The sequence below is a fragment of the Lissotriton helveticus genome, chromosome 10 (genome assembly GCF_964261635.1).
Source record: "Lissotriton helveticus chromosome 10, aLisHel1.1, whole genome shotgun sequence".
Lineage (NCBI taxonomy): Eukaryota > Metazoa > Chordata > Amphibia > Caudata > Salamandridae > Lissotriton > Lissotriton helveticus.
In genome coordinates, this window is record NC_136071.1 from 161,605,875 (window position 1) to 161,750,053 (window position 144,179).

Consider the following 144,179-nt stretch of genomic DNA (forward strand, 5'->3'; position numbering starts at 1 on the left):
AGTCTGAGGAAGAGCATCAAAAGCTTCCATTTCACAGGGTAGTTATCAGAAGTTGAAAGTGTTACGGGAAAAATATATATGGGTAAAAATAGTTCAATATTAACATATACAATTTTTTTTTCAAACCATACGCATTTATACTGTACAGAATTTATACAGAATGGATATATAGGTTTAAAAAAAAGGGGCATAGTTCAACGATGATGCCAATTAATTTCATAAGAATACTATGATATTTACAGTTTACATATGGGATGCATATATATGTGAATGCTTAAAACTCTTGTAACCTACGGCAAGGTCTAGAAGTAAACTAGGCAGATCGTTGTTCACAGCAGGGCCTCATTTATGAAAAGTGACGCATCGCTGCGTGAAAACAGCGATGCGTCAATTTTCATTACGCCCTCCTTGGGACATGCTGGATGCATCATATTTACAGTATGACGCATCATGTCGCAAGGAGTTACAGATATGTCAGTATTTCTGACGTATCTGTAGGCGCAAAAATGACGCATTGCTGGAGTGTGTCACAAAAGTGACGCAACCCCAGCAATGTGTCCTTTTACATGGGGCAAGCCCCATTTGAAAGGGCCTGTGTCAGTCTTACGCCTGCTGTGAGGCAGGCGTAAGATATTATAATATCTTACGCATCCTAGAAGTGAGGCAGAGAAATCTCATAGATTTCACAGCGTTACTTCTACGAGTCTTACTTGCGTGGGAACGCCCCCCTTCATACATTATACCTGACGCAGGTATAATGTAGCGCAGGGGTTTACAAAGTGACTTATCTGATTAGATGCGTCCCTTTGTAAATAGAACGCAACAGGGGGCATGTTTTACGCTGCCGTTGCGTCACAAAAAGTGACGCAACAACAGCGCAAAACGGACGCATGGCCTCATAAATAAGGCCCATCTGTGTTTTTGACCTTTCTGAACTGAGAGACATATTTACAAGCGCCATTCACCACTGGAGCATTACTTTTTGGATGCTCCGGTGGCGCAGCACCATTTCCCATATTTACAAGGAGGCACTAAGTAACTTTGCATGGCTTAAAGTCACCTTGTAAATATGCCTCTTTCCGCTGCAGTCCTCTGTGGCAAAGGGGCATGTAATGGGTATTGCTGTGGCCATTTCACTGCAACACCCATTTCTTTATGACTCTGCCCCAGATTTAAAAGGCTGAGGCAGTGCCAAAAACTGCACCATTCTAATGCCACGGACTTCTAGGCGTCAAAATGGCGATACGAAGGAAAATTATTAATTTTTTCTCATTTTTTACTCTTTCCATGAATGATTGTTGTGCAGGAAGGTGTCCCTTCCAGCACATAAACAATCATCCCTGCAGCGCAGGCACTTTTGCAACATGGTAACAGGGTGCCTGTGTTGGCGCTAAGCAGCTTTTTTCACACCAGCACTAGGGGAAACACAGGGGTGCGCTGTATTCTTGTGAATATGGCCATCCCTGCTCCGCTCTCAAAATCTCTTTTTGTAAATATGCCCCAGAGACTGTAAGCTGTATGCAAAATGTTTGGTTTAGTGCAATCGTATTGATTACATTTATTTTGCCCTTCTTACAATAGGCACTATGGGAAAATCTACTGTTTGCACACAAGTAGTGTGCTTAAAGTAAACACATCACGATAACGTATCAAAATGGGATGAACACCAGAATTCTTTTGTGTTTCATTTAATTTTATGCTCCCCTTATTTTTTTTTATTTGTGTGGGAACAGGCATCATTTCTCAACTTTTGTGATTTCCCTAATTTTAACGAAGCTGTGTCTAACCCCAGGGTATATGAACTATACTATTTGACATATTCACAATAAATGTTGTAATATTTCAAACCAATCATTTATTGCTAGGGGAAATGTTACGGCTAGACTCACTCAAAGCTCCATATGGGCTTCTTAGGCCAATAGAGTGTGAATAAAGTGCAGTCGCTATCAACAAATTCAGAGAAAATTTGAGTGATCCCCTTTTAAGGTGGTCACCACGTCTAACATGAGTGGCCACTACGGAGACATATTTGGAGCTAAGGACTGTACCTCTTCTGTTAATTCTTTTTGAAGGTAAAACAGTGCATCTAGCAAGAGATAATAGTGCTTCCAATTGAGCAATTCTCCTGAATCCCATATGATTGGGTTAAGATAAAATACATTGGGTTTAAAATTGGTTTTACACATATTTGTTCTCTACACACGCTTTGATACTGAAGAGTTGAGGTTGTCTGAGCAGCTGTAAGGCAACAAAGAACTCATTTTACGGTAATGTAAGTTCGCAAAGCCACGTCAGGGCTAGTTCAGCATGAAGCATATCAATAGATAAATATTTAAGGGTGGTAGCTCACCCATTTGCTTTTATGGTTGAGGTAGAAAGACAGTAATACAACATAATTCAATTCTTCCTTAGACAGTAGGGAGCCTTTCATCAGCGCATCCACTAGAGCTGCACAAAGATTGCTCTAGATTTCATGTATAATTTTTCCAACCCAGTTGGTTGAGTCACATGAGATTTGAAGAGAGTCCCCATCTTGAAAGTGCCGCATTCGCAGCCCACCGTTAGAGACAAGTTGTGCATTCTGGAGGAGAATAAGGTCCAATGAAGCATGCCACCTCATGTGGTTGAGATCCGTGAATCTTTCCACTCAAATAGTTATTTTTAGTATAAATCAGTCCTTGGATGGAACTCTCCACTCTTCTGGTTGTGCCTCCTTTCCTTTTATACCCTGTTCATCCAGCATGAGTTTTATTTGTTATTGAGTTGAGCTGTGAGATGGTAATCAAATTGGGAGATCTTCATCAATTCTGGAACTTGTTCTTAAAGGCAGAGGTTTAAGTGCAGATCAGTAAACATATTTTTTTATATTTCTTCCTGCATTTAAAGGTAGTATTTTTCTATCTACTATCTTCTTCAGGCTTTAGCTAAAGGTCAGTATGCCTGGCCTAAGTGTTTAATGAGAGCTGGCAAGTCTTTAATTTCTATGTACCCTTGAACTAATCTGTACCGGTCCTAAATTTGCCCAACTCCCCAACCTGATACACAGCAAAGTCTTTGAAAAGTGGCCTGTCTAAATTTCTAACCTTAGACCCTTTACTGCAGGTGATACGTGCAAAACTATAACCAGCTCTAACTTACGGGAGCAAGTCGCTAAAAGGGAGAGACGCAGTGGCATTTGACAAAGTAATAGCCAACACATACAGAGCAATGTTTCACCTCCAAACTACGTCTCACCCACCCAAATACGCTTAGAGTTTGGGCTTCAGAAACAATCAGTGGAAAGGAGAGGTGCATTTATAAAAAGCTGCCACAAGATACGCAGCGCAGAGGCAGGATCGTTAAACTTTCACCTTTGGATTGAGCTATCTCACCATGAAAAATAATCTGCCAGGGAGTACTTGTTTGACTACCTAAGGCTACTGGGACTGTACGACCTTTGGTGAACATCCACAGACCACCAGAACTTCAAAAAGACTGTGACAAATGTAAAAAAAAGTATCAGTTCTAGAAGACAAGACAACACTAGCCAAAAGGGCTCATGGTTGGACAGTGCTTAGAGACTTCGAAGCTCTCAAACCACAATCTTGTTTGAAAGTGGGAGTCAAAATGAGGACAAAAGAATATTCCTAAAGTTGCAACTGGGCATCTTACCGATCCTCCTAAACCTCCCGCCATGGGAAAGGAGATCAGGACATTAGTCCAGGATCTTGTGCAGGTCATCTGCATTTGCCCTAACTTAAAGGACATAAGAAGCATCTTACTTCGACCAATATTAGAGCAGAATGGCATCAGGACTTGCAGGCAGGCAGTAAAACTGTGTTTTAATTCGACTGAGTAAACTGCTGGCTCACAAAATTCTTCGATAAAGTAACCATGAGACTCCAAATGCATCACAAGTGGACATCAGTTAAAAAAAATAGCTGGGCTGGTTGTTACTGTTGTTTGTCCTGGCAAGCTTTAGCTACTGCACCCTATTGACACATAGACACAACAGATTTAACAAAGATTGTAAGCGCAAAAACTTAAATTTTAATTGGACTTATAACAATGGCTGCTTAACTTGGCACAGCGCCCGTTAGCCCAGTTCTCCTTGATGCACAATGCACTTTAGAATTGTTGAAGAGCGCAATGCCTAAATGCGAGTTTTATTATAATGCATTTTGATGACTTTTTAACACTGTTTTATTCCACCAAATTACTTATACGGAATTTTTATTATCATGTGTATGCAACAGTTTTAATTAATCATGCATAATAAACCTACTTACTTACTGTCTCAATATCTTGGACAGTGCGCCCAAAACATATTCTCAACAAAGGACTTCAACTCCTTCTTATCTAAAAATTTTTAGGATGTCTACAATGGCTCAATAGGCCACAGTGACCGAGGAGTCTACAGAGCCCCTTAGCTGACAAACAAGAGTTTAAAATTCATCCCCTCCAGGCATTGAGGGAGTAATGGGTGGAGGATGGGATCGAGATAGACAACGAAGACTAGTGAGAGGCAGTTTCATCCCCCAAAGTGGTCGCCATACCGGCGCTCCTTAGAATTGCACAACTTAAAATCCTTTATCAAACAAAAAAGGAGAAACCCTACTATTTTACAATAGGGACAGGGTAAGTAAGCGCAAAAGTAAGTAAACGTCCCTCAAGATCTATTCTTAGAACTGTATCTCTACAGGGGCAGATGACTGTTAGCTCATATATTGGTTTACAGCAAATCAGATATTTTATACAAACAGATGAAATTTTATCAAGGGTCACACCAACAATAAATCGTAAATAAAAGCAAGAATTACTCTAAGAGTAAAAACATAAACATATTTTATTATATCATCTCATAGAGGACACAGAATGCATTAGGTTCATACTGTCTTTTAAAATTTCATATATAAAAACATATTAAAAATCACAACAATCATATAATCAGTACAGTTCTCAATGTTTACATTCCAAATTAAAAAACAAGAAAAAGAAAGAAAACATTCGTCGACGCAGCGTTTCGGTGAATATGATGTCTAGAGGAACATGGCGGCAGGCTGACGTCGGCCGTGGGAGCTCCAGACCGGGAGGTGGTTTCCCCGAAGAAAATGCTGTAACAGAGACGCCTAAACGGTGAGATGATGTAGATATCTTGCTTTAAATCCCTACAATTTGGTTCAACAAATTATCTTATTCGATCGGATGTGGGGAAGGTAACAGCGCAGAGGCAGTGGGAGCTAGGGAGCCGGATGCCAGACTTGAGGAGTTTGGGGGCGCAGGTGCAGATGAAATTCCCAGCTTTCTTGAGAGTGGTCTGGAAGAATAAGACGCATAATTTCACTTCAACACAAGAAGTTGATTCCTTTCTCACCCTAATGACTATATATATAAGAAACCTTGGTTGAATCAATCGAGAAATTTTGCCAAGAAAAAGGTAAGATTTTTCGATACCTCATATACTAGCTCAGACACTGATAATGAGTCCCCTCATGAAATGAATAAAAATCCAGAAAGAGACACTGGCACCAGTGTGAATAGGGAACCACTGTCTTTTTTAGACCAACGACCAAAGAATTTTGGTCCCCCGAGGGGGAGAGGGAGAGGCAGAGGAAATTTTCACACACAGAATCAATTCCAACAACGTCCCTATACCAGAAGCCAGAAGAAATGGGATTAGCTAATAAAGCACCAATTATCAATCTTTGTCAAAAAGAACTTTCTGAAGCTGAAACATCAGTATTGGAAAAGGGACTAGGATATGCAATAGTGGAGCCCATTAATAAATATAGTCTTGAGAGAGACTTACAAAATTTCTATAGAAAAATTAGACTCAATGCATTTTTTGAAGATAAAGAAAAATTGATTAGAAATAACAAATCAGGACTTAAGCCCAAATCAAATTGGACACCGTCAATATCCCAAGTTAATAAAGATATTGAGGCCTTCGAAAGAAGTGTCAGCAAAAGCATTGATAACATACTCAAGAAAAAATCATGGACTCAGTACAATTTAAATAAAGAAGAACATCAAGCACTTAAAAAATTAGAACAAGATCTCACCCTGACTGTCAAACCGGCAGATAAAGGGGGCAGTATCGTGCTGATGTCCACTAGTGACTACAATGAAAGAATCCAAACAATGCTTGATAATGAACTGCACTATTGCAAATCAAGTAGATCAGAATGGATAGCATTGAAGGATAAAATCAGGACAATACTCACTTTTGCAAAAGATGATGATATCATTTGCACGGAAGAGTATAATTTTTTACTTAATGATCAACCAGTCATCCCAGCACGTTATGGACTTCCGAAAGTCCATAAAAGCACTAGTGATCCACCAATGAGGCCTATTGTGTCGAGCATTAACTCCTTAACAGAACCACTAAGCCAATATGTAGATGTCTTCCTGTAACCATATGTCACGCAACAACAGGCATACATAAAAGACACGACAGCAATGATAAAAAAGATTGAGAATGCCAGGTTTGACCCCGATGTCCAGAGTCTTGTGACTCTGGACATCGAGGCCTTATATACAAACATTCCCCAAGAAAACACAATTAATATGATAAAAAATGTGTTGACATCGGGCGAAGAAGACCCTACGGCACATGCAAACTTTATTGTTGAATGTGTTAGTATCATCTTGAAAAATAATATTTTTCTTTTTGAAAAAGAATTTTATAGGCAGGTCAAGGGGACCAGCATGGGGGCCACCTGTGCCCCGAGCTTGGCCTGCCTATACGTGGCAAATTTTGAAGATAAACATATCTTCAATGATATGGCACCTTTTTTTGAGAATATTTCTGTTTGGTCACGTTATATTGATGATGTGTTTTTTATTTGGACAGGCACTGATGACCTTTTAAAAGAATTTATAGAATGGCTAAACCTAGGTGACGAGAATCTGAAGTTTACTCCCAATATCAGTAAAAACAAATGTGAATTTTTAGATATTCAAATAAAAAATGTGAATGGTTTTTTAAATGTGGAACTCTATACAAAGAGTACAGATAGGAATACTATGCTCCACTATAAGAGTAACCCCCCGGCCAGTCAAAGAGATAACATCCCGTTTGGCCAATTTTTACGGCTGAAACGCAACTGTACTAACAATAAAGATTTTGAGAAACATGCTGAAGTCCTCACCCGTAAATTCATAGATAGAGGCTACCCTAAAAAGTTGACCAGACATGCTTTCAAAAGGGCCAAATATTTTAATAGGGAAACATTTTTCGAAGACAAAAAGAGAAATACAGGGGAAGAAAAAAGACCTCTTATCTTTGTGACAAATTTCTCAAATGTTAGTAATCAAGTTAAAAACATTATAAATAGAAACAGGCATCTTATAACAAACAAAAACAAAGAAATGCTACAGAGACCAATGTTTTCTTTTAGAAGAAATAAGACCATCAGGAACTGTTTGGTCCACACCTATAGAGACAAAAATAGCAATTTACAAGCTGTACTGCCAAATGCCAGCTTACCCACTGGTACCTTTCCATGTCAAGGATGTAGCATCTGTCCACACATAATGAAAGGCCCAACCATTATGATCAATGGGAATAATCACAAGATATGGAAGTTTATTAACTGTCATTCGAGCAACCTGATATACCTAATCAAATGCCCTTGTGACTTAGCATATATAGGAGAGACCTCAAGAGAAATTAAGACCAGGATCCTTGAGCACAAATCTTCTATTAGACCCAATAAGAAAAATGCACCTCTAGTGGAACATTGGTCAAAAGAGAAACACACTCTGGATGACCTAAAATGGTGTGGCATCGAGATTATAACCACGAGTTTCCGCGGAGGTGACCAACAGACAAAAAGGAAAAACGTGAACAATTCTACATGAGTCTGTTTGACACTGTTAAAAGAGGGCTTAACAGCCGTGAAGATTGGGAAAAACTCTTATAGAAACCTCCTTAACACCTTGTCAACATTATGGACACTAGGAATCTGGAATCTATATACCTAGTGTTGGGCTCTATCTTCCTAGGTAAACATCCTGGATAGAAACCACTGAACTAATTAATGGATAGGGCATACTAAGGATCAATGGGCGGAATTATATATCAGCCTCAATGCCATGTCTCAATATTGCCATCAACAATTCGGAACCCCAATAGGGAACTGTATTTGTATATAATAAAAATTGCTAGATCCCAGTAATTGTTATAATAATATCGATATAATTTTGATGTCAGTCATAACGTTTGATCCTTAAAAGACAGACCAATCGGTAAAGCAGACATACAAGATCAAACTGAGAACTAAAAAAGATTGCAGGTTGTGTAAAAGTATCCTCACAATTGCTGTAATCTGTAAATCAGTGTAAGAAGTATATTAGAGAAAAAAACATATATTTGGGGAAATTAGACGAGTTTCAGTCCCGTTCCAAGATGGCGGGTAAATATTGTTTATATCGTTCTCACGACTCGTTCTCACGGATTGTGGATCGTAATATGGATTCGATATCTGTGAATAGGATGTCGTAGAAGTTGAGACGGTATTTGAATTAATGTGAATTAAGTAGGTATAAGCGATGATACAATCTGTATAATCATAAATGAAAAGAATCAAAAACTACCCAGACCCAAAATGGCGGCCAATAATAGACGTAAAGATAGATGAGCGAGGATATAGAAGTTAATACAACAATCTGCAGTAGGAGATTATTAAGGATAATCTGGTTTTCTAACGTTTGTGTGTAGATGAATGAATAATTTAATTGGATGGATAAAAGTAATAATAACTCGCGGGCAAGTCACGTGATTCTCAGTGATCTCTGACCCGACGCAACATGGTATAATCGACAGAAACGCCAAAGGGAATTATTTCTGGAGAATATCGAGATCCGCGTGGATGCAGGGAGGCCGTCCTAATTGTCTAAGGTAAGCGTTAGAGAAAAATAACGGGATTACTAGATGTTGCCTCGAATTCAGCAAGAAGTTAAGACCTTGATGGTTTAGCTAATGTACTTAACCCACATTACAAAGTAGACAGCACATTTTGTGCATAGCGGTAATTCTCCCCCCATTTGGCATTTCCGCATTGAAATACCAATTTACAGCCCTAATACTATTGGGAAGGTTGTCTTTACAAAAATATTTCGAATGCATAACAACATGAAATTAACATTCTAAACTCAAGGTCAAACTAATTTGGTCACAACCTGAATCGCTATTGATAAATAAGGTATAAATATACAGGGTATGCCATATACAAAATGACTATGTCGAGAGTCAGATATAACGTGTGTCAATAAGACATCACTAAACAGACTTATTAATATGGCAACTACATATGCCATTGCACAACTGACAGGAATCTTCAAATTAAAATCTCTTTCAGAATGGAAATGAGAAAGTGAGTGGGAGCAAACGAGGCCAGTCGCCATTTTCAGCGAAGTGCCGGCAGATCAATACTTTAGTCTGGTTCAATTTTATCTTAAGGCAAGTCGACGTGGACCCCTGTTTTAATTATTTTGCTTAACAGTAATCAGATGTATAGAGACTTCATATTGTATTTTTATTTATCTCTAGTGTCATATATACACTTCCAAATACTTCGGTGACACCCACAGACGGACGTTCAATTTGAATATTCCCTCAGTATAGGGTAGGTTTAAAGAAATGTATATCTCTATTTAAGATAACTTTGGAGATAAATAATTACTAAAGAAACATAAAGATTTATAAGTTCATATACTATTTCTCCTACCTATAGGTATTCAATTTTTGGACCAATACAAACAATTCAATGATAAAAGAATTGTCATTCTAAATCATGTATAGAAGTCGTAATCTACATTCAACCTTTTAAGCTTATAGAGGTATGTCACGACAATATATCGCTGTATAGATGTTTAATTGAAATATTGCCCAAAATGTACTATCTATAGAGGGATGATGTTTTGCATAACCCGATAGACCCATTCTTTATAGAGGACGTGTAATGGAGATATATCATAAAGAATAAGACATGATAGCTTTTGTCTAACATGTAGGACACATCAGTATATGAAAAAGCTATCTTAAAATGCCAATGTTATAGGCATAAGGATTTCAGACGAATCAATTATGTTATACTCGCAGATGTCAATAAACATGTGGTCACCAACAATGGTTGTTAATATTAATTGTAAATATCATTTCTTGTAGAAAACAGTCCTGAAGAAGGTGTATATAGTAGAAAATTCACCGAAACGCTGCGTCGACGAATGTTTTCTTTCTTTTTCTTGTTTTTTAATTTGGAATGTAAACATTGAGAACTGTACTGATTATATGTTTGTTGTGATTTTTAATATGTTTTTATATGTGAAATTTTAAAAGACAGTATGAACCTAATGCATTCTGTGTCCTCTATGAGATGATATAATAAAATATGTTTATGTTTTTACTCTTAGAGTAATTCTTGCTTTTATTTGCGATTTATTGTTGGTGTGACCCTTGATAAAATGTCATCTGTTTTTATAAAATATCTGAATTGCTGTAAACCAATATATGAGCTAACAGTCATCTGCCCCTGTAGAGATACAGTTCTAAGAATAGATCTTGAGGGACGTTTACTTACTTTTGCGACAACTTAAAATCCTTCATTGTATAAACATCACTGGGCCGTGCCTGGTCCACATGAGAAGGGCAGATAGCAGAGAGTGGAGGAGGGGGTGTGGGAACCTGGGATCCTATTTACACATCCTATGGGAATGTCACTATATTAGCTCCTTCTGGTTGGAGGTACACGAGACAATGTCTACAGCACTACGCATACGGTTGTTGCTGGAGGCGAGACGTTGCCTACTTAACATATGGGATCCCACTGACCTTAACACTCACCAGACACAATGGGCCACCCTGGGGTTCATGATTGCGAAAAAAAACATTGCACAACTGTGGGGAGCTATTAAACCGCCACCGCTGGAGGCCTGGGAGAGGGACCTTGACTGGTGTATGTTTAGAGAGAAAACGGTCCATGTTGCCAGGGGGTGCCCCGAAAAATGGGCCCGTATCTGGAGCCATTGGAATAGTTACATAGGAGAAATTTGTACGTAACCAGACTGTTCTGAATTGAATGTTCCCCTTTCCCCGTGATGTTCCGTTCCCCTCCTATGTCAAATTTGTAATTTTCCTCCTCTATATGCTTTTACAACATGTCATTTGGTGGTGCCTTCTGCATTGATTATTTGTACCGATGTTTATTTCAAGAAAAAGAATGATATAAAAAAAAGAGTATAAAATTCATTTGGCACCAAGTGCACAGGTTGCAGGCATGCAATCTTACCATTAAACTCTCTATTATACACAAAAGAAATCATCTGTTTTGCTTAATGAAATCCCCTCCCAAAGCCAAATGTGCAATTACTCCCTTCATCACACCTTAAATGGATATGATTGGATAGTTTATGCCCTTCATAATATTTAATATAATTGAGATAACTGAAATCCTATTTAAGTTTTGGGAATTTTAGTTAAAATAGATTAAACATCTTAAAATAATCCCAGTAGCTGCCACTGGAACGTAGGAAATAATTTCTAGAAAAACGCAATTCACAACAGGGTTTTGATGAAAGCAGCTGTCCCCCAAAATACATGTGACACAAATGATCACACGATAATCCTCCAACTCTGGGGAATCTATTGCATACTACCCATCCAAATAACCTATGCGCATACATGACAAGACATGCATGGACCTGCCTTTCTACAGTCATATCTAATTTGCTAGATTTAATAAATGACACCTGAACATGTAGGCCTAGTGTTTTGCCACAGTGATTCAGGCCAGTCATATGTTGAAATAGATCATACTTGCAGTGAAGTTAACACCGCTGATAGAAATGTTTAGCACTTAAGGCCTCTTCAGCAGGCCAGAGATCACAACCAAAGTAAATAAAACAGTATGTCCAAGCAGCAAATATTCTGAGGAATCCGATTAGACCTATGGGATTTCATAAACATCAGATCCAATTCACAAAAGCATTTCTGAGTGTGGGAAGAAGAATTACATGAGTACTCCTTTATGCATACGCACAACCCTTTGTGTGTGAGTCTGAATCATCCAGCTACATATTAGTTAACCCCTTGGCCGCGGCGGTAATTCTGCCGTGGCGCTGGGGGGCGAGGGGGATCTGCGCGGCGCCGCCATGCTCGTGACGGAACCACTCCGTCACGAGCCACAGGCGCGCTGTGCTTGTGACGGAGTGCTTCTGTCACGGCCCCGCCCGCTCAATAAAACAGCCGCGCAGGTGCAGAATTGACGCCGCGTAGGCGGGGCAGCCGCGCCGTGACGGAACCACTCCGTCACCAGCACAGCGCGTCCGTGGCTCATGACGGAGTGGTTCCGTCACGAGCACTGAAGGTGTTAAAGGGCAAAGAGGGCACAGACATTTGTATTTGCACTAACTTCATATGAATTGATAAAGCAGATAAGCTGCTGAGCATTTTGACAGACACATAAACCGATCATGACACAAGAGAAAATGACAACCATGCACCAATTGTACTAACTGTATGATTAAAGAAACATAAGAATGTCTTGAGAAGGCTGAGTTATTGCATCATAAAAGCATGCAAACAAAAGATAATTGGGTGAAAATGTGTTGTTTGAGTGACATAGAGTGTAATCTATTCACCAGTATTGGTGTATCTTTATAAACATGTGTGTGTGTGTGTAGACCTTATGAAAATGAATGTGATATTAGATGATATCATGTGTATTTTGGGAGTCTCATCCTTAACTCCATGTTTTGCACACGTGAAATTCTGCACCAAGTGAGAAAAGAGAAAATGGTGCTGCACCTTCATACTATATTCAATTGCTCTGAAATTTTCAGGGAATAATCTTCATACATGTACTAATATGAACCTCTAGAAACAATAGAAATGATTTATGTTTTGACACAATTTTATAGGCTAGTACTTTAAAAAAGCAGTAATGTATCATTGTTACATGTGCTTTTTATAACAAAACTAAAATGCCAGAGTGCAATTAAGATGGAGTAAGTATATAGAATCCCCAAAAATATGACCGAAAGGAATATTTTTCATTATTTTATATTCTACATTTCATTAACTATTTTCCTTACTTTGTTTGATTCTGCTCTCATTGAAAGGCTTCATAAACTAGCAATGTGAAAAAAACTATGGGCTCCGCCTCCATAACGGTAAAGAGGACCTACCGCCAGAGGTGCGGTGGTCCCTCTGTGCCCATTAGGCACCCTGGCAGTCTTTAAGTACGCTGCGATGCCCCGCCATAATAATATGGTGGGGGGTGAACCAGGGACATTTGGCGGGTGGCTCACCACCGCCGGCTCGGCCTAAAGACCTTCTAAGTCTCATGGGGAGAGTTCCCATTCACATACTAGGACTGTTTGCAACAGTTTTGCTACTTTAGGAACATCTGCCAGGGGAAACTGTCCTCTTGAACTCACCCATGCGCTTTTTCCAAAAGGAGTAATCCTTTGAAACTTATACTGGATAGTTCAAAAACTATATGTGTCTTTTTATGCTGCATCACAATCACCCTATACGAACTGACCAATGACCTGAGTGTTCTGACCAGATAAGGTGACGGAGGTGTCACCCTGTACCTTGAGGAATATAATATATATTATATATTGATGTGATGGAAAGAGAGCTCTTCCCCTTCTTCTCTTTGACTGGCTTACATCACTTTTCTTTACTTTGGAACTTCCTTGCCGACTTTAATGGCTGACGCATACACTCTGGGCGATATTCCCGGACTTCTTTCCCTATCATGGGAGAACACCTTTGAGGTGGCATAACTCATGTTCCTTCCTGAACTTTCCTGAGCTTTGGTAATTAATGATCAACCCAAAATCAATTTTAATAATTGCAATTTAACATTTTAATGCCTGAAATTGATGTAGTTATTCCTTTAATGATTATAATAACATCTATCCATCCTCAAATACTGTTTTTGTTTTCCATGATTTGTTCCCAATAATTGATGGTGGGAGGGAATTCAAATAGAGAGATCTTTGGCCTCAGATACTAATGTTATTATTTTGCATAACTCAAACTGAATTTCTTCAGCAAGATTTGGTCTAGCGGTAATAATATTTTACTTGTATAGCTAAATTCTGAGAGTTACATATAGGAATCTCATTACTAGTTTGCAGAACAGTTACCCAATTCCTGGTCCTCATTGGATAACTGGAATTGGATCCCCTATGTCCGACTCCTCTCGACATGATTCAAGATCCATCATTTGACCAAGTGACAGAGAACTAAGGTGAGTGATAAGATAAAAAATGTTAGAGATTAAAAAGAGCCCAGTGACGCTACAGCAAAACGAATCCATGAATACTCCCGCTACATTCTCAATTTCAGAAGTGTTGGGACTCGCTCACAAAGCATGCAACAGCACATAAACGAGTTCTACAGGAGCAATACATTTGGTGCTCCAAAATACCTTTGGGAATAGGACCCTGAATTTATACTTATCTTCAAATCCTTCACAAACATGTGACCGTATTCAAACTCTCTACCAAGAAATGATTACATGGTTATGTGCTTGCCCCATTCTTCACCTTTAGAGGTTTCACTTAGATGTTCGTCTTTGTTTAACATGCTATGGATACGTTTTATTGAAATTTGATTTTAAGATTTGAGGTGTGTTAAGTTAATGTTAAATATAATTCCACCAGAGCAAGTGCAAGTGTTTTTAAATGAAAATGTGAAGCTAATTTGCAGCGTACAAGATATTCTCTACAATTCTTTTGACCAAAAGCAACATATCTTCAGCTGACAGAAATGCAAATCAAGCACTAAACTGAGGAAGATATTTTTAAAATTCACTGAGAAAGCCTTGTTTCTACTTCATTCCCATTTTTTTAGGGACCTCTTAGAGCTTTATTTATGTATGTAGCTTCTTCCTTCATTATTTCTTGTTCTATTGTCTGTTCCAGTTTACTTTTTACTGACATTGTGCAATATGGATAACAAGGTCCACTTTGCAATATGAAAAGGGGAACAATGATCACAAGATCATTGTTTACCAGCCTTGCTCTGTACTTAAACAAAAGAAAACCCTTGACCTGAGGTGAACATTCTTGTAAAGGCTATCTGTATACATTTTGTGCTAATGAAGAAAGCTTTTCAAACAGAGCAGAAACAGTTTAGAATGGATACTGTAAAAGGCATAATTGGATGCCATCATAGCAATAAAATTGGAATTCAAAAAATAAGTTGAACAAAATATTTGCATCACTGTACAGCAGCATTGAGCAATGACCAAACAATGGTCGACTTGCAAAAACATGACAACGGTGAAGCTCAGGAAGACATTCTATCCATATATGCATTTCAGCTCTTTCTTAAATTGTTCACCTTTGGATACTGTTTAAAGTTCTACGGTAATGAGCTCTAAAAGCCAGGATGCTGCTTTGAGAGGCCTGAGTTTGATATGTTTGTGTTATCCGATTTAATGTTCTATTCACAACCTGATATATTTCAACTCTGGATTGAATGCATGCAAAAGTGTTGCATACCCACATTGCACTTTTATCAACACAACAGAGTACCTTGTAACTGTTAGCAACCATCAAGGAATTAAGAAACCCAGGAAAGAGACTGTCAACAAGTCAGGAGAGACCGCAAAGATTTTGAAATACTTTTATAATTTATTAAATGGGTAGAGGATGTTTCACTGATGTCTGGCACACATAAACATTAACAATAAGATATAGAAATATCCCAATTTGGTGAAAACAGACAGGCTTATTTATTCATAACAATGATAAAATTCATTTGTTCTAAATACTATATTGGTTTTTGGCACTTTAAAATACAACAAATAAAATTATTTTGCATTCCGAGTGTTGTACAGTCACTTTCCAGAATATAACTTATTCAGATAAAACAAGGAAATCCAACACATGTTTCGTTTTTAAAAAGACTTCCTCGGGGCTGTGAAGACAAAAATAATGAAGATATAAATACATGTTTTGAAAAATTGATAACATTATATTTATGTTTGTGACTATACTGCAAAAAGGATTGTACTAAATATAGAGCAATAGAAAAAGATGATGCTGTGAAGTGAGGCACAACACCTGTTACTAAAACATGTTAAAAGCATGTTCCTGAATTTGGAACAGCACCAATTCAACGCATTTTGACTCCAAATGTGCAAAGAAACAATATTATTAGTGTAATTGAGACGAAAACCAAGACCCAGTGCGAAATGCTCATATGAATTAATATATAGTGCGAATGTCAATGCTCCTGATGAAGAGGACATTAGACATGAAAGAATACATAGTACTGTGAGCCAGACAGAACCATCTCCAATAAAGATGAAATTGGGAAGGTATGAGAGGAATAATTTACCCGCTAATATGTAGCACCAAAAGGCAGCTAGCACGTGATTTGTAGTTCAAGTGATACTAGTATACGAAAATCTGTAAGAGAAAAGATATGACAACAAGCGAAAAAAGAAAAATCAGAAATGTAAATAGCATGTCGTCACAGCTAAGTAAAGGATGATATATGGCCAAATATGTCAATAAGTCAACCGTATCGACTTACTAAGTGAGGCTCAAAAAAATATTCACCGTAGAGCAAGGCGCTCTTGTAACTAGGACACGTCATATTTTTACAATCCACAGCGAGAAGTAAACCCGTCGAAGATAATACTACAACATATATGTGGAAGAACCTCCTTGATAAGGGGTGTTATCTGTAGATGAAACAAATATTACGATTAAATCAACACTGTTGGGTCAATAAATGTATAAAATTATATAAATACATGAAAACACTCATGGGTATATTCACAAGAACGTGTGCTAAACATCACCAAAAAATGCTAACGCAACTTTACACATCGCAGCCTATCGCAGGAAAACAACCCAGTGTCAATGTGGAATTCACAACACGGCGGTACCATGCGATAGTCTGCCGAAACCGTGGCCAGTGTCCGCGATACAACCACCTCGACGGAGATAAAAACACGAACCTCAACGCGAAAAAACATGTGATGGCCCAAAGCGCAATGAAGAAATCAGCAATAAGCGGCGCCAGGGCTGCAACACACACATGGCAGGTGGGAAAAATCACTATAAAAGTAGAAAAAACACTCAAACACAAACTGACCAACACCCAAGCACCATGGAGGCAGCTGGAGCGGGCGCAGAGGACGAGCGCAACCCCATGAGCAGCCCGGACGACCAGCCTGGGAATTCGATGACAGGGAAGGGCAAGGACAAGAGGAAGACGAAGTTCAGACCGCAGGAAAACAGGATCCTAGTCACAGAGGTGATGGAACAGCATCAACAACTGTTCGTCACCTCCAACGCGTCATTGGACACCAAAAATGGAATATGGCGGGACATCGTGAACAAGGTGAATGCCGTCGGAGAGCACAAGAGGTCAATGGATAAGGCCAAGAGGCGATGGAGTGACATCAAGCGCAAGACCAAGGAAAAACTCGCAGCCAACCAGAAAGCAGCAATGCAGACTGGAGGTGGGAGCCCAGCGCCACAGCTCATGCTGGATGACATGGAGGAGCTGGTGTTGACAGTCATCAGTGTGGAGACTGTGGCCGGAGTCGAGGGACCGGACACTGCTTGACACGACATAACACAACCGCAACAGGGTGAGTGACCACCAGGTACTGGGGAGACGGGTGGAGATGGCCACAATGGCACACATACACAATCAAGCAGAGCACAGTGCACACCCACAATGACTCTGGGTCATGGCCCTGATCTACAGACAGTGATAATGTACAATGCCATGCTGCCTGAATGTCAACATGTACCATGCAGCTACATACATGTGGACACATTGTAATACACCATCTCCCCTTCACATTGCAGGGGCACCGTCAACACCTCCTGCAGAGCAGTCCCAGCAACTCTTCATTGATGAGGAGGACACCCCCAGCATTGACACCCAAGCCCTCCAAGACCGCAACTCACCTCCAGGATCAGGGCAGCCCAGCTGCATTGAGGAGACCCCACCCACTACCCAAACCACCCAGCAGGAGGCACCCACAGCCCCGGCAGTCTCCCAAGAACCCCAGGAACAACCCATGGCCTTCCAACGCCATGTGCTGGAGGGCCAGAGGGAGATGGCTGAGCAGGTGCGGGTGGGGTTTGACCTGATGGCTACCAAACTGGATGCCATCCATGGGTGTCAAGGTCCCATCAGGGGCCAGCTCCAGCCCCTAATGGACACCCACGGCCCGCTCCATGGTCTCTGGCTGACAGCACTGGAGTCATGACGCGGTGAGAAGAACACCAGTCCACTCAGAGTGGCTCCAGCGATCCCAGTCATGAGCTGGCACATATGCGGAGGCTCATGGAGGACATGGTGTGGATGGAGGCGGAAAGGAATGGCAGCCACCACTGCACATCAGCGAAATGTAGCTGGGATCTACCTTGCCCTGTAGATCCTCATCATGGCATTGCTGCCACAAGGCGTGGCGCTGATGAATGCTGCTGCCCCTACACCATCCACATCTCCACCCCCTGGTGTGTCAGTGCCTCACAGTGTGGCAGGCATATCCACTCCGGTACCTGATGTGTCACTACCACACAGTGCGGCCGACATTCCTCCTCCGGCCCCTGATGTGTCAGTGGCACACAGTGCTGCAGCCGGTACTGGCACTCACCTTGGACCACGGCATCGACTGCCATAGCCTGTTTGATGACCAATGACACAGCGACCAGGATGTGGACTATACCCTTACTTTTCCGCAGTACTTGTCATCGCTGGATGGACTCTGCCTGCCCCTCCACGGGCTCATATTGTGTAATATGCTTGGCATTGCCCTGTACCTCTCCAGCTGCAAAACTCCAGTGGATGTGCAATAAACATCCAGTTACGCACTGCTGTGTCATGTCTTTCATCATTCATGTATGAATGTGTGGATGAATGTAGGGAGAGTAATTTCCCTTACGGCAATGATGCTCATCTAGTGGGATGCCAGTCACAGTGTGCTACATTGCCTATTGTGTTCCCGGTGCCGGGGACACTACAACAGGGATGCACGCATTAGTCACTTCCTTGTCCGGACATGGACTAAACCACACCCAGAGCCCCTGAGTCACTGTTGCAAGCCCTGTTGCGGTCCGGCATATGCCAGGCCACACCACTCCACTTACGCTCCGAGGGGGGCCCACATAGCTACCTGTCGTAAGCGTACTCACTGGTGGTGTGCAGGTCACTGGTCTAGTTGTCAGCTTGTCACGGCCACTCTCTGAAGGCAGGTTTGCACACACACAACACCCATCCGGCACAGGCGTCACAGGCCATGTGACCCCGCAAATATAAGGGGCCGACAACGTCACATTCCCCTCTGCCGGTGGTCACTGGATGACGGATGCTCCACGATTCTCAATCATAAAGGGCCCATGAGTTGTTTTGCACAGGGTTAGTGACACCCGAAGCCTTGCAGCCGTGACAGGCCAACCACCACGTGGTGCTGACTTGCGTTGCACAGGGTTAGTGGCACTAACATAGCTGAGCGGGTGTGCACCTTGCATTGACGACGTGTGCACTGATGTGGTCTCCACCATTGATGATTCAGGACTCAGCGTCATGTGTGGGACTTGCTTGGCCACGGGGCGGGCCCGCCAGATGTGGACCATGCCATGGTGACGGGACCGGTGCCTGGAGCTTGCACAGGTATGTGGTGTGTCTACTCATGGACACACCTATGGCAGCAGGTGAACAGTGGGGCCTATGTGCGCAGGGGCAGCGGTGTCTCTCTCTCTCTCTCTCTCGCCCTTCCTTTCCTTCTCTCTCTCTCACTCACTCTCCCTTCCCTCTCTCTCTCTCTCTCTCCCTTCCTTTCCTTCCCTCTCTTTCTCTCTCTGGCTTACTTTCCTTCTCTGGTTCTCTGTGTCTGGCTCCTATGATGTGCGCATGACACATGTCCTGATTTTGTGCTTTATTTTCCAGGCTGTGACATCGAGATTGTCCCTGACGGACCGGACAGGAGTCTTGCGCATTGGTGTTTTGTGTTGTATTTGGTTGTTACTTTAGTGCTGCGTGACTGTTTCTCGTTCTTCTGACCACACATGTGTGTATTTATTTCCGCAATGTGTGTCATCATGTGCTTTTTGTGGCTCTTGTGTCGTGCACGGTATGTATATGTCCGGGCTGGGGGTGGTGGTGGGGGATGTTGTGGCCCTCATGGGATTCTGCATGATCATTGTCTCCATGACATCTGTGGGTCTTCAGGTGTGACTCTTGGCTGGGCTCCCTTTCATGCTGTGGGTAGTCGTCCTGCTTAGAACCAGCAAAAGCGGTACAAAAGGGGGTGGTGATGGACGGAGCATCTGAACCAATCAAACACTCACACCCAGTCAAAAGATCTGGGTTTAATCCATCACCGTTCTTTAGCCCACTCTGCCACCCCAGTTCAGACATGGCTATATGCAAATCAGTCTGACCCTGTGCCTCATGGGAACAGTCCAGCCCGAACTGCCAAGCCATGCCTTCCCTGGACCGGAAACAAGCTTCCGAGGACCGGTTTCTGGCATTCCAGCCGTCTTCAGCCCGGCTTGCTTGAATCCAGTGGGAAAGTGAGCAAGAGACTCACGTCTGAGCATACCCTGCCACACTTATGGCGGCCAAAAGCGGTACAAAAGGGGGTGGTGATGGACGGAGCATCTGAACCAATCAAACACTCACACCCAGTCAAAAGATCTGGGTTTAATCCATCACCGTTCTTTAGCCCACTCTGCCACCCCAGTTCAGACATGGCTATATGCACATCAGTCTGACCCTGTGCCTCATGGGAACAGTCCAGCCCGAACTGCCAAGCCATGCCTTCCCTGGACCGGAAATAAGCTTCCGAGGACCGGTTTCTGGCATTCCATAAGTGTGGCAGGGTATGCTCAGATGTGAGTCCCTTGCTCACTTTGCCACTGGATTCAAGCAGGCCGGGCTGAAGACGGCTGGAATGCCAGAAACCGGTCCTCGGAAGCCTGTTTCCAGTCCAGGCAAGGCATGGCTTGGCAGTTCGGGCTGGACTGTTCCCATGAGGCACAGGGTCAGACTGATTTGCATATAGCCATGTCTGAACTGGGGTGGCAGAGTGGGCTAAAGAACGGTGATGGATCAAACCCAGATCTTTTGACTGGGTGTGAGTGTTTGATTGGTTCTGATGCACCGTCCATCACCACCCCCTTTTAGAACCAGCAAAAGGCAGGTGTTAAATCCCTGGTGCTATTGCGGCTATCACCTGTTTTTGAGGCACTTCTCAGATCTGGCAGTTCGTTGTGAAAGTGGTCTTGTGGTTTTTTCGTGTATTTTGTCACGAGAACGCCTACTCTGCATCTCATTGGGGTTAGTTGGCGGTGTCCACCGTGGAGATAAATTTTGGGGCAGTTATCGCTGTAATACTGGCGATGTCTGCAGTTTGCACCAGCTTGTGAACGGGGTGTTAAATCTATCTCCACTTTTGATGCGTTAGGGTGGGGATAAATCAGAGATAAGTCCTTGTGAATATCCCCCTCAATGTCTTGATGAGATATAACACCTTGTTATTTATGTATTGAAAAAATATAGGGGTATATTATCAACAACTAGCGATAATTTTTGTCTCTAACTTGTTTAGAGACAAAAATTTATCGCCGCACATCGGCGATTTTTATCGCAGATAAACCTTGCTATTAGCAAGGTTTATCGCAAATGCGATAAAAAACGCCCGCAATGCATGAATATCGCTGAAAAGTCAGCGATATTCATGCATTATCGAGCAAATGCTCTTAGCCATGTTATCCACCTCCCATTGGATAACATGGCTAAGAACTGCTCAGGGCAGGTGTTAGCTTTTGGAGATATTCGCCCTTAGCGCAAATATCTCCAAAAGTTGGTAATAGGAGATAGCGATGTTAGCGACTGGAAATCGCTAACATCTTGGCACGCCCACTTTGCATATCATTAGTGATAAATATCACTGACATGCAAAGTGGGGCCCATGATGGTCGCTATCTCCTATTAGCTGTCGCTAACTGGTGTTAGCGACAGCTTGGTAATAGGGAGATAATTTTATCTCCGCTTTCTTGGCTTTTAAAGCCAAAAAAGCGGAGATAAAACCCCTTGATAATATACCCCATAGTCACCTACATATTTGTGATTTCAAATATAAACGTCTACAGGGGTAACCAACCAAGAATCAGCATATTGCTGAAGAATGTTTTAGAAATGGAGATTTAAATATCTTTCTGCTATGTCAACTAAATGGAACAAATATGAACTTTAAACTACCGAATTTCAAGCAATTTTCAACAACCTGGTTGAACCCATTTGAAGTTACAAAGCTTCACTGACATGACTCTTTTATAGACTGAGATTCACAGTCAAAACAACCTTCACCATTTCTTTCTACATTTCCAACCTGTCAACCTGTTAAAAAGTTTCACTGTATTCGTAGAGGACGGGACTTTGTACCAAGTACAGCCTTAGGTGCTTTAACTCAAAGCCTCCTTCACTCACACCAAAAAAACATATAGCATCTGACCTGAGTTTCACATGCTGTAATAGATGTTGTCTGAGCAGAGCCTCCAAAGAATTGGCTAAAATCCTGCTCCCTGCAGGTGCTTTCAGTTGATTGTGTGCCCAATGTGTGATATGGGACTCCTCACCAGGTGACCAATTTAAGGGAGCCAATATTGTGTGACACCCATGCCATGTGTGAGTAAGACGGTCTAAATACTCTGATCTCTGATACCTAAACGTGGCAGCTGTCTGCTCTTGAGGTGTGCCACCACCATATTTTCCAGGCTACATAATACTGACCTGCTCTCTCTTGGATTATCCTCTTAAGGCTTTCAGCCTACGCCTTCTAACCCTTCCATTTATTTTCGAAACGTTACTTCTTCTTTACAAATAGCGTAAGTGTGCCAACATCTCACCTCTTCATCACTTACTTCATTGGTTTCATTTTAATCTTAGTCTTCAATTTATTTCTCTACATTATATATAAATGTCCTCGAACATTTGGTCCCTCTTCTATCTTTGATCTCATTACTATTCATGTCCACCAGGTTGTGTCTGGTCCTTGAGAGCATGTTATAGCCTCCTTTACCTTTTGCACGCAGTCCAATTATTTCATTTGGCCTCAACACTCCCAGTTATTGGAGTGTTACACCTCTCTATTTTCTACACACCATTCTGCCAACACTGTTCGTGATTTACAGGCTCACTTTTCTTTGCCCTAATGACTTCAAAATTTGTAACATAGGAACTGTTTTTTTAATAAATCTTTTTATTATTATAACACAAGAGGAGAAATATATATATCAGATGTCATAAACGAATACAACACAGCTGTGGACGGGCAAGGGAAGTGAAGAAATACCGTACAGTCAGAATCAGCAAAGAAATCAATACCAGCGTTAAGCAGAAGCAAAACAATTAGATAGCAATGACCGCAGACACCCCCCCACAGCGCCCGCCCACCAGGAGTACAGGATATACGAGGCAGACATATGACACCCAGATACGTTTAGGCAAAAATCAGGAGAATATGCCACATCTCTTGTGAAGAAAGGAAAAGGGAAATAGAATGGTCATAGAAAATAACAAAGGAAAAATAAAAAAAAAACCACAACCCCCCACCCTACACCCCTGCAGATGGCTACGACCTAAACCCACTAGCAGCGTGCCTGTCGCCCCCTAAACTACGCCCCAAGGAAGGGAAAAAGTTGGAGGAGGAGAATGTTGCAAAACGATACGAGCTCCCGGACTCCCATCCCCCCGCCAAAAGCAGACACCCCCCACCGTAGTGTTAAGCAAAGTTTAGCAAATCAAAAGACAGTCCGTAGGGGAGCCGCAAACAGAAAAAGGACCACCCCGCCCGACCCCCGGCACCGCAGAGGCAGCAAATCCCTTCCAGAGCATATCAGACTAATAATCAGACAATCAGATTCACATCTGGCCCTCGCTCCCACAGATACCACCCAGCAAAGACAAAAGAAACAGTGCATCAAAGTCCAATCAAGTTCAGCCCAAACCCTCGCGATCCATCACGATGACCCCGTCCAGTACAAATAGGTCGCTGCGTTTCTCCACGCAGGCTCTGTCCAGCCGATCAGCCATCACAACACGATTAATAGAAAATAGTAGAGTGTCAAGATCAATTCGATAGGAGGGAAAACAGGATAGACGGCCACAGAGTCCAAAAGTCAAAGCAAATCCACTGCCCTCCAGCGAAAAATCAGCAAAGCGGTTTTGATCACTCACAAAAAGAGGCAAAGGTGTAGTCCGACAGACGTTGGAGAAGTCACAATGGCTTACGAAGATAGTCACATCCATCTCGGGCGGGGTCGACATAGGGCTAAATAAACGTCAAGTTCTTTCGGGCTCGATAGCCGCCATCTTAGGGTCGCAGTAGATTTCCGTGTCTGTATCCTGCACAGGGTCCTTGGTAACAATCAAGGCGTTCTCCGCGGAAGACGTATCTCGGCTCTCCAGGAACAAAGGGCCGGAATCCGGTCCCAAGCCTATACGATCAACAATTATGATCATCTCCTGGAAGGTGGCGGTGAATCGTGTGTGGAGCTCCAAAATGGCGGCCATTACAGTGCGTAGCGACGGTGTAGTTTCAGCCCGCTCCATCGCCCCTCAATGAGCGACCGGGCGGGTGTCCGAACCTCGGAGGTCGACTTCTCCGGGGCACAGGGCAGAAGCAATGTAGAAACCACCGTTAACACGTCCAAAGCATGATAGCAGTACCGTCACCGCCCACGAGGAACCGAGCCCAGAAAACCCCGGGAGCTCAACGGGGCCTCCGGGCAGCGGAACCCCGAACAAATAGTCGGTACAATAGGCCACTGTAGTTGCTGGGTAGAGCTGTCACCAAATCACCATCCATAACGGGAGAGGAAAAACGCCACTTCGGGAGACCGGAACCGCCCACGGTCCGCGGCCGATGTTGTTCAACTCCAACCCGGCCGGGTTAAAACTCAAGGCTCCCGCTTCAAATCTGGGGTAGGCCAAGACTGGCACACGACCTATCTTTGTCGTCCGGGCAGCTACAAATTCCGGGATTGCACCTTTCGAGTCAGGCGCAGTTCACCTGCGCGGGAGTCCGGCGGGAAATCAGGATAGGAGTCAGGATTCATGAGCTTCTGGTGGAGGTCGGCGGAGCCGGGAGCTTATTCGACCATCTTGGTTACGAGCGTAGCTCCTCCTCCAACATATGAACTGTTGATGTTAAGTGATACATAGTAATTTCAAATCTGTATAACACTTAAGGTAAAGTGTTTCATGAATAAATAAAATGAAAATGAAGTAAAGAACATGAGTACCTGGCACGTTCATGCAATGGGCTGGCTCCCCAGACATTCCGTTGTGGGGAACTATCACCTCTGAGCCACCCTGCTAATTTAACATACAAAAGAAAAATAAATGCACATAATTACATAACTTTACGACAACTCATAGAAGGGTGGTTGATTCTATCTCTCGCTTTCTCTCTCTCTCGCTCTCTCTCTATGGCTCCCCCGTCTCTCTTCAACGTCCCCTCTTCCTCCATCTCCGTCATTATATGTCTATCAATTACCTATTTACATTCTCTCTCTGTGTCTCTCTCTCCTCTCTCCGAGGGGATGTATGACGTTTCAACGCATGCTTTTACAACGCATGCCATTACGACGCAGGTTTTACAATGCAAGTCGTTACAAGGACTTGCGTTGGGGGCACTGGATAGTGAATAGTTTAATTTACTATTCCAACTCCAGTCCCCATGGATAGTAGGGAAGATGTTGGATAGTAAATTAAAACTATTCCCTATCCTAGAGCGCCCCCCAGCGCAATGCGTTGTTATAACTTGTGTTGTAAAAGTTGCGTCGTAATGGTAGTGCGTTGTAAAAGTTGCGTTGTAAAGGGTGTTCCCCCTCCGAGGGGATATGTGCATTAACCCCTTCGACGCTCATGACGAGCTCAGCTCGTCATGGAGTTTCCATTGATTTCAATGGAAATTGTTAATAAATCTTTCCAGGGCCTTAGCATCCAAGTGGTTAATAAGTACATCGCAAATAACAACAACTGTGCACTAACCTCCAGATGAGTTATGATCAGCCCAATCAGATTTGTGAGATCTGATGGAACATGGTGGATCTGCTTTGTTCGACCAAGACATTTGGCTGCTCGTGAAGGGAGGGCTTCATTTTGGGGCAAAATGAGAACTTAGTAGGGGAATGAGAAACTCACTCTCATATCCATCAGAATATATATTCACTGAAAAACTATGCATAAGTAACTATGTTTGCAAGGGTAAAACCACGTTTTGGTAGCACACTGGACCTATACTCTCGTCCCACACCCTGGTGATGCAACTTTCTGAAACCTTCTAAAGGAGCAGGTTTTCAGGGGTTTTTCTGGAAATGTTTTATGAATTCTTATGTATGACTATGGGAAGGACATCCTGTATATTACGTTGTGCATGGGAGTACGACTGTGCATGCAAACATTCCTTCACAAGAGTGCAATGTTGTCCTCCAAGATGAAAATATTATTGCCTCGGAAGAAACTCCTTTTTAATGTGCCCACCCATTTTGGGGATATTCCATGCACATCTGTACGTTAGAAATAGATGTACTCATGTTGTTGACAAAAGTAAGTTTCCCATCATTTTAAGGATGGGAGCAGATCAGGAAAGTGAATACCACAAATATGTACACTTTCAAGGGGTCCCAACCACTCATGACATTCCAACACTATATCCTGAAAGTAGAATATCTCTGCATGAGTAAATGATTTAACACTATAATATCATAATTTGTGGTCACAAAGGTAAAAAACCTATTCGTTGGTGAAGCTAAATTTCCCCACACACACATCTTTGTGAATTGTGCCTGTACATCAGTATGTGACTTAATTTTTAAGATGAATCATTGTCACCGGGGAACTCATGTCCAGGTTCTATCTAATTTATTATGGAAGTTTCAGTTCATTACAATGGCATGTATTGGATAAAGTGGCGGTTTACAAGAGCTAACAAGAGCCTGGGAAATGAAGAAGCTATCCCTTCAAAATCTTAGAAGCATTAAATATTTCGTTTTGTGACTAAAAAGACCTTCAAAAAATCATTTTTTCAAGAGGGAACAAGTGAAGACTCTTCAGCAAGGGTGATGCTCTACTAATCTTGGCCTTACCCATCACTATTCTGGATGCATGATTTTAGTTGGCCTGAAGACATTTTATTAGAGCCTTGTAGAATCCAAAATAGAGCGTGCTGCCTTGTCCCATCCTTCTACTTAAGAAACTGCATACCAGGTCAGAATCTTTTGATTGGAAAGAAGACCCTAGAGATGCCTGTACACCGGTGCCAATCTTTACCTCCAGGTTCCTCATCAATACTACAGGAGCACAGCAGGTCTCCATCACCAGTAGCCAGTAATTGTTATTCCAAATGTTTGTGCTGCCATAATCTACCAATATCTGGTCTTTTTCAAACTTGGTCCCAACCAATTTTCCTAACACAATCCTTGATTCTTCACAGAGTTTTTTGCAAAGGGCTCACTGAAGAGTTCCAAGCCTCAAGTTGGAAAACATTTGCATTTCATTGGAATAAGAACAGAATGGGAGGTCCAGGGACTGAATGAGGTTGGCCAAAGTGGGCATGTCTAGTCTAGTCTAGTCTGGACATTTGTATTGCGCACATATCACGTCCAAGGAGTCTAATGGCGCATGCAGATAGTCCTGAAAAGGAGATGAGGTGTAGAATAGATCTAGCAGAAGAGCCAGGTTTTCAATTTTTTTCGAAAGTTCATATGTTCTACGATAGTACGAAGACTCAGAGGTAATTTGTTCTAAAGGGATGGTGCCATAAAAGAAAAGGCACGACCACCAAGGCACATGTTTAAAGAGGTGGTGTTAGAGACATCAGAGTTTTGAGGGACAAATAATGATATTTAAGGAGCTGAAGAAGAAAGGAGTCACAAAGACACATAGACACACACTATTAAGAAATACCCAACCCATGAAATCTCAGTCCCTACTATACCTATCAGCTTTTGTCTGGCTGGTAGATGTATCAATATCACGGAAACTGTTTACATCAGCTGCCAATCTAAGATCTTCCATCAGAACCATCAGGGTTGATTTGGAATCAAGGTCAACCAAATTAGGCATCACCAAGAATAGCCCTCACCACTGAAAATGGATGCATTATGGTATTCGAGAGGTTCATGAAGGGACATGGGATGGTAGCAATAGAAGGTCGTTGAGAGATATAGAAGCTGGAACAACAATATTAGGTCTAGAGTCTGTGGGAATAAGAGTCCAGCCAGGGGTAGGCATGATGAGCATGTAAGAGAAGAAATGAAATGCAGATGTAATTTACATATTGAATTAGAATCTAGCAAAATATTGTAAATGAATTATTCAAGACTAATAAATATAAATGTGGTGCAGTGCCCGAAATGTCAGACAAAAATTACATACTCAAATTCCATTACTTATACGAGTGTTACGGAAAAGAGTACTGAAGGAAGCTATGCCGCAGACTAGCAAAATTTATCACGATCCCAAGACTTTGCTCATTAATTAGGTCTGGATGACAAACCTTTACCCTTCTCTTCTGAAAATTAAAATTAAGTGACCCTGTTGTCATCTAATGGTAGGGGTCAGGCTATTTCAGGATTCTGTAATTTGAAAGTTTGACTTCCAGCAGTTGTTTGCCTGTAATGACAGATAGGCCTACCAAGTACCACAGATACTGAGATAGGGGGTTTCTAATGTTGCTGTTGCTATTCGCTTGAACTGGGAAAAGTATACTCACCACCAAAGTATATGTGCACCTAAAGAACTATTGGGCCTGATTTCGAGTTTGGGGATGGGTTACTCTTTCACAATGTGACGGATATGCCGTCTGCCATCTGCCATATTACCAGTGTATTATATCTAATGGAAGGGATATTCGCCTAATTTATGACTGAGTGACCTGTTTGTCAAACTCTAAATCAGCCTGATGATGTCCAAAGTAAGTGTGAGCGGTAAATCCGTTACGCCCACGGATTTTTCGGGAATCCGCAATACGCGTATTTTACGGATTTCCCACAAAATCCGAAAAAAAATCCGCGCGGACGTAACGGGTTCAAAAGTTGAACCCCCACAATTTACAATGGCGCCAGCAAGCTGCCAGCGCCGTTGTAAAATAGTTACAAAGTTAGCTTGCACAGGAACCACTAGATAAAATGAAGCAGGTGCTGCTTTATTTTATCTAAGTGCTTCCTGTGCAAGCTAACTTTGTAACTATTTTACAACGGCGCTGGCAGCTTGCTGGCGCCATTGTAAATTACAGCAGCAGCTCACCCAAGGGACCCCTGCGCCCTTCGGGGCGATTGCATAGTAACACACACATGGTCGCTGTAGACAACTCTCTGGCACTTTAGGAAGCTGTAGTATAGTAAAAGCACTATACATTTACCCAACGAGGTAGCACTTACGGATGATTATCCAGTAGAAAGTACTCCAGTTGAGTAGAGGTATGGCACAAAACGGTGGCGTCTTCTTGAATAAATATGAAGGGCAGGGTTCATTCTGGCACGATGGTCCTGGCACAAAAATTAAACCTCAACAGGAAGCACTTACAGATATTAATAAAGCATGTGCCCTAGTTGAAGCTTAAATTCAGTGACTCATTCATCAGCCCAAAAACAATCGTAAGCGTTGTCAAGGCTGGGCAGATGCGCCTTCTTCCCAAATCTACCGTCGAAAATCAGCTGTGATGCTGGATAGACTTTGCATCCTTGACTTTCACGAGCGCAATACCCAGGCACATTGTGTTCGCACAGGTTTCTGCACGTTCGCGAGCGTTTTGTACAATAAAACCCTCGCGAACTTGCAGAAACCCGTGCGAACACAAAAAAAAAAAATACGCTAGGATCTGCGGATTTTGCGTATTTTCGAAACACGCAAATCCGCAAATCCGCGGATTGCCAATACGCAAAATCCGCTCATGCTTAGTCCAAAGGATGAGTTTCTTAGTTTAGCCCTCCTTAATGGGACAGTGAATTACTATTAGATTCTGACCCAGTAGCTAACCAGTTGATTACAGATGGCATATATCACTTCATAATGTGAGAAGATAAATTCAAATGGCAAATTCACTTCTAATAATCCATTAAGAATCAAACATATGTGTGATGAAGAAAGACAGAATGTTACATCGTGTGCTGTAGGCTACAGTGGTATTAGTTCATCATGGACTTCACAGTATCCACTGTGGTTTTCAAAGAAATAGGTTGCCCAATATGAAATGATGTGTTTGCCTCAGAAGATGCCATATTTAAGCCAACCATTCTTAGTTCATAACAAATCTGTGGGGTTGAACAGGTATTTAAATATTAGTAATCACTGCATGTCACAATGCTCCAGTTCAGTTTTGATGTAAACAATTTTTACTTCAGCATTTCCATAGGGCTGAATTGGTGATTCCTGCTGCAGAAAAAAATTACACCCTGAAGAGGCGTTGCAAAGTGACTGGTAGAAAACTAACGGTGTGCGATAAAATCCACTCTTCCAGCGGACTTCACAGAGTTTGTGGAACTACGCACTCGGCTTGGAGAGCGAAGTTCTGCAAAAAAACTCCGTCAACCACCGTTCAGTGTATCAGTGTGCTCACCTCAAGATTGTGCAGCCTCATTCTACTCACGCGCCTACTCATGCCAGCAGGGCTCTAAGGGGGTGAGGGAGGGGAATGGTGATTCAGTCGGTCAGTCAGCTGCTTCGCACTCAGTTGAACAACCGGTTCTGGCAACCAGAAACAAGAGCGTGCTTGGTAATTTTACTTGATAGTGATACACGACTTTCCCTTTAAGAGGCTGAACCTCCTGCCCTCTCTTCTACTCTGATTTTGTGTAATGAAAGGGTGGGGTGATATTTGTGCTACTGCTGGGGAGGGATGTGATAGACAAGAGAGAAGAGGGGGGAGGGATGTGATAGACAAGAGAGAAGAGGCGCCTCTGCCATGGAGGCAGATTGACTGGGATGTGACGCCCCAAGAAGAAGAAAACAGAAAAGAAGACTGAGTGACATGGATTTGGAAGGGTTGGGCATGCAGGCAGAAATACTTGGGGTCACATGCATCTAATGTTGCCATTGGAGGAGAAGAAGCCTGTCTGCATGGAGGAGAGAACACCTCACGCATTTGGGGTAGGCTTGATCTGTTTTAAAATCTTTGAGGGTCTGAGAGGGCGCCTCTTCAGTGGGTGAGATCTTCACAGAGCAAGACAGTGGGAAGTGTAAGTGAGATCCACATGCACCTCGTAAGACGGGGAGAGCGCTACCGGCAATTTGTCGTCCCTTATGCATAAGGGTTGCTGGTAGGTAACGCTAGCTGTGTATGAACACAATTTCATGAAGCTGGTCTCTGTAACTCCTTGGCCGGGGCGCAAATGTTGCCGCGGCATGGTGGGTGTGGGGGTTGAGCGTAGCACCACCATGCTCATGACGGAACCTTGCAGTCATGAGACAGGGGCGGCCGGTGCTCATGTAAATGTAAATGTGCTGGACTTGTAAAGCGCACAGCTGCCCGTGAGCGTCCCGGCGCTTGCTTAGGGAACCCGTCCTGGTATTCCCCTGTGAGAAACCACGGCAGGGTGTCCACAAGGTGAAAGCCAGGCATCCCACCGCGAGGGGCCGTAGTGGAGATTAAGCAAGCTATTGCCCAGAGTCGCAGAGTGTGACCCCGTGAGTTGAGTAGGCACCAGAGCAAGAATTGTCAAGTCCGTGGAATTTTGAGCCCAAGACCCGCCGAGGCAGGGAATCGAACCCTGGTCCACGGTCGATCTCAGCTTCCGGGTCTGCCGCCTCTAACCACTGAGCCACGCTTCTCCACCAGTAGTTCCATCACGGCCCCACCCGCTCATTAATTTGCCCGCACAGGCGGGTAATTAATGCCGCGTGGGCGGAGCGGCAGGCGCATGACGGAACCATGCCGTCATGAGCACACGCCGCCCGTGGCTCATGATGGCGTGGTTCCGTCATAAGCAGGGAAGTGATTAACAATGGTTCTTTTGTTTTCGCTCCTTCTCAGTGGCATGTGCCGTGGTTCATCTCCCTCTGCCATTTGGTGCCCCTGTCTTTACTGGCAGCTAAAAGGCAGACAACAGGGGCCTTATTTATGAAGGCCTTGCGCCGCCGGTGCGTCACTTTTAACATGGGAAAAAGTGACGCACCGGCGGCGCAAGGCCTTCATAAATAAGGCCCCAGGCTTTTATTTTGGCATGTCTTGAAGCAGCGCAGCAGATAGGGCAGATATTTCACATCAGAGAGGGGCGGGTACAGGGGGACGAAGGGAGCATATAAAAACTAGAGAAGCACGACACAGAACACAAGAAGTGTAACAGTCAACCCTTGCAGACACTTTTCTTAATCAAGCTGTTTTGGAAAATCATGGCTGTTTCATGAAGCGGCAACTGTGCTTGTATGCCCACAGACTGCTGCAGAAAGGGAAATAGTTCAATTGGTGTTTATTTAAGCATTCATAGCGGCAGGTCTAGGTGTGCTTGGAAGCTCTGTGAAAAAGCACAGCGTGTATGGAGCTGGCGGTAACTCCGCCCGCTCACGAAACTCAGTAGAATTTACTGAGTTTTCTGGTAACTCTGCGAACTCTGGCCAGGCCTCTGGAAGACAACAAAGTTCCCAAACATAAGAAGAGATTGTTATAAAAAGAAAAGAAATTTAGAAGGCGCTAAACTAGCAAATTTCCAAATAATTGAGAGCGTGCAGCTGCCATTTTTTGTTCAGAAACTGATGGAAAGAATCTGCAAGTTTTACCAGTTCAAAATCTGCAGTTAACACACACATAAAGCAACTCTAGATGCAACATTGAAGAGCTGGGTGGGTGAATAAGGTTTGTTGGAAATTCGCTCATCCGTAAGAACTTTGTGAACTTCCCCGATGCTAACCACTGATATAATATTTGTTCTCCCCTCTTTAAACATGGTACAATTGGTATCCCCCAGATTGTCACATTTAATTTACTTATAAATCCCATGTGTATATGGAGCTACATGTATACAGGGCCTGTAAATTAAATGCCACGAGTAGGCTGCACCAATCGTCGTGCCACCCACTGCAGTAGCTTTGGAGAGCATGCCTCCAGGTCTGCCACTGCAGCCTGGGTGTGTAGCTTTAAACTGCCATTCCGACCTAACAAAATAAACCTTTTGCCAGACCTAAACCTTCCTTTTTTATACGTATAAGCCGCCCCTATGTAGGCTTTAAAAGTCCTTAGGGCGGGGTGAATGTTTTTTTTCAAAGTAGGACACAAATATGTAATGCTTTACATGTTCTGTCAGTGTAAACCTCCAAAGTAATAGTTCACTGTCGCAAGGCTGGTTCTCCCATAGCTTAACACTGGTTTACACTATTAACTTTAGTAAGTGCTAAATGTACTTTGGGATTAGCAAGAAAAATGGTTCAATGGATTGTTTTTACTGTAATTTAAAATCCAACCTAAAAGTCAAGTTGGATTTTATGGAACTATTTTGAAAATGGCACTTTTAGAAAATTTTCATTTTCCTGTCCTAAGCCAAAAGTCTTTTCTACCAGTGCCCAGCTGTCACTTCACCCTTGATGGCTTCCCTGTGGTGAGATGTGGATTGCTCCCAGACATAGGACAAAGGCCTCTGGTTGTGGGGCACGGATCCCCCCTTTGTCAGGGTGGCCTGGGGGGCAGGGCACAGTCCCTTTCCGAGCTTCAAAGGATACCTACCTTGCCTCTAGTAGAGGAAGCTCACACTGAGGCCTGCCTACCCTTTGTCTCTCTAGTTAGGATGGTACCAAAACCAGTGGTAATAGAGAAACTGGCCAGAATTGGTTTAGGTGATAGACACAAATTTGCCCTCCACCCACAAACTGGCACTGGGCATAAAAGTGGACCCAACAGACTTCACCTCAGAACACTCTGGGACCTGTGAGAAATCGAAAGAAAGACTGCCCTGCTGTGTAAATAACCTGAAGGTTGAATGGACTTGCTTGCCTTGAACTCAGGACCCCAGAGGTGACCCCAAGGGTCAGTTGGCTAACACCCTGTTTGAGCTACAGGGACCCAACAAGCTTCTAGAAGTCTCTCTCCCTGCTACTACCCAGCTGACTAGTTCTACCTGGACCTGCTCTGGACCCTTCTGCTTTGGAGTGAGTCCTAACCCCAAGGACCTGGACCGTTGGTTGATGTTAAAGTACACTCCCAATAGCCCCAAATTTCAAGAAGTGGGAACACTTTTGCCAACTTTCTGCCTGTAGAACTATCGGACACAGAATCTCCATTGAAGCCGCAGCAGCCGACAGTGGCTCACTGGTCGGCCACAGCTTGCTGGTTTGCCCTGAAGAAGATCTGACTTTCAGAAAACGTTTTAAGTCCCAAACATAGAGGGCTTCATCTGGACTGATGTTGAGCATCATCCAATCGATGTCAAAGCTTTCTCGGGCGCAGACTTTGGAACTTCTTCGCTAGGCAATATCCTGTTTTCGTCAACAACCACACTGGGACCCCGCTCTTCAGCAACACATCATCGTTGAACCTACACTCTCAGGTCCACTTGGGTAGAGCTGTCACCAAATCACCATCCATAACGGGAGAGGAAAAACGCCACTTCGGGAGACCGGAACCGCCCACGGTCCGCGGCCGATGTTGTTCAACTCCAACCCGGCCGGGTTAAAACTCGAGGCCCCGGCTTCAAATCTGGGGTAGGCCAAGACTGGCACACGACCTATCGTTGTCGTCCGAGCAGCTACAAATTCCGGGATTGCACCTTTCGAGTCAGGCGCAGTTCACCTGCGCGGGAGTCCGGCGGGAAATCAGGATAGGAGTCAGGATGCATGAGCTTCTGGTGGAGGTCGGCGGAGCCGGGAGCTTATTCGGCCATCTTGGTTACGAGCGTAGCTCCTCCTCCAACATATGAACTGTTGATGTTAAGTGATACATAGTAATTTCAAATCTGTATAACACTTAAGGTAAAGTGTTTCATGAATAAATAAAATGAAAATGAAGTAAAGAACATGAGTACCTGGCACGTTCATGCAATGGGCTGGCTCCCCAGTCATTCCGTTGTGGGGAACTATCACCTCTGAGCCACCCTGCTAATTTAACGTAGAAAAGAAAAATAAATGCACATAATTACATAACTTTACGACAACTCATAGAAGGGTGGTTGATTCTATCTCTCTCTTTCTCTCTCTCTCGCTCTCTCTCTATGGCTCCCCCGTCTCTCTTCAACGTCCCCTCTTCCTCCATCTCCGTCATTATATGTCTATCAATTACCTATTTACATTCTCTCTCTGTGTCTCTCTCTCCTCTCTCCGAGGGGATGTATGACGTTTCAACGCATGCTTTTACAACGCATGCCATTACGACGCAGGTTTTACAACGCAAGTCGTTACAAGGACTTGCGTTGGGGGCACTGGATAGTGAATAGTTTAATTTACTATTCCAACTTCAGTCCCCTTGGATAGTAGGGAAGATGTTGGATAGTAAATTAAAACTATTCCCTATCCTAGAGCGCCCCCCAGCGCAATGCGTTGTAATAACTTGTGTTGTAAAAGTTGCGTCGTAATGGTAGTGCGTTGTAAAAGTTGCGTTGTAAAGGGTGTTCCCCCTCCGAGGGGATATGTGCATTAACCCCTTCGACGCTCATGACGAGCTCAGCTCGTCATGGAGTTTCCATTGATTTCAATGGAAATTGTTAATAAATCTTTCCAGGGCCTTAGCATCCAAGTGGTTAATAAGTACATCGCAAATAACAACAACTGTGCACTAACCTCCAGATGAGTTATGATCAGCCCAATCAGATTTGTGAGATCTGATGGAACATGGTGGATCTGCTTTGTTCGACCAAGACATTTGGCTGCTTGCTGAAGGGAGGGCTTCATTTTGGGGCAAAATGAGAAATTAGTAGGGGAATGAGAAACTCACTCTCATATCCATCAGAATATATATTCACTGAAAAACTATGCATAAGTAACTATGTTTGCAAGGGTAAAACCACGTTTTGGTAGCACACTGGACCTATACTCTCGTCCCACACCCTGGTGATGCAACTTTCTGAAACCTTCTAAAGGAGCAGGTTTTCAGGGGTTTTTCTGGAAATGTTTTATGAATTCTTATGTATGACTATGGGAAGGACATCCTTCATATTACGTTGTGCATGGGAGTACGACTGTGCATGCAAACATTCCTTCACAAGAGTGCAATGTTGTCCTCCAAGATGAAAATATTATTGCCTCGGAAGAAACTCCTTTTTAATGTGCCCACCCATTTTGGGGATATTCCATGCACATCTGTACGTTAGAAATAGATGTACTCATGTTGTTGACAAAAGTAAGTTTCCCATCATTTTAAGGATGGGAGCAGATCAGGAAAGTGAATACCACAAATATGTACACTTTCAAGGGGTCCCAACCACTCATGACATTCCAACACTATATCCTGAAAGTAGAATATCTCTGCGTGAGTAAATGATTTAACACTATAATATCATAATTTGTGGTCACAAAGGTAAAAAACCTATTCGTTGGTGAAGCTAAATTTCCCCACACACACATCTTTGTGAATTGTGCCTGTACATCAGTATGTGATTTAATTTTTAAGATGAATCATTGTCACCGGGGAACTCATGTCCAGGTTCTATCTAAGTTATTATGGAAGTTTCAGTTCATTACAATGGCATGTATTGGATAAAGTGGCGGTTTACAAGAGCTAACAAGAGCCTGGGAAATGAAGAAGCTATCCCTTCAAAATCTTAGAAGCATTAAATATTTCGTTTTGTGACTAAAAAGACCTTCAAAAAATCATTTTTTCAAGAGGGAACAAGTGAAGACTCTTCAGCAAGGGTGATGCTCTACTAATCTTGGCCTTACCCATCACTATTCTGGATGCATGATTTTAGTTGGCCTGAAGACATTTTATTAGAGCCTTGTAGAATCCAAAATAGAGCGTGCTGCCTTGTCCCATCCTTCTACTTAAGAAACTGCATACCAGGTCAGAATCTTTTGATTGGAAAGAAGACCCTAGAGATGCCTGTACACCGGTGCCAATCTTTACCTCCAGGTTCCTCATCAATACTACAGGAGCACAGCAGGTCTCCATCACCAGTAGCCAGTAATTGTTATTCCAAATGTTGGTGCTGCCATAATCTACCAATATCTGGTCTTTTTCAAACTTGGTCCCAACCAATTTTCCTAACACAATCCTTGATTCTTCACAGAGTTTTTTGCAAAGGGCTCACTGAAGAGTTCCAAGCCTCAAGTTGGAAAACATTTGCATTTCATTGGAATAAGAACAGAATGGGAGGTCCAGGGACTGAATGAGGTTGGCCAAAGTGGGCATGTCTAGTCTAGTCTAGTCTGGACATTTGTATTGCGCACATATCACGTCCAAGGAGTCTCATGGCGCATGCAGATAGTCCTGAAAAGGAGATGAGGTGTAGAATAGATCTAGCAGAAGAGCCAGGTTTTCAATTTTTTTCGAAAGTTCATATGTTCTACGATAGTACGAAGACTCAGAGGTAATTTGTTCTAAAGGGATGGTGCCATAAAAGAAAAGGCACGACCACCAAGGCACATGTTTAAAGAGGTGGTGTTAGAGACATCAGAGTTTTGAGGGACAAATAATGATATTTAAGGAGCTGAAGAAGAAAGGAGTCACAAAGACACATAGACACACACTATTAAGAAATACCCAACCCATGAAATCTCAGTCCCTACTATACCTATCAGATTTTGTCTGGCTATCAGGGTGTCATGATCAAATGCTGCTGGTAGATGTATCAATATCACTGAAACTGTTTACATCAGCTGCCAATCTAAGATCTTCCATCAGAACCATCAGGGTTGATTTGGAATCAAGGTCAACCAAATTAGGCATCACCAAGAATAGCCTCACCACTGAAAATGGATGCATTATGGTATTCGAGAGGTTCATGAAGGGACATGGGATGGTAGCAATAGAAGGTCGTTGAGAGATATAGAAGCTGGAACAACAATATTAGGTCTAGAGTCTGTGGGAATAAGAGTCCAGCCAGGGGTAGGCATGATGAGCATGTAAGAGAAGAAATGAAATGCAGATGTAATTTACATATTGAATTAGAATCTAGCAAAATATTGTAAATGAATTATTCAAGACTAATAAATATAAATGTGGTGCAGTGCCCGAAATGGCAGACAAAAATTACATACTCAAATTCCATTACTTATACGAGTGTTACGGAAAAGAGTACTGATGGAAGCTATGCCGCAGACTAGCAAAATTTATCACGATCCCAAGACTTTGCTCATTAATTAGGTCTGGATGATAAACCTTTACCCTTCTCTTCTGAAAATTAAAATTAAGTGACCCTGTTGTCATCTAATGGTAGGGGTCAGGCTATTTCAGGATTCCGTAATTTGAAAGTTTGACTTCCAGCAGTTGTTTGCCTGTAATGACAGATAGGCCTACCAAGTACCACAGATACTGAGATAGGGGGTTTCTAATGTTGCTGTTGCTATTCGCTTGAACTGGGAAAAGTATACTCACCACCAAAGTATATGTGCACCTAAAGAACTATTGGGCCGGATTTCGAGTTTGGGGATGGGTTACTCTTTCACAATGTGACGGATATGCCGCCTGCCATCTGCCATATTACCAGTGTATTATATCTAATGGAAGGGATATTCGCCTAATTTGTGACTGAGTGACCTGTTTGTTAAACTCTAAATCAGCCTCATGATGTCCAAAGGATGAGTTTCTTAGTTTAGCCCTCCTTAATGGGACAGTGAATTACTATTAGATTCTGACCCAGTAGCTAACCAGTTGATTACAGATGGCATATATCACTTCATAATGTGAGAAGATAAATTCAAATGGCAAATTCACTTCTAATAATCCATTAAGAATCAAACATATGTGTGATGATGAAGAAAGACAGAATGTTACAACGTGTGCTGTAGGCTACAGTGGTATTAGTTCATCATGGACTTCACAGTATCCACTGTGGTTTTCAAAGAAATAGGTTGCCCAATATGAAATGATGTGTTTGCCTCAGAAGATGCCATATTTAAGCCAACCATTCTTAGTTCATAACAAATCTGTGGGGTTGAACAGGTATTTAAATATTAGTAATCACTGCATGTCACAATGCTCCAGTTCAGTTTTGATGTAAACAATTTTTACTTCAGCATTTCCATAGGGCTGAATTGGTGATTCCTGCTGCAGAAAAAAATTACACCCTGAAGAGGCGTTGCAAAGTGACCGGTAGAAAACTAACGGTGTGCGATAAAATCCACTCTTCCAGCGGACTTCACAGAGTTTGTGGAACTACGCACTCGGCTTGGAGAGCGAAGTTCTGCAAAAAAACTCCGTCAACCACCGTTCAGTGTATCAGTGTGCTCACCTCAAGATTGTGCAGCCTCATTCCACTGACGCGCCTACTCATGCCAGCAGGGCTCTAAGGGGGTGAGGGAGGGGAATGGTGGATCAGTCGGTCAGTCAGCTGCTTCGCACTCAGTTGAACAACCGGTTCTGGCAAACAGAAACAAGAGCGTGCTTGGTAATTTTACTTGATAGTGATACACGACTTTCCCTTTAAGAGGCTGAACCTCCTGCCCTCTCTTCTACTCTGATTCTGTGTAATGAAAGGGTGGGGAGATATTTGTGCTACTGCTGGGAAGGGATGTGATAGACAAGAGAGAAGAGGGGGGAGGGATGTGATAGACAAGAGAGAAGAGGCGCCTCTGCCATGGAGGCAGATTGACTGGGATGTGACGCCCCAAGAAGAAGAAAACAGAAAAGAAGACTGAGTGACATGGATTTGGAAGGGTTGGGCATGCAGGCAGAAATACTTGGGGTCACATGCATCTAATGTTGCCATTGGAGGAGAAGAAGCCTGTCTGCATGGAGGAGAGAACACCTCACGCATTTGGGGTAGGCTTGATCTGTTTTAAAATCTTTGAGGGTCTGAGAGGGCGCCTCTTCAGTGGGTGAGATCTTCACAGAGCAAGACAGTGGGAAGTGTAAGTGAGATCCACATGCACCTCATAAGACGGGGAGAGCGCTACCGGCAATTTGTCGTCCCTTATGCATAAGGGTTGCTGGTAGGTAACGCTAGCTGTGTATGAACACAATTTCATGAAGCTGGTCTCTGTAACTCCTTGGCCGGGGCGCAAATGTTACCGCGGCATGGTGGGTGTGGGGGTTGAGCGTAGCACCACCATGCTCGTGACGGAACCTTGCCGTCATGAGTCAGGGGCGGCCGGTGCTCATGACGGCGTGGTTCCATCACGGCCCCACCCGCTCATTAATTTGCCCGCACAGGCGGGTAATTAATGCCGCGTGGGCGGAGCGGCAGGCGCATGACGGAACCATGCCGTCATGAGCACACGCCACCCGTGGCTTATGATGGCGTGGTTCCATCATAAGCAGGGAAGTGGTTAACACTGGTTCTTTTGTTTTCGCTCCTTCTCAGTTGCATGTGCCGTGGTTCATCTCCCTCTGCCATTTGGTGCCCCTGTCTTTACTGGCAGGTAAAAGGCAGACAACAGGGACCTTATTTATGAAGGCCTTGCGCCGCCGGTGCGTCACTTTTAACATGGGAAAAAGTGACGCACCGGCGGCGCAAGGCCTTCATAAATAAGGCCCCAGGCTTTTATTTTGGCATGTCTTGAAGCAGCGCAGCAGATAGGGCAGATATTTCACATCAGAGAGGGGCGGGTACAGGGGGACGAAGGGAGCATATAAAAACTAGAGAAGCACGACACAGAACACAAGAAGTGTAACAGTCAACCCTTGCAGACACTTTTCTTAATCAAGCTGTTTTGGAAAATCATGGCTGTTTCGTGAAGCGGCAACTGTGCTTGTATGCCCACAGACTGCTGCAGAAAGGGAAATGGTTCAATTGGTGTTTATTTAAGCATTCATAGCGGCAGGTCTAGGTGTGCTTGGAAGCTCTGTGAAAAAGCACAGCGTGTATGGAGCTGGCGGTAACTCCGCCCGCTCACGAAACTCAGTAGAATTTACTGAGTTTTCTGGTAACTCTGCAAACTCTGGCCAGGCCTCTGGAAGACAACAAAGTTCCCAAACATAAGAAGAGATTGTTACAAAAAGAAAAGAAATTTAGAAGGCGCTAAACTAGCAAATTTCCAAATAATTGAGAGCGTGCAGCTGCCATTTTTTGTTCAGAAACTGATGGAAAGAATCTGCAAGTTTTACCAGTTCAAAATCTGCAGTTAACACACACATAAAGCAACTCTAGATGCAACATTGAAGAGCTGGGTGGGTGAATAAGGTTTGTTGGAAATTCGCTCATCCGTAAGAACTTTGTGAACTTCCCCGATGCTAACCACTGATATAATATTTGTTCTCCCCTCTTTAAACATGGTACAATTGGTATCCCCCAGATTGTCACATTTAATTTACTTATAAATCCCATGTGTATATGGAGCTACATGTATACAGGGCCTGTAAATTAAATGCCACGAGTAGGCTGCACCAATCGTCGTGCCACCCACTGCAGTAGCTTTGGAGAGCATGCCTCCAGGTCTGCCACTGCAGCCTGGGTGTGTAGTTTTAAACTGCCATTCCGACCTAACAAAATAAACCTTTTGCCAGACCTAAACCTTCCTTTTTTATACGTATAAGCCGCCCCTATGTAGGCTTTAAAAGTCCTTAGGGCGGGGTGAATGTTTTTTTTCAAAGTAGGACACACATATTTAATGCTTTACATGTTCTGCCAGTGTAAACCTCCAAAGTAATAGTTCACTGTCGCAAGGCTGGTTCTCCCATAGCTTAACACTGGTTTACACTATTAACTTTAGTAAGTGCTAAATGTACTTTGGGATTAGCAAGAAAAATGGTTCAATGGATTGTTTTTACTGTAATTTAAAATCCAACCTAAAAGTCAAGTTGGATTTTATGGAACTATTTTGAAAATGGCACTTTTAGAAAATTTTCATTTTCCTGTCCTAAGCCAAAAGTCTTTTCTACCAGTGCCCAGCTGTCACTTCACCCTTGATGGCTTCCCTGTGGTGAGATGTGGATTGCTCCCAGACATAGGACAAAGGCCTCTGGTTGTGGGGCACGGATCCCTCCTTTGTCAGGGTGGCCTGGGGGGCAGGGCACAGTCCCTTTCCGAGCTTCAAAGGATACCTACCTTGCCTCTAGTAGAGGAAGCTCACACTGAGGCCTGCCTACCCTTTGTCTCTCTAGTTAGGATGGTACCAAAACCAGTGGTAATAGAGAAACTGGCCAGAATTGGTTTAGGTGATAGACACAAATTTGCCCTCCACCCACAAACTGGCACTGGGCATAAAAGTGGACCCAACAGACTTCACCTCAGAACACTTTGGACCTGTGAGAAATCGAAAGAAAGACTGCCCTGCTGTGTACATAACCTGAAGGTTGAATGGACTTGCTTGCCTTGAACTCAGGACCCCAGAGGTGACCCCAAGGGTCAGTTGGCTAACCCCCTGTTTGAGCTACAGGGACCCAACAAGCTTCTAGAAGTCTCTCTCCCTGCTACTACCCAGCTGACTAGTTCTACCTGGACCTGCTCTGGACCCTTCTGCTTTGGAGTGAGTCCTAACCCCAAGGACCTGGACCGTTGGTTGATGTTAAAGTACACTCCCAATAGCCCCAAATTTCAAGAAGTGGGAACACTTTTGCCAACTTTCTGCCTGTAGAACTATCGGACACAGAATCTCCATTGAAGCCGCAGCAGCCGACAGTGGCTCACTGGTCGGCCACAGCTTGCTGGTTTGCCCTGAAGAAGATCTGACTTTCAGAAAACGTTTTAAGTCCCAAACATAGAGGGCTTCATCTGGACTGATGTTGAGCATCATCCAATCGATGTCAAAGCTTTCTCGGGCGCAGACTTTGGAACTTCTTCGCTAGGCAATATCCTGTTTTCGTCAACAACCACACTGGGACCCCGCTCTTCAGCAACACATCATCGTTGAACCTACACTCTCAGGTCCACTTGGGTAGAGCTGTCACCAAATCACCATCCATAACGGGAGAGGAAAAACGCCACTTCGGGAGACCGGAACCGCCCACGGTCCGCGGCCGATGTTGTTCAACTCCAACCCGGCCGGGTTAAAACTCGAGGCCCCGGCTTCAAATCTGGGGTAGGCCAAGACTGGCACACGACCTATCGTTGTCGTCCGAGCAGCTACAAATTCCGGGATTGCACCTTTCGAGTCAGGCGCAGTTCACCTGCGCGGGAGTCCGGCGGGAAATCAGGATAGGAGTCAGGATGCATGAGCTTCTGGTGGAGGTCGGCGGAGCCGGGAGCTTATTCGGCCATCTTGGTTACGAGCGTAGCTCCTCCTCCAACATATGAACTGTTGATGTTAAGTGATACATAGTAATTTCAAATCTGTATAACACTTAAGGTAAAGTGTTTCATGAATAAATAAAATGAAAATGAAGTAAAGAACATGAGTACCTGGCACGTTCATGCAATGGGCTGGCTCCCCAGTCATTCCGTTGTGGGGAACTATCACCTCTGAGCCACCCTGCTAATTTAACGTACAAAAGAAAAATAAATGCACATAATTACATAACTTTACGACAACTCATAGAAGGGTGGTTGATTCTATCTCTCTCTTTCTCTCTCTCTCGCTCTCTCTCTATGGCTCCCCCGTCTCTCTTCAACGTCCCCTCTTCCTCCATCTCCGTCATTATATGTCTATCAATTACCTATTTACATTCTCTCTCTGTGTCTCTCTCTCCTCTCTCCGAGGGGATGTATGACGTTTCAACGCATGCTTTTACAACGCATGCCATTACGACGCAGGTTTTACAACGCAAGTCGTTACAAGGACTTGCGTTGGGGGCACTGGATAGTGAATAGTTTAATTTACTATTCCAACTCCAGTCCCCTTGGATAGTAGGGAAGATGTTGGATAGTAAATTAAAACTATTCCCTATCCTAGAGCGCCCCCCAGCGCAATGCGTTGTAATAACTTGTGTTGTAAAAGTTGCGTCGTAATGGTAGTGCGTTGTAAAAGTTGCGTTGTAAAGGGTGTTCCCCCTCCGAGGGGATATGTGCATTAACCCCTTCGACGCTCATGACGAGCTCAGCTCGTCATGGAGTTTCCATTGATTTCAATGGAAATTGTTAATAAATCTTTCCAGGGCCTTAGCATCCAAGTGGTTAATAAGTACATCGCAAATAACAACAACTGTGCACTAACCTCCAGATGAGTTATGATCAGCCCAATCAGATTTGTGAGATCTGATGGAACATGGTGGATCTGCTTTGTTCGACCAAGACATTTGGCTGCTTGCTGAAGGGAGGGCTTCATTTTGGGGCAAAATGAGAAATTAGTAGGGGAATGAGAAACTCACTCTCATATCCATCAGAATATATATTCACTGAAAAACTATGCATAAGTAACTATGTTTGCAAGGGTAAAACCACGTTTTGGTAGCACACTGGACCTATACTCTCGTCCCACACCCTGGTGATGCAACTTTCTGAAACCTTCTAAAGGAGCAGGTTTTCAGGGGTTTTTCTGGAAATGTTTTATGAATTCTTATGTATGACTATGGGAAGGACATCCTGCATATTACGTTGTGCATGGGAGTACGACTGTGCATGCAAACATTCCTTCACAAGAGTGCAATGTTGTCCTCCAAGATGAAAATATTATTGCCTCGGAAGAAACTCCTTTTTAATGTGCCCACCCATTTTGGGGATATTCCATGCACATCTGTACGTTAGAAATAGATGTACTCATGTTTTTGACAAAAGTAAGTTTCCCATCATTTTAAGGATGGGAGCAGATCAGGAAAGTGAATACCACAAATATGTACACTTTCAAGGGGTCCCAACCACTCATGACATTCCAACACTATATCCTGAAAGTAGAATATCTCTGCGTGAGTAAATGATTTAACACTATAATATCATAATTTGTGGTCACAAAGGTAAAAAACCTATTCGTTGGTGAAGCTAAATTTCCCCACACACACATCTTTGTGAATTGTGCCTGTACATCAGTATGTGATTTAATTTTTAAGATGAATCATTGTCACCGGGGAACTCATGTCCAGGTTCTATCTAAGTTATTATGGAAGTTTCAGTTCATTACATTGGCATGTATTGGATAAAGTGGCGGTTTACAAGAGCTAACAAGAGCCTGGGAAATGAAGAAGCTATCCCTTCAAAATCTTAGAAGCATTAAATATTTCGTTTTGTGACTAAAAAGACCTTCAAAAAATCATTTTTTCAAGAGGGAACAAGTGAAGACTCTTCAGCAAGGGTGATGCTCTACTAATCTTGGCCTTACCCATCACTATTCTGGATGCATGATTTTAGTTGGCCTGAAGACATTTTATTAGAGCCTTGTAGAATCCAAAATAGAGCGTGCTGCCTTGTCCCATCCTTCTACTTAAGAAACTGCATACCAGGTCAGAATCTTTTGATTGGAAAGAAGACCCTAGAGATGCCTGTACACCGGTGCCAATCTTTACCTCCAGGTTCCTCATCAATACTACAGGAGCACAGCAGGTCTCCATCACCAGTAGCCAGTAATTGTTATTCCAAATGTTGGTGCTGCCATAATCTACCAATATCTGGTCTTTTTCAAACTTGGTCCCAACCAATTTTCCTAACACAATCCTTGATTCTTCACAGAGTTTTTTGCAAAGGGCTCACTGAAGAGTTCCAAGCCTCAAGTTGGAAAACATTTGCATTTCATTGGAATAAGAACAGAATGGGAGGTCCAGGGACTGAATGAGGTTGGCCAAAGTGGGCATGTCTAGTCTAGTCTAGTCTGGACATTTGTATTGCGCACATATCACGTCCAAGGAGTCTCATGGCGCATGCAGATAGTCCTGAAAAGGAGATGAGGTGTAGAATAGATCTAGCAGAAGAGCCAGGTTTTCAATTTTTTTCGAAAGTTCATATGTTCTACGATAGTACGAAGACTCAGAGGTAATTTGTTCTAAAGGGATGGTGCCATAAAAGAAAAGGCACGACCACCAAGGCACATGTTTAAAGAGGTGGTGTTAGAGACATCAGAGTTTTGAGGGACAAATAATGATATTTAAGGAGCTGAAGAAGAAAGGAGTCACAAAGACACATAGACACACACTATTAAGAAATACCCAACCCATGAAATCTCAGTCCCTACTATACCTATCAGCTTTTGTCTGGCTATCAGGGTGTCATGATCAAATGCTGCTGGTAGATGTATCAATATCACTGAAACTGTTTACATCAGCTGCCAATCTAAGATCTTCCATCAGAACCATCAGGGTTGATTTGGAATCAAGGTCAACCAAATTAGGCATCACCAAGAATAGCCTCACCACTGAAAATGGATGCATTATGGTATTCGAGAGGTTCATGAAGGGACATGGGATGGTAGCAATAGAAGGTCGTTGAGAGATATAGAAGCTGGAACAACAATATTAGGTCTAGAGTCTGTGGGAATAAGAGTCCAGCCAGGGGTAGGCATGATGAGCATGTAAGAGAAGAAATGAAATGCAGATGTAATTTACATATTGAATTAGAATCTAGCAAAATATTGTAAATGAATTATTCAAGACTAATAAATATAAATGTGGTGCAGTGCCCGAAATGGCAGACAAAAATTACATACTCAAATTCCATTACTTATACGAGTGTTACGGAAAAGAGTACTGATGGAAGCTATGCCGCAGACTAGCAAAATTTATCACGATCCCAAGACTTTGCTCATTAATTAGGTCTGGATGATAAACCTTTACCCTTCTCTTCTGAAAATTAAAATTAAGTGACCCTGTTGTCATCTAATGGTAGGGGTCAGGCTATTTCAGGATTCCGTAATTTGAAAGTTTGACTTCCAGCAGTTGTTTGCATGTAATGACAGATAGGCCTACCAAGTACCACAGATACTGAGATAGGGGGTTTCTAATGTTGCTGTTGCTATTCGCTTGAACTGGGAAAAGTATACTCACCACCAAAGTATATGTGCACCTAAAGAACTATTGGGCCGGATTTCGAGTTTGGGGATGGGTTACTCTTTCACAATGTGACGGATATGCCGCCTGCCATCTGCCATATTACCAGTGTATTATATCTAATGGAAGGGATATTCGCCTAATTTGTGACTGAGTGACCTGTTTGTTAAACTCTAAATCAGCCTCATGATGTCCAAAGGATGAGTTTCTTAGTTTAGCCCTCCTTAATGGGACAGTGAATTACTATTAGATTCTGACCCAGTAGCTAACCAGTTGATTACAGATGGCATATATCACTTCATAATGTGAGAAGATAAATTCAAATGGCAAATTCACTTCTAATAATCCATTAAGAATCAAACATATGTGTGAGGAAGAAAGACAGAATGTTACAACGTGTGCTGTAGGCTACAGTGGTATTAGTTCATCATGGACTTCACAGTATCCACTGTGGTTTTCAAAGAAATAGGTTGCCCAATATGAAATGATGTGTTTGCCTCAGAAGATGCCATATTTAAGCCAACCATTCTTAGTTCATAACAAATCTGTGGGGTTGAACAGGTATTTAAATATTAGTAATCACTGCATGTCACAATGCTCCAGTTCAGTTTTGATGTAAACAATTTTTACTTCAGCATTTCCATAGGGCTGAATTGGTGATTCCTGCTGCAGAAAAAAATTACACCCTGAAGAGGCGTTGCAAAGTGACCGGTAGAAAACTAACGGTGTGCGATAAAATCCACTCTTCCAGCGGACTTCACAGAGTTTGTGGAACTACGCACTCGGCTTGGAGAGCGAAGTTCTGCAAAAAAACTCCGTCAACCACCGTTCAGTGTATCAGTGTGCTCACCTCAAGATTGTGCAGCCTCATTCCACTGACGCGCCTACTCATGCCAGCAGGGCTCTAAGGGGGTGAGGGAGGGGAATGGTGGATCAGTCGGTCAGTCAGCTGCTTCGCACTCAGTTGAACAACCGGTTCTGGCAAACAGAAACAAGAGCGTGCTTGGTAATTTTACTTGATAGTGATACACGACTTTCCCTTTAAGAGGCTGAACCTCCTGCCCTCTCTTCTACTCTGATTCTGTGTAATGAAAGGGTGGGGAGATATTTGTGCTACTGCTGGGAAGGGATGTGATAGACAAGAGAGAAGAGGGGGGAGGGATGTGATAGACAAGAGAGAAGAGGCGCCTCTGCCATGGAGGCAGATTGACTGGGATGTGACGCCCCAAGAAGAAGAAAACAGAAAAGAAGACTGAGTGACATGGATTTGGAAGGGTTGGGCATGCAGGCAGAAATACTTGGGGTCACATGCATCTAATGTTGCCATTGGAGGAGAAGAAGCCTGTCTGCATGGAGGAGAGAACACCTCACGCATTTGGGGTAGGCTTGATCTGTTTTAAAATCTTTGAGGGTCTGAGAGGGCGCCTCTTCAGTGGGTGAGATCTTCACAGAGCAAGACAGTGGGAAGTGTAAGTGAGATCCACATGCACCTCGTAAGACGGGGAGAGCGCTACCGGCAATTTGTCGTCCCTTATGCATAAGGGTTGCTGGTAGGTAACGCTAGCTGTGTATGAACACAATTTCATGAAGCTGGTCTCTGTAACTCCTTGGCCGGGGCGCAAATGTTGCCGCGGCATGGTGGGTGTGGGGGTTGAGCGTAGCACCACCATGCTCGTGACGGAACCTTGCCGTCATGAGTCAGGGGCGGCCGGTGCTCATGACGGCGTGGTTCCATCACGGCCCCACCCGCTCATTAATTTGCCCGCACAGGCGGGTAATTAATGCCGCGTGGGCGGAGCGGCAGGCGCATGACGGAACCATGCCGTCATGAGCACACGCCGCCCGTGGCTTATGATGGCGTGGTTCCATCATAAGCAGGGAAGTGGTTAACAATGGTTCTTTTGTTTTCGCTCCTTCTCAGTTGCATGTGCCGTGGTTCATCTCCCTCTGCCATTTGGTGCCCCTGTCTTTACTGGCAGGTAAAAGGCAGACAACAGGGACCTTATTTATGAAGGCCTTGCGCCGCCGGTGCGTCACTTTTAACATGGGAAAAAGTGACGCACCGGCGGCGCAAGGCCTTCATAAATAAGGCCCCAGGCTTTTATTTTGGCATGTCTTGAAGCAGCGCAGCAGATAGGGCAGATATTTCACATCAGAGAGGGGCGGGTACAGGGGGACGAAGGGAGCATATGAAAACTAGAGAAGCACGACACAGAACACAAGAAGTGTAACAGTCAACCCTTGCAGACACTTTTCTTAATCAAGCTGTTTTGGAAAATCATGGCTGTTTCGTGAAGCGGCAACTGTGCTTGTATGCCCACAGACTGCTGCAGAAAGGGAAATGGTTCAATTGGTGTTTATTTAAGCATTCATAGCGGCAGGTCTAGGTGTGCTTGGAAGCTCTGTGAAAAAGCACAGCGTGTATGGAGCTGGCGGTAACTCCGCCCGCTCACGAAACTCAGTAGAATTTACTGAGTTTTCTGGTAACTCTGCGAACTCTGGCCAGGCCTCTGGAAGACAACAAAGTTCCCAAACATAAGAAGAGATTGTTACAAAAAGAAAAGAAATTTAGAAGGCGCTAAACTAGCAAATTTCCAAATAATTGAGAGCGTGCAGCTGCCATTTTTTGTTCAGAAACTGATGGAAAGAATCTGCAAGTTTTACCAGTTCAAAATCTGCAGTTAACACACACATAAAGCAACTCTAGATGCAACATTGAAGAGCTGGGTGGGTGAATAAGGTTTGTTGGAAATTCGCTCATCCGTAAGAACTTTGTGAACTTCCCCGATGCTAACCACTGATATAATATTTGTTCTCCCCTCTTTAAACATGGTACAATTGGTATCCCCCAGATTGTCACATTTAATTTACTTATAAATCCCATGTGTATATGGAGCTACATGTATACAGGGCCTGTAAATTAAATGCCACGAGTAGGCTGCACCAATCGTCGTGCCACCCACTGCAGTAGCTTTGGAGAGCATGCCTCCAGGTCTGCCACTGCAGCCTGGGTGTGTAGCTTTAAACTGCCATTCCGACCTAACAAAATAAACCTTTTGCCAGACCTAAACCTTCCTTTTTTATACGTATAAGCCGCCCCTATGTAGGCTTTAAAAGTCCTTAGGGCGGGGTGAATGTTTTTTTTCAAAGTAGGACACACATATTTAATGCTTTACATGTTCTGCCAGTGTAAACCTCCAAAGTAATAGTTCACTGCCGCAAGGCTGGTTCTCCCATAGCTTAACACTGGTTTACACTATTAACTTTAGTAAGTGCTAAATGTACTTTGGGATTAGCAAGAAAAATGGTTCAATGGATTGTTTTTACTGTAATTTAAAATCCAACCTAAAAGTCAAGTTGGATTTTATGGAACTATTTTGAAAATGGCACTTTTAGAAAATTGTCATTTTCCTGTCCTAAGCCAAAAGTCTTTTCTACCAGTGCCCAGCTGTCACTTCACCCTTGATGGCTTCCCTGTGGTGAGATGTGGAATACTCCCAGACATAGGACAAAGGCCTCTGGTTGTGGGGCACGGATCCCTCCTTTGTCAGGTTGGCCTGGGGGGCAGGGCACAGTCCCTTTCCGAGCTTCAAAGGATACCTACCTTGCCTCTAGTAGAGGAAGCTCACACTGAGGCCTGCCTACCCTTTGTCTCTCTAGTTAGGATGGTACCAAAACCAGTGGTAATAGAGAAACTGGCCAGAATTGGTTTAGGTGATAGACACAAATTTGCCCTCCACCCACAAACTGGCACTGGGCATAAAAGTGGACCCAACAGACTTCACCTCAGAACACTCTGGGACCTGTGAGAAATCGAAAGAAAGACTGCCCTGCTGTGTAAATAACCTGAAGGTTGAATGGACTTGCTTGCCTTGAACTCAGGACCCCAGAGGTGACCCCAAGGGTCAGTTGGCTAACCCCCTGTTTGAGCTACAGGGACCCAACAAGCTTCTAGAAGTCTCTCTCCCTGCTACTACCCAGCTGACTAGTTCTACCTGGACCTGCTCTGGACCCTTCTGCTTTGGAGTGAGTCCTAACCCCAAGGACCTGGACCGTTGGTTGATGTTAAAGTACACTCCCAATAGCCCCAAATTTCAAGAAGTGGGAACACTTTTTCCAACTTTCTGCCTGTAGAACTATCGGACACAGAATCTCCATTGAAGCCGCAGCAGCCGACAGTGGCTCACTGGTCGGCCACAGCTTGCTGGTTTGCCATGAAGAAGATCTGACTTTCAGAAAACGTTTTAAGTCCCAAACATAGAGGGCTTCATCTGGACTGATGTTGAGCATCATCCAATCGATGTCAAAGCTTTCTCGGGCGCAGACTTTGGAACTTCTTCGCTAGGCAATATCCTGTTTTCGTCAACAACCACACTGGGACCCCGCTCTTCAGCAACACATCATCGTTGAACCTACACTCTCAGGTCCACTTGGGTAGAGCTGTCACCAAATCACCATCCATAACGGGAGAGCAAAAAACGCCACTTCGGGAGACCGGAACCGCCCACGGTCCGCGGCCGATGTTGTTCAACTCCAACCCGGCCGGGTTAAAACTCGAGGCCCCGGCTTCAAATCTGGGGTAGGCCAAGACTGGCACACGACCTATCTTTGTCGTCCGAGCAGCTACAAATTCCGGGATTGCACCTTTCGAGTCAGGCGCAGTTCACCTGCGCGGGAGTCCGGCGGGAAATCAGGATAGGAGTCTGGATGCATGAGCTTCTGGTGGAGCCGGGAGCTTATTCGGCCACCTTGGTTACGAGCGTAGCTCCTCCTCCAACATATGAACTGTTGACGTTAAGTGATACATAGTAATTTCAAATCTGTATAACACTTAAGGTAAAGTGTTTCATGAATAAATAAAATGAAAATGAAGTAAAGAACATGAGTACCTGGCACGTTCATGCAATGGGCTGGCTCCCCAGACATTCCGTTGTGGGGAACTATCACCTCTGAGCCACCCTGCTAATTTAACGTACAAAAGAAAAATAAATGCACATAATTACATAACTTTACGACAACTCATAGAAGGGTGGTTGATTCTATCTCTCTCTTTCTCTCTCTCTCTCGCTCTCTCTATGGCTCCCCCGTCTCTCTTCAACGTCCCCTCTTCCTCCATCTCCGTCATTATATGTCTATCAATTACCTATTTACATTCTCTCTCTGTGTCTCTCTCTCCTCTCTCCGAGGGGATGTATGACGTTTCAACGCATGCTTTTACAACGCATGCCATTACGACGCAGGTTTTACAACGCAAGTCGTTACAAGGACTTGCGTTGGGGGCAGTGGATAGTGAATAGTTTAATTTACTATTCCAACTCCAGTCCCCGTGGATAGTAGGGAAGATGTTGGATAGTAAATTAGAACTATTCCCTATCCTAGAGCGCCCCCCAGCGCAATGCGTTGTAATAACTTGTGTTGTAAAAGTTGCGTCGTAATGGTAGTGCGTTGTAAAAGTTGCGTTGTAAAGGGTGTTCCCCCTCCGAGGGGATATGTGCATTAATAAGTACATCGCAAATAACAACAACTGTGCACTAACCTCCAGATGAGTTATGATCAGCCCAATCAGATTTGTGAGATCTGATGGAACATGGTGGATCTGCTTTGTTCGACCAAGACATTTGGCTGCTTGCTGAAGGGAGGGCTTCATTTTGGGGCAAAATGAGAAATTAGTAGGGGAATGAGAAACTCACTCTCATATCCATCAGAATATATATTCACTGAAAAACTATGCATAAGTAACTATGTTTGCAAGGGTAAAACCACGTTTTGGTAGCACACTGGACCTATACTCTCGTCCCACACCCTGGTGATGCAACTTTCTGAAACCTTCTAAAGGAGCAGGTTTTCAGGGGTTTTTCTGGAAATGTTTTATGAATTCTTATGTATGACTATGGGAAGGACATCCTGCATATTACGTTGTGCATGGGAGTACGACTGTGCATGCAAACATTCCTTCACAAGAGTGCAATGTTGTCCTCCAAGATGAAAATATTATTGCCTCGGAAGAAACTCCTTTTTAATGTGCCCACCCATTTTGGGGATATTCCATGCACATCTGTACGTTAGAAATAGATGTACTCATGTTGTTGACAAAAGTAAGTTTCCCATCATTTTAAGGATGGGAGCAGATCAGGAAAGTGAATACCACAAATATGTACACTTTCAAGGGGTCCCAACCACTCATGACATTCCAACACTATATCCTGAAAGTAGAATATCTCTGCGTGAGTAAATGATTTAACACTATAATATCATAATTTGTGGTCACAAAGGTAAAAAACCTATTCGTTGGTGAAGCTAAATTTCCCCACACACACATATCTTTGTGAATTGTGCCTGTACATCAGTATGTGACTTAATTTTTAAGATGAATCATTGTCACCGGGGAACTCATGTCCAGGTTCTATCTAATTTATTATGGAAGTTTCAGTTCATTACAATGGCATGTATTGGATAAAGTGGCGGTTTACAAGAGCTAACAAGAGCCTGGGAAATAAAGAAGCTATCCCTTCAAAATCTTAGAAGCATTAAATATTTCGTTTTGTGACTAAAAAGACCTTCAAAAAATCATTTTTTCAAGAGGGAACAAGTGAAGACTCTTCAGCAAGGGTGATGCTCTACTAATCTTGGCCTTACCCATCACTATTCTGGATGCATGATTTTAGTTGGCCTGAAGACATTTTATTAGAGCCTTGTAGAATCCAAAATAGAGCGTGCTGCCTTGTCCCATCCTTCTACTTAAGAAACTGCATACCAGGTCAGAATCTTTTGATTGGAAAGAAGACCCTAGAGATGCCTGTACACCGGTGCCAATCTTTACCTCCAGGTTCCTCATCAATACTACAGGAGCACAGCAGGTCTCCATCACCAGTAGCCAGTAATTGTTATTCCAAATGTTTGTGCTGCCATAATCTACCAATATCTGGTCTTTTTCAAACTTGGTCCCAACCAATTTTCCTAACACAATCCTTGATTCTTCACAGAGTTTTTTGCAAAGGGCTCACTGAAGAGTTCCAAGCCTCAAGTTGGAAAACATTTGCATTTCATTGGAATAAGAACAGAATGGGAGGTCCAGGGACTGAATGAGGTTGGCCAAAGTGGGCATGTCTAGTCTAGTCTAGTCTGGACATTTGTATTGCGCACATATCACGTCCAAGGAGTCTCATGGCGCATGCAGATAGTCCTGAAAAGGAGATGAGGTGTAGAATAGATCTAGCAGAAGAGCCAGGTTTTCAATTTTTTTCGAAAGTTCATATGTTCTATGATAGTACGAAGACTCAGAGGTAATTTGTTCTAAAGGGATGGTGCCATAAAAGAAAAGGCACGACCACCAAGGCACATGTTTAAAGAGGTGGTGTTAGAGACATCAGAGTTTTGAGGGACAAATAATGATATTTAAGGAGCTGAAGAAGAAAGGAGTCACAAAGACACATAGACACACACTATTAAGAAATACCCAACCCATGAAATCTCAGTCCCTACTATACCTATCAGCTTTTGTCTGGCTGGTAGATGTATCAATATCACGGAAACTGTTTACATCAGCTGCCAATCTAAGATCTTCCATCAGAACCATCGGGGTTGATTTGGAATCAAGGTCAACCAAATTAGGCATCACCAAAAATAGCCCTCACCACTGAAAATGGATGCATTATGGTATTCGAGAGGTTCATGAAGGGACATGGGATGGTAGCAATAGAAGGTCGTTGAGAGATATAGAAGCTGGAACAACAATATTAGGTCTAGAGTCTGTGGGAATAAGAGTCCAGCCAGGGGTAGGCATGATGAGCATGTAAGAGAAGAAATGAAATGCAGATGTAATTTACATATTGAATTAGAATCTAGCAAAATATTGTAAATGAATTATTCAAGACTAATAAATATAAATGTGGTGCAGTGCCCGAAATGTCAGACAAAAATTACATACTCAAATTCCATTACTTATACGAGTGTTACGGAAAAGAGTACTGAAGGAAGCTATGCCGCAGACTAGCAAAATTTATCACGATCCCAAGACTTTGCTCATTAATTAGGTCTGGATGACAAACCTTTACCCTTCTCTTCTGAAAATTAAAATTAAGTGACCCTGTTGTCATCTAATGGTAGGGGTCAGGCTATTTCAGGATTCTGTAATTTGAAAGTTTGACTTCCAGCAGTTGTTTGCCTGTAATGACAGATAGGCCTACCAAGTACCACAGATACTGAGATAGGGGGTTTCTAATGTTGCTGTTGCTATTCGCTTGAACTGGGAAAAGTATACTCACCACCAAAGTATATGTGCACCTAAAGAACTATTGGGCCTGATTTCGAGTTTGGGGATGGGTTACTCTTTCACAATGTGACGGATATGCCGTCTGCCATCTGCCATATTACCAGTGTATTATATCTAATGGAAGGGATATTCGCCTAATGTGTGACTGAGTGACCTGTTTGTCAAACTCTAAATCAGCCTCATGATGTCCAAAGGATGAGTTTCTTAGTTTAGCCCTCCTTAATGGGACAGTGAATTACTATTAGATTCTGACCCAGTAGCTAACCAGTTGATTACAGATGGCATATATCACTTCATAATGTGAGAAGATAAATTCAAATGGCAAATTCACTTCTAATAATCCATTAAGAATCAAACATATGTGTGATGAAGAAAGACAGAATGTTACATCGTGTGCTGTAGGCTACAGTGGTATTAGTTCATCATGGACTTCACAGTATCCACTGTGGTTTTCAAAGAAATAGGTTGCCCAATATGAAATGATGTGTTTGCCTCAGAAGATGCCATATTTAAGCCAACCATTCTTAGTTCATGACAAATCTGTGGGGTTGAACAGGTATTTAAATATTAGTAATCACTGCATGTCACAATGCTCCAGTTCAGTTTTGATGTAAACAATTTTTACTTCAGCATTTCCATAGGGCTGAATTGGTGATTCCTGCTGCAGAAAAAAATTACACCCTGAAGAGGCGTTGCAAAGTGACTGGTAGAAAACTAACGGTGTGCGATAAAATCCACTCTTCCAGCGGAGTTCACAGAGTTTGTGGAACTACGCACTCGGCTTGGAGAGCGAAGTTCTGCAAAAAAACTCCGTCAACCACCGTTCAGTGTATCAGTGTGCTCACCTCAAGATTGTGCAGCCTCATTCCACTCACGCGCCTACTCATGCCAGCAGGGCTCTAAGGGGGTGAGGGAGGGGAATGGTGGATCAGTCGGTCAGTCAGCTGCTTCGCACTCAGTTGAACAACCGGTTCTGGCAAACAGAAACAAGAGCGTGCTTGGTAATTTTACTTGATAGTGATACACGACTTTCCCTTTAAGAGGCTGAACCTCCTGCCCTCTCTTCTACTCTGATTTTGTGTAATGAAAGGGTGGGGTGATATTTGTGCTACTGCTGGGGAGGGATGTGATAGACAAGAGAGAAGAGGGGGGAGGGATGTGATAGACAAGAGAGAAGAGGCGCCTCTGCCATGGAGGCAGATTGACTGGGATGTGACGCCCCAAGAAGAAGAAAACAGAAAAGAAGATGAGTGACATGGATTTGGAAGGGTTGGGCATGCAGGCAGAAATACTTGGGGTCACATGCATCTAATGTTGCCATTGGAGGAGAAGAAGCCTGTCTGCATGGAGGAGAGAACACCTCACGCATTTGGGGTAGGCTTGATCTGTTTTAAAATCTTTGAGGGTCTGAGAGGGCGCCTCTTCAGTGGGTGAGATCTTTACAGAGCAAGACAGTGGGAAGTGTAAGTGAAATCCACATGCACCTCGTAAGACGGGGAGAGCGCTACCGGCAATTTGTCGTCCCTTATGCATAAGGGTTGCTGGTAGGTAACGCTAGCTGTGTATGAACACAATTTCATGAAGCTGGTCTCTGTAACTCCTTCGCCGGGGCGCAAATGTTGCCGCCGCATGGTGGGTGTGGGGGTTGAGCGTAGCACCACCATGTTCGTGACGGAACCTTGCCGTCATGAGTCAGGGGCGGCCGGTGCTCATGACGGCGTGGTTCCATCACGGCCCCACCCGCTCATTAATTTGCCCGCACAGGCGGGTAATTAATGCCGCGTGGGCGGAGCGGCAGGCGCATGACGGAACCATGCCGTCATGAGCACACGCCGCCCGTGGCTCATGATGGCGTGGTTCCGTTATAAGCAGGGAAGTGGTTAACAATGGTTCTTTTGTTTTCGCTCCTTCTCAGTGGCATGTGCCGTGGTTCATCTCCCTCTGCCATTTGGTGCCCCTGTCTTTACTGGCAGGTAAAAGGCAGACAACAGGGGCCTTATTTATGAAGGCCTTGCACCGCCGGTGCGTCACTTTTAACATGGGAAAAAGTGACGCACCGGCGGCGCAAGGCCTTCATAAATAAGGCCCCAGGCTTTTATTTTGGCATGTCTTGAAGCAGCGCAGCAGATAGGGCAGATATTTCACATCAGAGAGGGGCGGGTACAGGGGGACGAAGGGAGCATATAAAAACTAGAGAAGCACGACACAGAACACAAGAAGTGTAACAGTCAACCCTTGCAGACACTTTTCTTAATCAAGCTGTTTTGGAAAATCATGGCTGTTTCGTGAAGCGGCAACTGTGCTTGTATGCCCACAGACTGCTGCAGAAAGGGAAATGGTTCAATTGGTGTTTATTTAAGCATTCATAGCGGCAGGTCTAGGTGTGCTTGGAAGCTCTGTGAAAAAGCACAGCGTGTATGGAGCTGGCGGTAACTCCGCCCGCTCACGAAACTCAGTAGAATTTACTGAGTTTTCTGGTAACTCTGCGAACTCTGGCCAGGCCTCTGGAAGACAACAAAGTTCCCAAACATAAGAAGAGATTGTTACAAAAAGAAAAGAAATTTAGAAGGCGCTAAACTAGCAAATTTCCAAATAATTGAGAGCGTGCAGCTGCCATTTTTTGTTCAGAAACTGATGGAAAGAATCTGCAAGTTTTACCAGTTCAAAATCTGCAGTTAACACACACATAAAGCAACTCTAGATGCAACATTGAAGAGCTGGGTGGGTGAATAAGGTTTGTTGGAAATTCGCTCATCCGTAAGAACTTTGTGAACTTCCCCGATGCTAACCACTGATATAATATTTGTTCTCCCCTCTTTAAACATGGTACAATTGGTATCCCCCAGATTGTCACATTTAATTTACTTATAAATCCCATGTGTATATGGAGCTACATGTATACAGGGCCTGTAAATTAAATGCCACGAGTAGGCTGCACCAATCGTCGTGCCACCCACTGCAGTAGCTTTGGAGAGCATGCCTCCAGGTCTGCCACTGCAGCCTGGGTGTGTAGTTTTAAACTGCCATTCCGACCTAACAAAATAAACCTTTTGCCAGACCTAAACCTTCCTTTTTTATACGTATAAGCCGCCCCTATGTAGGCTTTAAAAGTCGTTAGGGCGGGGTGAATGGTTTTTTTCAAAGTAGGACACACATATTTAATGCTTTACATGTTCTGCCAGTGTAAACCTCCAAAGTAATAGTTCACTGTCGCAAGGCTGGTTCTCCCATAGCTTAACACTGGTTTACACTATTAACTTTAGTAAGTGCTAAATGTACTTTGGGATTAGCAAGAAAAATGGTTCAATGGATTGTTTTTACTGTAATTTAAAATCCAACCTAAAAGTCAAGTTGGATTTTATGGAACTATTTTGAAAATGGCACTTTTAGAAAGTTGTCATTTTCCTGTCCTAAGCCAAAAGTCTTTTCTACCAGTGCCCAGCTGCCACTTCACCCTTGATGGCTTCCCTGTGGTGAGATGTGGATTGCTCCCAGACATAGGACAAAGGCCTCTGGTTGTGGGGCACGGATCCCTCCTTTGTCAGGGTGGCCTGGGGGGCAGGGCACAGTCCCTTTCCGAGCTTCAAAGGATACCTACCTTGCCTCTAGTAGAGGAAGCTCACACTGAGGCCTGCCTACCCTTTGTCTCTCTAGTTAGGATGGTACCAAAACCAGTGGTAATAGAGAAACTGGCCAGAATTGGTTTAGGTGATAGACACAAATTTGCCCTCCACCCACAAACTGGCACTGGGCATAAAAGTGGACCCAACAGACTTCACCTCAGAACACTCTGGGACCTGTGAGAAATCGAAAGAAAGACTGCCCTGCTGTGTAAATAACCTGAAGGTTGAATGGACTTGCTTGCCTTGAACCCAGGACCCCAGAGGTGACCCCAAGGGTCAGTTGGCTAACCCCCTGTTTGAGCTACAGGGACCCAACAAGCTTCTAGAAGTCTCTCTCCCTGCTACTACCCAGCTGACTAGTTCTACCTGGACCTGCTCTGGACCCTTCTGCTTTGGAGTGAGTCCTAACCCCAAGGACCTGGACCGTTGGTTGATGTTAAAGTACACTCCCAATAGCCCCAAATTTCAAGAAGTGGGAACACTTTTGCCAACTTTCTGCCTGTAGAACTATCGGACACAGAATCTCCATTGAAGTCGCAGCAGCCGACAGTGGCTCACTGGTCGGCCACAGCTTGCTGGTTTGCCCTGAAGAAGATCTGACTTTCAGAAAACGTTTTAAGTCCCAAACATAGAAGCGCTTCATCTGGACTGATGTTGAGCATCATCCAATCGATGTCAAAGCTTTCTCGGGCGCAGACTTTGGAACTTCTTCGCTAGGCAATATCCTGTTTTCGTCAACAACCACACTGGGACCCCGCTCTTCAGCAACACATCATCGTTGAACCTACACTCTCAGGTCCACTTGCAGCTTGCTCACCACTTTTCCTTCATAAAAGATTCAGAAGGTAAACTTTCCACAAGGGCAAACCTGGGCAGTCCATCGCCGCCTGCCTTAACTTTTAACTTTGGCCCGGTTTAGTTCAGGGTTGGTGCTTTGTTCTTTTTGGTGCTATTTGTAATTCAAATTTTAAAAATGCATATATCCAATTCAATTTTTTGGATATTTTCGATTTTGACATCATTTGTTTCTATTAAAATATTCCCTGTTTTTCTAAATTGTACATAGTAATGCATGCATGTTGCTAGAGCCACCCCCACACATACATAGACACTGTCAAATATATGTATCTACACTTACATATACACATATGCATACATACACTGACATACACGCACAGATGCACACATATGCAAACACATGAACATACTTTACTGATGAGGCATGTTGAGCATGACCCCACGCATGTAAATGCACAGGCATCTCAAACAGACAGGCAGATATATTTAAATATTATATTATAGAATTCACTACTGAGATGGAGAACATTCCTCCACTGAAGTGGTGGTCATGGCAGCCAGGATTACAGAATTATTGGTCCACTCTGGTTTACTAGACCCAATTTTAAATATGTATTAGGAACAAGTGCAGGTAGGACAGGGGTGTAATAAGCTTATCCACTTGTGAAATGTTATGTTATGTTAACTTATGTTTATATAGCGCATAATCACCGGCGGGCCTCTTAGTGCTTAGAGAGAGCGGCCAAAGGTTGTTGGCGGTTACAAAACATTGCTGGGAAGGGGGATTAAACTGTGTTCAAAGCCTCCCTAAACAGGATCGTTTTGAGCTGTTTCCTGAAGGGTAGGAGTGCATATTCCTTGTGAAGGTGATCAGGCAATTGATTCCATATTTGTGGGAGTAGAACAGAGAATGATCTGCCCCCCTTAGATGCGGTGTTGCACCGTGGAAGGACTAAGCTGCAGGCCTCGGATGACCACAGCACATGACCCGGAACGTAGTTCTCAAGGCGTTCTTTAATATAAATTGGGGCTTGGCCATAAATTGCTTTATGGGCAATGCAGAGACCCTTAAATTTTGCTCTTTGCTTAATGGGGAGCCAGTGCAATTTGCTCAGCAGGGGGGTGGCTAGAGTCCTTCTAGGCAGCCTGAAAATCAGCCTGGTTGCGTCGTTTAGTACCACCTGCAATTTATTGATAAGTTTCTGGGGTAGGCCGATGTATAAGGCATTACCGTAGTCTAGTCTAGAGACAAATGTATTAGTTGAACACTCAGCAGTCAATGCTGGCTAGGGCCACCACCAGAGGATGTAGGTACACATTAGAGAGCAGCGGGGATAGTGCGGAGCCCTGGGGGACTCCACAGGTGAGGGTGCCTCTGTCCAATACCTGCTCAACAAACTGGATCCTCCGGGACCGACCTCACAGGAAGGATTCTAGCCACCGGAGAGCCAGCCCGTGAATACCCAAATCAATGATTCGGGCCAGCAGTTGTATGTGCTGACCGTATCGAACGCCGCTGATAGATCTAATAAAATCAGGGCGCTCTGTTTTTTATTGTCAGCCATGATTCTGAGCTCATCGAGTACAGCCAGCATCACCAGCTCAGTATTCTGGTGGGCTTTAAAACCTTCCTGTTAAGCTTGAAGTAGTCGTGTTCCTTCAGGAAGGACAATTGGGTCTTGAGGACGTATTGTTCCAGAATTTTCACCAGGAAGGGGAGCTGGGATATGGGCCTATAGTTCTTGAGATTAGCAGCATCTGCTCCCGGTTTCTTTAACAGGGGGGGACTCTAGCCCTCTTCAGGTTGGAGGGTACGTAGCCAGTCTCCAAGGAGTTGTTTAGTAAGGCGAGGATCTGCCTTTCCAACCCGGGAAGGGCCATTCGGTAGATCCTCGGGGGGTAGGGGTCTGTCGGAGAGCCAGATTTAGTGCAATTCATCAGTAGTGTCTGGGACGCTGAATCTAGATTAGGGAAGATGGTGAGTTGCTTGCAGGGGAGAGGTGGGACCTGATTCTGCACTAGGGATTCCTGATTGATAGGGGTGTTATCAATATCAGAAAGGATATCCCTGACCTTTTGAGTAAAGGAGGACTGAAATATGTTGCAGTCTACGGGCGCGGCTGCAGATTTCAGCTCAGACTTTTAGCTAAGTTCTTTCAGTATTCTGAAAGTCTCTTTCTGTTTATTTGGCACCACTGTGATTCTTGCCTTGTGATTCTCGGCTTTCCTGATCGTGATGGATTTTTTTATACGAAGTGAATAAGGTTTTATAGACTGTCAGCTCAGCTGGGTCATATGCTTTATGCCACCGCCTCAATGCTTGGCGGAGACTTTGCTTTCTTTCCCTTAAAGTCTCATTAAACCAGGGGGCCCCCTTGCCTTTGTCTCTAACTCTGTCCCTCCATTCCGGCACCACTTCATCTAAGGCTCCCCGCAGGGTGTGGGTGAGGGCTTCACTCTCCTGGTCAAGATTCCCTTTCTTAAATTTTGAGGGGGGGAGCCAGGTAGGGTATCCATTAGATTGTCTGGCTCAATTTTGTTCCAGCTTCGCACCTTTTTCCACTCTGGTGGTGGCTGTGACAGTTGGCTCTCCATCATGACCCAGCAGCTAATTAGCGAGTGGTCAGACCAGGCACAGGGGCTAATTCTATTAGACTGGGGCATGGTTGAGCAGTCCAGATAAGGTCCAGGATATGGCCTTTAGTTTGGGTGGGGCCGTCCAACAATTGATGGAGCCCCATTGAGCTCATCACTGTCTCAAATTGGCTAACGAGCTGCTCTCTTGGTACTTTATCCCAGCGATAATTGAAGTCACCAACCACTAGGAGTCATTTGTACCGTGAGCAGAGGTCAGTATTAATCTTCGAGAAGCGAGCATTGAATCTAGGGGTTGACCGTGGGGGGGCGGTATGCTACCAGAAGTAGGAGGCAGGAGGCATGAAGCAATGAAATAAATGGTATTCTTTTTATGATTCAACACTGCCATAACTTCTCTGCTCCCTGCCAGGTCTGCTTACCGTGGTGGTTGATGATCTTTAAAAGTAATGGGTTTAGTATTCCCATTGAGTGAGCTAGATTTCTTGAAAAAAAAGGGTCAAATAATGCAATTTATATAAAAAGCCATGGAAATATAAAGGGCTCTTATGGAATATTCATGGAGGGCAGAAGTGTGCACAAGTTCTCCGCATTTGTTATGAATTGCCTTTGTTATGTGTTCCCCACTAATATGCCATAGGAGCTCCCCCTATGTAAAGAATAACATACAATATGCCAGGGCCAGCATTTTGCCTTGAATGCCTCCATATACCAGGGGAGCCACCATATGTCAAACATTACTTCCAGCATGCAGTTTTGCCATTGGTGTCCCACTTGATACAAGAGTTACCTTCACCAATGTCAGCAGCAACCAGCATTGTGCCACAGCTGTCCCATATGCCAAGAATTGCCTCAAGTATGGCTGAGCCTGCTTTTTGTCATAGGTAACGTTTCCACCCTTATTCATGGGTGACCTCCCCTGTAAGTATAATGAAGGAATTTTCTTCAGGATGCCAGAGGGAGACTCATAAGTATAACACACACACACACACACACACACACACACATTCTTACATATTGTCACTTGCACACTTTCTCACACTCACTTTTACTAACTACTTTTTTTTTTAAACCTTGCCTGCTGCTCTCTCTGCTAGACTCATTTTACCTGTCATTATAGCTTGGAGAAACATTTGTTCTGTACACTATTCAAAAGTCAAAACATATAGCATTGTCAATGCTTCTTTTTGTGCATGATGTGACCGAAATAGTGCACTTCAATAAAATAGGTCTAAAGGATTTATGTTTGAATTTACACGTGGATCAAGTGGTACCAATACTGGAAATGACGTAAATTTTAAAATATGGCATTCATATGTTGTGCGTGACTTCTTCAATCTGTCCTGACTTTTAGCCAGCAAAATATTTGAATCTAGGGATTTTCACCCTCTGCTTACAATGTTCACAAAAAATCTGCAAGTCCCAGAATGCAGCCTTCTGCTGCTTGGAAGAACCAGGACTGACTTGCCAAGTAAGTAAAATGTTTTGGAAATTAATTTCCAATTTGTGAGTTTTCCCTTTATTCTTGTGTACATGCTAGTGTTAATTGGTAAACATTCACTCTTCTCTGAGACAAGGGTGCGATGAAAGCCCCTGACCCAGCATGATCTGCACCTTCTGCCCCTCCTGCGGTCCTGTTTTGTGGCAGCAGAAGCAACTGAACTTGTCTGAAATGATGAAAGGAAAGCCTCAGTCTTGATGCTCTACCAGCACTTTTGCACTTCGGGAGCATCACTTTTTTGATGTTCCGGTGGCGCAATGTGCCACTGGCATATTTACAAGGCCATGTAAAGCCACGTTATGTGGCTTTTCATGGCCTTATAAATATTTGCCCCTTTCACACAGAAAACTGCATGAAAGGGGCGTTCTATGGATGTTGCTGAGGGCGTTCCCAGCAACATCCATTGCTTTTTGACACTGCCCCAGGTTTACGACAAATCGTAAGTCTGAAGCAGCGTCAAAAACTTACGCCTCCCATGGGGAGGTGTAAGCGAATAGAATTATCTTCATTTCTCCTCGTTTTTTTCTTTTTTTTGCACTTTGCAGCACACATAGAAAGAGGAAAAAGCCTTTTGTGATTGTTTTTGTGCAGGAAGGTTTCTCTTCCTGCACAAAAATAATCATCCCCACAAGCCAGGCACCCTTTCACCATGGCGCAAAGGTGCCTGTATTGGTGGATAGTATTCCATTGCCGGCGCTGAGGAAAATTCTCCCCTTTCTTTTTTTGCCGTCGGGCAGCACAGCATCAAGGCCTGCTGCGCTGCCTTGCGACAAAAAACCGCATAAATGAGGCCCTCTGTTCCTTAGCCGAGCCCCTTTGCCCCAGGGAAGATGGTGCCCATGGGGCAGAAGGGAGTATAACTGCCGAGAGCTAATTAGGCCAGTATGTGTTTCCCAATACATATTTATATTTCCAATAAAGATGGTAAGGGATAAACAATAGAAACATCTATGGCTATTCTGAGAATTCTGTGCATTCATGTTTTATTGAATCACATGAGCTGTGTTCCTGTGGGCGACTACATGGGCAAGTAATGTCTCCAGATACATGTATATAATATCTAAATTCATACATACACTAAAGCGTGCCCAAAAGCTCTGGCTACTTGGCGGGCTGTCCGCCTGCCAAGAACTGAAAGTTCGAGATAGCTGTACGCACGCATACATTTAAGAGAAACACATGCATTTATTAATTCGATCCAGCAGAATAGCATTAATATAGGGAACACATTTACATAATTGTCATGCAATAAAGGACAAATTAAGGAATGAAGACGCTGCGCTCTTTAATGTTGCTATAATTAATATTTGAAGCTTATCGCGTTGTGAACATTCGAAGAAAATTGAACAAAATATGAGTACCGTTTCATCCAAAGTTCTGTGGATTTGTGATCGTGTGATTTACTTACGATCAGACAAAGAAATTATAAAACAATAATTTTCAGAAATCGAAATTGCAAGCAGATCACAGCACCCTCGCCCTGTTCATGGATTAAGTGAGTTTAGGCGCTACTCCAAATCGTGAAATTTCACAATCGTGGAAAGTAAGCTTGTGTTTTTTTCACTTTTCAATGTGTAAGTGTTGAATGGCTGAAACAAGGCATTTTATGTTAGAAAATGCATTCCTTGATATTTGCAAGGGAAGATAAGAGTGAGATAAGTATCACTGCAGCCATAATTCTTCCTCTGCAGCAGTTTTTAGCCACTTGAATCACCCTTTTGACGCTTTTAGGAAATATTTGAGAAATCCCCTATCAGTGCAATAGCCCATCCTCGAAAACATCAAAGAGTTTAGTTGAAGCTTTTTCTTTTTTTCTAGTGAGTCAGGAAAAGATGGAGTAACACTATTTAGATCTGGGAACTGAATCAGGCAAGTGCATTCAAAGAGAGCCAATGGGCAATGCTCCAACTGAGAGGCACTGTTGTATTATTGTGCTATTTATATACAGGACAAAAGTACATTTCACTGAATAAGAAGACTGTATTCCCTGCCCCCCGAATGTAGTGGACAGGGGCGATTCATCCACTAGGGCAGAGCAGTGCGAGAAAGCCAAAACATAAAATGGTAATAACTTTTGGTTATTACCATTTTATGTTCTTTGCGCATTGTGGGCGGGCAGGTGGGCGGAGCTGCCCGGGCAGGGCAGGAGTGGTTTGCCCACTCCTGTGTGCACAAAGACAGTGTGTTCGGCCCTCTCTGGCTGCCCAAACCAGTCGTGCGCACTCTGCACTTCTCCATGTAGGCTGAAGTGCAGCCTACATGGACAACATGCCATCCCCAACAGCCCATGGCTGGGCGGCATCCCGACCAATCACAACGCTCCACTGGAGCATTGTCATTGGCTGAGGGAGGGAGGCTGTCTGCTTCCTATTCCAGTCGAAGGCAGGAGAGCAGGAGCAGTGAAGACGACGGACCCGGCACGGCGGAAAGTCAAGTTAAAATTATATATATTATTAGTGACCACCCTCGCTGCCCCACTCCCATCCCCGTGCCACCCCGCGCCCGCCCCCCAACTCGCGAATCATGCCGGCTGCTACTGGTGATTTGCCTTTCATCTCACTACCCACCGGGACCCAATGATTAGGACCAATGGCATAGATTATGTGTGGGATGTTTACAGTGCCCTGTTAATGCCAAAATTGTGGGGTGAGTTATTTACCAGTTACAATAAATACTTCCTATTCTGAACCTACTCTTTCAAAATGGGACATAACATGCAGAGTTCGGTGCTTACCCCACCAAATTCTTCATGTATCAACTTATACTGCCATTCCCCCATCCCCCCATCAATTTCAGCAGGGTTGACTTGCCCAAAATGATCAGGGGGAATTGTTTTGGAGGCAGTTGTGACCACAGAACTCTAAATTGTGGTAACAGGAAGTTCTGCAGATATCAGAATGTAACCACTCATTCGTAATCAGGGTTTAAATTTTGTTTTGGAAACACCAACACTATTCTTTGCCCAAGGACAGGATACACTCCTTCTCCTACTGCCGAGTTCTAGAGCAACCTTCCCCTCCACCTCCAAACAGCTCCCTTGCTCCTGGAATTCAGAAAGGGACTCAAGATCTAGCTCTTCGACTGACCCCAGCAGGAAACCTAGCGCCTGGATACCCTCTCAGGTGATTAGCGGCGCTCTACAAATCCCAATTGACTTGAATTGAAAAATACACTGCTACACAGTTAGTGGAATAAGGTGTAACATGTGACTATGTCAAAGCTTAAAACCAGCTTGCAGCGCACCCTGCAGCCTCTCATTCAATGTAAAAGCAGTTTGTCTTTACATAGACTACACATTTTGGCATGTTTTTGGGGTAAGGTATACTTCACCAATTGCTTGAGCTCCTCCTAGTACTTTGAGCTGAGACATTAATGTCTTCCATTCTACTTTTCTAGATATAATGTGAAAGCTGCTAGTCATACAGCCCTGTGACGTTTTTTCAGGATGTATGTGTTTTTACAGAAATCTTGATTGGTTTTATGCATATATAATTAAAATATTTAACTAAAAAATAAGCAAAAGGAAAAGAGAAAAAAGGCAGAAGGGAAACAACTCCAAGAGTATAGCTTAAAGCATGTAAACTAAAATCCTATGTTTTACCCAGTGTGTGCCACTTGTCCAGTATGTGGGTGTCTCCTTGTAAGTTATTATTAGTGTATGAAGACATATTGACCTATTGGCAATGTGAATATTTGGACAGTTGTGTGGCTCTTTCGCACACTTTTCCATAGAAACACAATTACAAATGGCACATATGTAACCACTGCTCTGTACACTCTGCGGAGAGGCCACTGACTGAATGTGCATATATTCTAAATTCCTTTATGACCTACTGACAGGACCTCTGAAACACTTCCACTGGCTTCAGCCTCAGCTTCTGATCTCTCAATCATGTTCCTTCATAAACACCCAATAAAAGTCTGAAGTCATCCAGGTAGGCAGTTCACTATATGTACTGTTAAGTAGTCATATGTACATCAAAATCAACAGAAATACAACATCTGGAAAAACAACATTCTCTTAGGGGTTCCAAGATAGAGTAAACTGTTAAATGTAAACAGTGACCATGCTGCTTCGCCGCCATGGGCTTCCAAAATGGTTTTGACAGTCATTCTTGCGAAAACTATGTCTATTTTTGCACGTAAATTTAAGGAGATAATTATAGGATCTGCTAGGGACTTATTTCAAAGCCAGCTTTTAATGTGGCCTGTTAGAAATGGGGGTCTCTAGTTAGCAGCGGTAGGTACCTTTGTCCAAATAGGGACCCTTGCTTCTAGTCAGGGTAAGGGGGATACTCTTCTAAAATAACCCCTGCTCACCCCCTTGGTAGCTAGGCACGAACAGACAGGCTTATCTCAGAGGCAAAGTGCAAAGCATTTGTGAACAAATACAGTAATACAGTGAAAACACTACAAATGGACACCATGCCAGTTTAGAAAAATAAGTAATCTTTATCTAAACCAAAACAAGACCCAATTACAAAAATCCACAATACAGTAATACAAAATATGACTTTCAGATGGTACAAATAGTTCAGTTCAAAGCAAATTGCAGATGTGACACTTTTCACACAAAGTACCTTGGATACATCACGCAAACAAACAAAACAAGCTGCATGGAAGGTGATGCGTTGGTTCCTTACACTCAGGGAAGATGATGCATTGGTTCCATGCTCCGGTGTAGGTGATGCGTTGGTTCTTTACTCCGACGCAGGGGAGATGAGGCATCTGTTCCTTACCGAATATAAGTTGATGTGTCGATTTCTTACTGCGTGGGGAATTGATGCGTCTATTTCTTACTGCATCCCCCAACGATGCAACAGACTTGGCACCTCCATGCGATACGACGATCCTGGACGATGCTTGGATTCTTGCAGCCGCACAGCAGGGCTTGCGTCGCGCTTGATGCGGTGATCTCGGACTTCGGAGGTCGTGGCACTCAATGAGGTGTGCATCGATTTCTCAAGCCGTGGCAGGCGCTGCGACGGTTTCTTCAGCGATGCGTCAGAAACTGGTAGGGATGCATCACAATTCTTCGATGTTGCATCTATTTGCCAGATCCCAGTGGAAAACAGTTCTCTAGAGGTCCAAAACAACAGCAGGCATCTCTTGCAGATCAGAACCCCCAGAAAGGAAGTTCAGTGAAGCAAGCCCTTGGAGATCTTCCTCTAGATGGCAAAGCAAACAGGAAAGTCCTTTTCTCCTTTCCTTGGCAGGAAGTAGCCACTGCAGGTCAAACCCACACAGCAAACAGCACAGGGGCAGTATTCCTCCTCAGCTTCTCCAGCTCTTCTCCTTGGCAAAGGTTTCTCTTGATTCCCAGAAGTGATCTAAAAGTCTGGGGTCTGGCCCCTCTTTTTATACACACAAATCCTTTGTTCTCTCAAGGCAGAGAGTGTCTGTACCCAGCCAAAGCCAGTTCTAACCTCACTGTTGCAGCTTCCTGGCAGGAGCAGCATTGTTGAAGGCAGACCAGGCCCATTCAGGTGAAAGGAAATCTCCTCCCCCTACTCTAAATGCAGCCCAGGTCTATTCAGCCCAGCCCTGACTCATCAGACTTCTGGAGCCACTGCCACTCTTCAGCCCCTGTCATCCAAAAGCCAGACATGTAATACACAAACCTAGCAGAGGCACACTGGATGGTTAGGCAAGAAAATACCTAATTTCTAAAAGTGGTATTTTCAAACACAGATTGTAAATATCACCCTCACTAAAAGATGCATTTTAACATTCTAAGGTCAGCCATACTGATATTTATTTTGCTACCTTTTCCCAGGCCAGTTATGCTTATAAGATGGTATAAACAAACTTCCCATTTGGTCCTATGGGAACAGGTAGCCTTGCAATATTGAAAAAACGAAATTGCCAGTATTTCACAATCGGGACTTGCCACACACATCAGGGCATGTCCTACCTCTCACATACAATGCACCCTGCCCACAGGGGTACCCTGGGCCTACCTTAGGTGTGACTAATATGTAGAAAAGGGAAGGTTTAGGGACTGGCAAGATTTGCGAACCAAAGGTCTAGGAATATTAAAGACATTCTAGATATCATACTACCAAGGAGAGAGACAATCACGAAATCCTGGAAAATTACCCCCATACTTGGCCACTACCCGTGTGGATCGTGTTTAGTGTGCAAATTACCCAAACCAACTAAGTCCATACAATTACCACCAACCTTGATCTGGACAATTCGATATCACACCATCTGCAACACAAAACATGTAATCTACATGGTTACTTGTCCATGTGACTTGAGGTACATTGGAATGACTTGTCTCAAGATCAAACAGAGGATCTTGGAACACAGAAGCAATATAAAAGACAAGAGAGTCAAAACCAAAATTAGTAACCACTTTATCAACTTGAACCATACAATTGATGAGCTTCAATGGGTGAATCTAGAAACGCTACTGATTAACCGCATGCGTGCGGTAGGATTTCCGCCCGTACGCTGGGTTTTACGGATTCGCATGTTACGTGACGAGCTGGGCTCGTCATGAGCGTGCGAGGAGGCTACCTCATGACGAGCCCAGCTCGTCATCGGCGTCGAAGGGGTTAAAAATTACAATGCAGAACAGATCCTATACGAAAAAGAACAACGGTGGGTGTACCGCCTTAAGACACACATAACAGGTCTGAACGACGTTATCCCTTGGCACACACTCGCACGATAACATCCATGAACAATTAGCGAGTCTTCTAATCGGTACAGTGAGGAAGGACTAACCATGACCAGCCAACAATATGCATTTGTAACAGAAACTGTGCTCTCCTGGCTTATCAAATCTCAAGAAACCAGATTATTCAGTATAACGGCTGCTCTGACCAAACATAAGATTACATAGCGGTCTCCTTCGTCTACTAATTATGCTACCCTTTTCTCTATCATCATTATTTTTCACATCTGAAGTTATTAAGAACACCATCATCACTTTGGTCTACAACAAATATTATTCACTGGTATTTCTCAATTAATAATTTTTTGACCACTCCTGAAAAGTGATAAAAACTGAGTCTCTTTACTATGCCTGTCTATACAACTCAGAAAAGAAAATTAGATTCTTGTAGCTTTCTTGACTGCTATTTTTTTAAATCATTGCATTATGGACAACAGCCATTTTACCAATACTGCTAAAAATAGACCAGTTTTATAATAGTTTCTAAATTGCAACCATTGGAGGACAAACATTTAGTCTATCCACTATGCCCATCGTTGTCTTTTAAATAATCGCTCACAACGGGCCCGCGTCACCCGGGGCACCGTCAGAGGAGCGAGCGTAAGAGCCTGCCATCAAGGTAAGCGCACGCTTGATCAGCATCTCGCTCGACGAAGCCCTCTTATCCCGCTTATTTATGTTTTTGATTTTTCCCTCGGCTAGCAGGTCATTAAGCACCCTGGTCATCCTGAGGAAGCCATACTTTGGCACCATTGAGGTACGTGAGTGCGCTGCAGACAACGCCTTAGATAATTTGTATCGCAACACAGTGTCTTTTACTAAAGGCCTGAAGCGTAACTGTCATGCATAACCTCCCCCTCACAAATGGCATTTAAGCGAACGCGCTTACAATGTTAAGCTATAGATAACTGCAAGCAGAACTGCGCATTTGCACCGACTGGCTTTATTTACCATAACACGTGTGCCCCTCACGAAGCCCGCTTTTGTGTAACACGCGACCTCTGACAATCCGGAGGCTTGTAAATCAGCTCTTTTTAGACACACTCCCAAATCGGCATAATTTTAGTAACATGAACCATATCATACCATAGCACATTGTGGTTCTTCTGTCAGTGATTTTCTCATTGTTGAGCTGGCCACCTGACTTGGGACAACATTGTATACATGTCAGTTCTTGTTGACGTCATGACTTTTATCACACTAAACCTATGTACATCGTGGTCCACCTTCCATTAGTATTCCTGTTGTCTATGCGACTGCCTAATTGGAACCACATCTTATACGGGTTAATTAATTTTTGTCTCAGTCATTGATTACTCATCCGGGGTTTTGTATTCCAAGAAGTAGATATGTAATAAGCATTTTCTGGAAATCTATGTACTCTGTTTTTACTCCAGTTACAGGTACCACTGTCCTGTGACTCAGAAGAAGGGTGAATTATTTACCTACCCTCAAAGGGTGCTTACAAAACTAGCAACCTATTAATTCTTATTAGGACCTGAAGAAAGCCCTCCGACCCCTCCTGGGCAATTAAATGGGGCTGAAATAGGCCGACCTGACCTTTCACTAGTACCACACGGTGCTATAGACAGTAACATTTCTGAATGCGCATCACCATTCTTTTAACCTTGCCACCTCTTCTTCTGAATAAAGTGTGTTTAAGAGGGAGAACAAAGCAATTTTAACTCACTTCATTTTTCATTTTTTCACCTTATCTCTGATCACTACTGTCAAAACCAGTGGATCAACCTCCAGGTGGAGGGCAGCAGTTTACAAAAAAAACAGATGATGAGGCTCTCACGCTCTAAGAGAGGTGGAGAATCAAGATATACCGCTCTGAACTCTCCTGTACGTGAATTAGGGTTTTTAAAGTTGGTTACCATACATGACCCTGGGATTACAGATACAAGTGATCCATTCCCCCATTGATTATTTACCCTGTATAGGAAGCTGAATGGATCCAGCTTCTTCCTCCCTCCTTTGATTACACAAGTGTGTGCACTTGCCAAGTCGACATGGCAGTCCCATAAAGCACACAGGCTCTCCAATGGCAGGACAGAGTTCCATTTTACAAGCTGGTTCTGTGAGTGGCAAAATCAGTGCTGCAGCCCACTGGCAGCATTTTGATTTACAGGCCCTGGGCACACACAGTGCACTATACTAGGGTCTGACAAGTAATTCAAATATGCCAATCGTGGAATCACTAATCCATAACAATTTACAAAGGGAGCACTTGCAATTTAGCACTGAAAAGCAGTGGCAAAGTGCCTAAAGCATCTAGACCAGCAAAACGTAGTCCAACACAGCAAAAACAAAGGAGGCAAAAGCAAAATTGCAGGGGGGACCCACGCCAATGGTGCCAGGTCTAACAGGGCCCAACCCATCTAAAGCCCTGCTTAGACATAAAATACCTCTAAACCAGTCCAAATGAATGCTGGAATTCTACTGTTACGTCTCTGTTTGTGCAGAAATATGGATGGTATATGTTTTTGACATTTGTTTAGCTCTTGTCACAATTTGGATGCAACAAAAGCACTTTCTCAAAAACAGCATTCTACATTGGTTAGAATTTTGCAATAGTGTTGCCACTATACTCTAGGTGCATTGAGGTCTGTGCCCGACAAGAGCATGGGCTCATGCTTGTAGATGTTCATGGCATATTGAAGGATGCAGGATGCAGGCCCCAGTATGTTTTTCTATAGGACTACAGAGTCTTGGCATTCTAGGGGAAAGTGAAGTAGTTAGTGCAGGGCAGAGTCGCAGGTCTATGTAGTGTGAGGGGAAAGACCTTGGCGGTGGTCTTCCTGATTCAGGAAAAACAGGAGCATTTTAAAGCATGAGCACTTCAGATATCAGTCAATTGAAATTTGGAGTTTCAGTAGAAAACTGTATTCATATCACTACACAGTCCATAGACAGTACCAATAAATCTTATTTTCTCTTAGTCAGGCATTTGTTAGTGACCAGTCACAACAGCAAAATGTTAGCTGCCATGTTCTGAATCCTGGACAACAAGAAAGACAGAAAAGTTGCCTTTTTTAAAATGCTAGAAATAGCTATTGGACTCAGATTTATCTTTGCAAAAAATAAAGGAGTCTAATTATCTCTCATATTCATTTTTGTATGGATTTGTATTAGATCCAGAACCTGACAATAACATTTACAGCTACTTTAGATACAATTTTGTTTTTGGCCACTGTTGGACCTGTCATCCATAGGGTGGTCTTCCCCCAACTATGTGCCTGCTTCCATCTACTTTTTGCTGTATCTTTGTGTTGGCCTTAGGACTCTGAGCTCTTTCCCACTGCTAACCAGGGCTAAAGTGTATGTGCTTCTCCCCTAAACATGTTGACATTGGTGTATACCTGATTGGCATATTTAGTTTACCTGTAAGTCCCTTGTAAAGTGGTATACCACATACCCAGGCCTGTAATCTAAATGCTATTAGTGGGGCTGCAGTAAACTGGCTATGCCACCCACACACGTAGCCTTTCGAACCTGTCTCAGGCCTGCTATTGCAAGGCTTGTGTGTGCTGTTTACTGCCACTTCGACTTGCCATTTGTAACCAATTGCCAAGCCTTAAACTCTCCTTTTATTACACATACATCTCCCCTAAGGTAGGACCTAAGTGATCTTAGGGGCAGGGTGCGGTATAGCTAAAAGGCAGGACTTGTACTTTTAGGTTTTGCATGTCCTGGCATTGACAAACCATACCATTGCTTTTTCACTGAGGTCTACTTCTTCCACAGGCTAGCATTGGGGATTCCTTAAAACACCTTTTAATCTGTAATTCTTAATTTGAAAGGAGTAGCTACTTCATGTTTAATACCTTTGGAAGGGTGGTGATAAGTCCTCTTTATGGGTAAAGTTGGATTTGAAATGACCATTTTAGAAATGCAGCATTTAGAAATTGGGCATGTCTCTGCAATAACTTTGCTTTGTGTGCCTGCAGCCTGCCTCCAATACAAGTCTGGGATGGGTGACAGCTATACCTTCTGCATTCCCTCTAAGCAGCCGCAACACAGGAAGGGCTGGGTGTGACAGGGGATCCTCCTGCATTCGTCTAAATACTGATAGCCTTCCTGAGAAGGAAGGGGGAGAGGTGGCTTACACCTACATTTGAATACGGTGTGTTCTACCCTCACACAAAGGGTTGATTTACCCCCCACTGGCAGTCTGGAGCCAGGGCTGGGTAGAAAGGGAGACCTGTGCACTTCAGAGACCTCCTTTAAAGTCACCCCTACATCAAAGACACTTTTGGGTATAAGTACCCGGCTCTGGTCCTACCAAATGAATACATTACTGGACCTGGAAGAACTCTGGTGGAGTAAAGACTGCTGTGCTGAAAGGATTGCCACTTTGCTGTGACTGACCGTTCTGAGGAACTGCTGCTCTGCTTTGCTGAGCTGCCCTGCTTCCTGCTGATCTCTGCCCCACTGAGGACAAGGACTGGACCCTCACACTTAAAACCAGAGTGACTCCAAAGGCTTTGCTGACTTGCCTCCTGCTTTCTGAGGTCTTAGGGGCACAAAAGACTTCCTGCACTCCTGCTGGTGCTGTTGGACTCTGCCATCTGTAAATTCTACTCTTGCCTGAAGTGCCACCTCCAGTCCTGGGCTTTAGAAGTGGGTTCTGCAGCTGATTTCTGCAAAAACTGATGCATTGCCTTGAATACGGGAGATTCTCCACCACAGTGCCCCTTTGATGCCAACACTAACGCTGTTCAATGACGAAGAACCCACAGCTAGTGCAATTTGATGCCAATGCAGGGACAACTTGACGATGAAGCTTTGTATTCACTTCAAAGGAGCTCGATGACATCGTGGGACCCTCTCTGCAAGGCTTGACGATGAAAAAAGCTCCATCCAAGGTGTTTCTACAGCGGGACCTGAGTGCGCCTTGTACCCGGCCTGCCGTCGATCACGGTTAGCCTAAACTTTGACTTTGCACCAGTCCCTCACAACCGCAAGTAATCTTTTGCCCGCTAATGACTTCTAAGCACTATTTTCAGTTTTTAATTTAAATTCATATTTCAACTGCTATTTATTGGTATTTTGTCGTTTTGGTCTTCTTTCAATCAGATACATCTTCTCTGTATTGTTGTACACCTGTGTGGAGTCTTTTTGTGGTGTTTTCGTTGAGTTACTGTAATTTGTGGTACACAAATACTTTACACATTGCCTCTTGAGTTAGGCCTGACAGCTCTGTGCCAACCTACCAGAGGGTGAGCACAGGCTAAATATAGGGTGTGTATCTGACATATCCTGATTAGGGTGATGGTCCCTACTTGGTCAGGGTGCAAACCTCTGCTAACTAGAGAGCCCATTTCTAACAGCCACAAATTCCCTTTCCTTTTATTTCTGACTTTCAGTATTGCATTTTTGTACGGTGTTGGAAATGACCATTTTTTGTGTTGTATACTCCCAGAACAGATTTTTGCCATGACTGTTTTTGCTGGTTGTGGAAACTCTGTGCATATTACCCCTGCTAACCAGTGGTAAAGTGCCTGTGCTGCCCCATGAAATGTTCTTAACTCAAACTGGCATTTTTAACTTTATAAGTCCCTAGTATATGGTACAAAGTTATACTCCGGTCCTATAAGTTAAAGGCCACAAGTGGAGTGCAGCACCCATTGTGCATTTCACTTCAGTGACAGTGTAAACATGACTCCGGGAGGCCTACCATTTCTTGCCTGGCTGTGTAGTTTTAAACTGCAAATTCGAATTGTCAAAATAACCCCTTTTGACAGGCTTAAACCTTCCTTTTAAATGTTAATAAGTCACCCCTAAGAAAGCCTTTAGGCCGATAAGGCAGGGTGCATAGTATTTAAAAATAGGACAAGTAAAAGTTTAAATCTAAACATTTCCACACAGTGAAAAGGGTCCAAAAGCGGATTTCCCTGTAGCAGGTTTGTCTGTTTCATAGAAAAACATTGAGTTACAATATTAAAAGCAATAACGTTATTTCCGACTAGGAAGCACTACAAATAGCCCTCTTAATAAAGTGTGAACTTGCTACCAGAGCAGGACCAAAGGCCATGGGGATGGGGAGGCGTTGTTTTCTCCATTGACAGGATGACTTGTGGTCGTGGCCAAGCAAATTGATTAACTTCAGAGAGGCCTACCCTGTCACATGCAGAAGTAGCTAACACTTGGGCCTGTCCCTTCCATTTGTCCCAGGCACCAATCCCAGTTGAAGGGTAGATGCTCTCAAAAATAGTTTTCAGTGACTACAGAGGAGGGCCTACTGACTTCCATTTTCATATGTCTGGATGATCACAGGGGCTCTCACAAGGGAAGAAAGGTTCTGCCATCTTGGTAGTAGGTAGAGAGGGGCACTAGGGGATTGTTTGCAGCAGAGCACATATGAAATGCTTCAAAAGTGTGAAGGGTTGCCCCTGGGAACATTCATCCCATTGTCTAAGGAGTGGCCGGGAGTTTCAATCCACAGACTGGTGCCAGGCATCGACAATGTGGAGCCCTCTTCAGCCATAGGCTTCTGCCTTGCCCCACTGATGACTTTCATTTAAGTGACTAAGTCAGGAAGTACAACTTTCAACCAGGTCAAAGCTGGTTTCCGTAGCCGATCCGTGCTCTGTCGCGGTTGGCCATAACTTCTACCTAGCTACCAGTCAATAGTAATAAGATGACTACAGTTGGTGCTTAATGCATTTTGGTTCTATTTTTAATATTTAAACCTCAAAAATCCATACCACTGGTTTCCATTATTGGATTTTTATCATTCTATTTATTAAGATGTTCTAGTTTTCTAAATTGGTGTGGGATTTTTCATATGTTGCGTTTTGGCTTTATTACTGTTTTGGCGATGCACAAATACTTGCCATAGCTACCAGAGGGTTGAACTCAGGATTATTTACTGATTTTAGTGGTTCACTCTGCCAAGGGGTGTGGTTATTACTTGAGGTAGGTACTGACCTCTACCCACTGATACCCGAATTTCTTATATACGGTAAATTAAAAAAGTTATATATTTCTGCCACCTTTGCCACATCATTTCCTCCTGAGACAAGGTTGAGGGCCTCCATGGCATTTCAAGAATGTTCTATCTAAGTGCTCAATAGTAACAGGCTATTCACTGAATTCTGATGACATTTTTAAACTCAAAGGAGAATCCATATGGTGAAATTTCCCCCTCCTGTGTTCATTGATGAAGGAAATTTCCCTGGTAGATTCTCCTGCAAAGTTTACACTCCTTTCAGAAATCTAAGGATTTTCCATTACTCTGAGCTGAAATGACAGGCGTGCTCCATTTAAGACATTTAGCTAGACACGTATTTCCCCAATTTAACAATTTTGCCACGTCTTCTGATGTTTGGATTATGCCAAATTAAATAAGGAAAAGTTGCAATATAGCTTTACTTTTGAAGAACACTGTCCCTTTGCAAATTGAACCAATTCATTACGAGACTTGTAGTGTTCCTTAATAACAATGATTTGAGAAAAGGCATTAAACACGTTTATTGTATTCTGCTGAGGTAGGGCAGTACAGAACCTCCTGTTTTTATTATGTAGAAATGGGTTCGATATGGTGGATAATATAGTGGTGTTTTCATTAAAATTCATTGCATTGTTGTTGGCTGATTCAAAGTGTTTTGACATAGGTTTTGGCCTATTATATAATCTCACCCATGCTTTCTAATAGAGCAACTTTGAAAGAATGGGATGTAGCCAAGGTGAACATGGAGAATTCCCAATGTCTGATAAAAGATTTTTCAATATCAATGCAATAGCGGTGTTCAACAGGTGATATTCAAATTGAGTATTGCACACAGTGGGATGAAAGCAAAATGGTAGGCTAAGCAATTCGGGATGGGATTCCAACTATACTGAACATCTACTGAGACAAAAATAATGTTTGTGGAGCCCTACAAATACCTTGCACACTCTAAAATGGAGTGGCATTGCATTACAAATGTTCAAAGCATAGAAAAATATGTTTTTCAGTATCTTCATCAAGATGAGTTTGTCACTTGCATGGCATCTAATCTGGAGACTGGTCACAAAATATAGATATTTATGAAGGATTGTCACATATTCTCCACAACTAAGTTAGGTTTAGACATCTCAAGTGTTCCAGGTCTGTATTTATATGAGCTAGTAGAGGGTATACGTTATCATTGATTACATTATGCAGATCCTTTGGTATTAAAGTGTAATGAAGATTGATGACTTATTTTACCAGCTAAATTTTAGGGTTCAAAGTGTCTCTTATAATTACTGGCAGCAATTGAATAACTGCTTCACTTTTTTAGTTCACTTATGTTTCATACCATCCTGAACTCAATACAGTGAAATAACCTACACTACAGCAAGTTGTAGGGTTTCACATAGGACCTTAGAGTGCTTAATTAGTAAAATATTAAGTGCAGATGCTCACAATTTTTCATTAGAGGCCACAGCCACTTCCCCCGGCACCACCCATTTCCTCCAGTGGCTCCACCCACATCCACCACTGGCACAGCTGAACACCAGGTGTAGTACCTGATCTGAATATCTGTGAGTGAGCCTTCCTAAAGTAAAGGAGGTTCTCACCCTGATTACATTTTAGAAAAAAATAAAGAAAAAAGTGCATTTATAGCACAATTCTGGCAAAAAGGTAGTTTGGTGAAATAAAGAACTTGTCTATGATCACATGATTTTGGCAGGCAGGGTTGCTGAGTTTGACCTCAGGTTTTCAAGTTTCACACTGTGTCATTAAGTCAAATTGATTAGATGAGTATCTCTTTCTGACATCAAGCCTTAATGCTTTTTCCTTAGTCCATATCAGATGAGATTAGAGCAGAGGTGAGAAGCAGAATCCACATTTTATTTCTGGCATTTTTACCATGGTGTGATCCTGGACTGAGTTCAGGCAAGCATTTCTCAACACTTGAGACTACATTACACTTTTTTAACCCAAAGGGAGATTTGTCGGATTCACAATGCGTTGAACCCAGGGATTCAAACCGGGTTCCCTGTGTTTCATAGTTGGCAGATGCAGTTACTAGGCTACATGATCACCTCTCGTGAAAGCCTGCCTTGTTTGGTGTGGGCATGTGACTCGAGCTTTAAATAAATGGAAAAAAAATCACCCATGCACAATATAAGCAGAAAAAGTACTCAGACCCCTTTGCTATAACAACAGTTTAGTGAAAGTTGAAATTATTCAGAAATCCACCTGTTGTTGATCACATCGATTTTTATATTTGAAACAAAAATTGACCTTGTAGAGACAATGCAGCAAATATGTGGAATTCATTTGCAGAAATACTTTCCTGCAATTAGCTAACCTCTTTGAGCCCATTTCAATCACAAAGGGCATCCATTTAATTCTGGATGGTGGGTGACGTTTTAAAAAGCTTTTCTTTTCTTCTGGTTTTCATCACCCTATCACTTCAATAACATCAAAAGCAACTGGAACATTAGAAACTACCACTCATATAGATATCTGTTGTTCCTTTTGGGTATTTTTCCTAATAAATGTGGCTGTGTACCCTTGCAATTCTGTTTCCCCCACCTGAGGTCATCAGACAGTGTGAATTAGTAACGGGTGCAAAGAAAAGAAAACACTATAAAATGCACAAAGTCCTCTTTTTCAAGGTCTAGGCAAAAACACACGCATGCACATGCCACACACATCATCCCCTCCTTCCAGCTCCAACAATGATTCAGTCCACTTACCTGATCCATGAGGGGTGATTGCTGGTCACAGTGGGTCACCGTTGTGCTGATCGAATGGGTGCTCCAATAAACTTGTGCAGGCCAGGCAGGTGTCTTCAGGTCAATTTGCCCTGCAGTGCCTGCTGCCCAGTTGCTCCAGTAATGCTGCCACACTCGTGAAGCACAACAATTAGAGTGCTGGCAGCTTTAAAAGTGTGCAGAAAAAACACATGCACACCTGCATTCGACAATGAGTGCAGTTGGTAGTGGGCCCCGACCACAAGCAAGTCAAATGCAGGATAACGGTTCAGTGCGAGCTGATTAAAAAAGCATGCTACACACTTTTAATCTGCTCTTTGACGTTAGGAAAAGTTTGGTCTGAACTTTCCCAGCCTGCCTCATCTCAGCTCCGGCCATGAGCCCAACCTCATTCCCGATTATCCAATGGAAATGACATGGGAAGGGCAAGCCTGCACTGCTGACCTCACGAGCAGGGCCGGACTGGCTACCGGGTGTTTTGGAATGCTGCTGAGCTGGGGGCTGATTTTGTTGATGGGGACCTGCGTGTGCTGAACGAAATTTGTTTTGCTTCGTTTATTTCAAAGCACACACAGGTCTCCATCAACAAAGTCAGCCCCCACCGCAGTGAAATCAGCCCCCAGCTCGGCAGCATTCCAAAACGCCCGGTAGTCAGTCCGGCCTTGCTCACAAATGTAATGATGCATTCTCAACATGTCTGGACCAGGGAGGGTCAGCATGCGAAGGCATACCAGGCAGACACCAAGGAGGACAGGTACATTTATTGTTAATAATTATTGGGCCTACCGCCCAAGGAAAAAGAATCTTATAGACACGGCGCTGTGAAATAAGTACCGGTGCTGAACACCGGAAACCACTGGCACAAATTAAGCACTGGGCCCCTTCCATTTTACTAAAACCTGCCATGTTACTTACAAGTTCAATTTTTTCACCAGTAAATAATTCCACAGGAAGGTGCTCATTAGTTTTGTAGATCAATAAACATGTTACCTATGGTAAAGGCATTATTTACAACAAGGGGTGGTGATGGACAGAGTCTCTGAATTAAGCAGAGTACTCTCACCCAGTCAAGAGATCAGGGCTAGATCCAACACCGTTTTTTAGCTCATTGCACCATCCCAGTTTCAGAACCTGGCTGTATGCAAATTAGTCTGTCCCTGGCCCAGTGCATCATGGGAACAGGGCAGACCAGACTACAAAAGCCAATTCTTACACTGGGAAGGAAACAAGCTTCCGGGGACTGGTTTCTGCCATTTCAGGCGTCTTCGGGCCGGCTTGCTTGAATCCTGATGGTGCAATGAGCAAGGGACTCACATCTGAGTATACCCTTCCACGCTTAGGGTGGACAAAATTATTTACAACAAGGGGTGGTGATGGACAGAGTCTCTGAATTAAGCAGAGTACTCTCACCCAGTCAAGAGATCAGGGCTAGATCCAACACCGTTTTTTAGCTCATTGCATCACAAATAAATCTGTTGTTGTCTTTCAAGTTTATTGAGCGCACACCATAGGGGTTGTATGACGTTACAACGCATACATTTACAACGCATGCCTTTACAACGCAGTTTTTACATCTCAACATCCTTTACAATGCATTCCATTACATCGCATGATATGACATCGCATTTTAAGAAACTACCTTTACAACGCATTCCAACACATCGCATACTACCTTTACAAAGTATACCATTAAAACGCATACCATTAAATTGCATTTTATATAAATATTGGATAGTATAGGGGTGAAAATTACAAATCCAACTCCAGGGGTTGCAACAGTAGGGTACGTGTTGGATAGTGTAGGGGTTAAAAATTACTATTCTAACTCCAGGGGGTGCAACAATAGGGTAAGTGTTGGATAAGGGTATGCGTTGTAATGGTATGCGTTGTAATGCCTGCATTGTAGTGACATGCAAGGTAATGGTATGCGTTGTAATGTATGCATTGTAATGCCTGCGTTGTAGTGACATGCGTTGTAAAGGGTGTTGCGATGTAGTGGCTGTGTTGTAAGTGTAGTGCGATGTAATGGCTGCATTGTAAAGGTTGTTTCCCCACCATAGCATTGTAAGAAGCCCAGGTCCAGCCAGCAGAAATTGATTCCACCTGGAGCTCTTGGCAACTTCGGAACCCTAGAACCCATGATGTAGGGAGGTTCCCTAGGTTCCTCACACCACATATCAAGTTATATTACAACACACCGATTTCCTTTTTCCAAAAAACTACCAGTCGCGGGCCGTGGAGGGAGTTACGTTGGGGCAGGGAGGCGGGGAGGGGGAGGGGTAGAGTGGAGGGACCTAAAAACTGGCATATGGATAATTGCAGGTAAGTACACAATTTAATTAATAAAATGAAATTCGTACCGCGCGCAGCATCGCATTTTGCGATGCAGTGCGCGCTACGAAATTCGTTTTATTAATTAAATTGTGTACTTACCTGCAATTATCCATATGCCAGTTTTTAGCTCCCTCCACCCTGCCCCTCCCCCTCCCCGCCTCCCTGCCCCACCGTAACTCCCTCCACGGCCCGCGGCTGAAAACTACATTACTTGAAACAGACAAACAGAAATAAATAAATTGACTGGAAGGAGTAGGAACATGGGAAGACCACAATGAGACTTCAGTAATACAATCAATGCAACCACGAAAGTAATGAAATACATTTCTAGGGGATGAAACTCCCAAGAATGAATTCATTGGCAGGTGGCTACCAAACATAGTAAGCAACCCTAGCCAGTGTCCACCTTGTCTTGGATCAGAAAACATTTAGCTCATTTGTTCCTCCTCTACCCATCACACTCTGTCTCTGTATGCTTCCATAACCTTCTCCACCCCGATAAAGTATTTGCTGTGACCCAATCCAAAAGTCAAACATTCCTCCTGCGACATTAGCATCGAACCACTGTACCCTTCCTCTTTATCTATTACTCTCTCATCAACCATGCCACCTCTCTGGTACACACCCACTCTCCTTCTGTTGCACTGTTGCCCATTATCCAGGCTGACATAGTTATCTCTCTCGTCCATAACCTTAAAGGGAACCCTGAATTTGAAAACCCATATTCCTGTGTCCTATACTTAACTTTCACCCAATCCCCTTCATTCACCCACTTTTGTTCCACATCAAATCGAGCCTCCGCTTCCCCCTAAGTTACAATTTCTTCTTCCTACTAGGTTGGCAGCAATTTTGTTTGACCCACACAACCACTTATCAAGGAAAATGGAGTCTTACCAATGATTCTATTTAAACAATTCCAATGTGGTGCCACAACTTCCAGAACAGCTATCTCATTTCTCAACATCTTCTTCACCACTCTTCACTGCCATTTTGACTACCACCTTCATCATTCGATTGATTCTCTGCACAATACTATTGAACTGAGGGAAGTAAACCTAGGTGGTACAATGCCGAATAACAAGCTCTCTCAGAAATCCTTTCATTTCCTCAAACCTAAGTTGGGTGGCCTTATCTGTTTCTAGGTATGATGAACGCCATCATGAGCAAACCTCTTTCTAAGTACTCACATGGCGCTGGAGACAGTTATGGTACTCTTACATACCACTTCCTCCCACTGAGTATATGGATGGCTACCACTACCTTGGCAAACCCTCAAGATGGAGGGTAAAGCATACATGGGTCGAATTAATTCCAAAAATACCTTTTTCCAAGTTTGACCCAGATCTTACATATACAGCTCTACCCCAACACCAACTTTGAGCCTCTTCTCATTCTCTTTGCAAAGTCCACACCTATTTACCATCTGTACCACCTCCTTGTACAACGTAGGCCACCAGAATATCTCCTTAACTCTCTTGATGGTCATCGGCTACCCCAAAAGGTTTTTGGTTGCAATCATGCAAACCTTTATCCCTAAGGTAGCAAGTGGTATAAACGTCTCCTCACTCATTAATCCACCACCATACACCATGCTTAATTCTGCAAAGACTTTCACAAACTGTCTCGCTCTCGGACTAACCATTCTTTCAATGGCACAAAGCCTGCCTAGTAAGTCCTTCATCTCAACCAACATGTTATCTTTGTCTTGTACCCTCAGCCACTCTTCTTTGCTAACAGCCCACAACACAAAGCCACAACATCTTTAACAGCAGCCACAATCTCCTCACCATCAGGATAGGACTCACCTACACATTCTTGCACTGTCAACCTAACAAACAGTCAGCGTGTCTTTTTTTCCAACCTGGCACATGTTTTATCATGTAGTTGTAACGCATGAGACAGTAAGCCAATCTCTTCAACCTTGCTGGGGCATTTAAGGTTCCTCCAGATTGAAATAGCTTGTGATCATAAGTAACACAAAATGCATTCCCCAAATGTAAGCCTAAAGCATCCCATTGCCCAAGCTGCTGCCAATTCCTCCCACTCTATGACAGAATATTTATGCTTCATGTGTGACAGAGTGTGAGAGGCAAAGGCAATAGTTTTCTCATTGCCTGACTGTTTTTCAACAAGATACCACCAATGTGCACTGTACTAGTATCAACAGTAACCATAGTGTTACAGTTTTTTTGTCAAATAATGTTAAAATCTCTTCACATGCAAATCTACCTAGCACAGTTTCAAATGCTGCAATTTGTTCTGAATTTCATTCAAACGTTGCCTCCTTTCACAACAAAATCTCTATAGGTTCTGTTTCATCCGAATAGCTTTTGACAAATTTCGCATAATAATCCAAAGATCCATAGAGGATCCTTGTCACATGGTTATGGGGTGTACCAAATGAACACAATGAATTATGAGATAAAAAGTCATATGTTATAATATGACTTGATATGTGTTATACCAGTTTACTTTGGGGAACCTTGGAACCCATGAGGTAGGGTGGTTCCTTAGGTTTCTTTAAGTAAACTGGTAGAACACATATCAAATAATATTACAACACTGACCTAATTGTCTCATAGTTTATTGTATTCATTTGATACATTTCACAACAAGCCTGCAGCCAGGGTGGGGCTCCCATCACCAAGTCTAACCACTACCTTACCTGAAAATATTATTGCAGGTTCGGACTAACGAGGCTTAGGTACAGAAGGACTTGACTGCGAGTAGACCAACATTGGCCTTCAGACATCTCCATACCTATGTCAATTGAACAAAGTTTATCAATATCCAGATAAAGTGTCATACGATTATTCTCACAAAACATTAGCTTGCTTTTCCTCTGTTTTTTTCATTCTTCTTCATGGTACCCTTGTGGGACAGGAAACAAAAGGGTGGTTTGAAGTGCCAGCTTTTCTTACAATCCAGAGGCTCTAACTAAACCATTCACCACAGTAAGACATCCTGGGGAGATCTTGCTCTTGCCTCCCAAAACCCAGGAATTTGGCTGGAAGGAAATTAAGGATCAAGACCATGAGGTGACATCAATACTTGAACCCCAAATCAATGATTGTAGTACGTTTTCTCTAGCCCTGTTATTGTGCTGTACTTGGCTTTGACTAATGGAGTACCTGATAAGCAATTCTTGGTTAATTGGCTAGGGGACTCTGGGCAATTCTATCTCAAAAGTAGTGTGTGAAAGGGGCAATTAGCTGGGGCAGTGTAGGTTTGGTTTGCACACATTTCATAGCAAATAAGTGCATGTCATTGGGTACATTGTGTTACCAATATCTTTACTTTTATTTACGGCCATCACAGAAATTAGCACTGGCTTAAATGCAGTGTGGAATTAACACAGATCTCTTTCTTTCTTTTGCAGCCCAATGGGCTCTAGATCAAACCTATTAGTGAGTTCTAAAGCAAAACTGATAGAACAGCAAGACATTTTCCACAACGTTAATTTGCATGTGTATGGACTGAAGGAAAGGCTGATGCATGTAGTTGAATTACTTTTTAGCATTGTGACATAAGGCAGGAGCAGTAAAATACTTCTTTGTAACAATGCTATTCAACACTGCATCAGCACATTGAACTGAAGGCATCTGGCATGAGTCTGTATCCACTACAAATATATTGCATTTTCTTTGCCAAACCTCTCTATTTTCTATCCAGTAGACTACAACATTTTGGCTCATAAAGGATGTCTGGAAAGCACTCAGTTTTCTTTGCTCACAACACTCCTACTGTACATCTGCTAAAACTTCAACAACAAAATATATATATTATATTAATTATATTTTGTCCTATTTGTAGTTTCTTGCTTGAAAGGAAGAACATGTTATGCTGCTCTGTAGCTGGTTAGATTTTTATGAAAACAACTTCGGTTCTTTTCATGTTATTAACAGGATCTTAATTTGAGGCCACTTAGTATGCATGGAGCTGATTTTAAGTATGACCTGTTTGTCAGCCTATTATTCAAATCTTCAATCTCTTAACGTAACAAGTTTCTTTTGATGGCCAAGGTTTCCTTCTGTTTAACATCACATTAAAATATTCTAGTCATGACTAGATTTTTGGCAGTTTTGAATTTCCATGAAACAGCATTTATGGAATGAACCGTTTTCATTGTTAAAGTTGGAAAAAAGAAATGCAGAATACCAATGAATAATTTGAAAAAAATAAAATATGGACACTAGCTTAAAAAGATTTAATATGTTAGAAGACAAATTTATAAACCTACTCTAGCATTAAACTTTTCCATTAGCTTTATTTTGGTAGTCAGAGTTTGTTAGTCCTAAATTAGCCTAAAATATCCCTCATCAATTGATTAATAAAATGCTTTAGTGATAAAATCATCATCTCAAGAAAAAAGACTTATCTAGATGGTAATCAACTGTGGAACGGGAAATATAAACAATTTCAACACAGATGTTATTCATCCAACAGACTAAAGAGTGCTTATAATTCTTTAATACAAATGGAAACAAAACATTGACACATTAGTAATTCTGCCTTTTATGTATGGCCACCATGGATTAAAAAGTTTTATGGACCTTATTATTCCTGGAATTTAGAGTCTGTGCATTGTGACACTGCTAAAACGGAACTATAAAAGGTGTTTCATCAAATTGCTGTATTTAACCTTCCAGCTAGGCCATAGTAAATTGGCACAGAAATTGCGCCTGAGGCCTGAAAGTTAAATGGTATATGTGGGCTGAATTTTACACCACTCACTTATATAACAAAAATAAATAGATAAATGGAGCACCATAATGCTCTGGGTGGGCTGTACTTTAAAATCATTGCAAAGACATGGCAGGAAAATGGGCCTGTTCCATGCAGAAAAAATATATTTATTTATCTGTTAGCTAAATCACCCCTAGAATGTGCCTTGTAAACCCATTGGGTTGGGTGCTTAATTTAATGTGGCATGTTATACATTGGGAAGAGTCTTATCTCATAGTGAACAATTATAAAAAAGCTGTTTTACCTGTGAAAGTAAAGGAGCATCTTCCAGGAACCGAACTAGGCCTGATTATAAAAACATTATTTCATATGTGTGCTTGGAAGAAACTGCTAGAGTGATAATTCAAAGTTATATTCGCACTTAGTTGCAAAAATGTAGTTCAATGGTGAAAGCAGATCTTTAATAGCTTTAGTGGAAAAGTAAATGTAATATTTAGAAGGTGTACTTTGTGCTGACTGAGAGGCAACCGATTTAGAACTGGTTTGCCTCACAGCTCCGCTCTAGAGGCTCAAAAGGCATCCTTCATTGGCTGCTAATTATCCTGCTTCTGAAGGACTATCTTAGCCTGTCCCCAGAAAGGTAGGGAATTGTCAACAAGTGGTCATTTGACAGGGATTAGACATCTGGGAGGGGACATCAGTTGGCAGAATAAAGTGTAACTTTGATAGTTCTACCTTTGACTTGCAGATTCCAAAGTAGCTGACAGGAACTACTACCATTCATTCTCAGGGCCATCCCAGAGTTTCTGGCATCCGATCCCAACAGGAGAGAAAATGAACCCTGAGCCTCACAGAGCGAAGAAAACCCCATCTCCAGAGGGAATTGGCTATGGGAAGGATCAGAGCTCCTTAAGGTAAAAGGTGGTGGGAACTATCTTTCTTTGATTTTCATGGACAAGTTTCCAGTAAACCAAGAGAAGAAGTGCTGATAAAACAGACAGGAAACTGGGCGAAAGTAGTGGAGACTATGGGCCAGATGTAGGTAAATCCAATTTACCGACTCATAAATACAGAATTTTACCGATTCGGTATTTATGAATCGGTAAATTGGAAGGAGGCAGATGTAGGTAATTTTTAATTTACAATTACCGAATCTGTAAGATTCGGTATTTACCGATTCGGTAAATACCGAATCGGTATTTCTCATTGATTCCTATGGGCTTTGAAGCCCATAGGAATCAATGGGAAATACCGATTCGGTATTTACCGAATCGTTAAATACCGAATCCTGGCAGGGGGAATGGGGTGTCACTTTGACACCCTGTAGCACCCCAAGTGCAGGCTTGTGTGCCATGTGGCACACATACATGCCCTAAGGGCATGTCTGTGTGTCACATGGCATAGGTGTACATGCACAGATGTGCATGTACACCTGAAATCGGTATTTTATCACCCAATAGGATTGGGTGGTAAATACCGACTCCTAAAGGGCCTGTGGCATTCTGTGAAGTGCTGATAGAGATCGCAGGTCACCCGACCAATATTTTCAACAACTTCGGTCTCGGGCCCATATACTTTATTTCACCATATACATTGATCAGATGACCATACAATCTACTACCAATAATCGTGTGTCCCTTTCTGCTATTTCTAGTGTACCCGACTTACCATCCACCGTTTCGGGTACCTATGACCACGATGGGTCAGGGAGCCAGCTGTAAAAGGAAAGGCAGCAAAATACAAAAACCCCAACTTATTGTAATTTTATTTTATGAAATGACCACGGACAACTGGAAGTTTTAAAAGTTTTATCTAAAGTTCATTCTCAGAAATCAGTAGATTTACAAGAAGAAGACAATCAATAATCAAGATAACGAAAAGTACATAGCTATAGAGAAATAATGTCAGGATAACCATTGAAATTCTGATATGAGATGAAACGGGGATATGCTATGCAGATTCAGAAGAAAGTTTAAGAATGGACATTCATTAAGGAACAATCTTATGCACGTACTAGAGATTCCCTATTGGAAAGGTTTTATACTATGGTAAATTCAGAGATCCTATATATCTATAGGAGAGTCAAACACGCTATGCATTAAGGGAATTTCTTTAGTCAGTTTTATGCGAGAAAATTATAGACCACATAAGCAAATTGCAAACTGCAATGGAGAAAATGATTTCTAAAAAGGTAGGGTAACATAGGAACATACTATGAAATTAAATGCAAAACGACTTTATGCTATGCAATGATTGCAGAAAGCATGGAAAATTAACATATGCAAAGGGTATGTCTTTATTGAAGCAAAGACAGAAAAATAGAAGGTGCAGTTTCAGAGTTTTCAGCAAGATATTTACCTAGACTGGTGTGAAAACCAACCCTGGCCACGGGTCAGTTAAGGACAGGAAAACCCCCCAGGAAGGACAGACATCAACGGGACAGCAGGTGCAGAATGGACACCCCAGGACAGGACAGGAAACCCAGATTAGGATCAGGACAGGACCACCAGGACACAACCAGCACCCGCAGTTCGGAAGCAACGCCTGCGCTCCACCCTCTCTGCAGCTATCAGTCAGGACCCCGATTGGGTCAGCGAACTCCCAGCAAAAGTGCTCCGCCAGCACTTAAGGTTTAGTAAAACCTTAGTCTATGGTCAAATTCGGACAGAGTGCTCCGCAGCGCTCTGTATCTTCAGTCGCCTATTGAGTGCGTTGGGTCAGTGACAGGTCAGCTATTCAGACAAGTCGGACAAATTCCCTAGGTGAACCTAGGCCAGATATACTGTTTTGGGACAGTGTACCACCCCCCAAATGTTGCAAAGTGTCAGAATCCCCAATTTCAATTGGTCCTAAGGTAGGATTTGGTTAACACACCAATCAGAATAGACCTCTCCAAGCCCTATTTTGCATTCTAAGGTACCGCCTAGCAAGATTGGGGTTCCCATGAGAGAATATGCAGAATACAATAGAAATAATGTCATTGTATCAAATCAGGAACATGATTTCTCTATCCTCCTGGGTCAGAGGTGGCGTTCTCAGGAGCATTTTGTCTGTGACTGCCAGCTGGCTGAGTTCGACCGCTCAAGGCTACGGCTGCCTGGGCTGCGCGGTCATGCGCAGAAAGGACCCTCAAGATGGCTCTCGACCCAGTTGGACCCCCCGTTTACCATGGTACATGAAAAGTAAGCGAAAACAAATTAAAACATAGAAATAAATGAATGAACTACATAACATGATTGTGTACTTATGAATTATCACTATAAAAATATACTATGCAACTATTTATTAGTGCAACAGACAAAATCACAAAGCAGTGGTGTAAGCTTCACCTCGTTACAAGAAATCGCGGCCATCTTATGGCTATTACGCATGCGCACCCTTTCCCTCCAAATGTGACTGCGTCGTGTCACGTGATTATACCTAACGCATGCGCAGAATCAAAATTCAAGCAGCGTCCATTTTTAAAGACAAGGGTTATTCGTATTAGTGAAACACATAGGCAAGCATCTCTATGATACCCACGCACATTCAAAATACATAAAATTAGTAAAACGAACAATTGGAGTTACGAGATTATAATAGATTTTCGAGGTTCTTGACTCGAGCAAGTCGCGATGCGAAATCTTGCTCTATCAGTGTCACCTATATCTTGATTTACAGAATCGGTAAATTTACTGATTCGGTATTTTACCGATTCTGTATATTTACCGAATCAGTAAATTTACCGATTCTGTAAATCAGATGCCCCCTACATGCCAAATCCAAAATACCGGTTGGTAATGGCCGAAATCGGCCGTTACCGACCGGTAAATGGCGACCTACATCTGGCCCTTGATGTAGAGAATGTTCACATAACTGACTAGCACATTGGATTAGACTGTCATTTCACCATCACCTCCTGTGAACTCTCCTGGACTTGGGAAGAAAACATTTTACGGAAAGAAGACAGCCTGACTGCTAGAAAAAGACAAAGGGCTCCTGACCTCTGCTGGCTCCCAAGCGTTGTAACTGCTCTCCAAAGGTCAAGTGACAGGTGCTCTTTTACCTACTACATGGACACAAAAAGCAGGACTCCTGACTTTAAAAAGGCCCAGCGGAGCCCTGTGGACTGGATCCTGTAATAGCTATGTCCAAAGAGAGCTCTGCTGCCTCAAAGCCTGCCTTATAGATCTGAGGGTTGCGGGAGTGATCAGCAAGAACTTTACCAGAAGCTGGAAAAAAAGTGGGATTTACTCTACTTTTTTCCACTTCCAGATGATCAAGACAAGGTGCTGAGGCTTCCTCAGGTAAATTAGTATTTCAGGCTTTTCAATAAAGTTGTCTGGAATCATGGAGTCATGGAGCCCTACCCAGTTTCAGCTTCTAGCGTTGCTTAGTACAGGAATTTTGAATACCATAAAAAAGACAAAGTTAGAAGGTAAAACCATAGTCTGAGATGAAGGGGAAATCTACTACAGCAGTGAAATGACCTCTGTCAGAAATTGGGTTATTGGTTGGGGGGGTGAAACCCTAATCAAGCAAAAAAACACAATCTCTTTTTGGGTGCCGCACATGCAAACTCCAAATTAACCTGTGTTTAATCTTCTGGCATCTTGGCACAAAACCAACCAGGCCTAATTTAGAGGCATTGTTTAAAATATTTAATGCAACACTTCAAACAGTAACAAACTAAAAACACAACACAAAAAAATACCACAACAATTTAGAAAACGAATGTAAATTGTAATACATTATTTGAGACTAAAGCAACAAAATTCCAATTAGTGGAACTGGAGATCTGCAAGCATAAATAGCCAACTGTAGTTATCTGATCACCCAGGACTGAGACAAAGTCACAAGTTCAGGCCAACCATGATGGAGTGCGTGGCCAATACAGGGACCAAACTATGCCCGCTAAACAAATAACTTTATTCCTGGTTGCGGATCATTTCAAAACCCCCAACAAGGATGTGCCATGCAGCGGCGGTTCCAAGGAACTGCAGGGCCACGATGCAGCATCTTGCGTCATTGTCAAGGATGCCAATAATGAGGGGTTTGTGATGCGAAGTCCGATGTCAAGGATGCGTTGTGCAGTGTGGGTTCTGAAGAAGCTGCAGGGCTGCGATGTGAATTCCTCTGTCCAGGATACGTCGCGCAGCGGCGGTTCCGTAGATGCTGCAGGCTGTGATGTGATGTCCTACCACAAGGATACATCACACAGCTCTGGTTCCAAAACAGAGCAGAGAGGAGATGCGTCATGCTGCAGCGGTTCTGCTGACACAGAACCCCAGTCGGGCTGGCAGAACACCTTCAGGCTCACTTCTGAGGGGGGGGGGAGACTTCTCTGTCCCTGAGGCTCTGTTCAGGATATCAGCCAACTAACCCTTGGAGTTACTCTGGTGGCCCTGTATTCCAGATGCAGGTTCAGTCTTTAATTCTCAGCAGAGGGCAGCAGAGTAGTAGGCCTTCCAGGTCTTCCACAGGTCCAGAGGGGTACTGAAGGATTGAGTCTGATGGTCCACTATTTACACCTGGTGCCCAGTTTGAAGCAGAAGGTTCTGGAGGTTTCCACCCATAGAGAAGTTTGGAATGTTCTGCCTCCCTACCCTGGCCCCAGCTTGTCTGGGGACACAAAAGACTAGTGTCAAAACCCTTTGTGAGTGTGGTGGGCAGAGCCTTTGTGATGTACAAGTGAGGTAGGTGACAGCTTCTCTCCTTCATCAAGTCAGAGATGGCCCATCCTGCCAACACTTATTCCCCTTTGTTTCAATGTCTGGGGGCAATACATAAAGACCAGCTGCCAGCTACATCTAGTCATGTGACCCAGGATACAGGCTACAGGCACCAAATGTTTGGGACAAGAAAAAGGCAACTTTTTAAAAGTGGCATATTCAGAAATATGACATAAAATCCAACTTTAACATTAAAGAGGGTTTTCAATTACAAAGCTTTAGACACCAAACTCAATATTCCTACCTGCCCCTAATTAAAAGTTATCACAAATAAATATAATACAGTAATATAATGTTATCCTATTGGCGAGGCAGACCTTGTTTTAGTGAAAAATGAATTTAATAGCTTTTAACTACATGGGCATGTAAAAGTTAGAGGTACATGTCCAACGTTTTAAATATACTTTACATTGGAAAGGCCCCTAATTATATCAAAGAGCGCTTGAGGAAGTACATCCCAGGTAGAGCTCTGCGCTCTGGTAAAGCCTGCAAACTAATTCAACCTAGATTTAAGCATGGGCGGATTTTGCGGATTGGCAATCCGCGAACTTGCGTATTTACGGATTCGCAATCCGCGAAGATCCGCGAACTCTAGCGGATTTGCGGATTTTTCCGTTTTTTGTGTTGGCGCGTGTTCGCGCCGATTTTGGGACAAGTTCGCAATTGCGAACTTACTTTTCGGCTTGCAACGGCCGCGACTAAGTTGTTTCTACGTCTGGTTTATCATCACAGGTTCACAGCACCCTCTGTTTCACCACTGCCACCCTCTGGGACACCCATGCCACCCTCTAGTACATCCTCACAGGCACCTATTAGGTTTATTTATTACTGTAGATTATGGTGGTTGAAAAAAGCTAGCACACCTGCCCTTCTTCAACTGCCATCAATTAATTTGTGTTTCATTAATGTGTCAGTAATTTTGAAAGTTCCAGTCTGGCTGGCACCTGCTTCCTTCCTTATCTGTAATTTGCTTTTTGTTGCAGTGAAATTTTTTTTTTACAGGACCTTTATGGTGCTATTCTATGAGCCTGCTGTTTGGGTCATAGCAGGGTCATAGAATTGTTGCAAACTCTGGAGGGGCCCATCAGGAAGCACTACCTTGAATGTTACTAATGTTAAGTTTGAACTTTTGCACCTGCTCATTGCTTTCATTTTAGCTAAAATCGTTTTTTTTGCAATTTCGCGCGTTATTTGGGGCGCGAATCCGTGCGAGATCGATTTCGGAAGCCGCGAATACGTGCGAATACAAAATTGTTTTTGTTGCGACGTGTATGTTCGCGTGATCTTGCGCGTGTTCGCGAGGCGCTTCTAGCTATTCGTTTGCCAAGTTACCCTATCGGTCGTACACGGGCGCGGCCATCTTGTTGGCGTGACGTAATTCCGTTTCCGCCCGCTATGTGTAATCTCGCAAAGTGTGCTGCTCGAGAGTACAATTTCGCGCGTACTCGCAAGGAAAATCTCGCGCGAACTTACCCACGCGGTCGTGAACGGGCGCGGCCATCTTGTTTCTCATTCATTGCTATGGTTCTGGGCATGCTTTCTGTATCCTCTCTCAATCTCTGCCATCCTTTGCTTGTTTGAAGTTTTTTTGATCTAATTTTACTTATTATCTAACCCTCTATTTTTCTAGCTCTATATTTTTGTGTTTTCTGCAGCTTTTATTTACTTTTAAACTACTTTTTTAAACTCTTTTCTTTTCTTCTTCACTATTCTATTTCTTCTTTATCATTTAAGTTTATTTCTGCCCAGACCATGGTAAAGGGAGCCGGGAAGCACCCTGAGAAGGGGAAGGGTCCCGCACCCCGTGCCCGGCTCCCGTGCGGGCGTTTAAGGGGGGAGCAAGTGGTCCCGAGGGAGATCTTCAGCGCGGAGGAAGTGGCGGCACTGATCTTCCATGTCCAGCGCCGCCTCCCCAAGACGATCCTGGGAGGCGGCAAGATCGCGACCGGCTATGGCATCCGGGAGCGCCGCCAGCGGTGGGAGAAGGTGTGCCGGGCCATGTACAAGATCTCTGGGGTCCGGCGCACATATAACCAGGCCACCCACCGCTGGACCGATGTCATGGACCGGGAGCGGGACTTGCTGGACGCGCTCGGCGTAGAGGTCCCCGGGCTTGGTGAGTAGTAGTAGTAGTACATTTACTACTCTGTTTTATCCTGCTCTGTTATTTGCAAATCTTTGTTCTTTACCAAGAGCAATAATGCTGCCGATTACATTGAGGTAAATTATATTTCAAAATCTTCTATGCATTTCATTTTCAGGTGCACTGCTCTCCTTCTCAGTAGCCTTGCTTGCTACTATGCTTCTTTGTTTTGTATGTTGTGTTCAGAAGCATTTCATTGGCCTGAGAAATTATGTATCAGTGTACTGTAAAGAAAAGAACTGCGTAATGCTAGACAGTAAGGGTCATATTTTCAATTACCGGCGCATCCCTGCAAAGTAGCAGGGATGCGGCAGTAATTGTGTGCCATGCCACCACCACCCATTGGCCCAAAACGTCACAGAAGCCTTACGCATCTGTGCCGTAAAGGCAGCGCATTGCTGGAGTTGCGTGCCAACGATGGCGCAGCTCCAGCAATGCTCTGGGGTACCCTATCTCCCCAATGCTGCATCAAGCCGTACGTCGGCTTCAAGCGCGCAGGGTTTGAGTCATGCATCATTGTCCTAAAAATTACTGATTGACATCTTGTAGATTTCCCTCAGCCACTTTTAGGATTCGTTCCTGCGCAGGTACGCCCTCCCTTGCGCCGGAACGCCCCCTGATGGCGCAGGGCTTTACAACGTGATGCATCGCCCATATGCCCATATGTGTTTTTTTTTTTAATATATACGCCGCACCAACACCATGGCGAGTCTTTTGTTCTGCCGCTGCGTCAGAAAAGGCACGCAACAATGGAGGAAAATCAGCCGCAACTTCCGCAAGGGACTTATAAATCAGCCCCAACAGACTGAAGTCCAGTGTCCTTCCTTTAGACAGTCACATGGCTATCAGAAGAAATAGTGGCGGTGGTGGCGGGTGGATTGATAGTTTGAGTATTCACTGATCTGCAAGCAGGATGGACTTTGTCTGTCACGTGTTGCGCACTACTGCCTGCAGTGCCAGGCCTAGGCAAACCTCTTTAGTAGTCTGTTTATTGAGTTACATAGGAACTTTCTAAGTCAACGTTCCGCAAATCAGGCAATACGAATAACGTAGTATACCACATGAGATAGATCCCGTGGAATAGTTGTCTATCTATTTGCTATTTTTCCAAAATATGTTGTTATTGTTCTTTTGAAATGTTTGATTTGGTTGAAAAATCTCATCCATGTTTTATGGTTTTTCTTTCTTTCATGTTGTACATCAGCTCCCCCCAAGGGCAAGAGGACACAGGAGGAGGGTGCTGAGGATGCAGGCCAGGATCGGGCAGGCGAGGGCTCCTTTGCTGGCCCCAGTAAGTTTACATTTTACTAAACAGTACCTATTTTTTCCTAGCGTTCCTCATTCGATTTTTTCTAAATCGTCTTTGATCTTCTTGTAGACTGGATATAAATTCTTATCCTGCCTCGAATATGACTCCCTGTGGTATTACTAGACTATTCTTATTAGTCTGTCTGTGTAGCTAACTAAGATTGGACATTTGGCAATTCCATTGGACTCCCATTATATTCAGCAATACCTCTATGCACTGTCTCCTTACTGACTAGATAGTGTGGCAGAGTCATTCAGCTCCCGAAGTCACCGATTATAGATCCCCAATGATCTCTAGATTATCGTACGCAGGACAATAGAGTAGTACGGAGTCACAGCACAGTCAAGAAGTGTCAGAGGCACTCATGCTTGCAAAAATTCCAAAACCTTTAGCTCATCCACTCTAGTCTAGAGGAACAAAAACCACAGAGTCTATTTAAGTGTAAAAGCTTTATTAAAAGTAAACACATTTATTAAAATCTACTTTGTCATAAAACTATTTAACTGTAAACGGAAAAGTGGTTAGTGCTGACGATTAATTGGACACATTTCTTGTGGTCGAGCCGAACTCTCACCTACTTTGAACTTGATCCTGGTCGTGTTCTTAGGACTCAGGAGTCAAGCTTCTGTCTGTTAGGAGAAAAAGTGGTGCGTGTTAAAAATCAAAAGCAAGCATTCATCAGTTGTGCATAAAAGTGCAGCAAGACAACAGCCTTCCCTGGAAAATGGGACATTTTTACTATGGAGTAGACAGTCACAAATTATTACATTGTATTCTGTTTTTTTAACATTTCTCCTAGACCAAATATTATATAGTAGTGAGTGGTGTATTCTAACTTTCTTAAATGTACTTTGTAGGTGTAACATCTGGTGACGGGGCCAGCGCGGAGGTGGCTGTGTTGGACTTGGACTCGGAGGCCTCTGGGGAGGATGCGGCGTTAGAAGAGCTGGTGGCCGTTCCTGTGGGGGATCAAACGGTGGTGGCGGAAACAGGTAAGCTATATATTCCTTACTTATTGAGATTGAAGACTGCATAGTGTGCTTTCTGCACGGGTGTATTACAATTACAAATCAACCAGGTAGTAGCCTCCTCGAAATGTACTTCGACTTAGCTGTGAAGTTTTTGGTGAGAAGAATCCCAATAAGTTCTTAGACGAACGTGATGGATGGGATGAACGAAAAGCGAAAGAAGGGTGTAAGTAAGTGGGACGCGAACTTGTATGATGGCTGGCAAAGAAGAACGATATGTGTTTGCTTGGACCCAGAGGTGGCTGGGAAGGAAAGAATATGGTATGGTGCATGGCTGGGTCAATGATGAAGCAAGGATGGGTGGAAGGACAGCAGCCTGGGTGGGTGAAACAGAAACTGTATGTGTGCGTATACTTTGAATGAATGGATGCCTGGAGCATGGTATTCTCTGACTCTTACATAGCAAATGTGTATCTAGAGAGAGTAGATGGTCGCCAGGTGAAGTAAGTGTTACCTTGAAGAGCATGTACCACCGCACCCGCACGCCCGTCCCAGTGCAGGGAAGGCAAGGAAAAGAAATTGTAAATGTGTCCAATACTACCATGAATAGTAGCAGTACTTTGTATTGCGTTTGCATTCACAGCATATATCTGGTTATTACGGTGGACACTCCGTACCTCTCTTAATAACTTTAGTTTACTTGTAGTACGTCATTCATGTGTGGGTGTATCACTGTGTTCACTCAATATTAAGCAAAGCACCTAAAGTCATCTCATCTGTCATTAAATACGTCCCATGTGAAGTGATAGATAATCAAATTAGTTAGCTTCTTCAGTTTCCTTTTCTAGTACTCATTTGCACTGTAGGGTGAAAGGTAAATTAATTAAGCAGTAGCCCTTGTAACAGAGTATTCTCAGTGCCACCCGTAATAGAAAAGTAATAGCTTCACCACCTGCATGTACTGGACCGGTACAGTAACGCAAGTCTGTCTCCATCATCATGGTGTGCAACTTTTTTTCTCGGGTGCAACTTCACTGTGCTGTGTCCATGTCATTCTGCCGGCTTGCATAAGATAACGTACCCATTTCCCTAAACAAGAGAGAAGAAGAAGAATAAGACTGGTGTACTGTCATAGTCGACTGTAATGGAAGTCCATAGTGGTCGTAGAATTAGTTCATTAAACTACCACTACTGTTAGAGCAAGGATGCAGAAGTGGGAGGTTACATAGATACTGTCCTCAATAGTTATGTACTGTGCTTTCAATTTGCTACTTGTACTCTGTGACCCAACTTTCGGCTCAATCACTTTGTGTTATTAATAAGGAGCATTGGTTACAGACTATGTCTTTCTTTCTTCATATAGTTGCTCCTTCCAAATCAACAACAAGGAGGGAGCAGGCTAGATTGGCCCGGCAACGGAGGCTGGAGGCCACAGTCGCCGAGTATCGGCGGCTGGTGGCCCTGGAGGAGGAGGAGGACACGCAGTCGAGCGGGGCAACATCTTCGACTGTGACCACTGCATCCTCCTCCGTGACTAAACCAGCGGGACCGAGCCGGGCTAAGAAAGCCGACCGCCACCGCCAAGCACCCGAAATACCAGCTGCCCCCCACAGGAGCTGCAAGGAACGCCAACGCCGCCTACGAGTCCGCATGTCCAACCTGGAGCAGGAGGTCCTGAGGTATAAGACCTTGGTTAAGGGCCTCCGCTCCGAGCTTGCCACCCTCCGCAAGGAGTATGATGCCCATGCCGCATCATGCACCAGCACCAGCACCCTCCAGTAGTGGAGTGTCCCTTGCCCTTTTTTTATAGACTTTTGGGGGGTGGGATTTGGGAGTTGGGATCGTTTTGGGACGTTTCAGAGACAATCGTTGGGGTTAGGGTGGGTGAGGGAGATTATTTTGTTAGGGATAAATAAATATATTTTTCAACTACTTTATCTGACCATACCTGTTTTTTACTGCTTTTCAGTCTGGTGGGTGGGGGGCGGGGGTGTAACAGTAACTTTGTTTTCCTGAACAGTCGTAGGACTTTAGTAGTACAACCGTCAATCTCTTGTCTACTCCGAAATAATACTCCATTATACTACCTCCCACCAAACGCTTATCTTACCTGTAATTTGTGTTAGAAATTAGGGCTAGGCCCAGGGCTGGCTCCAGGTGAAATGGGGATTAACGTTGTCATTCCTGGGCGGGTGACATTTCCTCATTGCGGTGTTACTAGTGGTGTGACACAGTGGCAGTTGCATGCCTATGGAAAAAAAGAAAACGAAACCTTGTTTGTACTCCTTACTGTAGCATTACAACGGTTACGGTACGATCGAGAAAATAGCAGGTGACAGTACACTAGAACAGTGCCATAATGTAGCCTAACAAATGGTAAAGTATTGCAAGTATAACTAGTACTTGCGTTGAATTTATTTGACATTGGCTACTACTACTAGAAGATATAGTACTGAAGCTGAGTAAGTCTAGAAGATATCCTCGTATTCCTTCACCAGCCTGTTGCTGCTATCACCTTATCCTCCCCAGCAAGTGTGTGGAATTATTGATGTCATTTTAGTCAGACATCAAGCAAAACAACACAGCCCGGGGGAAGAGGGTTAGGGTTTGTAAAATGGATGGGAATGGGGGTTTCTTTTTGGGTAGGTTTTGTTGAGAGAAGAAAAAAAAAGCAGAGCATGGACAAACAATAATTGAAGATACAGAGTTTACAGACAATCTTTGGTTACAAAGTAAAGGTAAGCACATGCAGTCACACTCATAGAATAAAAGACAACAATGGATACTGTATCTGTATTGCGTATGTTGTTGGAGTTGTCCTGTTGAAATTGGTAAGTAAGTTGCATGCAGCAAACAATTCCTCTTATTGGCGGCACTCCTCCATTCCAGCTGACGCTTCGTCCATCAATGTGGTGGTGACCACTGACAGAAGAGACACCCTGTCCACTGCCTGCCTGGCGGATGTTGACTGAAACCCGGCCTGTAATTATTGAACGGAAAACAGGAAGTGCTATTACAATACCACTGATAAATAAATAAAAGGTATGTACGCTGTGTGGTTCAAAAAGTGACACTTTGATTTCCCTAATAGACAGTACAATATTTTTGAAATTGCGTGCTCTGTCTGAGTCACCTTTTTAAGGATCAATAAGTATGGCCAAAATATTATAGCGGATCTTTCCCCTCAAGGTGGGTGTACTACTGTGTTTTAGAACAAAATTTGACCTTCCCAGCAATGCTCCCACCAAGACCCTTACTAAAGCCAGTCGCAAAAATGTAGAAGAACCCAATCATATCTCCAAAAACGATGCCTAGCAGAAAAATGGTTACAAAACGTACTTTGAAAGTAACAGTAGACCCAAATACAGACCGTGGATTGTATTCAAACCACTTGCCTGCAAGCAAAAGTATCCATAGCCAGCATCGCTCCAACAGTGCTCTACAACAACAGAACCGCGTTGCAATAGAACCCCCCTAAACACATGCAATCCTGCTGCTAGGGCTAACCCTAACGAACCCTAACTTACAAAAAGTGCAAAAACTGGTGTTTCCTTATGGATTTTGTCCAACAAACTTCTAGCCGGTATTAGACCTTCCCAGGAATGCCCCAGGCAAGACCCGCCAACCCACCCGCAAAAAAACACGCGACACAAGTACACAACACCACCAAACAGCGAAAAAGCTAAATCTCATACTTACAATGTCTCTCGGCCTTCGGTCCAAACGCGGCGCTGTGCAGCTAGGTCGTCATCATCATCAATCATCATAACTCCTGTTTTCCACCACGGATTTCCTGAAAAGCAAATGCAATCAAGATTAGACTGTCGCAGCAGTGCTTCGACAGAGACCCCGGCCGCAACCCACCCACGAACAGCAGGAAGCCCCCCAAAACGCTACATTGAGCAAGATGTCTGAAGAAATGGCAAAAAAAAGGCTTTTCCTTAAGGATTTTGTCCAAAACACTTCTATCCGGCATTAGACCTTCCCAGGAATGCCCCAGCCAAGACCCGCCAACCCACCCGCAAAAAAACACGCGACAACACCCCCAAACAGCGAAAAAGCTAAATCTCATACTTACAATATCTCTCGGCCTTCGGTCCAAAGTAACGCGCTGTGCAGCTAGGTCATCATCAATCATCATAACTCCTGTTTTCCACCACGGATTTCCTGAAAAGCAAATGCAATCAAGATTAGACTGTCGCAGCAGTGCTTCGACAGAGACCCCGGCCGCAACCCACCCACGAACAGCAGGAAGCCCCCCAAAACGCTACATTGAGCAAGATGTCTGAAGAAATGGCAAAAAAAAGGCTGTTCCTTATGGATTTTGTCCAAAACACTTGTATCCGGTATTAGACCTTCCCAGGAATGCCCCAGGCAAGACCCGCCGGCGCCAACCCACCCGCAAAAAAACACCCGACAACACCCCCAAACAGCGAAAAAGCTAAATCTCATACTTACAATATCTCTCGGCCTTCGGTCCAAAGTAACGCGCTGTGCAGCTAGGTCATCATCAATCATCATAACTCCTGTTTTCCACCACGGATTTCCTGAAAAGCAAATGCAATCAAGATTAGACTGTCGCAGCAGTGCTTCGACAGAGACCCCGGCCGCAACCCACCCACGAACAGCAGGAAGCCCCCCAAAACGCTACATTGAGCAAGATGTCTGAAGAAATGGCAAAAAAAAGGCTGTTCCTTATGGATTTTGTCCAAAACACTTGTATCCGGTATTAGACCTTCCCAGGAATGCCCCAGGCAAGACCCGCCGGCGCCAACCCACCCGCAAAAAAACACCCGACAACACCCCCAAACAGCGAAAAAGCTAAATCTCATACTTACAATATCTCTCGGCCTTCGTTCCAAATGCCGCGCTGTTCAGCTAGGTCATCATCATCAATCATCATAACTCCTGTTTTCCACCACGGATTTCCTGAAAAGCAAATGCAATCAAGATTAGACTGTCGCAGCAGTGCTTCGACAGACACCAAAAATTACACACAAACCCCCGGAACCCCGCCAAAGAGCACCTCAAAGGCAAGCAAGTCAGCAAAAACGGCAAGAAATTTCCACCTCATATTTGGTCCAAAACACTTTTGTCCATTATTAGAGCTTCACAGCAATGGGCCCAAAACCGTCAACTCACCCGCAAAGAAGTACAACACCCCCACAAGTGCTGAGTCTTTCTTCATTGTGCGTAATCCAGCACTCTGCTTGGAGGGAAATCGCAGTCTGGAGGAGGAGGATAGAGGAGCATGTTCTTCAGAACTTGTGAACCTGAGGAATGTAGACTGCGGCACCTTCAAATCAATAAGCAAACAAGTGAAGACAGTTCTGATGATGGTCTTGTTTTTGGGATTAGGTGATTAAAGTTTGAATTAAATTAACTGTGCAAAACAAAGAAAGAGAGACACAAAGCACACAGGAATAAAAGTGAATAAGGACGAAAAAGAAAGTTCTTGATTGATTGTCTCATTTTCAGGGCTCGGTGTCAGGGAATAAGAACAAGATTTCGTCATCATACTCTGCGAATTCAGGCTGGATGAGGTCAGTGGCACCGAACAGAGAAAAAATCCCCTCATCTACGTTGCTGTCCTCATCGTCTTCATGTGGCGTGCTTTCTAGCACTTTGTAATCTGGTGGTATGAGGTGCTGATTCATCTTGATCATTGTCAGCCGCTCCACATTTTTGGGCGATAGGCGGCTCCGTTTGGCAGTTACAATGCCACCAGCAGCACTGAAAACACGTTCAGAAGACACACTTGCGAGTGGGCAAGACAAATAGTTTATAGCCAGGTTGTAGAGCTGTGGCCACAATTGTTTTTTGCCATGCCAATACTGCAATGGCTCCTCATTAAGAAAGACCACTGTTGAGTCATTCAGATAGTCCTGCACCATCGACTCAAGGTCATCAACTGTTCCTCCACTTTGCTTACTTTTTGCTGTGCCTGTGACATTTTTTCGAGAACCATACCCCATCAAACTTAGCCAATCCTCCTCCCCAGCCACTGTTAGTGTTGTCATTGTGTGTGTTGCAGATGATCCAGTTGCCGGTGTCTTTAACGGCTGAGAGGTCACTTGTGCCCCAGCCACAGGTGCAGAAGTGGATTCTTGTGACTGCGGATGGCCTGCTGATGCTGATGCTGATGTACTGGCTTCTCCTTCAATAACCTGCCGTTCTTTTTCAAACCTCTTGGCTGACCAGGCTAACCAATGTTTGTACTTTTGAACATCTGCATCAGCGAAAGGAAAGAATGCGTTGTCTGCCAGCGCCTTTTTGTAGCGTGGATCCAGAATAGTAGCACAAATGTAATGCTGATCTGAGTTGATGTTTTTAAGACGTTCATCACCACGTAGGCGATGTAATAATTTCTCAGACAAAATGAAATGTTTTTTTTTTTTTTCATCTTTTTCAAACTCAGAAGAAACCGCCATCAGTTGGTGCTCCAGTATGCACAACAATGGGATAGCTTTTCCCAAATTACAGTCCTCCTGGCTGACTGCACGCGTGAAGAACTCAAAAGGACGAAGCATGTCTGTCAGGCTTTTAACTATGGCCCATTGCGCCTTACTCATCCGCAGGTCCTCCTTCTGAGATGTAGCCTCTGTCAAGAAATAGTGATCGAGTACCGTATACTGCTCATGCAGACGCTCAAGCATGTAGAAGGTTGAGTTCCAACGTGTTGCCACCTCCTGGATGAGTGCTTTCACTGGCATTCCACGTTGAAGTAGCAGTCTCCGCAGATGCTTCCGGGCCTTAAAAGAATGGCTGAAATGGTTGCACATTTTGCGGCAGGTGGCCATTACCTCGAACGCTGGACTCTCTTTATCACTCAAGAATTTTTGAACTACCAGGTTGATACAGTGCGCCAAACACGGCACTCTAACATGGTGACCCTGTAACATGGCCTTAACTACATTGGCGCCATTATCCGTGGAAACATAACCAATCTTGCGTTTTAGGGGGGATAGCATTGACAACACCTTTTTGTCAAACTCTTCCAAAAGGTTTTCTGCTGTGTGACTTTTCTCCAAGGCAAACATGGCTAGTGTTGCATGTTTCCGAGCAGCTTTGAAAACTTGGTCCGGGTCAACACCTGCGTTTAGCTTTGCTATAACACCTGAAAAAGAGACCCAGTGTGCAGTGATGCACATGTAATCATCGCCTGGGCCACTGGTCCACATGTCTGTTGTCAGATGTATTGTGTGAACAGCACTCTTCTGCAAAGCTGCCCCAATCGCCTGCAGCACATCTTCATGTAGTGCTGGAACCGCAACTCTGGCAAAATAGAACCGGCTCGGAACCTTCCATTTAGGGCAGAGCGTTGCAACTAATTCAAGAAAACCTACCGCTTCTACAAAAGAAAAAGGTAGAAGGTCCACAGCTAGCATTTTAGCCAGCTTAGTGTTATACAGACGCGTCAGTGGGTGGTTGCGTTCATATGGCACCTCTGAAGTAAGCATTGTTCTAATGTTGCCCTGGACCAAGCATTTACGGGCTGATAATGACTTCGTTGACCCAATTTTGCTCGCTGGTGAACTTTTGTGCGTTGGTGTCTCACTCGCTCCAACACTCTTAGTGTGCCTCACATTGGGTGTGCTGCTGAGAGGGGTACTGGGTGTAAGGGAAGTGTTTGACACGTCTTCTTCCTGCTCGTCAACATCAGATGAAACATCAACGTTTCCTTGATTTTGGCCTTTCTTGATCGCAGCTAGGTGCGCAAACCATTGGACAGCGTGCTTTCTGTCAAGATGACCACTCTGGCCGCCGGTACCATAGTTGCTACCTGGCTTACCACGACTAACTGCAAGCTTACAAAGGGTACAAATGGCAAACCTTGGATTTTTGGGACAAACAGTAAAGAAGTCCCAAACTGGGGACTTGAAGTGTCTGTGGGACCTGGAGGAGGCGGCGATACTGGTGGTGGTGGTGGTCATGAAGCTAATGCCAGATGAAGTGGAGGATCTGGATTGGCCAACTTTTGTAAGTTTTCCACTTTCACCGCCACTAATTAAGGTCGAGGTTGACGCAGGTCTCTTCTTGCCAGAAAGAAATATGGAAGCGGGACGAGTTGGTGTACTACTTAACTCTAATGATTGTGGTGTTTCCACTGCCTCCTCATCGACAACATCATCATCATCATCATCACGCGCAGCAGCTCTTCGGGCTAGGGTCAAAATGTCTGTTTGCTGCATGCCCGCTGGGGCTGCAGTGACCTTTATGATGACTGGGTCGTCGTTGGCAGAGTCTTCATCAGCAGCAGTATCCGCCACTTCTTGTTGAGCCTCATCACACTCCATAAGTCTGAGACTTTGGACGAGCTTCCTTTTACGCTTAAGTACCTTTGTTGGATCATGGTGTGCCTCACTCTCAGACGGCTGTGGTGCTGGTTCCCAAGTTTGATCCGTATCATCAGAAGGAGGTGTGCTTGAAGAGGATGTACACACCACCCTTGATCTCTTCCTTGCTAGGGTTGTGGAAGACAATGAAGGATCATCAGGAGGAGTGGCTTCCTCAAATGATACCTCGCCTTGATTGTCGATTTCCTGATGTGCCCCTACTTCGGGAGGAACAACTATTGTGGGCACTTGTTGTGACCCTCCATGCACCTCTGCATGCGCATCTCCTTGCGCTGCCTCTCCTTCCACATGTACTTGGGCTTGTACTTGCACATGTGATTGTTGTTGCCGCTGTGGTTGTTCAACACTCGTCAGATGAGCTACAACAACCTGTGTTGATTGAGGGACATTGCTGCTGCTTTCTTGCGATGAGCCAACATCACTGGTCGATGGTGATTGAAGAAGTATACTGGCTGCCTCTGCAGCACTCAAGGGCTTGGACTTAAGTTGGCGTGGTGGTGGTGGTGGCACTGAGCCCAATGGAGCGGGGGTGCTGCTGCCAGCTTGGTCCCCAGCAGATCCCGCTGCAGCTGCTGCAGGCATACTTTTTTTTTTACTCACAAAAAAAGGGGCGGGCGGCACACCAGTGTCCTTGGTAACTTGCTTCTTCTGCTCCTTACTGGCACCTTTCTTGCTAGAGGAGCTACGGGTTACTTTTTTTGGGGCCATCTTCTTCAGAGCAGGTCAGCAGGCAGCAGTTGCACGAGTTGCAGAGGGTTCTGTGTCCAGACGTGACGTCGCGTGACGTTATGCTGCACACACCGCTGCAGGACTTCTTCCTGGCACTGGTGGTTCTATTGAGTCTTCTTGTGCACCTAAAAGCAATGGAAGACAGAGGAACATCAGTTCAGTTATACACCCCAAAAAATCGACAAAACACAGAAAAATGAGCACAATCCCATGCCATCCATGATGTTTACATTGAAGACACCCCACAGAAAGACTAGGGACATGCAAGTATGCAACACTCACTACCCCTGGGCATAAGGGATGAAAAGTAGGCAAAATAAGTGCAGGCCTCAGACACTGCCTCTCCTCAAAATGGCCCCCTTACACCCCAAGCACATGTTGCCTGTACCAGCCAGCACTCAAGATGGCCACCACCACCACCCACATGGCCAGTCCACATCAACAGTACACCCCCAAAAAACAGAAAAACTGCCAGAAATCACCACAATCCAATGCCATCCATGATGTTTACATCAAAGAGAGTGAGACAACACCACAGGCACACTCAGTCCATGCACCACCACCACCCCTGGGCAAGCAAAAGGCCACACCAGCAGCCCCCCAAAAACGACAAAAAACAATAAAATAAGCACAATCCCAGCCCATCCATGGCCTCAATTATGTTTAAATTCAAGAAGACACCCCACAGAAAGACTAGGCCCATGCAACACTCACCACCCCTGGGCAAAGGGCCACACCAGCAGGCCCAAAAAAACGACAAAAAACAATAAAATCTGCACAATCCCAGCCCATCCATGGCCTCAATGGTGTTTAAATTCAAGAAGACACCCCACAGGAAGACTAGGCCCATGCAACACTCACCACCCCTGGGCAAAGGGCCACACCAGCAGGCCCAAAAAAACGACAAAAAACAATAAAATCTGCACAATCCCAGTCCATCCATGGCCTCAATGGTGTTTAAATTCAAGAAGACACCCCTCAGAAACACTAGGCCCATGCAACACTCACTACCCCTGGGCATAAGGGATGAAAAGTAGGCAAAATAAGTGCAGGCCTCAGACACTGCCTCTCCTCAAAATGGCCCCCTTACACCCCAAGCACATGTTGCCTGTACCAGCCAGCACTCAAGATGGCCACCACCACCACCCACATGGCCAGTCCACATCAACAGTACACCCCCAAAAAACAGAAAAACAGCCAGAAATCACCACAATCCAATGCCATCCATGATGTTTACATCAAAGAGAGTGAGACAACACCACAGGCACACTCAGTCCATGCACCACCACCACCCCTGGGCAAGCAAAAGGCCACACCAGCAGCCCCCCAAAAACGACAAAAAACAATAAAATAAGCACAACCCCAGCCCATCCATGGCCTCAATTATGTTTAAATTCAAGAAGACACCCCACAGAAAGACTAGGCCCATGCAACACTCACCACCCCTGGGCAAAGGGCCACACCAGCAGGCCCAAAAAAACGACAAAAAACAATAAAATCTGCACAATCCCAGCCCATCCATGGCCTCAATGGTGTTTAAATTCAAGAAGACACCCCACAGAAAGACTAGGCCCATGCAACACTCACCACCCCTGGGCAAAGGGCCACACCAGCAGGCCCAAAAAAACGACAAAAAACAATAAAATCTGCACAATCCCAGTCCATCCATGGCCTCAATGGTGTTTAAATTCAAGAAGACACCCCTCAGAAACACTAGGCCCATGCAACACTCACTACCCCTGGGCATAAGGGATGAAAAGTAGGCAAAATAAGTGCAGGCCTCAGACACTGCCTCTCCTCAAAATGGCCCCCTTACACCCCAAGCACATGTTGCCTGTACCAGCCAGCACTCAAGATGGCCACCACCACCACCCACATGGCCAGTCCACATCAACAGTACACCCCCAAAAAACAGAAAAACAGCCAGAAATCACCACAATCCAATGCCATCCATGATGTTTACATCAAAGAGAGTGAGACAACACCACAGGCACACTCAGTCCATGCACCACCACCACCCCTGGGCAAGCAAAAGGCCACACCAGCAGCCCCCCAAAAACGACAAAAAACAATAAAATAAGCACAATCCCAGCCCATCCATGGCCTCAATTATGTTTAAATTCAAGAAGACACCCCACAGAAAGACTAGGCCCATGCAACACTCACCACCCCTGGGCAAAGGGCCACACCAGCAGGCCCAAAAAAACGACAAAAACCAATAAAATCTGCACAATCCCAGCCCATCCATGGCCTCAATGGTGTTTAAATTCAAGAAGACACCCCACAGAAAGACTAGGCCCATGCAACACTCACCACCTCTGGGCAAAGGGCCACACCAGCAGGCCCAAAAAAACGACAAAAAACAATAAAATCTGCACAATCCCAGCTCATCCATGGCCTCAATGGTGTTTAAATTCAAGAAGACACCCCTCAGAAACACTAGGCCCATGCAACACTCACTACCCCTGGGCATAAGGGATGAAAAGTAGGCAAAATAAGTGCAGGCCTCAGACACTGCCTCTCCTCAAAATGGCCCCCTTACACCCCAAGCACATGTTGCCTGTACCAGCCAGCACTCAAGATGGCCACCACCACCACCCACATGGCCAGACCACATCAACAGTACACCCCCAAAAAACAGAAAAACAGCCAGAAATCACCACAATCCAATGCCATCCATGATGTTTACATCAAAGAGAGTGAGACAACACCACAGGCACACTCAGTCCATGCACCACCACCACCCCTGGGCAAGCAAAAGGCCACACCAGCAGCCCCCCAAAAACGACAAAAAACAATAAAATAAGCACAATCCCAGCCCATCCATGGCCTCAATTATGTTTAAATTCAAGAAGACACCCCACAGAAAGACTAGGCCCATGCAACACTCACCACCCCTGGGCAAAGGGCCACACCAGCAGGCCCAAAAAAACGACAAAAAACAATAAAATCTGCACAATCCCAGCCCATCCATGGCCTCAATGGTGTTTAAATTCAACAAAACAGTTGTATCATGCACCCATAACCAACCCTGGTCCTACTGGATACTGTGGCTACCCACAATATAATTTATTTAATTTTCTGAAAAAGTTCCAAAATTGTACTTGCAGCAACTGTAATGCCCCAAACAAACTTACTTGTGAAAGTTGATTTCTAATCCAAAAGTGATCCAAAGACAGTCAAAAAGGCCTCAAATCCAAATATCCAGCAGCACCCACAAAAAGTAATCCTTCCAGCTCCAGATCCAAATGAAAGTGACCAGGAGATGGACAAAGCACTGGGAGGAGCCTGCTGGACAGGAACAGGAAGTTGGAGACTGTGGGGCACTTCCTTCCTCCCCCCCCCCCCAAAATGGACTCCTTGCAAAAAAAAAGGCCATGCAAATGTCAACCTGAGGAGTGATTCTGATAAAAATCATAATTTTCTGAAGGTTTATCCTGTTTGCTGGTGATTTTCTTGTGCGAAATTGCAAAATCTCTATTTCGCAAGTGCGAGATTGTTCCTTTCCGCCGCAACTACGTGTTCGCAATTGCGAACTCTCGCGAGGTGTGCTGTGCAAGGTGGCAAGCCGCGAGTACGTATTCGCGGGCGACAAACTCCCGCGGGAACACGCAGCAAGATCTAAAATGGCGCGTCACTCGCAAAGAAAAACAACTCGGCAAACGCTAAAATGACAGAAAGTGAACGCCGTGCACCACGCCGCGCGCCGCAACCAAGCAAAAAATCCGCCGCGAGCGGATTCACGGATTTTCGACAAATTCGCGAGCGTTCGCGGATTGCGGATTTGCCGAAAATCCGAAAAATCCGCGAGCGGAGCGGATTTTACGCCCATGCTTACCTAGATTTAAGTTGAAATCTAAAGGTGGCAGAGCCCTGTCAGTACTCCTTCCGCAACTCTGGAATGAGCTACCTGCTACTTTGCAGGCAGACTCAACATTACTTTCCTGTAGAAAGAATTTAAAGACCTACTTGTTAAAAAAGGTGACATTAATACCCTAATGGGGTTTGATGGCGGAATGGCGTCCTGGGTTACAGCAGGTTATGTACTTTTTCTGTGAAAGCGCTTTGAGACCAGTGGTGATTTGCGCTATACAAAAACATTGTAACATAACATAACATAACATAACATAACATAACATAACATAACATAACATAACATAACATTGCTCTATGGGCTGTTTAGGGCCTACCCTAGGGGTGACTTATATGTATTAAAAAGTGAAGGTTTAGGCCGTCCCAAAAAATTGTATTGAAAGTTCAAAATGTCTGTTTAAAACTGCACATACAGACTGCAATGGCAGGACTGAGACATGTTTAAAGGCTACTTAAGTGTGTGGTACAATCAGTGCTGCAGGCTCACTAGTACCATTTAATCTACAGGCCCTGTCTACATGTAGTACCACTTTACATGTGACTTAGAAGTAAATTAAATGTGCCAATTGGGTGCAAGACGATTTCACCATGTTTAAAGGAGAGAGTACATGCACTTTTGCAGTGGTTAGCAGAGTTAACAGAGTCATAAGAGTCCTAAGGCTGACAAAAATTAGATTAGCAAAAATGGAGGAGTAGGGCAAACTGTTTGGGGAAAGACCACCCTAAGGCTGACAGGTCCAGGTTTGTGACGTTCATAGCTTTTGACTCCAAAACCAACAGACTTAGCAGGAGCTTGAAAGTGATGTATCCAACTTTCAGGGCACTTTGGACCTTGTCTCACTGAATGGCTTTCAGCTTCAAAAAGTCAAATGTTTTCCTGCTTTTTGTTTTGCTTTAAACATGTTGGCACATCTTCAATGTAAAGCGTAGAGTATAATTTGTATTAGAACCATGTTGTGAACTCACCAGAGTGTGTTTATTAAATTGGTCAGGGTACATGTATTCAAAATTATTAATTTACATTCTGACAGTCACTTATCCAACTTATATTGTTGGGTGATCGCCTTCTCTCCTGAGACTCCCAATGGCACAAGAAGACATACAACCAGCAAAAAAGTTAGGTTCATTAGAGAGATGAAAAGTATAACAGTTGGTAATTAACTCTTTAGCACCATCCCTTTCTGCCTACCACACCTTTTTACTAAAGTGGAAAGAGGTTTCAGTGGATGTCCCATTGGTGGGACATCTTGTGTCAGAAAATGCGATGCAGCATCAGCCGGATGGGTGAAGTAGGCATTGTAGGGAAAGTTCATCCTCTTGGCAATAGTGAGATTTCTCAACCATGACAGTCTTTCCCATCATAGTTACAACATATGATCACTGCAACTCCTACTTGTGGCTAAATATTAATCATCAAGGATACAGGACGTGTATGTGGCCCATGGTGCAATTTCATTTCTCTCCACAAGTGTTAATTTGCTCTAAACAAGATCCTAGTGGCATGAATAGATTAAGAGAGCATAATATTGAAGAGGTAGATCTATCAGGCAATGCCTATAAATAGTATCATAATTTAAAAATAGTATATTAGTTACCCTTCCATTAGTTGGTATTTTACTACACTGTCGTGTCAATTTATCAGATGTTACATTGCTCATATATTTCTCAAATTTACAGTTGCAAATGGCCCACCCAAGTTAACAAAATGTAGGTGTTAAATTAATCAATCAATCAATCAATCAAAGCATTTGTATAGCGCACTACTCACCCGGAGGGTCTCAAGGCGCTGGGGGGAGGGGGTCCACTACTGCTCGAACAGCCAGGTCTTGAGCTGCTTCCTGAATGCGAGGTGGTCTTGGGTCAGGCGGAGGCGGGTCGGAAGGGAGTTCCAAGTCTTCGTGGCCAGGTAGGAGAAGGACCTTCCTCCTGTGGTGGCTCTTCGGAAGCGGGGGACGGCGGCGAGGGCGTGGTTGGTCGATCGAAGCTGGCGTTTGGGAGCGTAGAAGTTGAGGCGGCTGTTGAGGTATCCTGGGCCTTGGTTGTGTAGGGCTTTGTGTGCGTGGGTGAGGAGCCGGAAGGTGATTCTCTTGTTGACCGGGAGCCAGTGCAGGTCTCTCAGGTGTCCGGAGATGTGGCTGCGGCGGGGGACGTCCAGGATGAGTCGTGCTGAGGTGTTCTGGATCCGCTGGAGTCTCTTCTGGAGTTTGGCGGTGGTTCCGGAGTAGAGGGAGTTGCCGTAGTCCAGACGGCTGGTGACGAGGGCCTGGGTGACAGTCTTCCTGGTCTCGGAGGGGATCCATCGGAAGATCTTGCGTAGCATGCGCAGGATGTTGAAGCACGACGAGGAGACGGCGTTGACTTGTCTGGTCATGGAGAGGGAGGAGTCCAGGATGAAGCCCAGGTTGCGTGCGTGGTCTGTTGGTTTGGGTGCGCTGCCCAGGGCGGGGGGCCACCAGGAGTCGTCCCAGGCGGAGGGTGAGGATCCTAGGATGAGGACTTCCGTCTTGTCCGAGTTCAGTTTCAGGCGGCTGTTCGACATCCATTTGGCTACGTCTGTCATCCCTTCGTGCAGGTTGGCTCTGGCGGTGGTGGGGTCGTTGGTGAGGGAGAGGATCAGCTGGGTGTTGTCGGCATAGGAGATGATGTTGAGGTTGTGCTGGCGTGCGATGGCTGCGAGGGGGCTCATGTAGATGTTGAAGAGTGTTGGGCTGAGCGAGGAGCCTTGCGGAACGCCGCAGATGACTTCGGTGGCCTCCGATCTGAACGGGGGGAGGCGGACTCTCTGTGTCCTTCCGGCGAGGAAGGAGATGATCCACTCCAGTGCCTTCTCCTGGATTCCGACATTGCTGAGGCGCTGTACTAGGGTACGGTGGCAGACAGTGTCGAAGGCCGCGGAGAGGTCCAGGAGGATGAGGGCCGCCGTTTCTCCGTTGTCGAGCAGGGCTCGGATGTCATCGGTAGCTGCGATCAGGGCGGTCTCGGTGCTGTGGTTGGCCCGGAAGCCAGACTGCGAGAGGTCGAGGGAACCGTTCGTCTCGAGGAAGGCTGCCAGTTGCTTGTTCACGGTCTTCTCGATGACTTTAGCCGGAAACGGGAGCAGCGAGATGGGGCGGTAGTTCTTGAGGTCGGTGGGGTCAGCTGATGGCTTCTTAAGTAGAGCGCTGAGTTCGGCATGCTTCAAGCTCTCCGGGAAGGTAGCGGTGTCAAAGGAGGTGTTGATGATGTCCCGCAGGTGGGGTGCGATGACAGCGTCGGCCTTGTTGAAGACGTGGTGAGGGCAGGGTTCTGTCGGAGATCCGGAGTGGATGGAGTTCATCGTGCAGATGGTGACTTCGGTGCTGATCGGGGTCCAGGCGCGGAGGGTGGTGGTGGGGGGCGGTGGTTCGGTCGTGGCGTGCGTCGGTTGAGTGCTGAAGCTGTTGTGGATGTCCGCGATCTTGTTGTGGAAGTAGGAGGCGAGGGAGTTGCAGAGGTCTTGCGAAGGGGTGATGTCGTTGTTTCCGGCGTTGGGGTTGGAGAGCTCTTTCACGATGTTGAAGAGTTCCTTGCTGTTGTGTGCGTTGTTGTCCAGTCGTTCCTTGAATGCGGTTTTCTTGGTGGCGTGGATCAGTTGGTGGTGTTTTCGGGTGGCGAGCTTGAGGGCAGTCATGGTGTCCGGTGTTGGGTCTCTGCGCCAGGTTTTCTCGAGTGCTCTGCAGTTCTTCTTGGAGCTCTTGAGTTCGTCGTTAAACCATGGGGCTTTCTTGCTGCCGGGTCTGCTCGGTGGGGTCTTCAGAGGGGCGAGGTCGTCTGCGCAGTCGCTGATCCATTTCGTGAGGTTGGTGGCCGCTTGGCTGGGGTTCGTTGTGCTGGTGGGAGGGTTCTTGCTCAGGGAAGTAGCGAGCTGGTCTGCAGTGATCTTGTTCCAGCTTCTGCGGGGAACCTGTTGCTGGTGATGGTGGAGCGTGGTCCTTCTGAAGCTGATGTGGACGCAGCTGTGGTCCGTCCAGTGGAGTCCCGTGGCGTGGCTGAAGGCGATGTCCTTGCTGGAGGAGAAGATCGGGTCGAGTGTGTGTCCGGCGTAGTGGGTGGGGGAGGTCACCAGTTGCTTGAGTCCGAGGTTGGCGAGGTTGTCCAGCAGGGTGGTGGTGTTGCGGTCGTTGTTGTTCTCCAGGTGGAAGTTGAGGTCCCCGAGGAGGATGTAGTCAGCGGAGAGGAGGGCGTGCGGGCTGATGAAGTCGGCGATGTCCTCGCTGAATTGTGTGCGTGGTCCCGGGGGTCTGTAGATGAGGGTGCCTCTGAGGGTGGTCTTGGGGTTGATGTGGATCTGGAAGTGCAGGTGTTCGGCGGGTGCGAGGGTGTCGTCAGCGTTGGTCGTGATGCGGATGGTGTTTCTGTGGATGATGGCGATGCCTCCTCCTGTCTGGTTGACGCGGTCCCTCCGGATGATCTTGTATCCGTCTGGAATGGCGATGGCGATGTCGGGCGCTGAGGAGGCGTTCATCCAGGTTTCCGTGAGGAAGGCGACGTCTGGGGCTGTGGTGTCGAGCAGGTTCCAGAGCTCGACGGCGTGTCTGTGGACGGAGCGGGTGTTGAGCAGGATGCACTTCATGTGGGTGCTGTTGGTGTTCGGCTTGGTGGGTGCTGGTGTGGCGTGGGTCCGGTTGCAGGTGAACTTGCAGGAGTGGCAGCTGAAGGGTCCGTGGGTGCGTCTCGGTGTGGCTCGGTAGCAACCCGGGGTTCGGCCGGTGTTAAGTGCATTGAGTTCGGCGGCGTCGTAGGTCCCTCGGGTCGGCTTTCGTCGGTGGGGGCCAGGGGTCCTGGCACTGGGCGCGGTCCAGGCGCGGACGGGCGCAGACGGGCTTACCTTTGGCGCTCCTTCGGCGCGCTTAGGGCGCGCCCGCTGCGCGTGCACGCTGCGCGTGGGCCACTCTGCCATAAGTGGAGAGTGAGGGGGCGGAGCGAGGGAGGGGCAGCTGGGAGGCGGGGAGCGGGGCTCGGGAAGGGCGAATGGGAAGGGCTGCAGAGGAGGGGCGGGGAGCGGGGAGGTGGCGGGAAGCGCGGCAGGGGCCGGGGGTGCCAAAAACACAGGGGTGCAAAACTAACAGAACGGGGATACAAAAATAAACAGGGGCCTGCAAATACACCAGGGGATACAACAAAAGGGGTCACAGAGGAGCAGCATTATACGGAGCACAGAGCGGAGAACACAAGGGGGAAACAAAAGTAAATGCAATTACAACGCGTAACAAGGTTTCTCAGTAATTTCTATTCGATGAATCCGAAGATTATCTTTCAATATATTTTTTTTCAATTTTCTTACAATAAATCGACCACTTGAATATGAGACCATTGTGTTTGCATTTCCATTATGTGCCAGCATTCATGCAACAAAGCAGTAATCATTTATAGTTATCTGTTCAGCCATCAAACCATCCTCCATTGAATATATGAATGCCCCCATAATTCAATCCCCAAAAACTGTGCATTTTTATTCCTTCTTGAGCATTTTCCATCTCTCTATTCAAACACTGGAGGATGTGGGGTTAGGGGGAAGCCAGTTCCTAGCCTCATTGATAACTCCCTCTTATCACCCCCAAATGTTGTTGTATTTGATTTTCTACTTCAGGGTGAGCAGCTCTTTTTAAATGTGTGTCTTCGGGGTATTATATGTGTTATAGGGTATTATATGTGTTAGAGATAGCTTTTTTTAGATATTTGCCCAGGAGTCAACTTTTTAATGGAGAGTCTTCTTTCATGTCTTCATCTTCCTCAATTATAGTCGTTGAGACGTGCTTTAGATGTAAATATCCAAAGGTATGAAACATATTCATGTTGCATTCAGTTTGCAAGTAGGTGAATGGCTCAATTTCATTTGCATTAAATAATCGTTTAATGTTGAGATGCTGATGACGTCCTACTTCCTGCATCCTTGCATTCTGAAAAAGTGGTCTTCTTGACGACTTAGAAAAATTACTCTAGAAGCGGAAATAGTCACCCCCGCTGAAAAAAACCTTATCTGACTCCAGGTTTAACATGTAGGCTTCACTGGCGTAACGAAAAGTGAGGGGGCCTCCCTGCACGGTACTTAGGGGGGCCCCCTCCGGGCTCAATCAGGAGCTCTCCGGCCAGAGTGCAGTGCAGAGGGGGCCCCTTGGAGCTTGAGGCCCCCCCGCACTGCGGGGGCTGCAGGGGCCTGTGTTACGCCCCTGGTAGGCTTAGGAAACAGGAGAAGAATTCTGTTCCTTAGAGGGAAAATGGTAACTAGTCAAAATATCGAGTTTTTTTTATCGACTAGACATAATATCGAGTCAAAAATATAGAATAGACATAATATCGACTAGACATAATATAGACTACCAAAATATCGACTAGAAAATTTTAATATCGAATAGAATGGACATAATATCGAATCAAAAATATAGAATTGACATAATATCGACTACACATAATATAGACAACAAAAATATCGAATTTCAGGTAAGTTAATATTAATTTTTATTTTTTGTGTAATATAATTCCTTAGCGGATTGTGGGTTTATAGGGGAATAGGGTGGGAAGTAATTTAATTATAATTAATTAAATATGTTAATTTATTTATTGTTATTTATTTAGAATTAATTGTTAATTAATTATTAATTGGTAATTAATTAAAATATAATTGGTAATTCATTTTAATTGATTAATTGATAAATAATTAAATTTTAGTAATTTATTTTCTGTAGCGGGTTGTGGGTTTATAGGGGAATATGGTGGGAAGTAATTTAATTATAATTAATTAAATATTTAATTAATTATTTGGTCATTATTTTGAATTAATTGGTAATTAATTTTTAATTGATAATTAATTAATTGTTAATTGATAATTAATTTTAATTAATTGTTTAATTGACAATTATGTGAATAATATTTTTTTTTCTGTAGCGGGTTGTGGGTTTATAGGGGAATAGGGTGGGAAGTAATTTAATTTTAATTAATTAAATATGTTAATTAATTAATTGATTGGTATTTATTTAGAATAAATTGTCAAATAATTTTTAATTGGTAAATAATTAATTTTTATTAACTGATAATTATGTGAATAATATTATTTTATTTTTAGTAGCGTGTTGTTGGTTTATAGGGGAATAGGGTGGGAAGTAATTTAATATAATTAATTAAACATGATAATTAATTAATTGGTATTTTTTTAAATAAATTGGTTATTAATTTTTAATTGGTAATTAATTAATTCTTAATTGGTAATTAAAATGTATTAATTGATTAATTTATAATTATGTGATTTATATTAATTTCTTTTCACTACAGTGGGGATATTACAATTTACCCCTACGCTATCCTACGCTTTCCCTACTGTTGCACTCGCTGGAGTGGGAATAGTAATTTTTACCCCTACGCTATCCAACGCTTACCCTACTGATGCACTTGCTGGAGTGTGAATAGTAATTTTTACCCCTATGCTATCCAACGCCTTCCCTACTGTTGCACTCTCTGGAGTTGGAATAGTAAATTTTACCCCTACGCTATCCAATGCTTTCCCTACTGTTGCACTCGCTGGAGTGGGAATAGTAATTTTTACCTCTACGCTATCCGACGCTTTCCCTACTGTTGCACTCTCTGGAGTGGGAATAGTAATTCTTACCCCTACGCTATCCAACGCTTACCCTACTGATGCACTTGCTGGAGTGGCAATAGTAATTTTTACCCCTATGCTATCCAAAGCTTTCCTTACTGTTGCACTTGCTGGAGTTGGAATAGTACATTTTACCCCTACGCTATCCAATGCTTTCCCTACTGTTGCACTCGCTGGAGTGGGAATTGTAATTTTTACCCCTACGCTATCCAATGCTTTCCCTACTGTTGCACTCGCTGGAGTTGGAATAGTAATTTGTACACCTACGCTATCCAACGCTTTCCCTACTGTTGCACTCTTTGGAGTGGAAATAGTAATTTTTACCCCTACGCTATCCAACGCCTTCCCTACTGTTGCAGTTATTGGAGTGGGAATAGTAATTTTTACCCCTATGCTATCCAACGCCTTCCCTACTGTTGCACTCTCTGGAGTGGGAATATTAATTTTTACCCCTACGCAATCCAACGCTTTCCCTACTGTTGCACTCTCTGGAGTGGGAATAGTAATTTTTACCCCCACGCTATCCAACGCTTACCCTACTGATGCACTTGCTGGAGTGGGAATAGTAATTTTTACCCCTACGCTATCCAACGCTTTCCCTACTGTTGCACTCGCTGGAGTTGGAATAGTATATTTTACCCCTACGCTATCCAATGCTTTCCCTACTGTTGCACTCGCTGGAGTTGGAATAGTAATTTTTACCCCTACGCTATCCAACGCTTTCCCTACTGTTGCACTCTTTGGAGTGGGAATAGTAATTTTTACCCCTATGCTATCCAACGTTTTCCCTACTGTTGCACTCGCTGGAGTTGGAATAGTAATTTTTACCCCTACGCTATCCAACGCTTTTCCTACTGTTGCACTTGCTGGAGTTGAAATAGCAATTTTTACCCCTACGGTATCCAACGATTTCCCTACTGTTGCACTCGTTGGAGTGGGAATAGTAATTTTTACCCCTACGGGATCCAAAGCTTTCCCTACTGTTGCACTCGCTGGAGTGGGAATAGTAATTTTTACCCCTACGCTTTCCAAAGCTTTCTCTACTGTTGCACTTGCTGGAGTTGGAATAGTAATTTTTACCCCTACAGGATCCAACGCTTTCCCTACTGTTGCACTCGCTGGAGTGGGAATAGTAATTTTTACCCCTACGCTATCCAACGCTTTCCCTACTGTTGCACTCTTTGGAGTGGGAATAGTAATCGTTACCCCTACGCTATCCAACGCTTTCCCTACTGTTGCACTCACTGGAGTTGGAATAGTAATTTTTACCCCTAAGCTATCCAACACTTTCCCTACTGTTGCACTCGCTGGAGTTGGAATAGTAATTTTTACCCCTACGCTATCCAACGCTTTCCTTAGTGTTGCATTCTTTGGAGTGGGAATAGTAATTTTTACCCCTACGCTATCCAACGCTTTCCCTACTGTTGCAATCTTTGGAGTGGGAATAGTAATTTTAACCCCTACACTGTCCAACGCTTTCCCTACTGTTGCACTCTTTGGAGTGGGAATAGTAATTTTTATCCCTACACTATCCAACGCTTTCCCAACTATTGCTCTCACTGGAGTGGGAATAGTAAATTTAAACCTCTCGCTATCCAACGGAAAAAATATTGTAAATGTTTTGTTAATAATATGTATATATATATATATATATATATATATATATATATATATATATATATATATATATATATATTCCAAAGTCCCGAAGTAACGGTGCTCTCAGATTGCACAAATAACGCAACTCCGCTGCTGCTCCAAGGGTGTTTATTTACCTAACAACATGTTTCGGCTGCAGACAGCCTTGTTCACGTTAGGTTGCATTCAGTTTCCACGGTTAATAAAGTTACAATACATAAACATAGAAACAGGACTTGTACGCTTGAGAACGTCTCCATTTTGGAACAGTAACCACAAATGTGTTCTTCTGCATGACGGGTCATTAAACCCTAAATAATATACGAACATGATTAAATGAAAATCAAATAAACTATAGCGTGGTTTGTCATACGTGTTTGTACAATTCATTTCACACATATTTTGCCTTAGTGTAGGTAACTCAACATTGAAATAAAATTTCGTATTTAAATACATGCTATCTCAGAAGCCAAAATTATTGCAATCATAGTTTCCATTCATGTCCATCCTTACAAAATTAATAATGAAAGGAAACGAAAAGAAATGTGAAAACCACCGCCATGATGGTAGTTTTTCAGGCGACAAAGGACTACACAGTTTAATGCACGCCTATTCAATATGCCAAAAATATCGAGGAGTTCCCCCGCCCTGATGGTAATTTCAAAGACGGTAAAGGACAATACCATGCAAGCCTACTCATTTGACATAAGAGCTATGTGCGCCCAGGCCAGTACGAGATGTCGGCAAGTGCCGTGTGGATTGTCACATATGTACTTGAACGTCAGTACGTCGTGTGCCTAAAATAGATGTAACTGACCCAAAATAGGAGGTTACATTGAGTATATATCTCATACATTGTTAAGTTCATTCTCAAAATAGTACATGTGATCCTCCACCTGGCATGAGGTGCGGAGCCAAAGGCATGCATAAGTCATCAGATCTATGTCTGTAAAATACAAGGGTCCGATGCTTAAGCAGAAGAAAACCACACAGAATCTCAATAAGATCCTATGGAATCTGGTTGTGCAATGCAGATGACAAAGAGTCTAGTTCCAATAGACCAAGTCCTGTAAATTAATAAAGTTGCCCCCACAGCGGGGCCTACCGTGAAGAAACTGTTGTGATGTCAAAAAAGAAAGGAGGACGTGCTCGAGAATAGGAGTGTTCTAATTTTCATATATCGGGAAACATCAAGTGAGTGAGGTGATAGCAAAATCCCGTGCTAGGTGCCAATCTAAAAATAAAAAACATGAGAGAACACAAGATCAGAACTCAACATGTCAGTTAAAAACTCAATAAGAACATCATTATAAAATAAACAGTGCAAATATACAGGAAAAGGAGAAAACGAGGGCACACAGTACATGAATAGCTGTAAAATGAGGCAGAGCACTAAACCATATCAGGCTTACAGACCCGGGATTAGTCCCTGAGGTGTATTGCTAACTCAGGTTGAGGTGACAAATGGACAACTTCAAACTTGTCTGTACAGGAAGGCCACTGCGGGCAACAGTGTTTTTTATTTTTAGATTGGCACCTAGCACGAGATTTTGCTATCACCTCACTCACTTGATGTTTCCCGATATATGAAAATTAGAACACTCCTATTCTCGAGCACGTCCTTCTTTCTTTTTTGACATCACAACAGTTTCTTCATGGTAGGCCCCGCTGTGGGGGCAACTTTGCACAACCGGATTCCATAGGATCTTATTGAGATTCTGTGTGGTTTTCTTCTGCTTAAGCATCGGACCCTTGTATTTTACAGACATAGATCTGATGACTTATGCATGCCTTTGGCTCCGCACCTCATGCCAGGTGGAGGATCACATGTACTATTTTGAGAATGAACTTAACAATGTATGAGATATATACTCAATGTAACCTCCTATTTTGGGTCAGTTACATCTATTTTAGGCACACAACGTACTGACGTTCAAGTACATATGTGACAATCCACACGGCACTTGCCGACATCTCGTACTGGCCTGGGCGCACATAGCTCTTATGTCAAATGAGTAGGCTTGCATGGTATTGTCCTTTACCGTCTTTGAAATTACCATCAGGGCGGGGGAACTCCTCGATATTTTTGGCATATTGAATAGGCGTGCATTAAACTGTGTAGTCCTTTGTCGCCTGAAAAACTACCATCATGGCGGTGGTTTTCACATTTCTTTTCGTTTCCTTTCATTATTAATTTTGTAAGGATGGACATGAATGGAAACTATGATTGCAATAATTTTGGCTTCTGAGATAGCATGTATTTAAATACGAAATTTTATTTCAATGTTGAGTTACCTACACTAAGGCAAAATATGTGTGAAATGAATTGTACAAACACGTATGACAAACCACGCTATAGTTTATTTGATTTTCATTTAATCTTGTTCGTATATTATTTAGGGTTTAATGACCCGTCATGCAGAAGAACACATTTGTGGTTACTGTTCCAAAATGGAGACGTTCTCAAGCGTACAAGTCCTGTTTCTATGTTTATGTATTGTAACTTTATTAACTGTGGAAACTGAATGCAACCTAACGTGAACAAGGCTGTCCGCAGCCGAAACCTGTTGTTAGGTAAATAAACACCCTTGGAGCAGCAGCGGAGTTGCGTTATTTGTGCAATCTGAGAGCACCGTTACTTTGGGACTTTGGAACGTTTACATACCGGCGTGCTCGGCCGGCATTGGTGCCACCTCCCTCGGGGCCACCTTCAGTGCGTACAGAGCGGATTTGGAAAACATATATATATATATATATATATACATATATATATTTAAATATATATCTTTTTTTAAGTTACAATAATTATTTATACATTTTAAGTTTATTTAAGTATTGGGGCGTGGCTTGGCAAGCCACGATGGCGGCTGTGTCCTGCTGAGGCTCCGCGATCGGGCTAGCATCTTGCCCATTTCCCATGATCGCCGGGAGCCTCAGCCTACCAATAACCACTCCAGAACGGCTCACCTGCAATGGGGCGTCCTCTGCCTTCGTCGTGGGAACCGCGGACGGACGGACGATAGCCACTGACCCGTCCCTCTCCGCACCCGGATCCGAGCGCCCAAGATGGCGGGCGCGGCTCCCTCTGCTTGCCGGGAGCGCCTCTGAACACCTGTCCCCGAAGCGACCTTCGCTGAAACGGACTATTGCCGGCACCGATGCCCCGGCAAGGAGCGCGGCAGCTGGACCTCGGACTCTCGGTTCGGAGCTAGTGTCTGCGTCATTTCGATGCACAAGATGGCGGCCGCACTGACGCAGTACCGTTGCACCGGCACCTCTTCACGTCCAGGAGCCTGTTTATAGTATTCTCCAGCTCACTGCCACGGACCGCGGAGCACCAACGGAGATCCTACCTGCGTGGCACTGAGCCCTCCGAGCGCCCACGGCCCCTCCTGAAGGCGGTAGGTGTAAGCCCCCCTCCCCCCTCCCCCTCCTCTTGTGAGCCGCGGCGCCGGCGCCCCGGCGGCCCCCCTGTCCCCTCTGGGGCCCGCCGAGGGGTCGCAGACCATATCGGTCCTTGCTCGGGGGGGGGCTAGAACGCCTCTGAATCCTCGTGTGGCCCGGTGGGCCCGGGTGCCTGACCCCAAGATGGCGCCCATGGCAATCGAGGCGCCGTGATTGACGTAGGATCCACCCAGGAGGCACAGTGCTCTACAGGCCCTGAGGAGGTGGCACGCCACACTGTGGGCACTCATCACCCCGAGTAACCCCCCCTGGGCCCTGGTTGTCTGTTCCTTGGCCCCCGGAGCTGCCTGAAGGACGGCGCTACGCGCCGGGGAGGAAGGGACACAGGATCCGGCCTCAATGGGGCGCCCTATCTCCGAGGGACTTCTGGACTGTGGTGGCAGTGCCCTTCTACTGCACATCTCCTAGCACCCGAACTGTCGCCCCCTGCAGCCGCGAGTTCCTAAGGGAGTCCTGACCGGACGTGGGCCCCCCAGGAGGACAGTAACCGCCCTTGGGACCGCAAAAGACTGGGCGCTCAACCTATGCTGAGCTACTACCTACCTAGACGTACCAAAGGGAGGCGGCCTGCTGCACACAAGATACACAGGAGCCGGGGGGCCCCCCCATTTCTGTCAGCAATCATGGGGAAAACAAATGCCGCGAAATGCACGGCGGTCCCTGAGACGGCCCCCGAGAGGATGCCACAAACAAGAACATGGACGCAGGCCCATGCGTCACAAACCGACCCTACACTGTCGGCGAAGTTAGATCAGGTGTTGGCGGCAATCGAATTGTCCCGCCTATCGATGGAGGAGAGGTTGGGCGCTTTGACGACGGACATTAGTCTGATCCGCGACGACCACCGCAAGTTGGCGGATAGAGTGAAGGAGGGAGAACGGATCGTGACCGAGCTACAGCCTGCGGTGAAATCACCGGAAGCGGAACTGAAGGAGGTCCTACACCGTGTGGCGGCCCTCGAGGAACGCACAGTGGACTTAGAAGGGCGCTCAAGAAGATGTAACATTCGCGTCCTAGGTCTACCGGAAGGGATTGAGAACTCGGACCCTCTGACGTACATGGAATCCTGGACCAAATCTTTCACACCGGAGGCAGACAGGTCGGCATACTTCTCCATTGAAAGAGCCCACAGGGTCCCGGCCCGAGCACCTAAACCGGGCCTTCCTCCGCGACCCATGCTGGCTAAATTCTTGCACTTCCGAGACCGCGACGCGGTGCTCGGTGCGGCCCGGACAGCGGGTCCCCTACAAGTGGAGGACCAGCATGTTATGGTGTTCCCGGATTATGCCAGAGAAGTCCAGCACCAGCGCTCCACTTACCTCGATGTCAAGAGGCGCCTCCGCGCAAATGACCTTCAATACTCCCTGCTGTTCCCGGCCCGCCTGAAAGTGCTGCACAAAGGGAAAGCCCTCTTTTTCACTACGGCGGAGGAAGCGCAGGATTGGACTGAGTTTCACTGCCCAATCATCCCAATTCCTGGACCCCAGAGAGCACGCAATAACGACTTCCGACGTTCCAGACGGCGAGGTGCGAGCCGTGCTCGATCGGGCCGCCCCAGAGGCCAGGAGTCACCCCCCACGGGCTCACCCGACCTCGCACAAATCATGCAAGAACGACTAGACGCCTTGAAAGCGGTGACCAGCCTGCATACGTAGCCCACGAGGTCGGATCTGGAAGGTCGACCGCACCTGTTCACCCCTGAGAAGGACCGGGACAGTGACGGAACAATGTCGGGGATTGGACCAATCTCCTCCCCCCTTGTAGCGGTACACACCTTGGAAGCTACCCTGGCCAGCTGATCTGGCACCTCCTCCTGATGAAAGGACTACCTACTGTTATATCCTTCTCATGGTGTTCTGTTGTGTTGCGCGACGTCTAGGAGCCTAGACTGTTTTGTCATTTGCTTGTAAGCGCTAACGAGCGATAGATGCTTCTAATGCAAGAGCCCGACCCGCGCACAAGCCCAGCAGCGACACACGCTGCCACCCCCGCAGTTATTCGTTGTATTTCTCCCCAAGTGGGACACTAGTTTGGATATGCCATCTCCGGTGAGATATCCCCAGTATTGGGACTGTTTCCCACCTACAGCTCTGTTTATTGTTACTCCCCTTAGTCCCTCCCCTATGACTATGGAAGCTCGGCGCATAGGAACACGTATGGCACATACACACCGACGGCCGTCGGGGGCTGCAGGGGGTTCCCTCTTCCACTCACGACACCCTAAGTATGGCAGTCTCATGCTCAGACATTAATGTCCTTACACTGAATGTACGTGGCCTACACACACCCAGCAAACGCTACTCTGTTTACTCATATATTAGGCGCATGTCAGCCAATATTGCATTTCTACAGGAGACACACATTAACACAAACCGAACTCACTCGCTTACAGGTCAAATGGCGAGGGATCCTCTGTGCCACACACTATTCAGCATTTGCGCGCGGCGCGTTAATTTGGGTCAGGCCTGGTACTCCCTTCCGGGAGCTTCGACGGGTGGTAGATAGAGAGGGCAGGTATGCACTTTTAGAAGGGATGCTTGATGGCCAAGGTATACTACTTGGCAGCATATACGCCCCCAACACAGATCAGGACAAATTCTGGGACCACCTCACAGGCGTTTTAGCCCAGTTCACTACAGTTCCGTGGGTACTGGGAGGTGACTTTAACTGTACACTAGACCCCACCCTGGATCGCTCGCATCCTCCCCCCACACACTCCCCGGCCCCCCGACAGGCAGACCTCTTCAGGGCATGGACCACGCACTGGGCACTCACCGACGCATGGCGCCACCTACACCCACTGGCCCGCGTTTACTCCTTCCACTCGATTCCGCATAGCCTCAGGGTCCGCCTGGACCGTTTCCTTTGCTCTACACCGATCCTCCCTAAGATCGCATCTACAGATTACTTGGGTCGGGTCCTATCGGATCACGATGCCCACATCATTCGGCTGAACTGGCGTCCCCGCACCCGCCAGTCCCCACCTGGCTCCTCCCTAGAGACTGCCTCTCGGACCCAGTATTCAGAGACGCACACAAGTCCAGCATCCAAGACTACTTCACACACAACACAGACACGGCATCGTCGGTACTGGTGGAATGGGACGCTTTTAAAGTGGTGGCAAGGGGCGAATGCATCAAACAGGTAGTCGGGGTTCGCCGCACTTTGGAACGGGTGCTCCAAACCTCAGAGCAGTCTCTGGCCGCACTCACTACACAGCCCGACGACTCAGAGGAGCACGCCATACTCACAGCCAAGACTAAGACAGAATATCAGACTGCCTGCGCTGACCTCCGAAAGTACAATTTCAGGGCTTACGCCTCTAGGGTGCATAAGGACAGAGACAAAACTGGTGCGCTACTGGCTTGGATGGCTAGGCAAGATACCGTAATCAAGCCGATCACGGATATTATCAATCCGGACCGCGTGCTGGTGCGCTCACAGGCCGAGATCCTCTTGGCGTTCCAGCGACACTATACACAAGTGTAAGGGACTCCGACCCACTGTTCCCCATTTTCTGTGGATAGTTTTTTAAACCCACTGACGCTACCTACAATATCGGATGAGGATAAGCGCACCCTTGACACCAAGATCAAACCCCCTGACATTACCCAGGCGATTCGTGCCATGTCCCGGAATAAAGCGCCAGGGCTGGACGGCTTCCCGCAGGAATACTACTCGACATTCTCTCCCCTAGTGGTCCCCCATTTGTCACGGGTGTTTGGGGCGTCCCTTCATCTGGGGAGATTACCCCAGTCACTGCGGGAATCCGTGATTGTCACCTTTCCTAAGCCCCACAGAGATCCACTCCGCATGGGATCGTACCGCCCCATCACGCTCCTGTCGGCCGACTGTAAAATCCTGGGGGAAATTCTAGCTGATCGTTATGCACAGGTCATACGCCCGCTGGTCCACCCCGACCAATGCGGCTTTGTTCCGGGAAGGAACTCCTCCCAGAACCTTCGCCGAGTCTTCCATATACAAGATCAGGTGCGTGGCAGATATCCTCGTGCCGCCTGCCTCATTATGGACCTGGAGAAGGCATTTGACACCCTCACCTGGCCCTATCTCTTCTCGGTCTTGCAACGCCTTAATGTTGGCCCGACGCTTATGGCATACACACGCCTCTTGTATACCGATTTGACCACGCGAGTCCGCATCGGGAAACGTATATCGCCGGCGTTCGAGGTTCGGCGAGGCACGCGACAGGGGTGCCCCCTGTCGCCTCTTTTATTTGCACTGGCAGTCGAACCGCTGGCGGTAAGACTGCGCCTGGAGGGTGCGGAATGGGGCATCCCACTTGCGGACGGCACGCATAGTGTCTCCATGTATGCGGATGATCTCCTCATATACGTCCGAGACATCGAAACGGACCTGACCACTATAGGGGCGACACTGGAGGAATTTGCGGATGCCTCGGGACTACAGGTGAACTGGGACAAATCCACAGTCTACCCCTTGCACCCGAGCCTACCCCCCCGGGAGGTCGAGCTCGGAGCGCATACACTCTCGTGGTCCGCGGAAGCCCCCCGATACCTTGGTGTTCACTTGTACCATTCCCCAGCTGACCTCTTCGCAGGGAATCACTGCAAAGCACTTGCCAGCCTGCGCCCGGCGGTTGCCTTCTGGAATAAACTCCCACTAGCCCCAATAGGTCGGATTGCACTGGCTAAAATGATAATGCTTCCCCGACTCCTATACCACTTCACGAATTTACCAGTGGTGCCACCCAGATCCTTTTTCCGCGACGTTGACTCCCTCCTAGGGACCCTTATCTGGGGCGAGGGCCGACACCGGGTCACCCTGCAAACTCTCCAACTTCCCACGACGCTGGGAGGGCTCGGAGCTCCGTCCTTCGAGTCATACTTCCTTGCAGCACAGCTCCAGTGGCTGTCGTACTGGACGGCGGACCGTTACCCTCAGGAAACTGTCACCTCGACCGGCAGAATTGCGGTCCCGGAACTCACCCGTCTACTACTCCCGGGCACCAAGCCACGGCGCACGTACCCCCTCCAAGTGGCGATAGCGCGCCGGTGCATGATGCGGATCCACCGAATGTCCCCCACCAGACCTCCGTACTCTCCGCTCTTACCACTGATAGGCAGCCCCAAGCAAGACTCCTACTTCACGGCTCCGTTCTTCACCGAATGGTCGCTCTGTGGCATCACGGATCTGGAGTCGCTCTTTGAGGAAGGCCAGATAAAAACACTTGACCATCTGACCGTTGAATACGGGCTCCCCCCAGGCCAATTCCTCAGATATCGACAGCTGATTGATGGATACCGACCCCATTTTGACCTTCGTACGGGTGAGCCAGACACGCATCCAGTAATACACGCTATCCTACGTATGGGGGTGGGACGCCACTTAGTCACCTGGTTGTACAAATCCATCCGAGAACTCTCACACGCTCCCCTGACGACCTTGCGAACTGCATGGGAGGAGGACATAGGCCGCGCGTTACATGACTCTGAGTGGACTAAGGCGCTGGAGGCCCCCAAACGCGTCTCTAGGAACGCCCGCTTCAAGAACATCCAATACTATATCCTACACAGGGCGTACCTCACCCCAGCGCGTTTACAGAAATTCTACCCCTCTACGTCATTTCTGTGCCCCAGATGCTGCACCCCTGCCGCAGATTTTCGCCACATGTTTTGGAGCTGCCCCGACCTCCATTCCTTTTGGCGGGCGGTACACGACACCCTGTCGGAACTGACAGGCCTCACCACATTATCCACCTGGGAGTCTAGCACACTAGGCATCTTTCATGTCCCTAAGCGAGTCCCAGTGCATAGACGCTTCGTGTCCTTAGCGCTCCTGTTAGCGAACAGATGCATAACCATGCGCTGGCGATCCCCGGAGGGTCCCCCTATAGCAGCTTGGACGGGGGCGGTCGGTAAATGGGCGGCGGCGGAAGAGGATGCTCTTAGAGAGGAAGAAGCCAGGGTTGCGCGTAAATTTCCCATATCCATGGAATGGGCCATGCTCCTCCACAGCTTCCGCCAGTTCACGAGTGTAGGTGCTCCGCCTACCCCTTCCCCTCCCCTCCCAGCCCGAGAAGACCAATAGCATCTACCTGATGTCTCCCCCCTCCCCCAGAGCAAGCTCCTGACTACCTACTCACCACTCTGGAACGCAGGCTGATTAACTTCCTGGCCCCCCCCCTGACGCCCGTCACCGGTATCCCCCTACTTTGACCTTACTAGCGCCCACACGCTTCCCTCCCACGGTTTTGGCCCCCCCTGTTCTCTGGTAGCACCGTTCACTGACAGTACAGGCCCCGATCCAACGCCCCTGAGACCGGAATTTACGTACCTGTTATCATCCACTGTCCTCTTGGCTATGCAGGTTCACTGTCTCCCGACCAGTAGACATGTTTGTACGATCTGCACGGCTTGATTGAGGAATTGTATATTTCCTCCAGTTGTATAAATCAAAAAACGTTGCACGCATGGCTGAATGTTGAGGCCAAGTCAGCTGATAATTTCCACTGTATCTGTTTACTTTGGTGCAACAATAAAAAAAAAAAAAAAAAAAAAAAAGTTTATTTAAGTATTTTAAGGATGTTTTCATTAATTATATTTATTATTATAGTACTTTAAAATTACTTTTAAGATATTTAAAAAAATCGGTATTTTGACTGTCTATATTTTTTCCTATCGATATTTTGGAGTCGATATTTTTGTACTTACCTGTTTGTAGATAGGAAGTCGATATTTTGGCATTCTATATTTTTACCTCGATATTTTGGTAAGTCGATATTTTGACTGTCGATATTATGTCAGTGATCCAGTGAAAATATCTTAACCCAGCAAAATCCTCTAAGTTCCTGGACACATAAACCAGCTATTCAGCAATGTAAAAAAGTACCAGAAAATCAAAAGGGCGATGAAACATATTCGACCGGTAGGAGAACATTGCAGCACACCAGCTTTGTCTCCTCCGTACCATATAAGTAGACCACCAAAATGACATAAAACAACAATGATTTAAAAAGAAAATAGTATTTCTCCATCTTAAGCAGGGACCACCATGAAAAGTAAGGCTAAATATAATTTAATTCTCAAAAGAAAACCCAACATAGAAATTCAGTTTTCCAATATACATGGATAAGGATTTCAACCAAATTATACTATATTGTTCACCACAGAATCTAATCTAACCAATGATACTTAAGAACTTCCAAGTCAAACAGAGAGCATCCTAAGCTGCAACAGCCACGCAACCCGAGTTCGCCACATTGAAACAATGCACAATGATGACACACCAGCAGGGCCCACATCATAGCTCCATGAACACTTGACTCCATTGTCTGATACATGCAACATTCAGCTGCTGTGGACTGCATCCATTAGAAAGGTAAGTCGTCCATGGAAGCATATCATGACATAAACACCTTCACTGTTTTGGTTTATGTGCCCAAAAGAGGGGTGTTTTGTAGGCCAATCTGTTTTACCATCCCATTTCTTTGTTTAGATTGTTCCATATTGTAGCTATTGCAGCTAAGCGGGGGAGAGCAACGTGATTCCTCTGTACCTTGTTTGTACATATCCTTTCTCATTATTACATGTCTATCCATTTTAAGTGTGGGTTCCTCTAGAAATGAATAGGCCAATTTCTTTATTATGTAGAGTTAGTCCACTTAATAATACGTCTGGATAATTAACAATGCAAACTTCAAATTTTTATTTTTGTAATGTTCATAGTGCAATAACTGTGATTTCCAAACCAACCATAGATTGTTCCAGTTATATATATATATATTTTTACATCTCCGATGTTAGCAGACCATCAAGAGTGCCTGAAATCATATGTTGAATAGTTCAATTTATATTTTTTTCGTGGTGACTTTGAAATGGATGTGTCAGCTGCTGTTTTATTAATTTTATATATTTTCTGTGAGGTTTGTTTCATTTTTTACTATATATATTAGGCTTATGCTTATTTATTTAAGACACCGTTGTTTACATTTCTATCAATATTCCTATGATTATACATTTTAAAGAGTTGTATTTCTATTTTTGTTAGTGTTGCCTTAACTCTCCACATTAATTGTTATCCACTCCTGATATTATGTGATGCATCTAGTACGTCAGGAAATAGCCCAGTCTTTGCCTGCCTCAAAATATTGCTGAGAACAATACCCAAATGTGGTGGTAATAAGGTACCTCACATCAAAAATAGGAGAAATGGTCTCAAGTGCCTTATGTGGCCATGAGTGCACCTGTTATGGTGCAGGAGATTTCTAACTGGAGGCCATGACTTGCGTTGTGCCAAAGCAGTCTTGGTCACTGTGAGTCAGGAGGTATGAAAGGGCAAAACAGACACATAATCAGTGGACTTTCCCATTTAGAGAACCCTTTTTGGAATTCTGTGCCTGTCTTTATCCGAAGTGATTCAGCATTACTGCCTATGAAATATTTTGCTGTTTGAATTTGGTGTTGATCAAGTAGCATTATATGATCATACTGCCAAACTCATGGTTCCATTATGGGGTTGTCTGGACTTTGACGATGCCCCATCTTGCCCACCTTGTTCTCTGAGGAGGCTGGGAACCACTTAAGAGATTTTCTGTATAAAGAGATCATGAGGGGTGGGAGGTGAATTGGAAAAAAAACACATTACTCCTATCAAATTCCCATGGACTAGGTGTAGATTTGTCTCAAGAGTTTGAGTCTGGAAACGAGTGAACATACAACATAACTACATAGTCTCCTGAAGTGAACTAGCTAAAATGCAGCATATGATATACCTTTCAGAGTGGGGTAACACTCTGCAGATATTAGTCGCCTGCAGCATATAATATGACGCTTTTGTTTAAAGTCTAACTCTTCAGTGGTCTGATGATATAAGCTCATGGAAACTACTACTTAAACTACCTTGAATAATATTGAGTACAGTGTATAATATGTTCAGAAAACCAAATTAAGAAGTTGATTCAAAGTCTTTAGAAGTAATGGGAAAGTATCACTCAGTAGACTAAAATGTAACTTTAGTTCAATAGTCATGACACAATAGCAGATTTCAAGAAATGTCCAAGTCCACACAAACACTGATGGCAGCATTTCTTCGGATAATCAGTTCCACAGAAGAATTATGGCTGATTGACAAACAGGATTACCAGATTTCATCATAGCACAAGCCAGTCATACTGAGTGAGATTGGTGCAGAAACAAATCTCTAGTACGAAGTGAGGGTCTTCAGGATAAGCAGCTGATGTACTAGAGCCCAAAGAAGGCCCACACATTCTAGTTCATTTTTGTTCTAGTTTGAAAACATATGTGTAGGACTTGGCCCCTTTTGGCTGAAGTCCCTAAACTTTTTGCTTTCCCCCTAGACTTTTTTTCGGGCATGGTGTTGCCAACGTAGATGCTTTGGACACTTTGCCTCTGCTAAAGAATGTCAAAGTGTAAGTGCTCCCTGTATAAAGTGTAATGGTAATTGGTTGTCCATGATTGGTATGTTTGCCTTACTGAGTAAAGTCCCTAGTAAAGTGCACTATGTGTGCCAGGGCTGGTAATGCAACTGCTATTGGTGGACCTGCAGCACTATTTGTGCCACCCACACCAGTAGCCTTAAAAAGGGAACTCAGGCCTGCCATTGCAGGGCCTGCGTGCAGTTCGTTAAACTGCCATGTTGTTTTGTCAAGTGCACTCACTTACCAGACCTTACTCTTCCCTTTCTATGCACATTAGGCACCCCTATGGTACGTCCAGGGTACCTCCTGGACAGGGTGTAGTGTATGTGAAAGGTAGGGCATGTACTAAGGTGTGTGCCATGTCCTGACAGTGAAATAATCTCCATTTCGTTTTTGCTGTTGAAAGGCCATCTTGCCCATAGGACAGAATGGGGAGGCTGTGTAATATGTTTTCCAGCCTGTCTTCTTAGAGGTTTAAGATGGAAAGGTGAAGTTTAGTATGCCTGAACTCACAATGTAATAACACATCTTTTTATGAAGGTGGTTTTTGCATTGTGTGATCAGAAGCCACTCTTTTAGAAGTGGCTGAGTTTTTGTGCTCTAACATTTCTGTGTGTCTCTGATTGGCTGTGGATTGACTGTCTGGATTTGAAAGCGATAGTGTCTGGGGAATGTCTTGACCCAGGGGAGGAGGTGAGACAGCAACAGGCTGACCTGCATCTGGAGTGTAGGGGGAGGAGAAGCCCCTAGAAGTGATGAGGCCTGGGTTGCTGCTATAAAACAATTGTCCCATATTCTGCTGAGTGATTGAGAATCCAGACCCCACTAATCAAAGGAATAAAGGTGTCACTGTTAGGGAGGCACCCAGAACTGGATTGAACAGGGGTTAGTGCCCCCTGAAACACAAAGACTTCAAAGCCATTGAGGGGTATACTTCTGAGAGCTGAAGCCCCTGAACTTTGGAGAATGGCTTGATCAAGTGTGAACAAGACTGGAGCTACTTCATGATCAAGAGGACCTTTGCTAAAGGAGAAACAACGGAAGAGACTGAAGGATAGGACTGACCCTTTCTGTTTGTTCTGGGGCTGGCCTGCAGTTTGCGGTTTTAACCAAGGAAAGGCTAAAGGGACTTTGCTGTGTCCCCCTGCTTGAATGACTTTGCCGTGTGCTGTGTCCTGTAGTAACTTATCCCCAAGGGCCCAAGGTGAGCTGGCTCCCTGTTTGGAAACACAGGACCATAAACGTTTCCATGAGAGTCTCAGCGATGCTGTGAGTGTGTACCTATTGCAGCTGAGACACTTGTAAGGCATGCCCTGTGATCGTGGGCACCAAAATCCATGTGAGCATCATCTACGCTGTGTGCGTGTGCGTTGTGCACCGTGAGACCTTCGTGAGGATTTGCCTTGTTATCGTGTGCACCGGAATCCATGTGAGTCTCATCGCTGCTGTGTGCGGGTGCATTGTGCACAGGGAGACCTTCATGAGGATTTGCCTTGTTATTGTGTGCACCCGAGTTGAAGTGAGTCTCAGCGACGCTGTGCGCATGATCTTCGCGGAGCCTGAGACCTGTGTGTGGAGTGCCCAGTGACCGTGCACCCTAAGCTTAAGGAAGACTCAGCGACACTGTATACGTGTGCTTTGTGGCAGCCTGAGATCTTCATAACTGAAACGGCCCAGACCGGCAGTCCCGAAGGAGCCGAGTTGCCGGCCCGAGCCGTCGTTGCTATTCACAAAGCTGCATTGGAGGCCCAGCCACTGGACGAGGAGAGCAGAGTGGGTTCACGCCCCTCAGGTAAAGTGTTTCGACTCTTGGGGCGGGGTACGGGCTCGGAGGGAGACTCTCTGAGCCTCTCTCTCGTGTTGGCAGAGTGAGCCTCTGCTTCAGCTCGTATCGTGGCCCCGTATTGCCAAGGGAGTGGCAGTACAGAGGGCCGGAGTTTGGAGCTGCACTTTGAATTCCATCGTACCCGTGTTGGGGGCAACAGTTGAGTGGCTGACTGTAAGTCAGAAGGAGAGGTGGTGACACTGCCTAAGGCCCTGTGATCAGGGCCTGAGTGTATTACGCAATATTCCATTTCTGCAGAACGGAGTACCTGCCTGTGGTATTACAAATTGCATCATTTCTGCATAACCGACTACCTGATTAGAGTATTACACGTTGCATTATTCCTGCATAATGAACTACCTGATTAGTGTATGACGCACGTAATTGTAATGTAAATGTAATTTGTACTTGTAAAGCGCACTAATACCCATGGGTGTCCTGGCACTGTAACGCATACCAGGCTTTTCCCTGTGAAATGTCCACTCCTGGGCACCCCCAAGGTGAAGCCAGGCATCCCAGCGCTGTTGGGGCCGTTGTGGAGATTAAGCAAGCTATTATCGCATGGCATTTGATCTGCATAACAAACTACCTGTTTCTCGTATGACGCATTGCATTGTTTCTGCATAACGAACTACCTGATTAGCGTATTGCACATTGCATTGTTCCTGCATAACGAATTACCTGATTAGTGTATTACGCATTGCCTTATTTCTGCATAACGACATACCTGGTGGTTGTATTGCGCATTGCCCTATTTTACCTTGCAAAGTGCCTGATTGTTGCGTTACACATTGAATTCTTTTCATTGCAAAGTGTCTGATTGCTACATTACGTATTACAGTATTTTTACATTGCAAAAGGGCCCGATTCTAGCTTTACAAACTGTATGACATGATATTAGGAGTTCAAGAGAATGTTTAGAAGTTCTCATTAATACCGCCAGAACTTACAAGGGCTGTCTGGCCTAACAACTGGCCAGATGAAATATTACACAACGTCATATGTTGGATTTATATTGTGTGGTCTTATCGTATATCTTTTTATATAAATTTTATACTTGTTTTCATAAAACTCGTGTGGAGTCTATTTGTGGTGTCATCATTGGGTTATTGTGAGTGTGGTTGCAAATACTTTACACATTTGCCTTGAAGATAAGCCTGGCTGCTCGTGCCAAGCTACCGAGGGGGCTATCTAAGAAGGTGACCTTCCTTTCGCTGACGTTGGAATGCGGGTCCCTGTTTGGCCTAAGGTACCTACCTCAGCCAACCACGGATCCCGGGTCTAACAATATGTTCATAATGTGGATGCCATCTTGGTTTGAGAACAATACACCAGACACCATTTTGGCTTTCATCTACACTGGAGAATGTTACTTATGTGTATTCAATAGAAAATAGGTAAAATCAATAAATAAGAATACAATGTTATAATGATTAAATATAAGAAGCCATGAATATATCCAATGCCTATGTCCATCTACCTTGATTGGTCTATTAAGACTCTTCTTCCACTCTGACCACATGAAATTCATACCGTGTTGTTTTTTCTGACAGTTACTTTGAAACATTTTATATACGTTTGGTGTAAATACCCAAGCCAAATTTCACAGAATGTGTGATTGAAGTTAGAAACCCCAAAAATATTCCCTATGGAGTTTCTACACAGAATAAAACATAGAAAAGTAAAATGGCAAAATATCACAATCGTCCAAAAAAGTAAATAAGAAGACAATGATTAAATAGGTCATTCTAAAGGAACGTTTGTGAGATATCCACCCTACTCTCTGCAGGGGTAATTGGCAGTTCATCCCTAAAACATTTTTTTAAATGGAACTACATAATGCACTTTACACTGTCCATTTCCAAAGACAATGGTCAAAAGTCATAGGATGTACAGGGTCAAATAATCTGGGTGGGCGATTTGACATGGCAACCCATCATTTAAAACAAATACACACGCCATCTCACTCTGCTTCTATTTCCCACTTCCTTTGGATTTCCCATCCTGCCTTCACACAGACTTTCCCATCCTTACCCTTTTGTCTGGAAGAGGAAGACTAGAAAAATGAAACAATTCAACAGTTTTAAGAACCTCTGGCATTAAGACATTAGAGGCGAGTGCTTCCTGTTATGCAGTTTATACACTTTTAGTACAAATTCTTACTCTCATGCTTGATAGTATCAATGAGACAAGGAAAATGAAACAATTCTCAGACATCAGGACATTAGAGACACGGGCCTCTTTCCGTACCGCTGCATTGCATTGATCTTACAAACCAAGATTTCAATTAACAGCCCATCATACCTCAGCATGAAACCTGTCACAAATTCATGGGTGTACATTCAAAAATTCCACTGACTGGACAAAAAACAAGTTACCAGTGGCAACAGAACTAAAAGCCTTCAAAGTCTGCACCAATGGATGAAGGAGGACTATCTCCTTATGAAATCTTCCAAATAAAGACCCCCTTAGTGTGGAATTTAACCAGAGATCAGAGACCTTTCACTGGCGCTTGCTCTTGTAAAGACTCCATCCCTTGCCATTAATTAAAAATCCTTGGGTCACAGCTGATCAATGCAGTAGTCATGCAGGTGAAGTATAACAGCTCAGTCTCAGTACATGCATACCTAGTGTATATGTTAGTTTAAGTAACTAAGCTGGAATCCTGACCTCAGTTAAGGTCATCCACATACCTACTGCAGTGATGGCTGGCAGGATTGAGTCTCTTGAAAATGTCAAAGCAAGTCATACCTAAGCTAGAAAATGCTTCTTAGTCAGGTCAGGTCTGGAACTGTAGGTGTAACTCATCTGAGTTTGGAGTAAGACACATCCCCCTCAGAGGCAAAGCTTTGCCAATTGGGACCTAATCTCAAGAGGAACTAGGAATCCTAGAAGCAAAGCAAACATTCTTCCAGAAACACCTTTATCCTTAACTTCATAAGGCTCTGTGCCAGTCTTTCTTAGAAGCGGCCTCAACATTCTGAACTCCCAGCCTACTGGAATCAGCATTGCATCAACTCTGCTATCTTTCCGTCGTCTGTTACAACCACACATTTAGATAGTACCAGAGCCAGTAATTCTGAATTGCACCACAGGATCACAGTCTTGTTCCTGTTTTTCCTGTCAGAGCTGATCTGCATGACATGCAATATCCACCTATCTGCGTTCATTCCTCCTATTCCTACTCTCTCCTTCACTTTTATCAGGTTTTTACGTCCTCTCTCTTCTCTACTCCCCCAGTTCAAATCCACCTCCCTATCTCCCCTTCTCCCCTTCTCATGTGCTTCTCCCAAGTATAACCCAACTATAACTCCCAATCCCACAACCAGCCCATTCCCCATTAACCGCATGCGTGCGGGCGGAATTCCGCTCGTACGCTGAGATTTTCTAAAGCGCACTTTACGTGACGAGCTGGGCTCGTCATGAGCGTGCGAGGAGGCTACGCCATGACGAGCCCAGCTCGTCATCAGCGTCGAAGGGGTTAAATGTCCTTCTCCATCCACCTAATTCAATGATATCGCTTCACCCTCTTCTTTGCACTCCTCCTTCTTGTTCACTAATTCCAGTTTAGACGTGGAGTCGCATCCTTTGTTAACATGTAAAGCGCATCTATATCTTTGGTGACCACAGGCCATATTAATATAAAAAATAAAAAAAAACTCTTGCCGATTTCTTTTCGTTCCTGCTTTCTTCCTCTGTCACAGTTTTCTTATTTTTCTCTTCCTCGTTCTTTTCACCTTTTCTACCTTTCTCTCTCTAGCTCTGATTCAAAGATCCATGATTAAAAAATGTAATTCCTGTTCCGCCACCTGCAACCAACCGCACAAATTAGGCCCGGCTTATTGCTCTTCACGAGAGCCGAATTTGTGAATATGCACTTCCTCTAGGCTTTTCCATAATTTCACCACCTTGCATTCAGTATTCGTTGCCTTTCATGAGCATGGCTCATTAGATATTATAAATCTTGCTAATTCGATAGTTGTTATTCTCTCTTCCCTCCATTGGAAAGAAACTTTAGCTCCTATCAATCTGTTAGAGTGCCCGCACCACCTGACGATATCCTGCCAGCATTAATTACATAATTTGTAGGCAGTACTCCTTAAATAAATGTTCTTTTAATGATATGACTCACAATGGAAGGCCTGATCCGTGCCTGCTGTTTGTTCTGAAAAGGGTATTTTAGGTTCATAAAACTTTCACACAACAGATGTGCCTGAGGACTGCAAGCCGAGACCAGCACCATGCAAATGACCTTGTCAAGCTGAGCTGGAACTCAGAGGATGTGCTCTGTCTGGAAAAGACACATTTTAGTTCATTTGTTTCAGTTTTGTTTACAGCAGTCTTCATTTAATGGCTACTGTGTAGCAAGTGGGAGCTCATTTTTCTTATCCACAGCACTGTATTCCAGGAACAAGTCTACTGTTGGCAGAGCAGACATGGAGCTAGGAGACCTTGTTTTTAAAATTAATGTAATGTTTTGTTATTTCAAGTTCCTGTCACACTACAACACTTTCAAACTGTATTTTTATAGTCTTGTGATTGATTGTCATGCTAGCAGTCTTCAAAATGGTACTAGCTGGCCTGCCCTTTTCAAGTCAGAATAAAGAAATCCAGGTATTAAGTTAGGAAGCCTTCTTTGGAAAATAATTATGCAAATGTATTTATGTATTTCATGATTTAATTCTTCTTTTTGGGTTCCCGAAGCCAAATAAGAATTTATTTTAAAAAGTCTGCAATATCTTTAAACAGCACCGATAGGTGTTCATTTAACATGCTTGATGCATAGATATATAGTAGTTTGCTTGAGGAAATTATGCCGCACTGTGGACTTTACGTTTCACCTACTGAACATAAATAACCGTTTTAAGGAGTGTTAGTCATTCTGGGCCAATTAGATTGATCAAAGGCAGCCCCCCCCCCCCCCCCTTGCCAAACGCTCGGTTTCTCATTGCAGATGCCTCAAAGGGCCCATCCCGTCAATGATGTCATAATAGATCTTATAATACACAGCTGATGCCATCAAACACACTTTCTACAACACCTATAGATGTGGGACTCAGCAAAGGAAAGTGTTTTTTTCTCTACAGTGGATGGCCCCTTTACAGCTATAGCCAACCATTAATCCATCAATCATACCAAGGCGTAGTAGAATAATCCACTTTTTATTCTAGTAGCTCCATATATACAAGGATGTTCATAGCTGCAGGAAAGACTCCACAATGCCAGGACATTCCATGACAGGCTATACATACACATTCTAACGCTGCATAATACATTTCTACACTCCACCTTCTCTAATCTAACAATACAATCAAACCCACCACTATACACCCCTCTTTCTTCAAATAAACAAAACTAAAAACATAGACATGATAACTCACTCACACACAAAATCATCCAGACCTTTAGGTGCTCTGATAATTCTTCCAACCCTGCTGGATTTTAAAGCACTGGACTCTCCAGAATCCTCCGCAGAACGATTCAACAACCCCCTACCATATTTTTCCAAACCTGATGTGCTTTTCCCAACATCCATTACATTCTTCCTGAAATCTTCCTCACATACTACATCACCCATAAGATCCCCACCATTACATTTGTGTTCCAGGAATCTCTGACTAACCAGTACCTGAAGATCCTGACCTTCTTGTTGTAATGTAGGTAATTATTCCAAACACCAATATTTGCTCAAACCTTCCCCAATCACCTTCGCATCAATATTTCCATCCTTCTTGCTTTCATTTATCCCATGCTTAGCCACAGCAGGTTGACTCATGGAATGGAATGGAAAGGCATTTCTAGAGCGCATGGCTACTTGGGAGCATCCCAGCGCTAGTTGCATTGCAGTTCCAACTACAAACAGTCTTAAAGAAACAGATACGTTTTAAGTTGCTTCCAGAAGGTCAAGTGGTTAGGTTCCAGGCGGATATCATTGTGTAAATGGTTCCACAGCTTTGCAGCATTAAATGAGAAGCGTCGTCCTCCGCTTCGTGTTCTTTTTATTTTTGGGACTACTGCCAGTTGTTCGTTATCTGACCTTATAGATCTCTTGGGACGATAAGGTTGAATAATGTCTCTAATAGTGGGAGGGTCTTTACCTGAGAGTGCTTTATGCATGACACTCATGTGATGAATACTCCCATCTTCTAGCGCCACAGTGTTTCTCATCACTCTCACAACTTCCTTGGGTTCACTGAACAGACTCTGCCCCTTTCATAACTTTCCTGCCAGATTTCACATGGAACCATTGTCATTCTTTAAGCAGCACATCCTTGGTGTTATGTTTAGCATCAAAGTAACTTTTATTCTTGTTTTGTGATTTTAAGATGCTTTTCCTTTCACCTTTAACATCCCACTCCAATGTCCTACTCCTTTTCCTCCATCCACGGTTGATTCTTAAATACACTACTCTGCCCCGCATCAAAGCAAAAGGATTCTCATCTTCAGTCTCATAGTGAGTTACTCTGTATGACCACACCATTTTCTTTATTTCACTTTCCTAATTCTTATTTCCTTTTCTTGCTAGTTGTTTGATACCTTTTATTACTCTGTTCACCCTTTCCACGCCTGCATTTCCCCTGGAATGATATAGAGCTGTACATTTGTATTCAATACCTGCCGATTTCACAAAACATTTCATTTCCTCTGACGTGAACTGTACCCCATTATCTGTTATGTTAGACAGTGAGAAACCTTCTTTAATGAAAAACCTCTTCCAGATACTTAATGACGGTGCTAGTATCTATTTTACTGACAATCTCTAAATCCATCCATCTTGTAAGCATGTCAACTAAGACTAAAATGTACTTGCATGAACCATCATGCCATACCACTGATCCCATAATGTTCAATGGAATCTCTTCTTATGGCAACCCAGGACATCTTAATGAGGATTCAATGTTTTTGCGATTTGTCAGCATTATCACATTTCAAACATATTCTAATAAATCTTTCACTATCTGAAACGACTCTTGGCTAACAGTATAATACCCCAGCCGCACAGTAATCATTCCAAGGATCCTGAACCACTTCTCTGATCGGTAGGGATAATCTCCTCAGAAAATCTGCAGTCACATTCTTGACCCCAAGTACGTATTGCACTTCATACACAAAATCCTGAAGCCTTATGGATAATCTTGCAATCCTCGCAGAAGCCCTTGAATGTCCCTCAGTGGTTAGTAGCTCGGTTAACTGCTTGTGATCTGACTGATGGGTGAATGTTCTGCCCCAAATGAATTTATGAAAGTGTTCCAGTGCCCGAACACATGCTTGGGCTTCTCTTTCTATGACAGAATATTTTTTTTTTGTAGGCGATAAAGGTCGAGAAGCAAAAGTGATCACCACCTATTTGCCCTGTTCTGACTTCTGAGACAAAACTCCACCCACCCCAGTACCACTAGCATCTGTAGTGACATATGTATCAGCTGAAGGATCAAACCCCTGCACTGTTGGAGCATTGCTAATAGAAACTGTTATCGCAATAAATGTTTTTGACAAGTTTCATTCCAAAGAACAATTGCTTGTTTTTCCTCAGAAGTTGCATTCATGAGTCTTCTGTGAAAAATGATCAACAAACTATGAATACAACTCAGCCAAACTAAGGAAAGATCTACGTTCTTCCTTGGATTTGGGAGCAGGAGCATTCACTATTGCTTCAACCTACAATAATTTAGGCTTTATTCCTTTGCCACAAATTTCATTCCCTAAATAAATAACCACTTATTTTTACAAACTTGCACTTGCTTTCTTCAGCAGACAATCCATTGTCCCTGAGAATACTAAGTACTTCCCTGAAAATGACATCATGGTGCTTTTCATTCTTCCCAATTATAAGAATGTTGTCTTGGAAGAACGTGACATCAGGTACGTGACTGAAAAAATTTAACATTAGTCTCTGAAGCACGTAACAGCTGCCACCAATCCGAATGGCATACGTTTGAATTGGAAACATCCAGAAGGTAAGCAGAAGGTTGTAAGATGTCTACTTTTGGGTCCCCAAAAACTTGGTGATACGCAGCGGACACATCTAATGTGGAAAACCACTTGGCCTGTCTTGTAAGTGGAAGCATTTAGTCATTTTTGGGGAGGGGAAATTGATCAACCATGATATTGTTATGGTCATCCTTCCCAAATTAGTTCACCTATTCGTGAATATTCCAATGCCCCTTATCGCTACGGCTACTGTCCAACCTAATTACATTGATGTGGGCCAGAATCCAGCCTAGGGCTCCATATTAACTACTCACACTGCTGCAAACACAGGAGGGCATGGGTGCCCGGGACAGCTCCTCTATGCCTTATGTGCGCAGGCCCAATATTTCATCAATGGGTTAATCCACGCCGTGTGAGCCGCATGTGGCAATTGAACTAGACAAGACTTCCCCATTGCCACTCACCACTGCCTTATTCCTGTGCTGCAGGGCCATCAGGTCTGAGATCGACATCACACAGAGTTTACATTGGGCGTGGGATGGCCTCTGAAGGCGCACCGGCCTTATAATGCTATATGTTCCTTCTGTCCCTGTGGCTTATCACCCTTCACTCCCGCCACTACATGACAAAGGTGTGATAAGTTATGTGGGAAGACTAGCTATCCACACCTTTGAAGATCTATGCCCGATGACCATTTTCTCCCTCCCCCAGGGCCACACCCCCACGTGCTCCTGCAATGCTTGACACGCTACTTTATCATCAGCTGCGTGCCACCTGTAGCGCGATCCACAGGACTTTCCCCTTCTGCCACAGACATTCACAGCGCTAGAACATGTTTACGCCAACACATCACACGGTAAGTTAATAACATGCCTCTACCTACACATTGAGCAGTCCTCCCCTGCACTTGTTCCAAAAGCTCTGGAACCCTGGAACTCTGATATTCAGGCCCCTTTGACTGATACCCAATGGCCTTTCTGCTGCAGCCAACTTGAATTGCTATCTCCTAACTATCCTCTACGCCTCCTACACTTCAAATTTCTGCGTTGTCTATATGGACACCTAAGCAATTGCTGCGGATGGGGCTCGTCCGTGACTCTTGGTGTTGCTGTGGCCGCATACTTCATGCAGACTTCATACTCCTTCCCTGGTATTGCCCTGAGGTCGCACTTTTCTGAACTCAGGTCTTCCACACACTGGGGGAAGTCACTGATACAACCATTCCCTTGTCTCCAGTAACTGGGTTGCTAGGGTATGTAAAAGATATTCTGTACATTTCTCACGGACTAGTAGTTATGATTAACCCAGGGCGGGCAATTTCGCTACGCCCACGAAGTGGGCGTAGTGTTGCCTACTTCGCCCTTTGCAAAGTAGGCGAAGCAGGCAACACTACGCCCACTCCTTGGGCGTAGCGAAGTTGCCCGCCACCCGCCTCCCTCCCGCCCTCCCGAACATACCTAAATTTAGTAAATGGACAATTAAAAAGAAATAAAAGGCACTTACCTTGTCCACGGCGTCCCGGGGCTCCCTCTGCTCGTTCACGCCGCAGTTTTGATAACCAATGCGCATGCGCGGCCGCCAGGGGAGGGGGGCATGCGGCGCGTGGTGAGGCTACGCGAAATGCGCGGGTGGGCGTAGTTTCTCGCCCACTTTGCGTAGCTTCGCGTAGCCCCACTACGCACACTACGCCCAGGGTTAGTTATGATGCTTCTACTAGCCAAAAGTAGGGTTGCTATGCACTGGGACAGGTCGAAGGACCTGCAAATCCAGGAGTGGCTCACTGACATTGCTTAGTGTCAGGAGCGGCTATCTGCGTTTTGGGAGCTTGTGCAATTGAGATCCCGTCCCAAGGATGTTTGGGAGTCTTTTATCTCTTGTTTTCTACGACGTGGTCCAGCCTCCCCTACTAGGAGCCAAACACCCCTCTGTCGTTGGGCATTCAGCCTTTTGAACTGTATCCTTTGCACATACATAAATGGATATTGGGGTCTGCAGTCCCTCTGTGTATTACTATATGTGGTGGGGTAGACCATAATTGCCAACATTGACTCTCTTCACACTGTATATGCTACAGGACTGTATTAAGCTTAGTCCATTAT